Genomic DNA, 144,179 nt, shown 5'->3' on the forward strand with positions numbered 1-144,179 from the left:
TCAGCTTTTCTCTTCACTTCTTTATAGGTGTCACATCCCTCATCTTTCACGATTTGATCCATGTACCTCAGCCGTGGTCTTCCTCTTGGTCTTTTTCCCTCGACATATCCCTCTATGATTGTGTTCAGGAGTCCTGCATGTCTTAATAGATGGCCTGTAAATTGCACTCTTCTTTTAACAATGAAGCTCCAGAAGCTTCTCTTCTCACCTGCGCTTTCCAGAACCACTTCGTTTGTGACCTTGTCGATACATTTTATTTTTATCATGCGTCTATAGCACCACATTTCAAAAGAATTTAGCTTCTGGCCTTCCTCTGTCCCAAGAGTCCATGTTTCACACCCATAGCATACCACACTCCACACATATGATTTCAAAAATCTTTTCCTGATTTCAAGGCTGATGCTCTTAGATGTTAATATGTTTTTCTTCTCGTTAAAAGCAGCCTTTGCTTGAGCTATTCTACTTCTCACTTCTGCCTTGCTCCTTCCATCCCTGGTAATATTACTGAGGTGTATATCGCCGAAATATGCATAAGTAGCTGAACTCAAACGTTTCAGCAGATCCTCAATGTGGTTATTCCAGTTCAACCACTCATTAATGCATACACCTAGAAATTTTGAATATTATACCTTAGCTACCGATTTCTGATCGAAATCTATATTTATTAATGGTGCCATTCCATTCACTGTGTGGAACTGTATATACCGTCTTTTGTCAAAGTTTAATGAGAGCCCATTTGCAGAGAACCACTTAATGATTTTGTGAAAAACATCGTTTACAATTTCATCAGTTAATTCTTGTCTGTTGAGTGTGATAGCTATACTTGTATTGTCGGCGAAAGTACCGGCTTTGCATCTTCGTGAATATAGAATGGCAAGTCATTAATATATATTAAGAACAGCAGAGGACCAAAGACCGAACCTTGCGGCACCCCATTCTTGATTGTTCCCCAGTTTGAGAAATCACCAGTTTTTTGCATGTTATGTGAACTGCTTATTTCAACTTTCTGCACTTTTCCAGTTAGGTACGATTTAAACCATTTGAGCGCTGTCCCATCCATAACACAGTACTTGAGCTTATCTAGAAGTATTCCATGAGTTACACAATCAAAAGTCTTTGAGAGATCACAAAAAATCCCAACGAGTGACTACCGGTTATTCAGTGCATTTAATATTTCTTTAGTGGAGGTATATATAGCATTTTCCGTTGAAAAACCTTTCTGGAAACCAAAATGACATTTTGTTAAAATTTTATTTTTACAAAGGTGTGAAGCTACTGTACATTACATTACTCTTTCAAGAATTTTGGATAAGGCAGTCAGAAGAGAGATTGGGCGGTAGTTGTTGACATCAGACGTATCCCCTTTTCTATGCAGTGGTTTAACAATGGCATACTGCAGTCTATCTGGGAAAATACCCTGCTTCAGAGAGCTATTACATATGTGGCTAAGAATCCCACTTGTCTCTTGGGAACAAGCTTTTATTATCCTACTGGAAATGCCATCAATTCCATGGGAGATTTTATTCTTGAGAGAGTTTATTATCTTCCTAATTTCAGAAGGAGAGGTGGGTGGAATTTCAATTGTACCAAATTGTGTGGGTAAGGCTTCTTTCATTAACTGACTTCATTCGTCTAATGAACATTTAGATCCTATTTTCTCTACAACATTTAAAAAATGATTATTGAAAATATTTTCGACTTCCGGCTTGTTGTTTGTCAAGTTTCCATTCGCTTTGATGGTAATGGCGTCATCCTGTACTCTTGGTTGCCCTGTCTCCCTTGTAATAATATTCCAAATTGTTTTAATTCTGTTATCAACCCCTTCAAGGAATTAAATACAATCTCAAGGAAGTTATTCGTATACAGACTATATTTTTCGTAATTCAAAAGTGTAAGAAACTCCAAATTATCCAAGTCAGCATCACTCACTTAACTGTTGTGAACAAAACACGTGTCAAGTAGTACAATTTTTATGTCTCTTTACAGCTATATACCCATGAGTAAGAGGAGGACCAAGAATCTCGAAAATGTCTGACATAATTTTTAGATACTGTATTTGAATGTGGAAGATTTGGTGTAGGCTGTCGCTGTTTGGTCATGTTGCTTTCTCTCTCAAAATTTAGTCCTACAAATGGATATATCCACAGACTTTCCTGTACACTATTACAATCTGATATTTTTTGAGGAGTCCGTTACGTTTTCCATATTGTTTAAACAACCAAACTTTACGCTTCCGCAGAAGCTAATTGAAATCCGTTAACAATGTCCCCGTTCACTGAAACTATAGTGCATAAATAATAATATGTACTACGAAACAGTAAAATACGTAGCATGAACACTTTTAGCGGGGTAGCTTACGAAAGAATAAGACCTTTAGAAGAGCTAGAGAACCGTAGGGGCTACACAATTATCAACTGCCTTCAACAGCTGCCCAGCCCTCCCACTCTCTCTAGAGGAAGCAAGAGAGGGGAAGGACTGTTAATCACTGTTGCCGGGAAGTTACAAGAGTGTAGTATGTAGCCGACGAGCCCCTGCGACCTTCCAAACTGGCGCCTGTCACAATGACAGCCTTTAAATGTCTTAAATGCACCTGGGTTAACAGCGCGTTTCCTAGTATGATGTATGCCCACAGCAAATTGTAGAAAAAATATATACCAAGAATGTATAAACGTAAAAAAGTGTGTCTTACCTGAAACTGTAATAAGCGATTACGGCAGTTATTAGCACGCCTCGCCCCTAGAAGCACAGCTGTCAAATCACCAGACAAGACGCCACACGAGCGAGCATGTGAATCAAGAAACATTGCTGTGGTTGGGTAAGGTGCAAATGCTTCACTCAGAGACTATAAATAAAATGAATTACTCGTTGGATCGCCACAAATCCTTTCTGATAAGGAATTGCAAGAAAGTGTGTGGTGACAGTTTATTGCAAGAAAAACACAGAAACAATTATCAAAAATGAATAATAGTTTGTGTACTTTATTAATTTCTGACCAAGTGACACTGGGAGTCAGCGTACACATTAAGGGTCACCCCATCTCGAGATGTAGCCAAGAAGTCGCCCGAGAAGTTCAGCCTGTGCCGAGTGAGCCGTTGACAGCCCGAAAGCCCGTCAGGGCAGCTCACAAGGGAGACTCCCCATTGCAACCCCCTCAGATTTGGTAGTAAGAGGGCCCAGTGGGCAGACCGTCAAAACCTGAACACAGATCAAGCATGAAAACAGGAAGAAGGTGTACCGAGCTGTCAAGAAAAAAAAAAAAAAAAAAGCGAAATAGAAGCAGTGAACGGTCCAGCATAACAAGCGCAACCTTGAGGAAGAAGAGGAGAGACACCATGATGGTCAAGTGGTCCCCGTGTTGAACTGCTAAGCGGAAGAGGCATCTTAAAAGCTCGCTCGTGCCTTCTTTTTTATTTTATTTACTTTTTTCGCTGTTCGCTGTATTCAAATTTGTGTCTGTGTCGCGGTGTAACGTCCGTTTGCAACAGCGAGGTGTAAGGAAGATACCTGTAATGAAAGTTGCTTCTGCACAACTATTCTATTAGCAGCAGAAAGCAAGTGGCTTTCGAATGCCAACCGGAAACCTTTGATGACAAGGCAACCAGCCAGCCGCATCCTCTACTGGAAAACACGTGTCGTGTGTCACACACGGCATTAGTGAAAGTACGTGTGCCATGTGATACACCTAATTTGTACGCCAATTAGAAAGAAGTTATCTTGCTGTGTCTTATTGTGGGCAGTGTGCTAGTGCGCTTAAAATTTGAAGTCTGAAATCCAATCTGGATGTTCTAATTTTCGTTTGTGCGCTCTTTCTTCCTTCATAAATTCTACAGTAGCAATTTTTATATGGAAAAATCGTTCCAAACATGCCCCTTGACCTAACCATCGTACTTTATAGTAACATATGAAGTCTCCAAACTCTTCGTTCAGTTCCACTGAAAACGGTTGCAACTGTCAGTGAAATTTTAATTTTTTTACGACTAATTTCGTCACGTGCTATAGGCCTGCAAATTTAGCAAGTAGTGCTTTTTTATGTACTGTACAATGAAACCTGTCTGTCGATCGTTGTGATTTTTTGCTCTTTCATTGTCATTTAAATCTTTAAATTCTTTCTGCATGCTACTGTAATGTCGTTATGCGAATTGAGAATTCTCATCCTTCCCTTCTGTCATTACCATTCATTTTAGAGGATTGCGACGAGAGATCACTAGACTGCCTCTTTTTGTGCAAACAGCCATTGGACCTGTGAATGTCTTTCAAACCACGAACAGATAGCGAAGGTTAAACAGCGCTGACAGCATGATTCTGCTGAGCTCCGCACCGAAATGCTAAATGAAATGTCGAGCTGTTCCAGGTACTTCCGGAAAGGAACAAGCCGTGGCCCACCCTTGGCTCGCACACGCTGCTCTATTTTACATCTTAACTGGAGATAAACAAATATTACTACAAAGTATTGCTGAAGAAATACTTACAGAGTGATTTATCTTGTTGAGAATGTTTTCTTATTACGCGCGTACGGAAATCTTGAAAATGGTTCAGGTATGCGTATATGTCAGACAGGAACTAGATGGCTGTTTCACGATAACTGGGAGAGTTAAAGTTAGACGTTATGCACTAAATGATTTGCCAGAACGTGGTTGTTGAAAAAATGTGTGCTTTAGGGGGTTATCTTTATGGACAAAGGAGAAACAAGACTAGTCGCAATACTAAGCAACTCTTTGTCATGTGGAATTATTGTGTGAATGTTTATTCACCTCAGACTCAGCTGAGAAACTTTCATCAAAATGTGTCAGCGGAGTACCAGTGTACGAGCCTGATGAGACTTTTAACTCACGGTGTGTGGAGGGGTAGTTCAGGACGAAGGTGGTTCTGTGTACGTTGAACTACTTTTTCGTGCCATGAATTTAACGTAAACCACGACGTTTACTTCAATATTCTCGGTCAGAAAGTGTTGCTCTTTCCGCTACGTGATGGAAATAGTGAAGACACTCCAATCTTCCACTGTGACGCCACTCATGTACAGAGGACTTCACGCATACATTTCTGGTTTGATGGACTCTCAAGTTCAGCTGAATTACTTCATCTTGTAGTCCAATTCGAAGTAACTGACATTAGACAGCTAGCGTGCTGAGGAGCTCCCGCTCACCAGTGAGAGCTCGGTATTGATGGCTTCCACTGTGTTGCAGCTTCCGTTGCGTAGCGGTTTTTGCCTGCCAGTCCATAGTGAGCTGCTGCAGGGAGACATGTAACGTCTGGTTTTGCTTGCTTTTCAATGCGTGATCAAAGTAGTCGAAAGAGAAACACAGAGGAGACGCTTTAGAGGTCTCTGGGATATGTGTATATAATTTTGAGGGGCGCCAAGTGTAGATACCTCTTCATTGTCAGGGTGGTGATGTGGACCTGTAGACGTCTTTCAGCGCTAATCAAACGTGATTAGCGTGTTAACATTTGTTGGTTCAGATTTACAGTTCAGTGTCTTCTCGTCGACCTCGGCTAACACCTTGTGTCAATGGTACAATGGAATTCCGCTGACTCCTGTGATCAGCGCGGCTGGCCATCAAGGCTGCAACCCCCCCCAGTTAGGCCCAAGTCTTGCAGACTGCCGTCTGGCTGTCTATAGGCAAAGTTGTGGTGCGGCCTGTGGGCTGCATCCAGCCCATGACTGGCTTCAGTTCAACCCACTAAAGACATTCTGGGTGAACCTAAATTGGATATTTCCTCAAAAACACGAGTTTTGAGGCTTAATTTGTTGGCATGGCATGCTGGGAAAGAGGTGGCATGTGTATTGGTATGTTACCTCATAAACATTAGCGCTAAAGACACTGCATTTTTTAGTTTATGCGGTAGTAGCATTGTTCTTGTGTTATATTTATGTGGCCTGTGAGCTTAGGTAAGTATGTGAATTAGGCCCTTGTGTCACTAAACATCGCCCATGCTTGGTTTAGAGCGTCCTTGATTCCCCTCTGGAAGATAATGATGACCCACAGTGCCCCATTAGGATGTCCATAGTCATGTAGTCAGATAATCTTAGTCTTACGTCACAGGTGGGTACCCAGAAGGGCCTGCAGCGATGATCGGGAACAGAGGCACTGGATTGCCCTCTCACCAAGCAGTGACTAGGAAATTAGTGTCATAAGAGCCGCTAGAATTACTGATTTGGAGGATCCTCATTCTCGCCATTAACGATGTGGCAGACCTTGACCAACCTAAATTCCTCTAGTGGCAGATCGTTGTTACTTGGACGTTGCCACCTTGGGAATAGCAACCAGCATGAGGAGTGCTGAAACATCTGACATATGGGTGTCACCACAAAGTACTAATAACTGAGCCGGCCGAGGTGGTCTCGCGGTTCTAGGCGCGCAGTCCGGAACCGTGCGACTGCTACGGTCGCAGGTTCGAATCCTGCCTCGGGCATGGATGTGTGTAATGTCCTTAGGTTAGTTAGGTTAAGTAGTTCTAAGTTCTAGGGGACTGATGACCACAGCAGTTGAGTCCCATAGTGCTCAGAGCCATTTGAACCATTTGAACTAATAACTGAATTGAGTGCTATCAGCACGAATGTCATCGGACCTAATGGCCAACTGAATTCAGAACTGGAGAACTGGGATGTTTATGAGGACTGGCTTGTGGTAATGACGTGGCAGCCTGTTCCTTAAGACCAAATGTGGCCCGGTTCTTTACCATCGTCAGCAGTTCTCGTTCGACTGTGTTAACTTAACAAATTGTTGCATGCTCTTAACTGCACAGTCTGGTCTGGCTCTGAGCATTATGCGACTCAACTTCTGAGGTCATCAGTCGCCTAGAACTTAGAACTAATTAAACCTAACTAACCTAAGGATATCACACACATCCATGCCCGAGGCAGGATTCAAACCTGCGACCGTAGTGGTCGCTCGGTTCCAGACTGTAGCGCCTAGAACCGCACGGCCACTCCAGCCGGCTTTCTGGTCTCTAAAATACGTTATTGTGTCTTGTTGCTTCATGTCACAAGACTAACAAATACGTGTGCATCCCTCTCTCTCAGCTGACTTTTTGCTCATTGTGTAACTTGTGGCGATTGATGCTGAAGTAGCTGTGTGTGCTCATATATGCGACTGACTTACAGTGTTCATTGCTTCTGCTTCACAGCTACAGGGTATGTTACCACCACTGCCTGGTGTTGCATGTGGCTGTCTTAGTGTGAACTTAAAGAAATTAGTTTCTTGCCCTTTTCTGTTCTGTGTCTTAACATTATGTTTCACGAGATTTTTTCGTTGGTAGAAACTTGAAAGCAATTTTCTGACACCTAGGATGGTGCAACTGTAAGGCGGCTGCCTGTGGGCAGTACTTGTGATGAAGTGCTTCTGGCCTTAAACGTGACATGTTAACTAATTTACATCAGACTATAATACCAGTGAAAATTCCTGATAATATTTTGAACAACGGGAGAAATGTAACTCCAAGGGGTCTAGTCATCAATGATTTGCTTCAGCTGGATTGTGCATACCTGAAGTAAAGTGTAGACTGTTCTCTTCGCCGAGTTCACCTCATCAGCAAGGCTAGCGGTGGTGTTCCATGGCATTAGCGTGGTGTCTGCTCTAGCTATTAGTTTTTTATCCAGAACATTTTTGTACATGGTTCCTCAGAAATGCAAGTAGTTTCGCTTTTTATTTTTTATTTATGTTCTTCTGACAGATATTGTACTTAAATAGTATCAAATTTATACATGCAGTTAAGAGAAGACGACTATTTGGGATCAGTATCGTGTTCGTCTAGTAGACGCGCATAATTAGGAGCCACTCATTCTAAAATTAAACCTCCTGTTTCCATTGAGAGAATTCAAAATTTTTTTCTTCAGCAGTTTGTAAACGTTTTCGTGAACAGATATATACAAAGTTCTATATGATGGAATTACAGTGAATGTGTAGTTTTCGCGGCTGAGGTCGAAAATTATTTCTATGACGACATATTGTTTCAAAGACGTAACTTTGTAGAGAATGTGTAATTTATATCTGCACGTTCACTGTATAACCCCTAAAAGGATTTGCAAATGCCTGAGATTTTCTCAACTTACCTTTTACCAACAACATTTATAAGGAGCAGTCAGCTGAAAAACATACCCGTGCGGTCTGAGGCGTCTTGTCACGGTTCGCGCGGCTCCCCCCGTCAGAGGTTCGAGTCCTCCTTCGGGCATGGGTGTGTGTGTTGTCCTTTGCATAACTTCTAAGCCCCATAAATATGGAAACCACATGGCGTGAGATCGCGACTGTATGGAGATGTGTAAGGGTTTTGCAGCGAAGCTTACAAAGCGCACCCTAAAAACCTTGGCAGTAAGTGGAGGGACATCATCCTGCAACAGAATGATGCAGTCCGTGAGCATTCCTGGGCGTTTGGCCTTGATGGTGCGTTTCAGTTTTTGCAAAGTATTTTTAACGTATCGCTATGCGTTAATTGTGGCGCCGAGTTCCAGGAAGTCAATGAGCAGAGGGCTTTTTCAGTCAAAGTAAAAGCTCGTCATGACTTCCCCGGAGCTGGCGTGCCTATTTTTTCGACTGCGTTGCAGAAATTTTGTTGGGAAGCCCTTACACATCCCCTATTCAGTCCCAATCTCTCCAAATGCAACTTTGATATTTTTGGAGCCCTGAAGAGGACCGTTAATGGCTTCGCACTAAGCAGTGCACGCCTGTGTACAATCATGGCTCTGTAGGCTACCGCAAACAATTTTTCGTAAAGGCATTGACCGATTTGTCGCACAGTGGGATAACTGTATTAACAGTTATGGCGATTACTTTTGAAATAATATACAGTTTACATACTTTCTTTTAGGTGTCTCCTTTTCATTTGGCTACCTCTTACATTCTACTCTGTTTTTCATTTCTCCTCTGTCTTCCCACTTCTCCTTACCTTGACTGTTACACTTCCAAGTGCATTTATTCGGTTTGAAGAATTTCTTATATTATCAGTAAAATACTGAAACGTTTCTTTTTAGAAAAACACACACTAATCTACTGTCCTAATTTATTAGTTGAAAAGTGGCAAAGAAGGTTTCTCACAGGATTTATAATTTTAATAGAATAATAAGTTGCTTTTAAAAAATTTACTGATCATACAAAAAGTTTAATCATTACAACAACGTCATATCCGTACAATGTTTGTGTAAAGAAACTGAGAGATCTTTTTGGGCTCTCTAAATCTCAAATTTAGAGAGCATCGCGTAGCAGGATAACAATTATTAGTAGGGGCGGACGACTCCAAGACCTTAAGCGCTTGAACTAAAATCTTTCATGAGACTTGTGTAACTTAAGGTGGGAATTCAGTAGGATTTCCAAAGGGAATTAAAATATAAATATACTCTGAATACTGTGTACGAGCGCACATGTGTACGCACACACACACACACACACACACACACACACACACACACACACACACACACACACACACACCGAAATATTAAAATGGCGTTCACAGTCAATTCTAAAACCGACCATAAAATTTTTTCATGGAATGAATCAAAAGCATGCCGGTTGCACAGGTACGTGTAGCTGGCCGATCGCTGTACTAAAAATGGGTGAGCCTCTACTCTGTATCACATTAAAATCCTCAATATGAAATCTTAGGTTAGAGTCTTCAAATATAAAACATTTTAATAGCTTTATCAAACTCACGTCGTCGTTAACGAAAATAGACGACAGATCTGTATTTACATTTGCTTGTGCCATCTTGTCAAGGTTTAAAATGCACGCAATTAAACTGTGACGTACATTGATATTCGCAGCCACAAGCGTCACATACTGGAGGGTCCTCTCGTCAGTGTACGAGGGCGTGTGTTAGTAGACAGCACCAAATTTGAAGACAGGTGAAGGTTACTTCCTGCTGTCTCGATGATCAATATGAGGTACATCATGGCCGGACAGTTGGGTTCACCAAATGCAGTCCACACCCCCTCCTTTGCCATCCACTCCTCCTTCCATTATTGTAGGACTCTCTGACGTAAGAACGAGACGGCAGACTGCAGGGGAATGGCATATTGTTTTCCCTGCAGGTCTCCTTGATGCTTGATCTGCTTCCTCATTTTCTTAGAATTCCACGTCCCATGTTAAAATGATACATGTCCCCCCTGCTGTTGAAGCATTTCGTTTTGCATTTTTTTGCGTCAGTTTCTTTGCTGGGTTGTAAGGGGCTAAGACAATAGGAGCAGATGAGAATCTTCGTCCTTTAATGGTGCCCCATCTGCTCCATTGTTTTCAGGGTCGCCTCTGATTCTGTGCTAGATGCATTTCGTTCAGTGGGAAGGCGAATTGAAAACGTAATCAGGGAACACATTTGAACAGTCGAGAGACTGACTCATCAGTGGATGCTATATACAATCGTGACACATATTTTAAATGTTATAAAATAATGACTTAAAAGTTAGATCTGGTGCTTAAGAAGTAGCACAAGCATCAGTGTTACGTTTCGCTCCTTGGGTCATTTGCCACAAATGGTTACGTGCGACAGATGTAAAATTTCACGAAAGAGATACCTCTAGTCCACCTTCAAAAACACAGCAGCACCAATAGTACGTTTTATTCCTATGAAGCCGGAGCCTTTTTGTAGAAAGGGCCTAATGGGTACAAGACCTACGATTCCGTTATATAGAGAGATTGTGAATCTACTTGCGACGTTATGAATCGTATTTCAAAACCACTGCGTCTTATCAGAACAGATAACATTAAAAGTACTTAAGAGTTGACATTTGTAAATCATTATCCATAAATGGTTACGATCTATTAAAAGATAGAAATTACCGAAAGAGAGACCATTTGCCTATTTTCAAAAACACCACGGAGTTTCGAAGCTGGATTTGTAGTGAAGATTTTGCAGCAGCTCCGAGAACACGAAAAGGCCGTAGTGATTGCGCTTGTACGGAGACAGATATTTATTTATTTCGTGAACTGATCATGTGCGAGAACGAGTGCAATTGACACTTACATTACAAGCATGGTTTTGTTGAATTAGAGATTAAGTATCGCTGGCAAGTGTTATAAGGAACAAATGCAGGGGCATATAGATTTAAGAATATAAAGTTCAGATGGAGCTCAGTGAATATTAGGGCGGTTTAACAGGGAGACAATGAAAGGGAATCAAGAGAAAGAAAAAGAGCACACTAAGGAACGTCTTACTTTTGCTGCACTCGTGGAAACACTAGTTGCAAAACGTGTAACCGAACGCCTACGACGTGACAGCTGTGGAGCATGCCCAATGTCTAGACGGCGTAAGAAGACACCTGGCAGTACACAGCACTGTTGCCAGTTTTCAGCTTCAAAGCGCTAACGACTGCAGTAGTCATTTGAAGAGCTATGAGAACGCTGGGGCGTTGCCATAGAAATGTACACATAATCGCGTTACGTTATTGGTTGAGGCGGGCCCGTGGAAACGCTACGTCCAGCCCACTGCCACTGTCTGGGGTTAACTTAGGCCGACTGAACCACAGCGCAACCTCCAGGGCGAATGTACACTTTTCAGCCTCTGCGTATCGCGCCAGTGGTGAGAACTCAGCACTGGCGGCTGTCTGCCATACGTCTGGACACGAGAAACCGTGATTAGTGGGCCATTGGATTAGAATTTGGGAGGAGAGGTATTCTGTTGAATAAAAATTTATCTAGCTGTATATGATCGATATGGCTCTTTTTTCACCCCAGCTGGAGGTGATACGCCTCATAGTGAGGTTTTTACCACTGATGTAACGCCACTACATACATATGTGGTATATAAATGACATAAAATTACATGGCGCGTGTTGTGAGATTTACCGACAGTTAATCAGTGCTGCGAAACGTCATTATTACGAGTGCAAACTGCTGTAGTGGCTGAAACGTGGGCGTGTTTGACACAGCGATGCAGCAGTACAGACTGGGGAATTTTATTTTAGCTAAATCTGGCGGCAAAACCGCCATTACTCAGACTTGAGTCTCTCGTCGAATGTAGACATCAGCGAGAGTTGCGAGTGGGAGAGACAGGCGGCCCGAGCGCCTGCCGCAGCCTGCGGAACGCCTGTTCCACGTACTGCGGGTCGCCCGGCTGGTGCCACTCCAGGTAGGTGCGGGTGTCCATTATGAAGCGCAGCTGCCGCGGCAACGCCGAGCGTTCTAGCGGCTCCAGCTCCAGCAGGATGACGTAGTCACGCTGCGATGGATCCAGCGTGCGGTGGTTCGCCAAGGCCATCTCCCATAGGCACCACTGCGGCATGCAGAAAAGTATAATTTTATGTATCAAAACAGACTCTATAAAAACTGGCATAAATGAAAGTTACAGTGAGAATTATATATGTGTGTGTTTGTGTGTGTAATTTCATCATGACACTCAAGATTCTCTATCGATCCCGGGACTCAGTGCAGGTCCGCCGACAATATTACGGATCTGGTTAATAAAAGAAATGCTATTATATTGAGTTGATGCAGAAGTTCGTAGCATTTTTCCATAAGTTTAATAAACACAACAGGTACAAGTATCTGAGGCTTTAGTCAACAATAGTATATCCTCCTTCACTCTTTACAGCAGCAACTGTAGAAATTTCGTGGTTTTGAGGCGAAGAACTCGTCGAGCAATGTTCGGAGCGCATTTTCTTCAAAAAAAGGAAGTTCCTTGAAGGGTGTTCGATAGCGGAAAAGGTGAAAATATGAGGACGCAATATCAGGTGAATAAGGTGCGTGCGGTATGACTTCTCAACCCAACTCCTGTGTAGTGTTTTTTGTCAGTCTGGCACAATGCGGTTGGACTTTTTCGTGGGGTACTATCACTTCACGCACTCTTACTGATTATTGTTCTTGGACTACGTCTGGAAGACGTCTCAGTTGTTGTCAATAAACTTCAGGAGTGATGATTAGACATCCGGGAAGCAATTAGTAGTGCACAACACCGTCGCTGTTGCACCAGATGTGTAACATCGTCTTTTGTGGATGCGTGCAGCTCTTTGTACGAGGAGTTGCTGCTTTGCTTTTGCTCAGTCATTCCTTTCTTTTCCTTATGTTAGCATCAAGACACCATTTATCGTCCCTAGCAACGATACAAGATAGGTCTGGTCGGTGCTGTTCACAATCCAATCGATGAGGAGCAAGCAGAGATACAAACGGTGATTTTCGTGATTTTGGCTTAGAGCAGGGGGTACCTCTACACCCCATTCTGGAAACTTATCGATTGTATGAAAATGTTGAACGATTGTGCAGTGGTCACATTCATCACATTTACCAATTTTCGATTATACTGACGAGGATTATTTTGGATTAGTGCATTTAAACGATATTCATCAAACCCCGAAGGATTTCCTGAACGTGGAGAGTTACTAATGTCAAAACGATCCTCCTTAAAAGGACAGATCCATTTTCGTGCTATGCTCTGTCCAATGTTATTATACCCATACACGGCACAAGTTTCATTGGCTGCCTGCACTGTTGTTACCCCTCTACTGAACTCAAGCAGAAGAATATGTCGGAAATGTTCCGATTTTCCCACTTGGCCTCCCATTTTCTAGGGTCTACAGCGCCTCTCACTATCTCTAAATGACAAAATGTCCATATGTAAACTCAAATAGCAACAGTGAATCATAAATGAAAAATGACAATCGATAAATAAACCCATATCAACCGGAACACCAACATACAAAACAAAAACGCTACGAATACATGCACCAACCTAATAAAAGAAACTCTATGCTAGTTTAAAGCGAAACTCTGACAATAAAGCCGTCTGTTTGAATGTTCATATCTTTGCACACCTATGAAATTGAAATATGCTGCTAGGTGACATTCAAAGCCGCGTTGATGCACCCCACGCAAAGTAATACGCTTGGATTCTCCTTAAAGTGCTACCCACCAGGTAATCGAAACATTGCTCTTCAGGCCGGTCCTACTCTTGGCCCGAAGCTCTCCAATGTATGAGAAGGGTTTCTGGGACTACTACTGCAAATTTCGACAGGTTCCAGACATTCTCAATCGAGTTCATGTCAGCAGATAGTGCAGGCTATTTCATTCGATTGATTTCTACCTGCTGAAGGATGGCCTTTAATGTCGCGTTTTTCCTCTGTTATGTTACTTGAATATTATAAAAAACATAAAACACGATTTTTATTATAATCTTCCCAGGTAAAAACCACAGATACTGACAAAGACTGCATCACCACAGACAAATCTCTGTTTTCTGCTCTAGTTACCAGTCTTTTAAAACTTTCAGCAAATGTATTTTGGCAACTTTCCAACATTCCCTAGGTGGGCACGGTGTTCTTGACAGTATTGTGGACAAGATGTTGCAGGATCCTGCTCCAATAAATTGGTTGCTTGATAAGTCTTGTAAAAAAGTAAGGAAAGATATTTGTTTCGTAAACAACTGACCTTACTTCTTGCGTAGTTTCCTTTGTGGGATATATTATACACATGGTCCAGCTAGTCTCCATCTTTTTCAAAAAAATGGCTCTGAGCACTATGGGACTTAACTTCTGAGGTCATCAGTCCCCTAGAACTTAGAAATACTTAAACCTAACTAAGCTAAGGACATCACACACACCCATGCCTGAGGCAGGATTCGAACCAGCTTTTTCATCCCACTGGAAAAATAAGTTACATCAAGCTCTGCAAAATACTTGTTGAATACAACTATTACTTCCTCATTTGATGTCATTTCTACCCAGCAAGTTAAGGAACATTAAGAAGTCACTAGGGGTTGCGTCTGGTGAGCAGGGCGGACGAGGAATCAATTGAAAGCCCATTTCATGCACTTAAGCCATATTTATGATGTGTGGGATGGTATACTATCCTGATTAAAGAGCGATTTTTTTTGCGTACCAGCCCTGGTCCTTTTTTAGCCGACGAAAGTTTCAAACGATCCAATAATGAAGAGTAACAGGATCCAGTTATGGTTCTGCCTCTTTTAGCAATGTAAGAGGATTATTCCTTAGGAATCCCATTCCAAAAAAAGGTGGCAATCATCCTACCAGCTGACAAAATGGTGTTTGTCTTCTCCAGTGCACTTCCACCAGCCTTTTTTCATTATTTTGACTCTTAGTGCTTAATGATGAATCGAGGTTTCATAAATAGTCACAAATCGGTGAAACAATTCTTGCGGATTACGATTAAACACCGCCAGACGTTGTGTTGAAATATTGTTCCGGGCGCGCTTGTGGTTGACTGTGTGCAATCGCGGCACATCCATGTTGGACACAGCTTCTTCTCAGGTAATTCTCCATGCAGGGTATTATGCACTTGCTCATTTAAGATGCCTACAGACTCATCAATATAATGAATTTTTATTCGGCGGTCTTGTATTACCACGTCATGGATTTTGTGAATGGTTTCTTTTGTGGTGACCTCAACTGAACGGGGGCAGCGCACTTCTACTTCGCTGTTTACATTCATTGATCCAAATGCAAACGGTCTTCAACGATGCTCCACAATCCGCATCCAATTCGGTTTGGTTTGTGCGCCAGTCGAACCCATCGAATTAAAATGATTAATAACAGCACGAAATTCCTTTTTTCTCCATTTTCAATCGCAGTCGACATACCGACCAAGTCAGACGGCTGTCAACTATGAACCGTACGTTGCACATTGTTGAAATTATGTTTTCCTTGGAATAATCAAGCTTACCAACCACGAATGCACAACAAAAATGTTTCATTCCTTCATGGAAATGCACCAAACTTATCAAACGCCACTCGTTCTTCACATCCGTGAAATTACTGTTGACAGTGATTTTAGACCTACAAAGGATCCTTCCGCAAAACAAAGCTGACCCACGTCCGTGCAGACCTGCATGCTTGAGGTGCGCATTGGTACCTGACCGCCTCCATACTCTTCTAAGATGAACATCAGGAGTCAGACGTACCCTGTACTCATCGGTAACGAGACCTTACGCCATCAGTAAAGATGCCATTCCATGTGTTCCCTTGGCTCTAACCTCCGCACGCCGTGGTACTGAGGAATCTATACAGATGTTCATAATGGACGTCAAGTAGCCAGACTGATCATGTGGAGACAGGCGAGTACTATCTAGGTCAATACAGTAATATAAGTAGCCTGCAGAAAGGCAGTGCACAGTTGTGTTGCGTCCTCCTCGGTTACCTGCGAGCCCTAATTTATAAGTAGCGAGTCGGTCCCGCTGGTCTAGCGGGAGAGCGCTTGCGCGGAAACCGAAAGGTCACGCCATCGAGTCCCTGTTGAACTGCTGAATTTTCAGTCTGGGTTTTAACTAGCCTTCGCCTCTCAACGATGTGAGGAGTTGCCAGGAATGAATCATAAGACGGATTCCACGTTAAACTGTAGTTTCCTTTACCCCAAGTGGATAATTAGGATAGGTTATGGACACGAAATTCGTCGAAGTGGCGTCCAATTGGAAGACTTACGAGGCACTGAGCCACACGAATTATTATTTTATGTAGGTAGCTGTTATCCGCTGGAGTTGTAGAGCGTGTGCGTTCACTGAGAACCATAGGCCTCATGATAACAGCTGAATGTTCGGGTGACGACGATGAGGTATGTACCAATTCGGTAACAAACTTCCAGTGCTGAGAACGCTTCTTGCCGCGAAGGGACTGCCCGCAAGGTCTAAGACTGCGTGAGGTGATTATGCCCGCACCGTCTAAGTCTGAAATGAGTTCTTTTCGCAGTTTGGAGACACAGCGGAGTCCACTGGGCTGCAACGAGAATGCAGGTTTACTTTTACCTGAATTACACACATAGCGACTCTCTGCTGTCAAAAGATTATTGAGAAAGATAATTCCGATAAACAGACGCAAACTATGCAAGTGAGGCCGGTTCAATATTTTGACTAGTTTGTGCGAGGAAATAACTTTCATCATTGGTGTCGAGATTCCACATTCGTCTGTATTAGTATGCCTTGTTCTGTAAGCGGCGAGAGCAAAAGTATAGAAGCAATTATCTCATATGTGACAGTGTAGATTTTTCCAGTGCAGAAATGTGTGGTACGTTTGTCGAGTTTGCAGCCGGATTCTAAAATTACATCAAACTTCTGTAAAACTTCCCTACAGGTTTCACCATCTTCTCCCCATAGAGGTACTTGATGTGGGTGCGTAGGATTTCTCGACTAAGGTACAAGCATGGTTTGACAAGACTGGTAAATTTTCGTGAAATAATGGCACATTTTTGTTGCACCTTCATAGTTGGTAAGCCCGACTATTCCAAAGATCATATAAGGAATTTCAACAGCCCTCTGAATTGGTCAGCATCTCGATGCGATTCAAAATTGAGAAAACTGAGTTTATTGCTGTTATTAAACATTTACATTTGAAGGGTTGGACTGCCGGACAAATTAAAACAGAATTTGAAGTAGTTCACACTGACTGGAAACCATCATTGAATACGATTTTCTTTTGGATTAATGAGTTTAAACGTCATCGCTGCAGCCGTCCAATTCACAACATAAAGGCAACCACCGAAAAAATTCATAATATGATAATGAAAGAAAGCCGAATAAAAATTCGCGACTTTGCTGAGACTGTAGGCATGTAGCTAAGTGAGTGCATGATATCCTGCGTAGACAATTGTCTATAAACAAACTGTTTGCAAGGTTGGTGCCGAGTTTGTTCCGGCACAAAATTTCAACACCATGTCTGGTAATGTTTAATCACGTTCTTAACACACTCTCTGCTGCAAGACCTCTACCGACGAACACAGCACTAGATTTCGTCAGGTCCACACGGCTGCCCGCAGCAGTCCCGTACTGGTTGATCCATGCCAGTGCCGCTCGCACTTCATCCTCAGCTAGAACCAAGACCGCATGCCATTAACAGGGCCCGCCACACAGCCACTGACCAGCACTCGCGACGTGGCACCTCGGAGGAGTCAAAAGACGATGAGTGTAAACCTGTAGGGTAAGGCCATCCGTCGGAGTATGCTTTCTGGAAAGTCATGACTCACTCCATCAAAGGCGTGCTCGAAGTTCACTGTCACTATGGCACAACGACTGCGGCAGGTCGTGGCCAGGGGTATGATGTCACGGTAATCGCCGAGTGCCGTCTGAATGTTGCTGTCACCACCAAAGCACTTTTGATCCAGAGAAATGATTTGAGGGATGACGCGCCGAAGGCGAGAGCCAAGAATCCGGATAAAAATCTTGGAGACACAATTTAACATTGTCAACGGCCGATGATGTCCAACTCCCCGACCTCCCGATGGCTTGGAGATGGGGATAAGCAAGCCTTCTCCGAATTCGGGTGGGAGGGGAAGGTCAGAGTTCATCAATTCGTCATACATCGCAGTCCAGCGTGAGCCCGTGGCGTCTTGGAATGTGCGGTAAAACTCCAGCGGAAACCCGCAGGACCTGGGGCTTTGTTCCTCGCACCCTTATGAAGATCATCAGCTACGTCATCAACCGTAATTGTCGCTGTGAGAATCTCCGCAGCAGTCCCGTCAAGAGTACCTGCCAACGAACGAAGGACATCAGTCGTTACCGCCCTGTTCTGGTCCTCTGCTGCATAGAACTCTTTGTAGTGATCCACACAGGTATTTGTGCTTTTATTTTGGGACGTCAACCGGCGACCATCTGGAATGTCGAGGGCGTTGACCAGCTTTCTCCGACACCGCTGCTGCTAGATAATATGATGCGTAGACGAGGATTCTCCAAGTACACAGTTGTGACATTTTGCGCATACTATTTTGCCTTCAAAGCTGTGAGGCATAATAGAAATTATCTTCGCCTTAATCCGTTGAATTTCACCCTTTCGTTGAACAGAGGGGGCATGACTTGAGAGTTCGCGGAGAACTGTGAAATAGTATTCCATGCTATGTCGTTGCCACAGCATTTTGTGGCGACCGTAATTCATCATCGAACGGCGTAAAGCAGGCTTGGTGCAGTCGAGGTACCGGCAGGATGTTGAAGGATACGCTGGGAGGCGTCTCATACAGTTGTTCCACGTCGTCTCTACGACCTGACTGCATTCCGGATCCTTGACATGGCCGACATTCAGCTTACTCAGGCCTCGACCGCGCCACACCTTCTGCCTCTAGAGCGTAACAGTGCAGATATAGGCGATATGGTCGGAGAAGGCGGTAGGCCATAACTCACCGTCAAACTTGGCAGTTACGATTCCTTGGGAAACGTAGACACGCTCAAGACGACTTGCTGAATGGCTGGTGACGTACGTATATCGAGGTCGATCATCATGCACACGTCCAAAGTATCGGTGAGGTTCAGTTCATGTACGAGTAACTTGAGTTCCTGGCATGTGGTGAAATGGGGATATTGCTCCTTCTGTGATAACACACAACTGAAGTCGCCGCCAAGAATAATATGGTCGTATCGGCCTACACACAAAGGAACTACCTTTTCCGAATAGAATCGCGGCCGTTCCCGTCGTTTGGACGTGCGCGAAGGAGCGTAAACATTGATGATTCTGACACTGTGGAAGGTCACAGCAAGACCCTTAGCCGATGGTAGGTAAATCACGGCGTCTACTTCAATGCCTTCCTTTAAAAGAATAGCTGTCTCACTACCACCGTCAGCACATGGCGTGAGGTAAGAAACATAGCCATAGATATTAGGAAACGTCGCTAGGCGAACTTTTTGCAGAAGTGATATCAGGTGTTCCCCAGGGAAGCGTCCTGGGACCTCTACTGTTCCTGATCTATATAAATGACCTGGGTGACAATCTGAGCAGTTCTCTTAGATTGTTCGCAGATGATGCTGTAATTTACCGTCTAGTAAGGTCATCCGAAGACCAGTATCAGCTGCAAAGCGATTTAGAAAAAATTGCTGTATGGTGTGTCAGGTGGCAGTTGACGCTAAATAACGAAAAGTGTGAGATGATCCACATGAGTTCCAAAAGAAATCCGTTGGAATTCGATTACTCGATAAATAGTACAGTTCTCAAGGCTGTCAATTCAACTAAGTACCTGGGTGTTAAAATTACGAACAACTTCAGTTGGAAGGACCACATAGATAATATTGTCGGGAAGGCGAGCCAAAGGTTGCGTTTCATTGGCAGGACACTTAGAAGATGCAACAAGTCCACTAAAGAGACAGCTTACACTACACTCGTTCGTCCTCTGTTAGAATATTGTTGCGCGGTGTGGGATCCTTACCAGGTGGGATTGACGGAGGATATCGAAAGGGTGCGAAAAAAGGCAGCTCGTTTTGTATTATCGCGTTATAGGGGAGAGAGTGTGGCAGATACGATACACGAGTTGGGGTGGAAGTCATTACAGCATAGACGTTTTTCGTCGCGGCGAGACCTTTTTACGAAATTTCAGTCATCAACTTTCTCTTCCGAATGCGAAAATATTTTGTTGAGCCCAACCTACATAGGTAGGAATGATCATCAAAATAAAATAAGAGAAATCAGAGCTCGAACAGAAAGGTTTAGGTGTTACTTTTTCCCGCTCGCTGTTCGGGAGTGGAATAGTAGAGAGATAGTATGATTGTGGTTCGATGAACCCTCTGCCAAGCACTTAAATGTGAATTGCAGAGTAGTCATGTAGATGTAGATGTAGATGTAGAAGGGCAACATCGAGGTCCGACGCTCTCAACATTTAACGGGAGAATTGTGATTTGTCATGGGTGCCAATGATGTTGACATTATTGACATTGATGGAGCCAGTCCTGTAAGCTTGTCGCGGAATTGGGACTACTGGGAAGCTCATGACGGCACGAAGATCAGCAGCGAACAGTAGGCTGCACATTCCCAAAAAATGGCTCTGACCACTATGGGACTCAACTGCTGTGGTCATCAGTCCCCTAGAACTTAGAACTACTTAAACCTAACTAACCGAAGGACATCACACACATCCATGCCCGAGGCAGGATTCGAACCTGCGACCGTAGCAGTCGCACGGTTCCGGACTGCACGCCTAGAACCGCGAGACCACCTCGGCCGGCTGCACGTTCCCATTCAGTAACCCCGTCGATTAGCAGTCGTGGGTTGGAGCAACAGCATTCGCTGCTGTCACAAAGGTGGATGTTTCGTCGTCCACACCGTCAGACCACGCAAAGGTGCGTGAATGGTGTGCGTCCAGTGGAGTCAGAAGGCGGCGTCACCACGGCTGTGGAAGAGTGGTGCTGGCTCAGCTGCTGTTCAACGTCCATAGGTACAGCGCCTGATGCATGCGAAGATGGTTGTACCTCCAACAGGGGGCCGAATGGTGCTTCTACCACGGAATCGTCCATTGGGGGAACATATTGATAGTTGTGATCTTCATCGTCTTGAGAATGCGTCCTGCATGTGTCAGACGGGGCGATACGCCATTTCCGACGTCTCTTCAGCGACCTTCACTGTCTGCAGACGCCTGGGGATCCGGATGGTCAGGCACAAAATTATCGATAGGCACAACCATGGAGTCAAGGGCCTTCCCCTGCACTAGAGACTGCTCACCACTGCCCATGACGGGAGGAGGCAAGGGCGTCGGTCCGTCCGCAACAGCTTGAAGCATTACCGGAGATGAAGTTATATCAGTAGCCAGGAGCCAGTGGTGATCGCAGTCGGGGGTCATTATGGGGAACTTCTAAAACGTCAGCGGCAGCGTCGTCGGTGCGGCCGTGGCCTGTAGGTCCCCAGGCGGCAACTGAGGGATTCTGCGTTGCAGGCAGCTGAAGCAGAAGTGTCCTTCTTTGTGATATCCCGAACATGCCATCATAAATTATGATTGCACGGCAGCCACCAAAATATCAGTAGGACGGCACATGTTTGATTAGCTCTATGCGGCTCTGTCGTACTCCATTGAGAACTGAGTATGTAGTGAACTGAACCCACTTTTCAGTTGTATGACTAATCACCTTTCCATATGGGGGGAATGAAGATACCACTACCTCTGAAGGCACGTCGAAAGGGAGTTCAAATACACGTATCGTCCGCAGTCCAAGTCCAGCATGTTCCACAGTTACGTCACCGATGTGTCCATCAGAGTGACGGAAAGTAAGACCAATTCGAGATGCACTTAGAATTTTGTCACATATGTCTTCGTTAGCCAATTTCACGTATGCCACACTGCTCACTACAGACAGGTGCATGCCAACAAGATCGTTGCAATCAATCTTGACTTCATCTCTGATAAACTGCTCGATTTCAAATGCTTTTGGTCGGGCATATTCAGGTGAAAATCTAGTCTTCAGTGTCGATTTTCTGTGGGCATAAGTCATTCTCTTTCGAAGAAAATATAGCGCGCTAAGACGGCAGAAATACGTAAGCAACTCCGCGACCGAGTTGCACGGCGAGGTCGTAAACAAGACGTCCGTGCCGCTAGCGTGCCGAAGTCGACTGAGCTACGTAACCACGAATCACGATCCGTCCTCAGAGCCTCAGTTCTCTCAGTCCTCGTCTCCTACCTTCCAAATTTCACAGAAGCTCTTCTGCGAAACTTGCAGAATTAGCACTCCTGGAAGAAAGGATATTGCGGAGACATGGCTGAGCCACAGCCAGGAAGTTTCATATCAGCGCACACTCCGCTGCAGCGTGAAAAATCCCATTCTGGACAAAAAATGTTATTTAAAGTCCCCATGGTTATGGCTGTAAAGTTTCAATCATTCTTGATGTGCGCGTCGCACTTGAAAGAAAAACAAGTGTGGATGTCAACTCACCCTGCTGCTGAGGAAGCTCTTGGACAGCACGATGATGACGTGGCGGCTGCAGTCCATGAGGTGAGATAAGTTGTGGTTGGCGGCGCCACTGTCGAGTCCTCGCTCATGCAGGCAGACACGGTAGTCCGGCTGGCCTTCGAGCAGGGGCACCAGAGTACCCCCCACCCACGACTGATCGCTCCCGCTGCAACCAGGTAGCGTGCAGGCGTCAGGTTGGGTTGGGTTGTTTGGGGGAGAGACCAAACAGCTAGGTCATCGGTCTCATTGGATTAGGGAAGGACTGGGAAGGAAGTCGGCCGTGCCCTTTCAAAGGAACCATCGCGGCATTTGCCTGGAGAGATTTAGGGAAATCACGGAAAACCTAAATCAGGATGGCCGGACGCGGGATTGAACCGTCGTCCTCCCGAATGCGAGTCCACTGTGCTAACCACTGCGCCACCTCGCTCGGTAGGCGTCAGGTACTTGCAAACAGAACGTCATCAGCATGTTATGCTCTTAGAGTGCTTCATCAGTGTGTAACAGCCATTTTCTTTCAGTTATGCACTGTACATATTGTAACGTTCCTTTCGTCCGCACTTCGAAGCTACCTTGGCCTCATGCGAAACCACAATCGTGATGCGGCCTAAGCCACGCACTCTAGGCAATGTGCGGCGCGCGAGACAATTCGCACGTCGCACTGATCCACGGATTTAATCGGAGAGCTTTGTTGGCGGACCTGAAATAATTCTCTGCTCTGCTTCTAAGTAATGGCGGTAGCTTCGCTTTGACACAGGAGACAGGGATAAATTTCTCACTACCCCAGTGTTAATAATCAAGAGACCTGTAGCAGTCCAACTACACTGGTGTCCAAAATTAAAGCAACTAACGGAAATTTTGCAAAGGTTGCGTTTATTTTGCCGCAAAATAGTATAAACAGGTGATAGCAAGGTAGAGACAACATAAAGAAACAAAATGTAACCAACTGCAACATGCATAACAGCAGACGCAAATGTTCTTCGTTTTTTCCAACCGGATTATGTCTTCACTATGGAGTGTGACTACCTCTGGTAGTAATACAGGCCTGACAACGACGGAGCATGCTGTGAATAATGTTATCAATGTCATGTTGGGGCAATAAAGCCCATTCCCCGTGGAGAGGCGCTGGTCGACGTTCACGTGATGCAACCAGTCTCCACAGTGCGTCCCAGACATGCTCCATGGCATTCAAACAGGGATAGTGAGCCTATAGTATCTTCCGTCTCCAAGAACACATCACCCACTCGGCTCTATGAGGTCGAGTATTATCGTCCATCAATACGAAGTCTGGGGGTACAGCACCTCGCAACAATCGTACATAGGTCCCAAAATCTAATCACGCCGGCCGCGGTGGCCGAGCGGTTCTAGGCGCATCAGTCCGGAACCGCGCGACTGCTACGGTCGCAGATTCCAATCCTGCCTCGGGCATGGATGTGTGTGATGTCCTTAGGTTAGTTAGATTTAAGTAGTTCTAAGTTCTAGGGGACTGATGACCTGAGATGTTAAGTCCCATAGAGCTCAGAGCCATTTGAACCATTTTTTGATCTAATCACGATACCTGACAGCAATTAAACCTCACCAATTCATCCATAAAATTTCATCAAGAGGTGTTCGAGTAGTCAACAAAACATTGCCCACACCATTAGCAATCCACCTCGACATCGACCTCTTTCCAAAATGTTTGGGTCTCGAAATCGTGGTTCAAATGGCTCTGAGTACTATGGGACTTAACAGCTGTGGTCATCAGTCCCCTAGAACTTAGAACTACTTAAACCTAACTAACCTAAGGACATCACACACATCCATGCCCGAGGCAGGATTCGAACCTGCGACCGTAGCAGTCGCACGGTTCCGGACTGCGCGCCTAGAACCGCGAGACCACCGCGGCCGGCTCGAAATCGTGTTCCACATTCCATTCCGATGCAGATCCGCCGAGAATCACTCTCGAGACCAAATCAGGACTCATCTGTGAGAAGAACATTGGCCTATTGTTCGACTGACCAGGTGGTATGTTGACGACTCCACTCTAGACTCTCCCTTCTGCGAAGACGCGTCAGAGGTGCATATAGAGCAATGAAGGATACTCTGCCGAAACCTTCTCTACACCGTTTGCCTCGATACGACACGTGCAGTGGATGCTGCAAGGTCAGATGCCTGTTGCTGTATTCAGGCGGCAGCATCGTGCCCTTACAGCCAAATAACGGACCCCTCTTTCTGATGTAACACATGGTCGGCCCTGCCATGATCTTCAGGATATAGTTTCGGTCTCTAGAAACTGTAGCCACATCTGAGAAACAACAGAACGATTCACAGAAAGCCAACAGGCCACATGCGTTTGCGACTGTCCTACTTCCGTTCTTCCTATGGCCCTCCACAGCAGTGAGTCTGATAGGCGTCTTCTCTGTGCCATACTACACCGTATATGACTGTGTACACAGAGGTTGTGATGTGGGACTACCTGGCGAACACTAGTCCGTTTGATAGGTGCCCTGACGTCATCGTTCGTGTGGTTTTCCTTTGACCGAAGTGCCATCTTAGGTGCAGAATACGATCGTACGGATATCTGTTGACAGTTTGTATGATTATATCGTGAATTAGACACAGGACGGGAAAATTGCGGTTTATTGTTTTAATTTTGGACATCAGCGTACTTTCAAAAAGATTCAGAGCTCAGAACATTGGAATATGCAACTGATAACGGTTCATAGACCGCCTCCTACGGGTCTTTAACAATTTCGACTATAATCTCCGACCAGTAAAACAAAAACAAGGTCAAAATTTAAGGATGGAAAATGTCTCACAAAAACAAAACATTCAAATTTCCACGGAAACAAACGGAATCTGTTTGCTTCAATTAAGCCTAACCAACTCTATTTCGTTCAGTGAACGCTACTTCCAGCTACATAAAGGCTCCACGATCTGACACATTGTTTCTCTTTCTATAGTGCACTTGGGCGGTCACCAAATCGCAAAGATCGCGGTGTATAACAGCAAAGTAGACCTATCTAAGAAGGCTTGACACGTCCATACATTCGATCGCATTTTCAAATGACTTTTAAGTGTACCGCACTGGAAAAGTAACCCCGTTGATGATAATGTCTCACTAACACCCGAATTGAGAATTTTACTAGCAAAACACCACCTCCGCCCAAGACGGCTCACGACACTCCACGAGCGCTGTCGACCGTCTCCCGATTTCGCAACATCGCAAACTGCTCCACGAGATTATTTAACATTTAGACATTACAACCAATCAGAGTCAGGAGCAGGGCCCCCACTAATACTACTTCTCAAAGATGCTGATCCCTGGCAGGTCTTTTAGAAGATTCTCTCAACACCTGTCGCAAAACACTGCCCATTTTGGAAAAATTACAAACCTTGATATTAGCCATCTACTCCCCGGTCACAGTCCATTTATAAGGATTACAAGGGTTATGGAAAGACCAGCCGTCGCCTCCAGGCCGAAGAGCACCTTCGTCCCCCGGATACCGGTTCTGGTGCACACAATAGTCACATAACGAGCCCACAGCACGCTGCGAGGCGATGGTGTGTTCCAGTACCTATATTCAGGTTTACCTATGGGTTTCTCTTCTGAGTATAAATACATAAAATACACTGAAGCGCCGAAGAAACTGATAGAGGCATCCTTATTCAAAGGCAGAGATATGTAAACATGCAGAATACGGCGCTGCCGTCGGCAACGGCTATATAAGACAACAAGTGTCTGGCGGAGCTGGTCATCTACATCTACATCATACACCGCAAGCCACCTAATGGTGTGTACCGTAGGGTACTTTCAGTACCACCATCTGATCCCTCCAAACCTGTTCCACTCCGAATAGCGCGTGGAAAGAATGATTGTCGGTAAGCCTCTCTATTGGCTCTAATTTCTCGAATTTACTCCTCGTGGTCAATACGCGAGGTGTATGTAGGAGAAGTAATATGTTGTCTGACTCCTCCTGAAAAGAGCTGCCCCGAATTTCAATAGTAAATCTCTTCGTGATGCACAACGTCTCTCTTGTAACGTCTGCCAGTGGAGTTTGTTTAGCATCTCCGTAACGCTCTCTCGCCAGCTAAACGATCCCGTGACGAAGCGCGCCGCTCTTCGTTGGATCTTTTCTATCTCATCTATCAGTCCTACCTGATACGGATCACAGATAGATGAACAATACTCCAGAATAGGGCGAACAAGCGCCTTATAAGTCACTTCTTTCGTGGATGAGTTATATTTCCTTAAGATTCTTCCGATGAATCTGAGTCTTGTGTCTGCTTTTCCCATCATCTGTTTTATATGGTCATTCCACTTAAGGTCGCTCTCGATAGTTACGCCTAGATATTTTACGGTGCCCGTGTGGTCGTTGAGAGAATAAATAGATGATTTTGACCCACTTACTGACTTTACATACAGATTTTAGATCGGATACTGCTCCTACAGTGGCAAGTTATCAAGATTTAAGTGAGTTTGAATGTGGTGTTATAGTCGGTGCAAGAGCTATGAGACACAGCGTCTCCGAGGTAGCGATGAAGTGGAGATTTTCCCGTACTACCAGTTCACGAATTTACCGCGAATATCAGGAATCCGGTAAAACATCAAATCTCCGGCATCGCTGCTGCCGGAGAAAGATCCTGCAAAAAACCAAAGACGACTGAAGAAAATCGCTTAACGTGACATAAGTGCAACGCTTCCGCCAATTGCTGCATATTTCATTGCTGGGCTGTCAACAAGAGTCAGTGTGCGAACCATTCAACGAAACATCATCGATATGGGTTTACGCAGCCGAAGATCCACTCGTGTACCCTCGATGACTGCACGACAAGCTTAACGCCTCGCCTGGACGCGCCACTACCGACTTTGGACTGTTAATGACTGGAAACATGTTGCCTGGTCGGATGAGTCTCGTTTCAAATTGTATCGAGCGGATGGAGACAACCTCATGAATCCATGGATCCTGAATGTCAGCAGGGGACTGTTCAAGCAGGTGGAGGCTCTGTAATGGAGTGGGGCGGGTGCAGATGGTGTGATGCGGGTCCCATGATACGTATAGATACGGCGCTGACAGGTGATACGTACGTAAGCATCCTGTCTGATCACCTGCGTCCATTCATCTCCATTGTGCATTCCTACGGACTTATGCAATTCCAGCAGGACAATGCGACACCCCACATGTCCAGAATTGCTACAGAGTGGCTCTAAAAACACTCTTCTGAGTTGAAACATTTCTGCTGCCCACCAAGCTCCCCAGACTGAACATTATTGAGCATATCTGGGATGCCTTGCTCCGTGCTGATCAGAAGAGATCTGCACCCCCACGTACTATTACGGATTTATGAATGTCACTTCCCCCCCAGCACTACCCCAGACATTAGGAGAGTCCATGGCACGAAGTGTTGCGGCACTCCTGCGTCCTCGCGGGAGCCCTACACGATATTAGGCAGCTGTAGCATTTTCTTTGGTCCTTCAGTGTATGATCACAGTTTCCAAACTACAGAAAAGGGGCATAAGGAAAATGAGTAAAAACAGTAATCGGGGTCAGTGTAAGGCTCTACAGAATTTATAATTACACCGTGTGAGTACATTTACCACCCTGTTATGCATACCCAATCTAACCTTGACAATTACTGCACATACATCTCTGTCCATGACCGTTGAAAACATCTAGACTGACTTTAAATTTACCACGAATAAATAAATATAAATTCAAAATAACTTTTCCCTCCAATGGCAAAAAATGTACACTAAATTACCCAAGGACGTTAAAGAGATTACTAAAGGGAACTTATTTAAAAACACAAGTAAAAAAGTATTAGTTGATGAATGCGTTCTATAGAATACATTATATGTGGGTTGCCTCTCCTAAGAGCCGTCAGGCGCAATTAATCTGCTGTTTCAGTAGATATTTGCAACTTCGTTTCCGCATTGTGCGGCTGAAGTCAGCTCAAACAATAGTTCGCGTCACGTCTTTCATGCGACGCACAGGGTCGTCGGAAACTCTCGGTTTGTTTCTCGTTACAAACAAAATTATTTTTAAAGTGGAATGTATCGTGCCCATTCGATAGAGCGCTCCCAGATTAGTCCAGTGCCATATTCGTTTTATCGATATGTGTTAACAGGGACAGTAAAGCACGAAGAATAAACAGAATCTAGCAGCGATTCAATAGCGCTGTATTCTTGGCGTTAGCAGTCATACGTCAGGGCGATAGTGTCGCTGCTTGATTACTGGTTTCGAGATTTACTGCTCTTATTAATCCATATCGATAAAACGAATACTCTACTCTACTCTGGGACCGCTCCATCGAATGGGCAAGTAACATATCGCTTTAAAAATAATTTTGTTTGTAACGGCAAACAAAACGCCGATTTCCGTCGACTGCTGGGCGTCGCGTGGAAGACATGATGAGCGTTATTTGTTTGGGCTGACTCCAGCTACGCAATGCGAAAACGAAGTTCCAAATACCTACTGAAACACCAGAGACACTGTGCCTGACGATTCTTCAGGAGTTGGCTCCCCGTATATTCAACACAGAATAGGGGTTTGGTAACAAACATAACTAAAGTAACTAATAACAATAATACATCTGTCATTTCATACAACACTATCGCACTATAATGCTTTTTCATTTTTTTTCTAGAAACCAAATAACCAAAGCTCCAACTCGTTATAATCTTTCTGAGCTCAACGCTTCACTCATTATCATTGTTTCAGGCAAGTGAATGGCCAGTTGTGGTACATAAATTGGAAACCCAACACCATTACTGTGGTCCTCATGTCAGATGATAATATGTGTAGCATTGCGTTACGAAATAATGTGTCGTTATAGTCTGTTGTGTGTTCAGTGATGGGTATTGAGAACTGAATGGACAGCGTAGCACTATCTCTTTATCTTATTAAATAGACTCTACCATTGACCCATCCGCTACGCACCTGCTGCACGGCTTTACTTCGTTCACCTGATGTAGACACACACAATCGCGATGATTGGTCAGCAGCCGTAGCACATGTACACTGCTGTTGTCACGCTCTTCGAAGTACACTGGTGTCCAAAATTAAAGCAACAAACGGAAATTTGTCAAAGCTGCACTTATTTTGCCACAAAACAGTATAAATATGTGATAGTAAAGTAGAAACAATGTAAAGAACACATAACGTTAACAACTGCAACATGAATAACGGTAGACCAAAAACGATCTTCGTTTTTTTCTAACTTAACGGATTTGCACACACATTCCGACAACTGGTTAATGTGCTCAGTATGGGGTGTGGCCACCTACGGCAGCAGTACAGATCTGACAATGACGAGAAATGCTGTGAATGATGTTATCAATTTCATGATGAGGCAGTAACGCCCATTCTTCCTGCAGAGCTGCTCGCAAGTCTTGGAGAGTGGTTAGTGACTGCAACCCGTGTCCCTCGTAGATCCCAGACGTGCTCTGTGGGATTCAAATCGGAAGAGCGTGTAGATAACGCCATCCGTGCAGTATCTTCCGGCTCCAAGAGAACATCAACCACCTGTGCTCAATGCGGCCAAGTATCACCGTCCATCAATACGAAGTCTGGGCTCACAGTACCTAGAAACGACCGCACATGAGGTCCCAAGATCTCGTCACGATACCTGAGGTGTTCGAGTGGTCCATATAATCCCTGCTGGGATCCTCCTCGATACTGGTTTCTATGAATAATGTTTGGATCCTGAAATCGTGTTCCACGTTCCCTCCAGATGCGAATCCGTCGATAATCACTGCCCGGACGAGTTCGAGACTCATCTGCGAAAAGAACATTTGTCCGCTGTTCGACCATCCAGGTAGCATGTTGACGACTCCAATCTAGACGTTTCCTTCTGTGAACATCCGTCAGAGATACACATACAGCAGGTCTTAGACAATAAAGACTACTCTGATGAAGCCTGCTATGCACCCTTTGTCTCTATACAACGTTTGCAGTGAATACTCCGAGATCAGTTGCCAGTTGCTGTGCAGTACTAAGGAGGTACCGCTCAGCGTTTACAGCCAAATAACGGTCCTCTCTTTCTGTGCCGCACGTCATCGACCCTAACCTGGCCTTCGGGATACAATCTCTATCTCTTTAAACTATAGCCATACTCCAGAAACAACAGAACAAATGTGCCTGAAATCTTATGGGATTTAACTGCTAAGGTCATCAGTCCCTAAGCTTACACACTGCTTAACCTAAATTATCCTAAGGACAAACACATACACCCACGCCCAAGGGAGGACTCGAACCTCCACCGGGACGAGCCGCACAGTCCATGACTGTAGCGCCTTAGCCGGCCAGGGTGGCCTAGCTGTTCTAGGCACTACAGTCTGGAACCGCGCCACCGCTACGGTCGCAAGTTCGAATCCTGCCTCGAGCATGGATGTGTGTGATGTCCTTAGGTTAGTTAGGTTTAAGTAGTTCTAAGTTCTAGGCACTGAAGCCAGTGCGGCACATTAGCTGGTAGGGTCCTGCTTCCAACATTCGTGAGCCCTCCACCACAGCGAGTCTGGTAGGTGTCTTCTCTGTACCATGCTGCACCCTCTGTGACTGTGTACTCAGAGATTATGGCCATAGGACTAACCGGCAAGCACTACCGTGTTCGATAGGAACCCTGACTTCATCGTTGGCGTTTTTGTCTGTTTCCCGAATGCCTTCTTCCGTGCAGACCATGATCATACAGACATCTGTTGAGAGTCTGTTTGATTACATAGTTAATGAGACACTGGACGGTGTAATAGCACTTTGTTGCCTTAATTTTAGACACCAGTGTAGATCGCACTTACGTATTAGATATCTTGCTACTAAGTAACAGTAAATCAACCTTTATAGTAACTACCATCAAAGTTTCTCTTCAAAATGCTTTAGAAATGTAGCTTTTATATAAAAAATCATTTACAGTAACATTCGCTGTACTGTTGTATTCTGGTTGTCGCGCTGTCAGTTGGGCGTGTGAAAAAGGCTGACGCTGCTTCCTGCTTCGTGGCGAAAATTGCCCATAGAACACTCTTAAAAAGTGACTGTTTTCACAAGTTTACAGAAAAAAACAGCTTTGAAGTTTTCCAAGGATTCGTATTTACTGTAGTTAAGACGCAGCTCCTTTTTCGGTATCGTTATGATAAATCCGTGGATCAATGGCTCGGATCTTTTTTTCGTTCAGTTTGTAATACCTACAGGTTTTTAATGTAAAGTTCATCAAATTTACACTACTTAACAGGTACCTAATTATCATTCTGCTATGAAAAATGCACATCTTCTTGTTTCTAATTATATATTGCACACAAAGTCCAGTTTTCATTGCAAATATAAATTCTTAATTATCGATATTTTATGAAAGATTGTTAATAAAGGTTGTTTAAAGGAAGAAAACAACGAATTAAGTTTCCAGAACAAAAATGAAAAATCAAAGCAGGCCGGTGTGGCCGAGTGGTTCTAGGGCTTCAGTCTGGAACCGCGCGACTGCTACGGTCGCTGATTCGAATCCTGCCTTGTTGATGGATGTGTGTGATGTCCTAAGGTTAGTTAGGTTTTAGTAGTTCTAAGTTCTAGGGGACTACTGACCTCAGCAGTTAAGTCCCATAGTGCTCAGAGCCATTTGAACCATTTGAAAAATCAAACCGTGAGCACGCAGAAGTGCCGCAACACGACGTGCCATGCACTCGAATATTGTCTGAAGTAGTAGTGGAGGGAGCTGACACCATGAATCCTCCACGGATGTCCATAAATGCGTAGAAGTACGAGGGGGTGAAGATCCCTTCTGAATAGCACGTTGCAAGGCATCCCACATATGCTCAATAACGTTCATCTCTGTGGAGTTTGGTAGCCGGTGGAAGTGTTTAAACTCAGATGAGAGTTCCTGGAGATACACTGTAGCAATTCTGGACGTGTGGAGTGTTGCATTGTCCTGCCAACTCCGTCGGAATGCACAATGGACATGAGTGGATGCAGGTGAACAGACAGGATTCTTACGTACGTCTCATCTGTCAGAGTCGTATCTAAACGTATCAGGCCCCCATAACAATCCATGTGCACACGCCCCACACCATTACAGAGCCTCCACCAGCTTGAACAGTCCCCTGCTGACATGCAGGGTCCATGGATTCACGAGGTAGGCTCCATACCCGTATACGTCCATCTACTCGATACAGTTTGAAATGAAACTCGTCCGACCAAGCAACGTATTTCCAGTCATCAACAGTCCAATGTCGGTGTTGACTGGTACAGGAGAGGCGTAAAGCTTTGTGTCGTGCAATCATCAAGCCTTAGGCTCCTAAAGCCCATATCGATAATGTTTCGTCGAATGGCACTTGGTGATGACCCAGAATTGAAATCTGGAGTAATCTGCGATTGGGTTTCACTTCTGTCACGTTGAACGAGTCTCTTCAGTCGTCGTTGGTCCCGTTCTTGCAGGATCTTTTTCCGGCCGTAGTGATGGGGGAGACTTGCTGTTATACCAGATCCCTGATATTCTCGGTACATTCGGAAATGGTCGTACGGGAAAATCCCCACTTCATCGATCCCTCGGAGATGCTGTGTCCCATCGCTCATGCGCCGTCTACAACAACACGTTCAAACTCAGTTAAATCTCGATAACCACCCGTTGTAGTAGCAGTAACAACTGCGCCCGACACTTGTTGTCTTATATAGGCGTTGCCCACCGCAGAGCCGTATTGTGTCGGTTTACATATCTCTGTATTTGAATACGCATCCCTACGCCAGTTTCTTTTGAGCTTCAGTGTATTATTCTATTTAAAAATTAAATTACTTTCCAAGCTGTATTGTTTCTCTGCTCGTCTCTTTTTTCGTCTTACCTGCAACTGCTTACAGCAGTGCAGGTTATTTGCACCTCCTAGATGGCCAGTGCTGCCCAAGTTAAGTGCGCTGATAAAACTGTTGTCCACTGTCATCACTCCGTCGATGTGCGCGTAACATATAGCTTAAAAATGTTCAAATGTGTGTGAAATCCTATGGGACGCTAAGGTCATCAGTGCCTAAGCTTACACACTACATAAGCTAAATTATCTTAAGGACAAACACACACAGCCATGCCCGAGGGAGGACTCGAACCTCCGCCGGAAACAGCCGCACAGTATACGACTGCAGCGCCTAAGACCGCTCGGCTAATCCCGCGCGGCATATGGCTTAAAACGTATCCTATTAATCATACTCTACAGTGCTCGAGAGAGCTTGGCTTCCGCTCCACTTGAAACGAAATTCAGTGAGATACCCGCAAACTCGGAAGAATATCTTGTGTAATGCTTACATCAGGTTTATGCTTATGATGAACACAGTATAGAGAGGCAAGCTATTTTATACGCGCCCTACCTGTACAAGATGAAAGCGTCGAACAGGAAGACGTCGTCAGCAACGCCGCGCCCTTTGCGACGGCTGCTGCGGGCGCGGGCTCGCAGCCGCAGGAGGTGAGCGCTGTAGGCGAGCTCGAAGCGGTAACGGTAGCAGACGCCGACGGCGGCCGAGAGTAGCACCAGAAGCGCCGCCCCCAGCGTGAGGCCGACCGCTAGCAGCGGCTCGCGCCGCCTCGAATCGGCCGGGTAGTCGGCAGCGCACTCGTCCAGGTCGCCGACCAGCGCCACCGCCGCCACAGACATGCCCAGGAAGGCTGGGGGCGTGGTGCAGCGCAGCGACGTCGCCGCCCCCGTGGGGACGCCCACCGCTCTCACCTCCACCTGCGTCGTCCGCAGCCACTCGCGAAACTGCTGGAACGCGCACCCGTCGCAGTGCAGAGGGTTCTCGCTCAGCCACACAGTTTTCAGCACGTCGAGGCTGGCGAGCATGTTGGCGTCGATATTCGCCAGCGAGTTGTTCGCTAGGTTCAGCGAGTCCACGCACCTGCAGAATTAACGACGCTCCAGAATTTCTGCCCGCATCTCGTGGTCGTGCGGTAGCGTTCTCGCTTCCCGCGCCCGGGTTCCCGGGTTCGATTCCCGGCGGTGTCAGGGATTTTCTCTGCCTCGTGATGGCTGGGTGTTGTGTGTTCTCCTTAGGTTAGTTAGGTTTAAGTAGTTCTAAGTTCTAGGGGACTGATGTCCTCAGATGTTAAGTCCCATAGTGCTCAGAGCCATTTGAACCATTTTCCAGAATTTCTACTACATATGGACTTCTGCATAATATATGTCAATCTTCTACATTAACATCAACATCTGCACTGAGGTGGCGAGAGTCATGGGATACCTCCAAATATCATGTCGAACCACCTTCTGCGTGGCGTAGTGCAGCAAGTCATGGAGTGAACAAGTCGTTGGATGTCCGCTGCAAAAAAATTGAGTCATGTAGCCTCTATAGGTGACCACAATTTCGCAAGTGTTGCCGGTTATGTCCCGATCTGGGAGGCCAAATCACTCGCTCGAATTGTCCAAAATGTTCTTTAGACCAGTCGCGAACAATTGTGCCCCAGTGGCCATTGTTGTTTGTCAACATGAAGTTCAAAAATGCTTCAAATGGCTCTGAGCACTATGGGACTTAACATCTGTGGTCATCAGTCCCCTACAACTAAGAACTACTTAAACCTAACTAACCTAAGGACATCACACACATTCATGTCCGAGACAGGATTCGAACCTGCGACCGTAGCGGTCACGCGGTTCCAGACCATACGGTGTCTTGCAGAGTATGTATGCAGACGTAGCTGTCTTCCCTGTTCCGTTCCTGAATACTCCGTAGGGAAAACGACCGTCAATAAACTTCCATTTGGACTCAATTTTTTCTGATTTTCTGGTCGTGGTCATTTCGAGAGACACACGTTAGAGGCAGCAATATGATATGCGACTCTTTGAATGTACGTTTTTGAAATTTCAACTATAAGCCTTTCCGTCACACACAACGTCTCTGTTGCTACTGCCACTGGAGTCTATTGAGCAACTCAGTAATGCTGTCGCCCATACTATGCGACAGCATGACGAATCGTCTCTCCGTGAATGTTCTCTCTCTCTTCCCCTCGCTCTCTTCGCTCTCTCTTTCCCTCTCTCACTTCTCTCTCTCTGTCTTTCCCTCTGTCCCCTGCTACTCCTACTTAGTAGGGGTCGCAGACCCATGCGAGTGTGGACAAATCAGATTTCCTTAAGATTCTTCCAGTGACTCACAGGCTAGCCTTTGCTTTTCCTCCAGTTAGTATCAAGTTGTCATTTCACTTCAGGTCGCTCTTTGCGATTACTCTTAGGTATGTTACGGTTGTTAACTGTTTTCAGTAATCTATCGTTAGTAAATTAATTGAACAGTAGTCGATCTCTCGCACATTTACGAGCAATATGTTACACTTCTTTACGTTAGAATTATCTACCAGTTCTTGCAACATCCGAGACTCCTGCGTAGGTCTTTCTGCACTTCGCTGCAGCCTGCTGACGTAACCACGCTGTAGACAGTACCATAGTCTGCAAAAAGCCACAAGGACATATCAAACTCTTCGTTGGGGTACTCCAGAAATTCGTTTTACACATGTCGATTTCGTCCCGTTAAGAATAACGCCGGCCGCTGTGGCCTATCGGTTCTAGGCACTACAGTCCAGAACCGCGCTGCCGCTACGGTCGCAGGTTCGAATCCTGCCTCGGGCATGGATGTGTGTGGTGTCCTTAGGTTAGTTAGGTTTAATTAGTTCTAAGTCTAGCGGACTGATGACCTCAGATGTTAAGTCCCATAGTGCTTAGAGCCAAGAATAACGCCAGGCGTCTTCCTTGATTTGACTAAGGCGTTTGATTGTGTTGATCACAAAATATTACTGCGGAAGTTGGACCATTATGGAGCTGGTTCACCTCTTACTTTAAGAACAGACAGCAGAAGGTTATTCGCCGCAATATTGAGAATGGCTACGACGTTGTGTCCCAGTGGGCGCCCCAGGAGTCGATGCTGGAGCCGCTACTGTTTCTTATTTATATTATATGATATGCCTTCTAATATTACAGGGATTCTAAAATACTTGTTTGCTGGTGACACCAGATTAGTAGTCAAGGATGCCATGTGCAGTATTGACACAGTATCAAATAATGCAGTTTATGGCATGGCTTATAGAAAATAATTTTATGCTAAATTACAGTAAGACTTATTTTTTATGTAGTAGTGAAGGATGCCATGTGCAGTATTGACACACTATCAAACAATGCAGTTAAAAGCACGGCTTATAGAAAATAATTTTTTGCTAAATCAAAGTAAGACTTATTTTTTACAGTTTCCGGTATACGATTCAACAAAAACTGACATTTTGTCTACACAGAATGGGCATATGATTATTGAGACTGAACAGTTCACATTCCTAGGTGTTCAAATAGATAGTAAGTTGTCGTGGAAAGCTCCTGTTCAGGGTCTTGTTGAAAAACAAAATGCTGCTTTATTTACTATTAGAACAATATCTGAAATAAGTGATAGTTCAACACGAAAAGTAGTCTACTTAGGCTATTTTCATACGTTTATGATGTATGGTCTTACTTTTTTGGGTAACTCTTTGGATTCAAAAAGCGTATTTTTGCCTCATAAATGGCGGTTCGAGCAATATGTGGTGTACATTCGCGAACCTCTTGTTAGTAGTCGGGAAATTCTGACGCTGGCCTCTCAGAACGTATTTTCTTTACTGTCATTTGTTGTTAACAACATCAGCTTCTTCCCAAAAGTTATCAACTTTCTCTCAGTTAGTACTAGGCAAAAATTCAGTCTGCTTTTGGGACGCACATCCTTGACTCTTGTGCAGAAAGGTGCGCAGTATTCTGCTGCATCATTTTCAATGAGCTGCCACAAGAATTCAAGCATACCAGCAGTCCACGCACTTTCAGCTCTAAAGTGAAGAGTTTCCTTATGGCTCACTCCTATGCTGTCGAAGAACTCCTGGAAAAATTGAAGAAATATACTAATTCCTGTATTGATTATGTTTGTTTGAACTTATGGCTTGTCATCTGCATAGGATTCATAGAAGTTTCATGTTCTCATTATTACTCTGTTATAATTTCATGTACTGATTCGATCCATGACAATAGAGACTTGCTTCTCAATTTGGTCCTACGGAACATGACATGATGATGAAGAGGTCCCATTTTCCGCGGATCGTACGGGACGATGCGGGAGACCCGCACCGCCATACTAGGCAAGGTCCTAGCGGAGGTGGTTTGCCACTGCCTTCCTCCGACCGTAATGGGGATTAATGAAGATGATGAAGACGACACAACACCCAGTCCTCTCGAGGCAGGTAAAATCCGTGACTTCGCCGGGAATCGAATGAGGGAACCCGTGCGCGGGAAGCGAGAACGCTACCGCAAGACCACGAGCTTCGGACGAACATAATATATAAAATGAAAAATAGTATTGAGTTCTACCTCTTACTCAGTGTAGTCATGAATCTGGCCCTATACTCGGTACGTTCATAATTTTTTTCACTTGTTTTATTAACTGCCCTTATGAGACCGTATCGAATGCCATCCAAAAGCCAATGAACATGGCATCCATCAACGTGGACGCCTTATCTACGAAGTGTGGATTTCATTGACGGAAAGACCGAACTGTATTTCTAAAGATCTGTGCAGAGTCTCACTGGTATCTTATGCAGTCCAAATGCCTTTTCGCTGTTGAGCATTTTGGTTGATTTTCTAATCCTCGATCACTTATCCCAATATCTGCCATTTCAGCATTCATGCGAAGGTTAAAAGGAGGGATCGTGTTAACAATTTTTGAAGGGTGTAATAGTTTCACAGTACTGAATTCAGTATTTCGGCCTTTTCTCTCTCATTTTCCATTTCCCTACCAATCTGGTCAGCTTAATAGCTTACGGTGCTCTCCGAGAGAGCGTAACACGTAAGCGTGAGCCACATTTTCGTGGGCTATGACCTTTGTGAACGAAGCATCGAGGAAAGTCCTATGACGTCACAGACAAGCGTGAAGGAGTACGCCTCATATCAAACCTGTTAGTTTTTATTAGTCCTCAGTTTGCTACAGCGGTTTCTGGAATTTTGTGCAAGTGAGCCATTGTTGTCTGATGCAGGCATCGAACATTTCAGAGACAGAAACCTAAGAATGGCAACCTCACAGAGAAAGTCCACTGCACTCGCAATTGCTGGCTTCGTATCTCAAGAGTTGTTGTCAAAATTTAAAAAGCTTGAGTCGTTGTTTCCAGGACTTAACAGCGGCCAGTCACGGATGATATTTACATATTAAAAGTCTTCTGATTCCACCAGATGAATGCTTTCACTGTCCCGTTTGCTTGGCAAAGTCCCACACAATCCAGTTTTGAAAAAAAGATACAGCTGTATATAGGAGCTGTTCAAACGTCTTTTGGATAGCTTCGCAGGTGTCTGGTATGAATTTACTAACTCAATTTTTGGAACACGAAGTAAGTGCTCCAGACTCTTCAAAGAGTCTCCTGAGGCAGTTAATGTTTTATTTTTGTTCTTACTGCCCGTCGCATGTTACTATTAGATTTAGAAATCAGTGGCTAAACGCGTTCCAGAAGCTAATCAGATTGGTATTGAGACACTCGTAGTAAGTTCGTGCAATCTTATAGGTCCCAGTTTCATATCGGCCAAATTATATAGTCCTGATATCCTATTTGCAATAGATGTCCTAACTCACAATTGTGTGTCCTCCAATTATTCGTTTTATTACACCAACTTGTTTCTTTATCTTTATTGTTATTTTATCTCCCTGCGCCCCTTGTGGGCAAGGGGTGGCCTGTCAACGGTACAGTCAACGTACTCTTCAGCGTTATGACCACAAGAACTAAATGAGAAGAAAAATAAGAAACAGAAAGGTGAAATATTTACAATGAATTTTTTACTTTCCGAAGGTGAACATAAAATGGAGGTTTTTATATACACGAGAGATATGACTTCTTGCACTTTAGTTAAAAAACAGTAATAATGAAAGGTAAAAAGAAAGACGGCAAGAGCGCATTAAAACTCGACGCTAAAACACAGATATTTTAAAAAAGTGCTTTCCTGGCAATGAAACTGGAAGGACGTGTCCTGTGATGGGGAGTCTATTGTCGAACAGTAAAAGGTTGGTCAGTGAGGAGGATAGGAATCTGGTGGGATAAGGATGGAGGACTGGTGCGTAGTACCGATGGGGCTGGAGCGGCTGTTGGGACAGAAGAGAAGGTGGAGTAGAGAGGGGATCGGTGAGGTTAAAAGTTGATGGGGTAAGGGGACCGAGTGGGGAAAGAAAGGCAGATGGGGAAAAATAGGAGATAAAGAAGTATGGGGAGGGGAGAGTGGTATGGTCTTAGAGCTGCTAGGATGGGTAAATGTCAGGATAGAGCTCATGATGTGGGAGGGGTAGATGGTTGATATTTCTTCGGGAGAGTATGTAGACAGTGTGTAGAGGCGCAGGGTTGGTGGGATGTGCTGATAAAGGCGCAGCAGTATACGAGATTTGGAAAATAGAGGAGAAAAATGGTTCAAATGGCTCTGAGCACTATGGGACTTATCTGAGGTCATCAGTCCCCTAGAACTTAGAACTACTTAAACCTAACTAACCTAAGGACATCACACACATCCATGCCCAAGGCAGATTTCGAACCTGCGACCGTAGCGGTCGCGCGGTTCTAGACTGAAGCGCCTACAACCGCTCGGCCACACTGGGCGGCTAGAGGGGAAACTGAAAGGTTGTTGGAGTCCAGTTAGCGGACGATCTAGATTGTTCAGAGGTGTTCAGTGTGAGTGAGGAGGGTTGGGAATTTGATGAGTTGGTAAAGGATCTTCGTGGGGGAGGATAAACGGAAGCGGAAAGCAAGGCAGAGTTCACGGCATTCCAGGATTTGGGAGGATTTATAGAACTTGGGTGGGGCAGAAATCCATGCAGTATTCACATAGCAAAGGATGGGTCGGATCAAGGTTTTGTATGTTGGAGGACAGTGGAGGGGTGCACTCTCCGAGTTCGGCTAATTAGTAGTTTTAGAATATTGTGGGCTTTCTATTGGATGCTTAGTGCGCGAGGTTTCCACGTTAATTTATGGTCAATTGTTAATCCAACATGTTTTAGTGTGTTAGGCGGAAAGGACAGTCGTAAATGGTAAGGTACACCATCTGACTCATTCTTTGTACTAACACAGCAGCAAAATGTGAAATCACCACATAACGTGCTCGTTCACTGTCGGCTTTCTGAAATGTATGGAGCCATAAGTCCTTGTGAACCACCCACAGACTACAACTGGTGGAGTCACGCCCGAAGGTGCACGAGAAGCGATACCAAAGCGTGGCATACTGCCATATGTATGCCACATGGGTACATGTCAGCTTAAACGCTGAGTAACATCTATGCCTCACTCTCAACCCTCTCAAAGCAGGCGTAACCATAGCGCCTGCGGATCCCGTGGTTTTGAAATAAATCTTGCAGTACGAACGTTACTCCTATGCATTGGCGTAAGGTATCTACTATTTGCTTCCTGAACAAAATGAAGGCCTGCACATTAACACCTCGCATTCTGTTCATTATAATGCAACAACATACCATTTTAATGAGCACCGTCTCCTGATGGTAAGACATGCATTGTGCACAACGGTCTTACCTTTCCTCCCGTTGTGACGAGTATAGAGTTGGCAATTCCCTGTCCTATCGTTATTATTACATTTTTTTAACTTGCCTGTTACACTGGAAAAGAAACACGTAAAGTGGAAAAGCTAGAATGCCGCGGTGGCTAAGCGGTTCTAGGCGCTTCAGTCCGGATCAGCGCGACTGCTACGGTCGCAAGTTCGAATCCTGCCTCGGGCATGGATGTGTGTGATGTCCTTAGGTTAGTTAGGTTTAAGTAGTTCTAAGTTCTAGGGGACTGATGACCTTTTGGAAAAGCTATTTTCATCTTTCTAGTATTAATATAATTTACCGCACCATATATGTAACGCTAAACCCTACTGAGAGCAAAACATACGTTCATATAAAAATTTTATACATTTTTGTACTAAAAGACATAGAGTAATCACGAAGAAATTACAAATAAAAAACAAAAACAACAAATTACTTTGTATGACAAGCAGCAAAACACTCAATATACAGTTCCATATTTCTTGCACCGTGTACGTGCTGATGCTTTACAGTTTACTCCAGTTACTTAATTTTGATCCGTTCAACCAGTTCCAGGCATGTACTTGTAGTCTGCAAGGATGGAGTGTCGAGGAACTTCATTGTGTTTGCTTGACTGGTGAAAATATTTTTAACGTTAGTTACTGGGTTCACACCAGTTGCATTTTATGTGTTGCAGAAACAGCAGAGTTGTCATCCCATTTAGACAGAAACAGATAATTTTTGTATGGCAGAATAAATGGTTCCTCTTTCATATTTCTCTGTTTTCTTCTTCTCTGGTTGGTTTGTGCGGGTTGATGGTACCAATCTACAAAGGCCATCGGTCACTTTCCTTCTTCTCTGGAATGGAGCAATTTTGTGGATACAATTTTCTCTCACAGTCCCGCTGCCACCAAAACATCGTTTCGTGAGAAAAATTACAACTGCAGTAGACATACTACAACAGCAATTGTTGTTGTTGTTGTTGTAGTCTTCAGTCCTGAGACTGGTTTGACGCAGCTCTCCATGCTAATCTATCCTGTGCAAGCTTCTTCATCGCCCAGTACTTACTGCAACCTACATCCTTCTGAATATGCTTAGTGTATTCATCTCTTGGTCTCCCTCTACAATTTTTGCTTCCACGGTGCCCTCCAATACTAAATTAGTGATCCCTCGATGCCTCAGAATATGTCCTACCCTTCTTCTAGTCAACTTGTGCCACAAGCTCCTCTTCTCCCCAATTCTGTTTACTACCTCCTCATTAGTTATGTGATCAACCCATCTAATCTTCAACATTCTTCTGTAGCACCACATTTCGAAAGCTTCTATTCTCTTCTTGTCCAAGCTATTTATCGTCCACGTTTCACTTCCATACATGGCTACACTCCATACAAATACTTTGAGAAACGACTTCCTGACACTTAAATCAATACTCGATGTTAACAAATTTCTCTTCTTCAGAAACGCTTTTCTTGCCATTGCCAGTCTACATTTATATCCTCTCTACTTCGACAATCATCAGTTATTTTGCTCCCCAAATAGCAAAACTCCTTTACTACTTCGAGTGTCTCATTTCCTAATCTAATTCCCTCAGCGTCACCCGACTTAATTAGGCTACATTCCATTATCCTTGTTTTGCTTTTGTCGACGTTCATCTTATACCCTCCTTTAAAGACACTGTCCATTCCGTTCAACTGCTCTTCTAAGTCCTTTGCTGTATCTGACAGAATTAGAATGTCATCGGCGAACCTCAACGTTTTTATTTCTTCTCCATGGACTTTAATACCTACTCCGAATTTTTCTTTTGTTTCTTTTACTGCTTGCTCAATATACAGATTGAATAACATCGGGGACAGGCTACAACCCTGTCTCACTCCCTGCCCAACTGCTGCTTCCCTTTCATGCCCCTCGACTCTTGTAACTGCCATCTGGTTTCTGTACAAATTGTAAATAGCCTTTCGCTCCCTGTATTTTACCCCTGCCACCTTTAGAATTTGAAAGAGAGTATTCCAGTCAACATTGTCAAAAGCTTTCTCTAAGTCTACAGATGCTAGAAATGAGGGTTTGCCTATCCTTAATCTTTCTTCTAAGATAAGTCGTAGGGTCAATATTGCCTCACATGATCCACAATTACTACGGAATCCAAACTGATCTTCCCCGAGTTCGGCTACTATCGGTTTTTCCATTTGTCTGTAAAGAATTCGCGTTAGTACTTTGCAGCTGTGACTTATTAAACTGATAGTTCGGTAATTTTCACACCTGTCAACGCCTGCTTTCTTTGGGATTGGGATTATTATATTCTTCTTGAAGTCTGAGGGTATTTCGCCTGTCTCATACATCGTGCTCACCAGATGGTAGAGTTTTGTCAGTACTGGCTCTCCCAAGGTTGTCAGTAGTTCTAATGGAATGTTGTCTACTCCCGGGGCCTTGTTTCGACTCAAGTCTTTCAGTGCTCTGTCAAACTCTTCACGCAATATCATATCTCCCATTTCATCTTCATCTACATCCTCTTCCATTTCCATAATATTGTCCTCAAGTACATCGCCCTTGTATAGGCCGTCTATATACTCCTTCAAAGTTCTCCTTTCTCCAAAGGTCTCTTTAATTTTCCTGTAGGCAGTATCTATCTTACCCCTAGCGAGATAAGCCTCTACAGCCTTACATTTATCCTCTAGCCATCTCTGCTTAGCCATTTTGCACTTCCTGTCAATCTTATTTTTGAGACGTTTGTATTCCTTTTTGCCTGCTTCATTTTCTGCATTTTTGTATTTTCTGCTTTCATCAATTAAATTCAGTATCTCTTCTGTTACCCAAGGATTTCTACTAGCCCTCGTCTTTTTACCTAATTGATCATCTGCTGCCTTCACTATTTCATCCCTCAAAGCTACCCATTCTTCTTCTACTGTATTTCTTTCCCCCATTTCTGTCAATTGTTCCCTTATGCTCTCCCTGAAACTCTGAACAACCTCCGGTTCTTTTAGTTTATCCAGGTCCCATCTCCTTAAATGCAATAAACATAAATAAATAGCATAAAAGTGCTCTCTCAATACCGCTTAGCGTTATTTCTATGTATAGCTGAAAAACTAGCTTGTGTCCCTGTTACACAAATAATATTGTATAAATTTAAATAAATTACACTGTTTTTGAATTTAATAAAAAAATATTTTAATAGCCATACTTAATAAATCCATTGTGTGATGAGTTTCAGAGTGTAGAAATAATGTTTAAAGTTCAATTGCCAATTTTCCTGTGTAGTGGACTGTTTCGCAAACTGAAACACGGGAATGAAAGATGTTCAACGACCCTTAAGCAAGCATAACAAGATTAGAGAATTCCATCGTTGTCCAAAAATTGAGTACACCTGCAGTCCTGTCATGCCTACCATTACTGTAACGCTGGACGCTAATGGATTAAGTGTGACAGTTAACAACATTATGGTAAGTGACCCCGTCCATATCTCCGTCATATTCGTGTTCGTCTTCCAGTATTGCAGGTAGCGCATGCCATCTTTGACTGACGTAAGATGGGGGAAAAGGCAGATGAAATGGTTTTAGATTTTCGACAGAAAATTCAGTGTGTGTCGCTTTCGACCGTCCAAGTTTTGGTCTTAATTTGCCTGAGCTGAGAATGAGGGAAACAAATATAAAATCTAAAGAATCGGCGGGATATCGCCTTCACTTTTGTTGCAATAGTGGCAGGTTTGAAGTCAAGGTATCTTAAACAGGGCTTGAATAGCAAATAGAAATTATTTGCTCTTGATTTTCCCAATCCTTTGAGTGACCTCTGCTCGACTATTGTCGTATGATATATGGGTCAGATAAAGAATAATATTTAAAAAATTTAAATACCGTCCACCAGAAACTATTCTCCAAACAACTTGCTGTGCACAGCCGTCCGAGACTACTTTTATAAAGGTTGTCATGGGGAGAAATGGTCAGTGTTCAGGCATGTAATATGAACGATCATTCGAAGCAAAAAAGTGTAGTAAACACGGGGTCTAAAATGCATACCTTAAGAGTTATAAGCATTCGTTCAGTACAAGAGATCTGTTACATACTAGTGAAGATGAAAAAGTGTCCACAGCTCTTAAGGTACACATTTCAGAGCCCATGTTTACTTGATTTTTTTCACTTTTTTGTTTCGAATTATCGTTCTTGTCACATCCTTGAATACTGACCATTCCTCCTGAGACATCATGTATAATATGACACTTGCAGAGGATCAACGGAATTCATGCAAGTCGTTGCTCGTCACCATAGAGGACAGTGGAGGAAATAAAAAAGTGACTGAGTGTGGTTGTTTAGAGCATGATAACTCAAGGGCCCAGATCGCAGTCGACGTTTCCAGACGTTATTTCTGACTGCAGCGAGTAATCTTGTTTGAGGTTGACGGCAGTGCTATACGGGAGATAGCTAAACAGCCAAGTGCGCGACAGACAAAAGAAAATAACGATGGTGTGCTAGTTAGCATTTGTTGTTCTGGTTTCTGCAGAATATAGTTTGCAAGTTTGTATTACCATTTAACAATGTGTAACTAAAAAGAAATTATATTCACTTATTACTGTTCAAAAAAATATATTTTACATATTTAGCATATTTGAAAACCTTTAAGAATGTATTTGGAATGGTGGTCAGGCTCGCAATTACTCTTTTGACTACACAGGTCATACACATGAGGTAGTTGTGGAGGAAACAGGCAGAGCAAGTACCAGGGTCTTTTGGTCGCTGTTCTTGACCGGGCAAAGTGATAAGAGCTTGTTCAGTCCATGAAAAACATGTCTGTTGAAATGTTAGTGTCGGGTGAAGCTGGACTGGATATCGTCTTTTCAGTACATCACTTCGCAACTTGATAATGTATATTCTTTGTGAATTAATATAGACTTGTGATACTTTGTTATTGGTGAAACGGCATTGACTCAGACTTAGGAGAACTGTTAAACGAGAGGAATCTTTTCAGGTTAACATTCTGGTGCGCTATACAATGCCTTTGGAACAAGTTAATCGTTGCCTGCGTTTACTCTGCTTGCTCTCACTACAATACTATATCAAATGATATTCGTATCACAGCATAAAATATTAGCCCTGCAAGGTCACTAGTCAATATGTGGTGCTTCTTGAGAACAATAAAATTGCAATTGAACATTTTTCTATGTAAATTAAACGTAGAGAGCGGAGAAAAGAGAGGAAAAGGAAGAAAATATTTATATCAGCAGCATAGAGATTTGAAGTGAATCAGTGACGATGAGTGAAAATTTGTGCCAGACTGGGGCTCGACCCAGGAGCTCCTGCTTACTAGGCAACAGCATTAACCAGTGCGCCATCCAGTCACAGTGTTTATCGCAAATGTGTGGACTATCTCAACACGCTCTCTGGGCGACTCACAATCCCATCTAGCACCACCTGTGCACAATCCCTGTCCAAGTGCTCCATGCTCGTTAATTTTAGACCCTACTGGAGGTCGAATGTCATTGGGCGTCTGCTCTGGAGGTTGTGAGTTCATTACCCATCAAGGCAACATTATACCGTTGTCAGAGTATGTCGTTGTCCTAATGGACTATTCTTATAACATCTTATTTAATATTTTACATTTATTTTTTGCAATTACATAGGATAGGCATTCAAGATTCAAAAGATTACATATTGGCACAATACAACAGTACAGAATCAGACCCCAAGACTAATAGTCGTGCCATAAATGTAGTGTATGGTTGTGTGTTCACCCGTCCAATACTCGGAAAGTAACAAATTATGCTATCTGGCTATTAGTTCGACTTCATAATGTTTTTACCAATAAATTACTCTGGTACACTGAAATTGGTTCGGCTCGGGACGCACACTATGTGATCGAAAGTATCCCGACGCCTGGGTGGAAGTGACATAAGTTCGTGGCGCCCTTCATCGGTAATGCTGGAATTCAGTATGCTGTTGGCCCACACTCAGCCTTGATGATAACTTCCACTCTCGCAGACATACGTTCAACTCGCAGACATACGTTCAATCATGTGCTGGAAGGTTTCTTGGAGAATGGCAGCCAATTGTTCATGGAGTGCTGCGCTGATGAGAGGTATCGATGTCGGTCGGTGAGGCCTGGCACGAAGTCGGCTCTCCAAAACATCCCAAAGGTGTTCTTTAGTATTCAGGTCAAGTCCATTACAAGAATGTTATTGTTGTGTAACCACTCCGCCACAGGCCGTGCATTATGAACAGGTGCTTGAATCGTGTTGAAAGATGCAATCGGCATCCCTGAATTGCTCTTCAATAGTGGGAAGCAAAAAGTTGCTTAAAACATCAAGGTAGGCCTGTGCTGTTCTAGTGCCACGCAAAACAGCAAGGGGTGCAAGCCCCCTCGATGAAAAGCACGACAACCGTAACACCACTGCCTCCGAGTTTTACTGTTGGCACTACACACGCTGGTAGATAAACGTTCACCGGGCATTGAGCATACTTACACCCTGCCATCGGATCGCCACATTGTGTACCGTGATTCGTCGCTTCACACAACGTTTTTCCACTGTTCAATCGTCCAATGTTTACACTCCTTACACCAAGCAAGACGTCGTTTGGCATTTACCGGCGTGATGTGTGACTTACGAGCAGCCGCTCGACCAAGAAATACAAGTTTTCTCACTTCCCGCCTAACTGTCTTTGTACTTGAAATTGATCCTGATGCAGTTTGGAATTCCTGTGTGATGGTCTGGATAGATGTCTGCCTATTACACATTACGACCATCTTCAACTGTCGCCGGTTTCTGTCAGTCAACAGACGAAGTCGGCCTGTACGCTTTTGAGCTGTACGTGTCCCTTCACGTTTCCACTTCACTATCTCATCGGAAACAGAGAACCTAGGGATGTTTAGGAGTGTGGAAATCTCTCGTACAGACGTGTGACACAAGTGAAACCCAATCATCTGACCACTTTCATAGTCTGTGAGTTCCGCAGAACACCCCTTTCTGCTCTCTCACGATATCTAATGACTACTGAGGTCGCTGATATGGAGTACCTGGCAGTAGGTGTCAGGAAAATGCACCTAATATGCAAAACGTATGTTTTTGGGGGTGTCCGGATACTTTTTATCACACCGGTCGTCTGCTTCCAAATCCCATTAACACCAGTTTTCGCCGCATTTTCTTAACGTATGCATCCGTCGTATGTTTCATATTGATTTCTACTGTTATTTCACGTAGTGACTACTCTACGCAAACGTCACTGTTCTCGATCGCTAAGTGAAGGCCGTTGGCCACTGCGTTGTCGTTTGTGAGAGGTACTACTTGAAATCTGGTATTCTTGACACGCAGAATACTGAATTCCCTAACGATTTCAGAAATGGAGTGTCCCATGCCTCTAGCTCCAACTACCATTCGGCGTTGAAAGTCTGTTAATTGGCGCGGCCATAATCACGCCGGAAATCTTTTCATATGAATCAACTGAGTACAAATGACACCTGCACAAATGCACAGCCTTTTTACACCTTGGTAAGCGGCACTGCCTCCGTCTATATATGTGCATATCACTATCCTATCATTTTTGTCAGCTCACTGTTGATGTAGAGTGATGTGCATATGGAAACGTGTAGATTATCATTTTTACTTCCCTCACTAGACGAAGATGGTGGTGATGGTAATAAGACTGTTTAACGAATGTGGTTTAAATGTTTGCAACAAAAGCTATACTTTACTGAAAATAAAATCTTCATTTTCTTTTGCTTTGGTTCCACATCGGCATATGGTCGGTACGATTATTAACTAATTTAGTATGGTTAATTTAAGGGATGAGTAGATGCTCTCCCTGTTGCCACACCGCTACCCTCCACATGGAATATGTGACCCCAACCATCTGTGTGTAGTTTTACTGATGTACATGTGAGCAAAAGTTTTCTAAATGTTTGTGAATCGTGTAACTGAGGCAGGACATAGATACCAGCCCGGTATTCACCTAGTGGGACGTGCGAAACCGCCTGGAAACCACATCCCGACTGGTCGGCACACCGGCCCTCGACTCTCACCCCAGAAGCAGTACATTAATTGAAAGTACCCACAGTGGAGCTAGTATTGTGCAAACGATCGATATAACTGGACCATAAAAGTTCTGTCTGCTACACAATCCGTGTGAAGTAGTAAGTGCTCTGAAATACTTTGCCTTGTGTGCCAAGTGGGTTTTTCATCAGCCTCACTACCTTACAAATCCTTTAAAATTTTAAATGGGAAATTAAAAATAGAACACGAACGGTTAAAAAGAATATATATAGATTTCTTTGCCGGCAACCTAAGACCGGTTTTCACTGCCCATTCCTTCATGGTCCTGATTGTCAATTGCAGATGGCGCGTCCTATCTGCAACCTAGTCGAGCCAAAAATAGAAAAGTCTTCCACAAATAGGGAGCACTATACAGGGGCCGTTACCGTGGACATAATGGCTTTACAAGCAATTGCAAACATTGCCACAGGTAAAACTACCTTGAGGGAGACTATATTCTTGCTGAAGATGACTAGACAAGATTTTGTGGCTCTGTAAAACAACGTGGTATAACGAAGAACTGTAGGAATACTGCTAAACGTCTCAGGATGTCCCATTCATGGAGCTGTCCAAGGATGTTATGCCTACACGTAGTATCATACCCATTCTCAAGGTCGAAGGAAGTACCTATTTAGATGACAGCTGCATACGAAAGGCTTTTATAGATCACCCTTCAGGAGGGTCAGACTATAGATGGTCGATCGATATCTCTGAACCTATACTAAAAGCGACTAAGGAACTGTCTGGATTCTAAAATCCAAAGAGTACAGAGGCTGACCATGCACTCCAATGTTTTTCTAACACAGCTACTGAGGGTAAATCTACGGTAGCTGCTCAGCCAGGTATAGTCCTTCCTAGGTTTCAAGAGAGGGATTAAAATTGTTTCCGCCCAGTATTCGGGAAACTGTCCAGATGCCCACATCAAAATAAAACTGGGCGGGAAGGATTTTATTGCTGTTGTTTGAGGTGCCGTAACCGGCTTTAGTGGATCATATCGTGACCACAGGATGGGTCACGAGCAGCAGTCAATGCCAGACCTAGCTGCCACATAGAGAAGGGATCACGACACACTTCGTTATTAGTGGAACTGAAGTCCCAACATCTCTCTCAGTCACAGTTCTTTGGCACTGGGAAACTGGACCCTATCTGGAGATTACAAAACGTCCGTGGTGTCAGTTACATGGGATACCACGCCTGATTTCAATCCATCAGGCACTACTCTACGTGACAGAGTCACCCTTGAGCAACACCACCACAAAACAACACGCAACTGAGACCTGACTTTAACTACACTGAAATCGCAACACGAAAAATAATCAATGTAGATTAAAGAAATTTCGGGAACACATTTATCTAGGTAACATATTGAAGTTACTAACATTGCACGATCACATGTAAATGTAAGCGCGAGGTAAGCCACTGCAAACGTGAAATGTGGTACATTACCAGCCCGTGTAAGAGCCACAGTGTTGAATGGAAGCATACAAACGTTCATTCATTGTCTAGTACAGCTGCCGGATGTCAGTTTGTAAGATGGAGTTCCATGCCTACTGCGCGTCGTCGTCAATATAGGGACAGTTAATGCTGGTTGTGGATGAAGTTAGAGGTGTCGTCCGAAGATGCCCTACATGTGCTAGTCTGGAGAGAGACCTGATGATAGACCAGGCTAAGGTATTATGCCGACGCTCTGTAGAGCATGTTGGGCTACAACATCTGTGTGCGGGAGGGCATTATCCTGATGGAAAACACCACGCTTTTGATGAAGCAACAGGTCAAATCATCAAACTGACAAACAGGGCGCGTGGGATAACTACGAGAGTGCTCCTGTTGTCATACGAAATAGCACCCTATACAATAACTCCAGGTGTAGGTCCAGTATGTGTAGCGCGCAGACAGACTGGTTGCTGGCCCTCAATTGGCCTTCTTCTGACCAACACTCAGCCATCACTAGCACCGAGTCACAACCAGCTCTCATCAGAAAACATAACAGACCTGCACCCAGTTCTTCAATGAGCTCTCGCTTGATTCCATTGAATTCGCAAATGGTGGTGGTTTGCAGGCATTAGAATGAAAGCTACAGGGCATCTGGCTCGGAGCTGTTCTTGAAGTAACCGATTTGTAACAGATCGTTGTGCCACTGTGGTGCCAACTGCTGGTCGAATTGGTCCTGCTAATGCAGAACGATGCGCCAAAGCCATACGCTGGACATGATATTCTTCCCTCTCGGTAGTGTCACCTGGCCATTCGGAGCTCAGTCTTCATTCTCATGATCACTGCTGCCAGCAATCAAGTATAGTGGCTACAATCGTGCCAAGCCTTTCTGCAGTATTACAGACGGAAAATCCAATTTCTTTTAGCCTTCTTACACGACCTCGTTCACACTCAATGAGGTGTTTATAATGGCGTCCTCGTCGCCATAAAGGCACTCTTGACTAACATCAACTAACCATGTCCAATCTCAAAGGTACCTAACCCTAACTACAGCGTGTATTTAAAGCCACCCTGATTTGCATACTCATAGTAGTGCTACTTGCGTCACTCTTATGCCACTGGTGCAAGATTTGGATAATCATTTCTCACATGTAGAAACACGCTTACCAAATTTCGTTCATATCGCATAACTCCTGGTTGTCGCGAGTTTTTCTTTTTTTGCCGTCATTGTAGCTAGACGCAGAGCTAAACAGTCTTTTCCCCTCCAAAACCCTGATTATTCTTTCAGCAATATAAGAAGTAGAGAAGAACAAGAACAACAATATTTTTATTAACACCGAAATCATGAGTTACGACTGGAAAACCCTCTGCTATAGATTCTACTGTTGTATGTAGCTACTAAGTATAACTCCAAACTCCCTCGTTTCGAGCAGCACTATTCGGTTCTTAAGCAGAAAGACTGTTCTGTATCCCACTCCTCTAGAAAGTACGTCTCTTTAGTCGTCAGTAGATTTTCAGGAAAACAACAGCAGCCAACGAAAATGGGCATCCAGCCTGAAATCAGGTGTAAGTACTTATACGAATGAAATGACACAATTTCAGAGACTTTACTGGCCTCACACAGATATCATGTTACGTAGATTGATGAGGGGAGTGAAAACGTGTACCAAGGTTGAGGATCGCGGGAGACCCAGGTTCGGCACTCGTGGAGTAAGTTTTCGCACGTCGCTTCAGTCTATATACACACATCAAAAAAAGTTTTGCATCTCCCCGGTTCCCAGAATTCCTGAATATAGACGTTGGCTCTTCCCCCCATGAACCATGGACCTTGCCGATGGTGGGGAGGCTTGCGTGCCTCAGCGATACAGATAGCCGTACCGTAGGTGCAACCACAACGCAGGGGTATCTGTTGAGAGGCCAGACAAACGCGTGGTTCCTGAAGAGGGGCAGCAGCCTTTTCAGTAGTTGCAGGGGCAACAGTCTGGATGATTGACTGATCTGGCCTTGTAACACTAACCAAAACGGCCTTGCTGTGCTGGTACTGCGAACGGCTGAAAGCAAGGGCATGCAGCTTTACTGTATGATTAAATGATGATGGCGTCCTCTTGGGTAAAATATTCCGGAGGTAAAATAGTCCCCCATTCGGATCTCCGGGCGGGGACTACACAAGAGGATGTCGTTATCAGGAGAAAGAAAACTGGCGTTCTACGGATCGGAGCGTGGAATGTCAGATCCCTTAATCGGGAAGATAGATTAGAAAATTTAAAAAGGGAAATGGATAGGTTAAAGTTAGATATAGTGGGAATTAGTGAAGTTCGGTGGCAGGAGGAACAAGACTTCTGGTCAGGTGACTACAGGGCTATAAACACAAAATCAAATAGGGGTAATGCAGGAGTAGCTTTAATCATGAATAGGAAAATAGGAATGCGGGTAAGCTACTACAAACAGCATAGTGAACGCATTATTGTGGCCAAGATAGATACGAAGCCCACACCTACTACAGTAGTACAAGTTTATATGCCAACTAGCTCTGCAGATGACGAAGAAATTGAAGAAATGTATGATCAAATAAAAGAAATTATTCAGATAGTGAAAGGAGATGAAAATTTAATAGTCATGGGTGACTGGAATTCGGTAGTAGGGAAAGGGAGAGAAGGAAACGTAGTAGATGAATATGGACTGGGGCAAAGAAATGAAAGAGGAAGCCGCCTGGTAGAATTTTGCACAGAGCACAACTTAATCATAGGTAACACTTGGTTCAAGAATCATAAAAGAAGGCTGTATACATGGAAAAACTCTGGAGATACTAAAAGGTATCAGATAGATTATATAATGGTAAGACAGAGATTTAGGAACCAGGTTAACTGTAAGACATTTCCAGGGGCAGATGTGGACTCTGACCACATCTATTGGTTATGAACTGTAGATTAAAACTGAAGAAACTGCAAAAAGGTGGGAATTTAAGGAGATGGGACCTGGATAAACTGAAAGAACCAGAGGTTGTACAGAGTTTCAGGGAGAGCATAAGGCAGCAATTGACAGGAATGGGGGAAAGAAATACAGTAGAAGAAGAATGGGTAGCTTTGAGGGATGAAGTAGTGAAGGCAGCAGAAGATCAAGTAGGTAAAAAGACGAGGTCTAGTAGAAATCCTTGGGTGACAGAAGAAATATTGAATTTAATTGATGAAAGGAGAAAATATAAAAATGCAGTAAATGAAGCAGGCAAAAAGGAATACAAAAGTCTCAAAAATGAGATCGACAGGAAGTGCAAAATGGCTAAGCAGGGATGGCTAGAGGACAAATGTAAGGATGTAGAGGCTTATCTCACTAGGGGTAAGATAGATACTGCCTACAGGAAAATTAAAGAGACCTTTGGAGATAAGAGAACCACTTGTATGAACATCAAGAGCTCAGATGGAAACCCAGTTCTAAGCAAAGAAGATAAAGCAGAAAGGTGGAAGGAGTATATAGAGGGTCAATACAAGGGCGATGTACTTGAGGACAATATTATGGAAATAGAAGAGGATGTAGATGAAGATGAAATGGGAGATACGATACTGCGTGTAGAGTTTGACAGAGCACTGAAAGACCTAAGTCGAAACAAGGCCCCCGGAGTAGACTACATTCCATTAGAACTACTGAGGGCCCCGGGAGAGCCAGTCCTTACAAAACTCTACCATCTGGTGAGCAAGACGTATGAGACAGGTGAAATACCCTCAGACTTCAAGAAGAATATAATAATTCCAATCCCAAAGAAAGCAGGTGTTGACAGATGTGAAAATTACCGAACTATCAGTTTAATAAGTCACAGCTGCAAAATACTAACACGACTTCTTTACAGACGAATGGAAAAAGTAGTAGAAGCCGACCTCGGGGAAGATCAGTTTGGCTTCCGTAGAAATGTTGGAACACGTGAGGAAATACTGACCCTACGACTTATCTTAGAAGAAAGATTAAGGATAGGCAAACCTACATTTCTAGCATTTGTAGACTTAGAAAAAGCTTTTGACAATGTTGACTGGAATACTCTCCTTCAAATTCTGAAGGTGGCAGGGGTAAAATACAGGGAGCGAAAGCCTATTTACAATTTGTACAGAAACCAGATGGCAGTTATAAGAGTCGAGGGAGATGAAAGGGAAGCAGTGGTTGGGAAGGGAGTGAGACAAGGTTGTAGCCTCTCCCCGATGTTATTCAATCTGTATATTGAGCAAGCAGTAAAGGAAACAAAAGAAAAATTTGGAGTAGGTATTAAAATCCATGAAGAAGAAATAAAAACTTTGAGGTTCGCCGATGATATCGTAATTCTGTCAGAGACAGCAAAGGACTTGGAAGAGCAGTTGAACGGAATGGATAGTGTCTTGAAAGGAGGATATAAAATGAACATCAACAAAAGCAAAACGAGGATAATGGAATGTAGTCGAATTAATTCGGGTGATGCTGAAGGAATTAGATTAGGAAATGAGACACTTAAAGTAGTAAAGGAGTTTTGCTATTTGGGGAGCAAAATAACTGATGATGGTCGAAGTAGAGAGGATATAAAATGAAGACTGGCAATGGCAAGGAAAGCGTTTCTGAAAAAGAGAAATTTGTTAACATCGAGTATAGATTTAAGTGTCAGGAAGTCATTTCTGAAAGTATTTGTATGGAGTGTAGCCATGTATCGAAGTGAAACATGGACGATAAATAGTTTGGACAAGAAGAGAATAGAAGCTTTCGGAATGTGGTGCTACAGAAGAATGCTGAAGATTAAATGGGTAGATCACATAACTAATGAGGAAGTATTGAATAGGAATGGGGAGAAGAGAAGTTTGTGGCACAACTTGACCAGAAGAAGGGATCGGTTGGTAGGACATGTTCTGAGGCATCAAGGGATCACCAATTTAGTATTGGAAGGCACCGTGGAGGGTAAAAATCGTAGAGGGAGACCAAGAGATGAATACAGTAAGCAGATTCAGAAGGACGTAGGTTGCAGTAGGTACTGGGAGATGAAGAAGCTTGCACAGGATAGAGTGGCATGGAGAGCTGCATCAAACCAGTCTCAGGACTGAAAACCACAACAACAACAGACGTTGGCTGTGGAAATTGTATCACAGATACAGTCCCTTTGACTGTTCAGAGATGTCAGTAAACCCGCCCAAATATATAAATAACCACGCAAGCAGTGCCTAAGATATAAATAACAGTGCATCAGCAGCGCCTATTAGACGGAGGGGTCCGACAGCCGATCAGTTCCAGTCATTCCACTAGGAAGGAGGTATACGGCTCGTGTTGTCTGTAGCTCATCCACTCCTAGACGGTCAACACCGCGGTTCGCTCGCTTCCGCATTGTTTATTTGTACCAGGAACGGCTCTCAACAAGGGAAGTGTCCAGGCGTCTCGGAGTGAACCAAAGCGATGTTGTTCGGGCATGGAGGAGATACAGAGAGACAGGAACTATCGATGACATGCCTCGCTCAGGCCGCCCAAGGGCTACTACTGCAGTGGATGACCGCTACGTACAGATTATGGCTCGGAGGAACCCTGACAACAACGTCACCAAGTTGAATAATGCTTTTCGTGCAGCCACAAGGACGTCGTGATACGACTCAAACTGTGCACAATGGGCTTCATGATACGCAACTTCACTCCCGACGTCGATGGCGAGGTCCGTCTTTGCAACCACGACACCATGCAGCGCGGTACGAATGGGCCCAACAACATGCCGAATGGACCGCTCAGGATTGGCATCACATTCTCTTCACCGATAAGTGTCGCATATGCCTTCAAACAGGTAGCCAGGTCTGGCTGAATGCCGTAGACGCACTGTCCAGCGAGTGCAGCCAAGTGGAGGTTCCCTGCTGTTTTTGGGTGGCATTATGTGGGGCTGATGTACGCCGTTGGTGGTCATGGAAGGCGCCGTAACGGCTGTACGATACGTGAATGCCATCCTCCGACCGATAGTGCAACCATATCGGCAGCATATTGGCGAGGCATTCGTCCTCATGGACGACAATTCGCGCCCCCATCGTGCACATCTTGTGAATGACTTCCTTCAGGATAACGACATCGCTCGACTAGAGTGGCCAGCCTGTTCTCGAGATATGAACTCCTTCGAACATGCGTGGGACAGACTGAAAAGGGCTGCTTATGGACGATGTGACCCACGAACCACTCTGAGGGATCTACGCCGAATCGCCGATGAGGAGTGGGACAATATGTACCAACAGTGCCTTGATGAACTTGTGGATAGTATGCCACGACGAATACAGTTATGCATCAATTGTAAGAGGATGTGCTACTGGGTATTAGAGGTACTGGTGTGTACCGCAGTCTGGACCATCACGTCTAAAAGTCTCGTAGTATGGTGGTACAACATGCAATGTGTGGTTTTCATGAGCAATAAAAATGGGAGAAATGATGTTTATGTTGATCGCTATTCCAGTTTTCTGTACAGGTTCCGGAACTCTCGGAACCGAGGTGATGCAAAACTTTGTTTGATGTGTTTACATAAGACCATTATGTAAGAGAACAGTAAAGTCTCTGAAACTGTGTCATTTCATTTCAGTAATGTGTATTTCTCATTACCTCAGGATGTTAGGACCTCCATCCCAGTGAGATATTTGGTTGTAGTGTAGGTCCAACGTCAAATGGCTGCTGCTACTTCCAAACTGGCTGCAGTGTGGTATAGTGCTGAGGCGATTGTGAGCAAAACTCAGCGCCGCCTGGGTCTGGAGCTGCAGCTCCGGGTATTCGGTCAGCTGGTTGTCTGAGGCGTCGAGGACTTGCAGTTGGTGGAGTCCACGCAGTGCTGCTCCCAGTGAGGTCAGCTGGTTCTGCGAGATATCAAGGAACACGAGATTCGGGACCCCCTGGAAGGCGTCCTGCTCTTGATGCAGGCAGCACAGGAACGTGTTGCGGAGCGTCAGTTCCTTCAGCTGCGGAAGATGCGGCAGCTGGCCCGCGAGCCGCTGCACGCCCGACCTGGACAGGTTCAGCACTTTCAGCTTCTTCATTCCCGCAATGGCCGCCGGTACCGTCAACAGCGTGTTGTCTGCTAGGTCCAGTTCTTCCAGCGCCGGCATCTGGATGTGCGCATCTGCCACAGTTTACGTTACAGACTCATCATTGGAAGCTCTCCTAAGACTTATGTGTAATGTTACTACACTCAGTAGCTCTTAAAATTTCAATAAGGAATTTTCGGTTTATTAAACTCTTTTGGTTTTTTGTACCCTATACCTCCTTCTCGGTTCATTACGTCGCCTCTGCTCTCAAAACCGAAGGAAATGTTAATGCCTTGTCGACGAGTTGATTAGATAACGAGAACAAGCTTTGAATGGGTTTGGATGGGGAAGGAAACTGACGCTGTACTTTTCAAAGGAGCCAATCCAGAAGTTGGTTGGTTGGTTAATTGATTTGGGAGAGGGACCGGGTTCAGTACGGACTGGGCATCAGTGTAGGTTGTTTACGAGTAGTGCACACTTTGTATTTGCACTCGGAAGCCGAGGTGGACGTTCAATGAAAGACCTAACAGAGTGCCAAAGCGGGCAGATTGTGGGGGCCCGATTACCTGGATCATCAGTAACCAAAACAGCCAACTTACTGAATGTTTCAAGAGCAACTGTTTAAGTCATGGCAACCTACACAAAACAAGGAAAGACATAATCGTGTAAACGTAATAGTGGGAGCAAATCAAAACCGAATGAGAAAGACCGCTGTAGCCGGCCGGAGTGGCCGTGCGATTCTAGGCGCTACAGTCTGGAACCGCGAGACCGCTACGGTGACAGGTTCGAATCCTGCCTCGGGCATGAATGTGTGTGATGTCCTTAGGTTAGTTAGGTTTAAGTAGTTCTACGTTCTAGGGGACTGATGACCTCTGAAGTTGGGTCCCATAGTGCTCAGAGCCATTTGAACCATTTTTGAAGATCGCTGTACACTAACACGAATTGCGTAAAAACAGCACAAAAGTGGCTGCAGAGATCAATATCCATTTTCACGACTGCGTATTTGTCGACACTGTCGGCCGAGAACTCCATAAAGTGAATATTCATGGACGAGCTGCTATACCGAAACCATTAGTGACGACAACCAACGCAAAGAAGCGTAAAACATGGTGTCAGGAGTATAAATCCTGGACAGCTGAGCAGTGGAAATACGTCATATGGTACGACGAGTCAACGTTTTCGTTATTTCAAATCTCGGGCCGGGTTTACGTCTGGAGGACGCCAAAAGAAGCCTACAATCCTGATTGCTTAATTGCAACGGTTAAGCATGGAGGTGGAGCCGGCCGCCGTGGCCGAGCGGTTCTAGGCGCTTCAGTCTGGAACCGCGCGACCGCTAAGGTCGCAGGTTCGAATCCTGTCTCGGTCATGGATGTGTGTGATGTCCTTAGGTTAGGTTCCAGGGGACTGATGACCTCAGATGTTAAGTGCCGTAGTGCTCACAGCCATTTGAACCATGGAGATGGAAGTGTGATGGTGTAGGCAGCCATATCAAGGTATTCTGCTGGTCCCATCATTAGTCTCAAAGGCCGTGCTACAACCAACGATTATGTGAACATTGTAGGTGATCAGGTGCACCCTATGATTCAGATGTTGTTCCCCAACAAAGATGTCATATTTCAGGAAGATAATGCACCCATTCACACCGCCAAGACAGTAGAATCTTGATATGAGGAGCATGTAACTAAAGTGCAGTGTCTTCCCTGGCCAGCACAGTCCACGGATTTAAACATAAACGACCTCTTTTGCGCGGTATTAGAGCGCAGACTCTGGAGCATATTTCCGCCCCCCTCTTCACTACAGGTGTTAGAAGAGGTTCTGATCGAAGAGTGGCGTAACATTCAACTGGAGACTACACAATCATTATATATCAGTACTCCAAGAAGAATCGGAGCTGTATTACGGGTAAATTGGGGTCTAATCGCTTATTAATTAACCATTCCCAATTAAGTACAGGCGTTCACATTATTTTGCCTATCACCTGTACGTCTTTGGCAGGAAAATAGTTCTGAAGTCAGCTTCAGATGACGTTGCTCCAAATTTTCTCAATAGTGTTCTTCGAAAAAAGCGTCATCTTCTCTGCAGGGATCTCCTTTTGATTTCTAGAATTATCTGCGCAATATTCGCGCGTTGATCTATCCTATCGGTAGCAAAAGTAGCAGTCCGCTTCTAAATTGTCTCGATGTCTTCATTTAATCTGACCTGGCGGGTACACCAAACAATCGAGTGCTACTCAAGAATGGGTAGCACCAGCGTTCCACAAACGGTCTCCTTCATAAATAAGACACACTTTCCTAGAGTTCTCATAATAAACGGATGTGGACCATTCGCATTTCCTACTACCGTCCTTACATACTCGTTCCACTTTCTAAAGCTTCAGAGCGTTACACATAGATATTTAATCAACGTCACTCTCTGCAGCTGCACACTGGTAATACAGCAGACGTTCGTGGAAGGTTGCATTAAGAGGATCTTCCACTGGGTAAGCGACGTGAGCGTTGCCCCATCCTATTTGAAAAAAGTGGTCTCCACTCAGCAGGAATCACATGCTGTACAAGGAGGTCTCGATAACGCGCAGACGTCACGGCTCACCTGAAAGGCCCTCTGGATGTATTCTCTTCGAAGAAGTACGGACCGAGGATACAGGTGCTTGTGAGTCCACACCACACAGTCACGCATGGCGAGTGAAATTGTTCTTGGTGCGCAACACGTGGTTCAATTGCATCCCAAATTCGGCAGTCCTGTGTATTTACTGCACCCTGTAGTGTAAAATATGCCTCGTCACGCCGCATAACAATCCCCGACCACATGTCATCAACTTCGATCGGTGCCAGAAATCGATGAGCAAATTCATAACGTTCCTGCAGATCGTGAGGTTTCAGTTGCTGCACCATCTGGATCTTGTACAGATACTAAAGTAAAACAGATCGCAGATCTTATGGTACTGTTAACCGTGGGACGGAAAATTCTCCTGACATTGCGCGAGTACTAGCAATACCGGGGCACGCGCTACGTGGTCAGTTTCAGCAACAGCGATCTCGTCAATAACGTCCCCCAGAATAGGGCTCCTTGCTCCTTCCTTTCCCAGGAACGTTAAGGGCTTGTCTTCCACATTCATCCGCAATAACTTAAATTTCTCTACTTCGTTACCGCGCTTGGTACCTTCCCTCAAATCCGATTCATATTAGGCCAGTACATAAGTAACGTGGCAACTGCTGTAGTAATTCTACTAAGCGAGAAGATGGCAAGTGTTGAGAGTGTGTTGGCGCACGGTCTTGTATGTGGTTAGAGTGGAATGTTACGAGTGTGCATTGTGAAATGTTTCAAAAGTGCAATAAGTAGCACGAAATAGCCCTCTCCGTTGCTCACTACATAGCGATAACGTCCATTTATTTTTAATTTTTATTTATTTATTTTACGCGTGCTCTAGCCTGACTACCATTGTTATTGTAGTTGTGGTCTCCAGTCCGAAAATAATTTTGATGCAACGCTCCACATTAGTCCAGCCACTGCAAGCCTCTCCGTCTCTGAATAACTACCGCAATCTACGAGGGTAATGCCAAAAGTAAAGTCTCCTATTTTTTTATAAGTACACAGGCCTATTTATTTCTACAGCGGTTTACATCAGTTCACAGCTTGAACACTTAGCTATTTTTCGACAGAACTACCATTTCTATCGATGCATTTTTGTAGACGCTGTGGCAGTTTTTGTATGCCCATGTCATACCACCTCGCCGCCATGCTGTTCAGAAAGTTATGAATCTCTTCTTTCGCCCCGTCGTCGGAACTGAATCGCTTTCTGGCCAAATGTTCTTTTAACCAAGGGAACAGGTGTTAGTCGCTGGGCGCCAAGTCAGGAGTGTAGGGTGGATGGGTTCTTATGTTCCACTGGTACTGTCGCAGGAGAGCAACGATTTGCCGAGCGATGTGTGGGCGAGCGTTGTCATGGAGAATGTGTACGCACTTGCTCAACATTCCTCCTCTCCGGTCCTGAATTGCCCGTTTGAGCTTTTTCAGGGTCTCGCATTACCTGTCAGCGTTAATTGTGGTCCCAGTGGGCATAAAGTCGACCAACAATACCCTTTTCCGATCCCAAAAAACGCTTGTCATGACTCTACCGGCAGACTGTGTTTGTTTGAATTTCCGCGGCTTTGGCGAAGAAGGATGCTGTCACTGGCGTGATTGTTGCTTGGTCTCAAGTGTAAAGTGGTATGCCCAGGTTTCGTCACCCGTGACAATTGAGTCCAGAAAGTTGTCCTGTTCGGCTGCTAGGCAGTGAAAAAATTCGCGGGACGCATCAACTCGCCGCATGTGGTCCTCAGTCAGCATGCGTGGCATCCATCTTGCGCACACCTTCCGGTAGTTCAATGTTTCCGTTAAAATTCTGTGAGCGATGCTTCGGGAAACATCGGGAACCAACGTGCAGAGATCGTCCAGGGTGATCCACCGATCTTCACGCATGCGTTGCTCGACCTTCAACACCGTCTCCTCAGAAATTGATGGTTTGCCGCGCAGGGTGGCCTAGCGGTTCTAGGCGGTACAGTCTGGAACCACGCGACCGCTACGGTCGCAGGTTCGAATCCTGCCTTGGGCATGGATGTGTGTGGTGTCCTTAGGTTAGTTAGGTTCAAGTAGTTCTAAGTTCTACGGGACTGATGACCTCAGAAGTTAAGTCCCATAGTGCTAAGAGCCATTTTTTGAAATTGAAGGTCTCCCTCTCCTTTGCAAACTCTATACACCACTTACGAACATTTTTGACATCCATGCACGACTCACCAAACACTTTCGTCAATTGGCGATGCATTTTAATCGGCGCAGTGCCCTTTGCGTTCAAAAACGGAATAACTGCGCTCAATTCGCACTTGGCTGTAACATCCAACGAGAGCTCCATTCTCAATGGCTGCTAAGCCTCAGCGCGGCGTGCGCATGTTTAGACACAGCGTGTGAAGCACTCTTCATAACTGTGTAACCAACTGCCACACAGAGTTCTGTACTTATAAAAAATAGGAGACTTTACTTTTGAGATTACCCTCATATATCGACACTACAGGGAAAAAATTTGTACATGTGGAAAAACTGCGTAGATTTAGATTTGATGATAGCTTATGCCACCTGGAGGATAGTAAATGTACTGATAATAGTCTCAATGTCGTCTGCCAACACCATCTGTGTCTACCCTTTAATAGAGGACGCTCACAGCGAAAGGCACAGTGTAGTGCAAACGTGTGAAGTAAGCAGGCAACCATGCCACAGAGACGCATTTGTGCTTCCTACAGCCAACTGAGCGAATTTGCGAGGCGTCAAATTGTGACCTTCCTTTCAGAAACTGCCACACAATTTGGAAGTTGTGCGTCATTTGTGCAACAATGTTGGTATCAGTGCTCACGTGAACAATCTCACAGACGTGGTCGACATTCTGGACGTCCACGCAGCACAGTCGCCCGCCAGCATCGTCGTAATGTAAGGGCAGCAGTGGCAGATCGAACAGCTACCACAGCACATATACACTCCTAGAAATTGAAATAAGAACACCGTGAATTCATTGTCCCAGGAACGTGAAACTTTATTGACACATTCCTGGGGTCAGATACATCACATGATCACACTGACAGAACCACAGGCACATAGACACAGGCAACAGAGCATGCACAATGTCGGCACTAGTACAGTGTATATCCACCTTTCGCAGCAATGCAGGCTGCTATTCTCCCATGGAGACGATCGTAGAGATGCTGGATGTAGTCCTGTGGAACGGCTTGCCATGCCATTTCCACCTGGCGCCTCAGTTGGACCAGCGTTCGTGCTGGACGTGCAGACCGCGTGAGACGACGCTTCATCCAGTCCCAAACATGCTCAATGGGGGACAGATCCGGAGATCTTGCTGGCCAGGGTAGTTGACTTACACCTTCTAGAGCACGTTGGGTGGCACGGGATACATGCGGACGTGCATTGTCCTGTTGAAACTGCAAGTTCCCTTGCCGGTCTAGGAATGGTAGAACGATGGGTTCGATGACGGTTTGGATGTACCGTGCACTATTCAGTGTCCCCTCGACGATCACCAGAGGTGTACGGCCAGTGTAGGAGATCGCTCCCCACACCATGATGCCGGGTGTTGGCCCTGTGTGCCTCGGTCGTATGCAGTCCTGATTGTGGCGCTCACCTGCATGGCGCCAAACACGCATACGACCATCATTGGCGCCAAGGCAGAAGCGACTCTCATCGCTGAAGACGACACGTCTCCATTCGTCCCTCCATTCACGCCTGTCGCGACACCACTGGAGGCGGGCTGCACGATGTTGGGGCGTGAGCGGAAGACGGCCTAACGGTGTGCGGGACCGTAGCCCAGCTTCATGGAGACGGTTGCGAATGGTCCTCGCCGATACCCCAGGAGCAACAGTGTCCCTAATTTGCTGGGAAGTGGCGGTGCGGTCCCCTACGGCACTGCGTAGGATCCTACGGTCTTGGCGTGCATCCGTGCGTCGCTGCTGTCCGGTTCCAGGTCGACGGGCACGTGCACCTTCCGCCGACCACTGGCGACAACATCGATGTACTGTGGAGACGTCACGCCCCACATGTTGAGCAATTCGGCAGTACGTCCACCCGGTCTCCCGCATGTCCACTATACGCCCTCGCTCAAAGTCCGTGAACTGCACATACGGTTCACGTCTACGGCATGCTACCAGTGTTAAAGACTGCGATGGAGCTCCGTATGCCACGGCAAACTGGCTGACACTGACGGCGGCGGTGCACAAATGTTGCGCAGCTAGCGCCATTCGACGGCCAACACCTCGGTTCCTGGTGTGTCCGCTGTGCCGTGCGTGTGATCATTGCTTGTACAGCCCTCTCGCAGTGTCCGGAGCAAGTATGGTGCGTCTGACACACCGGTGTCAATGTGTTCTTTTTCCCATTTCCAGGAGTGTTTGAGGACTTGTGACCCGGATGTGTCAACGTGGCTTCTGTGCCCTGAAGTGTGAACACGAACTGCTGCGAACAGGTTATTAGCAGTAGGACTTTGGGCACGCACACCTCCAGCCCCTGTTCCACTCATGCTGCAGATTGACGGTGCTGTCAGAGGATGGGGCGCCGTTGTCGTCAGCGATAAAAGCTGATTTTGCTTGCACTTAAGTGTTGACTGTTTGCACTTACGACGAAAACCTGGTGAGTCCTGCCTCGTAGAATGCATTCGTCCTAGACACACCGGCACCACCTCATGCATTATGGTCTGGGATGCAATTAGCTACAACTCTCGTTCACCTTTGGTGTTTCTGGAGGGGATGCTATCTGTGCTGGGTACGTGCATAATGTTGTTGCCGTTCTTGCTACAGGTTGGTGATCTGTTATTTCAAGAGGATAATGTTCGCCCACATACTGTCCACGAAGCTCAACGTGCTCTGCGAAATGTGCAGCAACTTCTCGGAGGCTACACCACGTACCAATATGGGTGTAACAGCATGGTTCGATACGTGTTACCTCTGAACCGCTTGTGCTATTGATCTGTAAATGTAATCATTTCATGTACTTCGTAGGCAGTGTTAACAATAAATCTTGAGTGAATTGGAAACCTCTAATAGAGAGTACTATTTTTTTCCAGCAGTGTATTTCAATCAGCTTTCTATAGTCAAGTCTTGCTCCTCCTCTATAACTTTTGACCCTGACACTTCCCTCTGTTACCAACTGGAAGATGCTTTGGAGCCATTGAATGTGTCTTTGTAAACTGATCCCTTCTTTAAGTAACGGTGTGGTAATTCGATTGCTTAACTCCTCACTACGTATCAGATCTGCCCATCTAGTCTTCACCGTTGTCCTGTAGCAGCACATTTCAAAAGTCTCTACTCTCTTATTATTTGAACTACCGTCGACATTGTCTTTTTACGTCCGTACACGGCTGTAACCCAAACAAACCATCTTCGCTTAAGGCTTCCAAACATTTAAATTGTTTCATTTCAGAAATATTTTCCTTGTTATAGCCAGTCTACATTTTATATCCTCTCTACTTCAGTCATTATCAGTTATTTCACTGCCCAGATAACAAAACTCATCTACCACTTTTAGTATCTCGTTTCCTAATTTAATTTCCTCAACATCGCCTGATTTATTTCAACTAAATTCCGTTTACGTTATTTAACTATTGTTCGTGATCATCTTACAACATCTTTTCCAAATTCTCCATGCAGTTCTGTTCCTAATCCAAGTCCTTTGTCGCCTCTGACAGAATTACAAACTCACTGGCAAACTTGTTTCTGGCGACTTATTCAACGTTCAAAACGAATAACATCCAGTGTAGGCCATAATTATGCCTCTCTCCCTTCTCCCCCGTATTTTATACCTGCTACCTTCACAATTTCAACGAGTGTATTCCACTCATCATCATCAAAAGCTTTCGCTAAATCCAGAAATAAACGTAGGTTTGGTTTCCTTCTAGCTATCTTCTGTGACAGGTCGTAAGGTTAGTGCGCCAAGCATGTTCCTTCATTTCTCCGGAATCCAAACTGGTTTTCCTCGAGGTCGGCTGTTCCCAGTTGTTCCATTCTTCTGTAAATTATTCCTGTCAGTATTTTGAAATGATGGCTTACTAAACCGATGGTTCGATAACACCCATACCACTTAGCACCTGCCTTCTTTCGAACTGGCATTATTAAATTCGTCTTTCTGCTGCGGTCGCAGGTTCGAATCCTGCCTCGGGCATGGATGTGTGTGATGTCCTTAGGTTAGTTAGGTTTAAGTAGTTCTAAGTTCTAGGGGACTGATAACCACAGCAGTTGAGTCCCATAGTGCTCAGAGCCATTTGAACCAAATTCGTCTTTAAACCTAAAAATACTTCGCCTGTCCGAAATACACCACCCGAAGACAAAAAAGCACTACGTAGGTGTTATCCGAATAGGACGGAAATCGGTAGATGTGATGTTCATGTACAGACAAACAAACGATTACATTTTTACAATGAATCAGTTATTTATTCAAGAGAAAGAGTTTCATAAATAGAGCTAGTCAATAACTCGTTGGTCCACCTTTGGCCCTTGTGCAAGCAGTTACTCGGCTTGTCGTTGATTAATAGACTTGTTGAATTTACTCCTGAGGGATATCGTCTCAAGTTCTGCTCAATTGGCGCGTTAGTCGTCAAAATCCCGAGCTGGCTGGAGGGTCTTGCACATAATGATCCAAACGTTCTCAATCGGACAGAGATCCAACAACCTTGCTGGCCAAGGTAGGCTTTGGAAAGTACGAAGATAAGTAGTAGAAAATCTCGCCATGTGTGGGCGGGCATTATCTTTTTGAAATGAAAGCCCAGGATGGTTTACCATGAAAGGCAACAAAACGGGGCGTAGAATATCGCCGACGTACTGCTGTGCTGTAGGGGTGCCGCAGATTACAACCAAAGGCGGCCTACTATGAAAAGAAATGACATCCCAGATCAATACTCCTGATTCTCCGGCCGTATGAGGGGCGACAAGCGAGCTGGTGTCCCACCGCTGTCTGGGGTGCGTCCAGACACGTCTTCGCTGGTCACTGGGGTTCAGTTCGAAGCGGGACTCATCACTGTAGACAATTCTACTCCAGTCAGTAACCCTTGTCGACTTCTCACCTGATTATTAGCCAAGGTGAACGGTGCCTCATGAGCTGGAGGGCTGAGCAGGAAGCATAGATTTTAACTTCCCATTACAAAGTTTCTGTTCTTGTGGACTATTTACCTTGCAGCAGTAACGTTTCAGGAACGATATTCGTGATCTTAAAACGTCGTTGACATTCATGGGTCTCAGTTTTAATGAGAAATTCACTTGGATGTCACGCTAGAAAGAGGCTAACGTGAGGTTCCTCGGCAGCTTGAACGCAGTGTATGTTACGGCTTTATAAAACCTCTGCTCGATCCAATTTGCACTGTGGTTATGTTGTTTACAGATCCGCTATATTAAACTGGCGTCAGGGGCTCAAGGAGCGGACGCCGTTCTACGCCACTGTGATGCGATAATGAATCGGCCTTTTGCCTCCGAAGACACCAGCCCGTTGTCCGCCATTTTTAAAAATTGTAGGCAACGACTAAGTCACCATTGTAGAGTACATTTATTTGACAATGTACTGAGCTCGTATTAGTAACTTATAGATGATGAAGAAAGTCGCTTACGATCCCAGAAAAGCAGCACCTTAGAAGTTTAGGTGTGGCAAATTTAAATGTTTATTGCAAGCCTGGTGTACATAATTTTCAACCCACATTGTTATTGAGGATGAGAATGGTTTTAAAGACGAGTGAAATTACGCTTGTGCTCCTCAGTATGTTTTAAACGAATATTCTACTTTATTTTAGAAGACAACGGCGGCCCAACTTCAGTTTTCACTCATGGATCTAAATAGGGGGACGTCGAAGGATAATCATTCATATTTGCTTGCAGTCCGTTTGGGAATCACTTCTTAGCGATATTAACCTTTTGATGCAAGTATGTCAGATATTCTGAGGTCATTGGAACGAGAAGAGGTTAATAGAAGGAATAAGTATTTCATCTTGTCCGACTCCCCGAGTACCTTGGAGACTGACACACAGTTGCATCCATCAGAGGAAATATACTGTGTGATCAAGACAGCCTCCTCTATTTAATGTGACCAGGAACAGAAATTTCATTGTGCTGAGTACCGAGGCACGTAGATAAAAAGGAACTCGAAAAATGGCAAAATATGACATCCTGCACATACGATGATCTCGATCATGAGGAGAGTGCTTAGTGGGAAAACAGAGTGGTGGCGGTGCAACAGAACAAATTAGGCCCATAGAATCAACTATCTCTTTCTGAAGAACATCCCACCAGTCATTCAGAAGCAGAGAATCTACCACAACCAGAGTAAATGTAGGGGTATTCGTCGACTTATTTGGAGAGAAGACCCAAAAACTGACAATGGTTGTAGCCTATAATTTACAGTGCGTCGCATTAAAGCGAACTTCATTTTATTACAGACAAGACGATATCGCAACATCTATATTATTAAACGGCTAACCCGGTTGATGGTACCTACTCTCAGTTGTACGTTCCCTATCTAAAAGCTTCCAGGGATAACAAAAGTTTGATTTTCAGTACTTCATATAAGTATTAATTTAATTAAAAAATTAAAAATGCTCTCATAATCTACTCATTGAGAGGCAGAACCTCATGTTAAAGATTGAACACGTTAAGACATGAATTGTAGTCAGAAATTGTGTACACTGAGATGACAGAAGTCATGGGAGACCGATATCACATACGCAGATGGCGGTAGTATCGCGTACACAAGGTACAAAAGGGCAGTCGATTGATGGAGCTGTCATATGTATTTATGTGATTCGTGTGAAAAGATGAATTAACAGACTTTGATCTCGGAATGGTAGTGTGAGCTAAACGCTTGGGACATTCCATTTCCGAAATCCTTTGGGACTTGAGAACTCCGATATCAAGAATGTTCCGAGAATACCTCTCATCATGGACAACGCCGTGGCCGAAAGCCTTTACTTAAAGACCAAGAGCAGCTGCGTTCGTGTAGAGTTGTTGGTGCTGAAAGACAAGCAGCATTACGTGAAATAACCGCAGAAGTCAGTGTGGGACGCACGAGGAAAGTATCCATCAGGTCAGTACAGCGAAATTTGGCATTATTGGGCCATGGCAGCAGATGACCGACGCGAGTGCCTTTGCTGTCAGCACGACATTGCCTCCAGCGCCTCTCCTGTGGTCGTGACCACATCAGTTGGACCCTAGACGACTGGATAACCATGGCCTGGTCAGATGAGTCCCGATTTCAGTTTGGAAGAGGTGATGGGTTCGAGTGTGGCGCAGACCCCACAAAGCCATGGAGCCAAGTTGTCAACAAGGCACTGCGCAAGCTGGTGGTAGTTCTATAAAAGGGTGGTCTGTGTTTACATGGAATGGACTGGGCCCTCTCGTCCAATTACACTGACCGCTGGCTGGAAGTGGTTATCTTTGCCTCCTTCGAAACCATTTGCAGATATTCATGAACTTCATTTTCCCAAACAACCATTTGTTTGCGATTGGTTTGAAGAACATTCTCGACAATTCGAGCGAATTATTTTCCCACCCAGATGGCCCAGCATGAATCCCATCGAACGTGTATGGAAGAGAGATCAGTTCACTCACAAAAGCCTGCACCGTCAAGACTTTCGCAGTTACGGACACCTGTTGAGGCAACATTGCTCATTGTTGCTGCAGGGGACTTCCAACGACTTGTTGAGTCCGTTCCACGTCGAGATGCTGCACTACGCAGGGCAAAAGGAGACCTGACACTATATTCGGTGGTATGCCATCACTTTTGTAACTTCGGTGTATATTTCTTGATGCAGTGTAAGCCACCGTATGCAAAAGACCCAGACTATATTATCCAGCATTTGAGAATGAGGGCTTAGCCACTCGCAAGGAAACTTACACATACAGGTAATTTCAAATATTTGTGAAACTTTTCTCTCTGGCATCCCGACAGAATGACGAAAAGAATAACGCTTACCGCATCCGGCAGTCTCGCTGTTCAAGCAGTCGAACTTCACCATCAAGCAGGACGTTTTAATTTATTACTTCTTTGCGGCTAACTCTATTCGTACCATATTTTCCAGACAGTATCTACATATACCTCTGAAAGTACCTTCAAATTTATGTCATTGTACGACACATATTTTAGAAGATATGACGTCATATACGAGGGTCATTCAACAATTAAAGAGACAAATTGGTCTGGGGAAAAAAACTGTTGGTAGGGCAAGTTTGGTACTTTTATGGCTCGAAGTTGGCGTCACTGGTATGATCCCTGATCAGCTGATGTATCAGCATTATTTTGTTTATAACCTCAAAAATACGTTTGAAGATGGCGAGTCCGCTTTAAACGTCCACATTAGTTGAACAATGTTCTGTTATTCGTTTTTTACTTGCTGAAGGTCAGAAACCAGTGAATATATATTGTAGACTGTCTAAATTTGATCGTGCAATTTTTTACATGTGGGTAGAGCAGTTCAAAAATGGTTGCGACTCTGTGACTGGCGAACACCGTTCTGGCCGACCAGTTACACTTTCAACTCCCTCACTTGAAAGTCAAACTGATGATATTATTCGTGCCGACCGCCATGTGACTGTGGAAATGATAGTTGATAAGGTTCAAGTTAGTGCTGGTACAGTTCATAACATTATCTGTAACAATCTGAAGTACCGCAAAACATGTGCAAGATGGGTCCCAAAGGAGTTGATGCGGCTACACGAGGAAACAAGTTTGAGAATGTGCAAAGAGCTAAATGAACGTTATGAAAGTGAAAGTGACACTTCCTCAACAAAACTTTAACTTGTGATGAAGCTTGGGTTCACTATTACGAGCCAGAATCAAAAACACAAAGCATGGAGTGGAAGCATCCCAACTCACCTGTCAAGATAAAGTTCAAAACCCAAGTATGAGCGGGAAATGTCATGCTGACGATGTTTTGGGATGCTGAAGGTCCATTTTTTTGTGATTATCTCGAAGAGCAGCGTACAATGAACAGCCAATGCTAGTCGGATTTGCTTTCTAGTAAGGTGAAGCCAGCCATGAGAGAGAGACGTCGTGGATCTCAGAGGAGAGGTGTGATTCTCCAGCAAGACAACGCACGTCGTCATACTGCTCAACCAACCCGTGAAACCATCGACAAAATTGGCTGGGAAGTACTGCCTCACCCCCTCACAGTCCTGATTTAGCACCTAGTTATTTTCATTTGTTTGGTGCACTGAAGCAGGCATTACGTGGGAAGAGGTTCCTGGACAACGAAGACGTGAAAAAGTTTGTGGGAAATTGGTTCCAATATCAAGATAAAGAGTTCTTTGCAGCCGGAATGTAAAAGCTTCTAGTCCGTTGGAACAAGTTCATAAATGTTCAAGGGGATTATGTTGAAAAGAAGAAAAAGTATTGATTTTTAAAAATAAACGCTTTTACCTCCAGACCAATTTGTCTCTTTAATTACTGAATGACCGTCGTTTATTGCGATGCACGAAAAACTGCTTCTGCTTAAAGCTGAGAGCAAATTTCTAAGAGTATGCTCATCCAGTGTTAGCGACTTCCAACAAACTTTAAACATATTTGTAAACATTTTTTGAACATTTTTTCTCTTACCTGCTTAACGTCAAATATTTGACTCGTTAACTCATTTGTAAAGCAACTAGAAGATTATTGCAGTTTTACACATGAGAGCTCGAGTCTTTAAACAATCGGGGGTTTACCGGTTTCCTCCATTTTAAGTGGCAGCGTGGTGTTTATTGAGCAAAATGTATTTTGTTTCGGGTCATGAGTTATTTCTAAAATGATGGTGGGAGAAACTTAGTTACCATAGGATGGAGACGGCCAAACATTTCCTCTTAGAGATAGCCACAACACCTTTTTTTTTTTTTTAATTGTGGCGTTTGTTATTTCCTCCTTCTTCTTCTCCTCCTCCTCCTCCTTCTTCGGAAATGATTTTTCTCTTTAGTTTTTGGTTACTTACAGTTTTGTGTGCGTTGCTTATGTGTGCGTGAAGACTTTAACAGCAATTTTCTCTATCCGTTTTATGGAATGCTGGTAAAGACCAAGTCGTTGTCGCTCCCGCAAACATTACAACCAACCAAATCGCCGCTAGAAACAGAGTTAAAGGCCCTCTTGCCTTCTCGCGCTGACTGAGCTTCTGTACCGTGCAGTCCCGTCACTGGTTTATTGTTCAGCTTTGTTTCGTAAGTTTTCTTTCCGTGTTTGTAGATGCCGTCGAGCGTAGAGACACACATACATAGTCTGTAGGATCCGAACTTAAGCAGTTAACAGTTTGTAACGGATATATCATTAGGGTTGGGAAGTTTTTGCGTGGGAGTAATATCTTACGTCTGATAAATGGGACGTTGGGAAAAGTCTCTTGTTTCACGGATTGAAATACATTTTTACACTGGAAGTGAACGAGAAAAGATCATCTTTGTGTATGTCTTTCATTACATACTTTTATATTTGTTCGAAAAAATGTCGTCCTTACGGCCCATACATTTAAGATTCAGCACCTTTTTGAAGGTACAGGAATTAACCGAAATACAAAAGTATTAAAAATTTTCACACTATCTTGAGTAACCAATGCGTACGAGGTGTAACTGAGACGTTTGATTAATAGTTCGATGACGATTTGAGTTAAAAAATGGTTCTAATGGCTCTAAGCACTATGAGACTTAACATCTGAAGTCATCAGTCCCCTAGACTTAGAACTACTTAAACCTAACTAACCCAAGGAATCCCACACATTTATGCCCGAAGCAGGATTCGAACATGTGATGGTAGCAGCAACGCGGTTCCGGACTGAAGCGCCTAGAACCGCTCGGCCACAGCGGCCGGCAGTGTTAAAATTGCATGATCTTACGTGAAGAAGGAGATACGTGTCACGAAGCAGTACGTATTCTATTTGCAGACTCGTCTGATAATCCAATGAAAAACGCATAAATTTCGGGTTTCGTTACAGACTGCTAATCGAAAAGGAGGCCATAAAGCTACAGAAACTGAGCCATAAATTACATTTAGAACAGTTATTTTTTCCACTCTGATTTAGAGTAGCAATAAATTTCTTGGAAATTCAGAACAGCCTGGACAGTTATTCAGAGGGCTTCCGGGATATGTTCAAGACAATATTAACTGAATAATCACTATTGAGGGAGTAGTTTGAAATAAGTCTTATTTATTAATTTATTCACTGCTTTATTTCAGTTGGGAAGATTAGGGCATCCAGGGCTCCCTTATGTCTAATCATACATCGCTAGTGAGGTATAATATACAGTGGTTGGGGCAAGATATGGAAACACCGCGAGAAAAGCGTGCTTGGGCATAAATGCAGATGCAGGCTGAGCCTGCAGGATACGCTGTTGTATCTGACCCCGAACGGCAACCGTGCAATGCACTCAATACAGTCAGTCGCGGTCAGAATAGTTCAAATGGCTCTGAGCACTATGGAACTTAACATCTGAGGTCATCAGTCCCCTAGAACTTAGAACTGCTTAAACCTAACTAACCTAAGGACATCACACAACACCCAGCCATCACGAGGCAGAGAAAATCCCTGACCCCGCCGGGAATCGAACCCAGGAACCCGGGCGTGGGAAGCGAGAACGCTACCGCACGACCGGTCAGAATAGTGTTGTGTGCAATTGTGAGTGCTTTATGGCGGAACTAAGTGAATTCGAACGTGGACAGCTTGTTGGCGTTCGTAGGGTGGATGCTTCCTTAATCAAGGCAGCCAAAGCGTTAGGTGTTTCGAGAGGCATCGTATCTAAGATTAATACCGCATACAAGGAAAGCGGAACAACAGTATCCGTTAAGTCATAACGCCGACGAATGAGTCTGTTGAGTGATGAACTATGAAGCAATGGAAGAAAGTCATTTGGTCGTATGAGTTTGTTTCACTCTGTTTCCAATTTCTGACCGAGTTTACGTCCCAAGAGTGAAACATGGTGGGGCTTCGGTGATGATTTGGAAAGCAATGTCGTGGTATTCCATGCGCCCCGTAGTTATTCTGCAAGGTCGTTACTGCCAAGAATTATGGGAGCATTTTAGTTGACCAGGTCGTTACCACAGGACAATGTTTGTTACCCAATGGTAATGAGACGTTCCAAGACCACAGTGTCACTGTTCACACGATCCACATCATCCAAGTCTAGTTTTGTGAGCATGAGGATGCAGTGTTGCATCACCCGTAGTCACTGCTGTCACCAGATCTCAATATTATAGAGCCTTTGTGGTCTACTATGGAGAGAAGTGTGCGCATTGCTGTTAACCTCCAGCATCGTTACCAGAACTTGCCCCTATTTTGCAGGCAGAATGGTATAAAATCCGCTCGAAAAGCACACTGGTGCTGTATTTACGCATTCCGAGACGAATGAAAGCTGTTTTGAATGCCAATGGATTTCCTGCAATGTATTAGTTGTGGTATGTGTTGCGTTTTCGGTTTTCCATATTTTTATACACCCTGTATAATGATAATTGTAATGAAAATACTGCAGATAGTAACTTTGTTAATAATAATACAGTGACAATATATACAGGATGTTACAAAGAGGTGTTAATAATGAAGATATTTCTTAAAATCCTTATATGAATTATTATACAGGGTGTTACAAAAAGGTACGGCCAAACGTTCAGGAAACATTCCTCACACACAAATAAAGAAAAGATGTTATCTGTACATGTGTCCGGAAACGCTTAATTTCCAGGTTATAGCTCACTTTAGTTTCGTCAGTATGTACTGTACTTCCTCGATTCACCACCAGTTGGCCCAATTGAAGGAAGGTAATGTTGACTTCGGTGCTTGTGTTGACATGAGACTCATTGCTCTACAGTACTAGCCTCAAGCACATCGGTACGTAGTATCAACAGGTTAGTGTTCATCACGAACGTGGTTTTGCAGTCAGTGCAATGTTTACAGATGCGGAGTTGGCAGATGCCCATTTGATGTATGGATTAGCACGGGGCAATAGCCGTGGCGCGGTACGTTTGTATCGAGACTAATTTCCAGAACGAAGGTGTCCCGACAGGAAGACGTTCGAAGCAATTGATCGGCGTCTTAGGGAGCACGGAACATTCCAGCCTATGACTGGGGAAGGCCTAGAACGACGAGGACACCTGCAATGGACGAGGCAATTCTTCGTGCAGTTGACGATAACCCTAATGTCAGCGTCAGAGAAATTGCTGCTGTACAAGGTAACGTTGACCACGTCACTGAATGGAGAGTGCTACGGGAGAATCAGTTGTTTCCGTACCATGTACAGCGTGTGCAGGCACTATCAGCAGCTGATTGGCCTCCACGGGTACACTTCAGCGAATGGTTCATCCAACAATGTGCCAATCCTCATTTCAGTGCAAATGTTCTCTTTACGGATGAGGCTTCATTTCAACGTGATCAAATAGTAAATTTTCACAATCAACATGTGTGGGCTGACGAGAATCCGCACGCAATTGTGCAATCACGTCATCAACACAGATTTTCTGTGAACGTTTGGGCAGGCATTGTTGGTGATGTCTTGATTGGGCCCCATGTTCTTCCACTTACGCTCAATGGAGCACGTTATCATGATTTCATACGGGATACTCTACCTGTGCTGCTAGAACATGTGCCTTTACAAGTACGACACAACATGTGGGTCATGCCCGATGGAGCTCCTGCACATTTCAGTCGAAGTGATCGTACGCTTCTCAACAACAGATTCGGTGACCGATGGATTGGTAGAGGCGGACCAATTCCATGGCCTCCACGCTCTCCTGGCCTCAACCCTCTTGACCTTCATTTATGGGGGCATTTGAAAGCTCTTGTCTACGCAACACCGGTACCAAATATAGAGACTCTTCGTGCTCGTATTGTGGACGGCTGTGATTCAATACGGCATTCTCCAGGACTGCATCAGCGCATCAGGGATTCCATGCGACGGAGGGTGGATGCATGTATCCTCGGTAACGGAGGACATTTTGAACATTTCCTGTAACAAAGTGTTTGATGTCACGTTGGTGCGTTCTGTTGCTGTGTGTTTCCATTCCATAATTAATGTGATTTGAAGAGAAGTAATAAAATGAGCTCTAACATGGAAAGTAAGCGTTTCCAGACACATGTCCACATAACATATTTTCTTTCTTTGTGTGTGAGGAATGTTTCCTGAAAATTTGGCCGTACCTTTTTGTAACACCCTGTATAATAATTCATATAAGGATTTTAAATCTACTCAAGAGGATGTCGTTATCAGGAGAAAGAAAACTGGCGTTCTACGGATCGGAGCGTGGAATGTCAGATCCCTGAATCGGGCAGGTAGGTTAGAAAATTTAAAAAGGGAAATGGATAAGTTAAAGTTAGATATAGTGGGAATTAGTGCAGTTCGGTGGCAGGAGGAACAAGACTTCTGGTCACGTGACTACAGGGTTATAAACACAAAATCAAATAGAGGTCATGCAGAAGTAGGTTTAATAATGAATAAAACAATAGGAATGCGGGTAAGCTACTACAAACAGCATAGTGAACGCATTGTTGTGGCCAAGATAGATACGAAGCCCACACCTACTACAGTAGTACAAGTTTATATGCCAACTAGCTCTGCAGTTGACGAAGAAATTGAAGAAGTGTATGATGAAATAAAAGAAATTATTCAGATAGTGAAGGGTGACGAAAATTTAATAGTCATGGGTGACTGGAATTTGGTAGTAGGAAAAGGGAGAGAAGGAAACGTAGTAGGTGAATATGGACTGGGGCAAAGAAATGAAAGAGGAAGCCGCCTGGTAGAATTTTGCACAGAGCACAACTTAATCATAGCTAACACTTGGTTCAAGAATCATAAAAAAAGGTTGTACACATGGAAGAAGCCTGGAGATACTGACAGGTTTCAGATAGATTATATAATGGTATGACAGAGATTTAGGAACCAGGTTTTAAATTGTAAGACATTTCCATTGGCAGATGTGGACTCTGACCACAATCTATTGGTTATGATTAAACTGTAGATTAAAACTGAAGAAACTGCAAAAAGGTGGGAATTTAAATAGATGGGACCTAGATAAACTAAAAGAACCAGAGGTTGTACAGAGTTTCAGGGAGAGCGTAAGGGAGCAATTGACAGGAATGGGGGAAAGAAATACAATAGAAGAAGAATGGGTAGCTTTGAGGGATGAAGTAGTGAAGGCAGCAGAAGATCAAGTAGGTAAAAAGACGAGGGCTAGTAGAAATCCTTGGGTAACAGAAGAAATATTGAATTTAATTGATGAAAGGAAAAAATATAAAAATGCAGTAAATGAAGCAGGCAAAAAGGAATACAGACGTCTCAAAAATGAGATCGACAGGAAGTGCAAAATGGCTAAGCAGGGATGACTACAGGACAAATGTAAGGATGTAGACGCTTACCTCACTAGGGGTAAAATAGATACTGTTTACAGGAAAATTAGAGAGACCTTTGGAGATAAGAGAGCCACATGTATGAACATCAAGAGCTCAGATGGAAACCCAGTTCTAAGCAAAGAAGGAAAAGTAGAAAGGTGGAAGAAGTATATAGAAGGTCTATACAAGGGCGATGTACTTGAGGACAATATTATGGAAATGGAAGACGATGTAGATGAAGATGAACTGGGAGATACGATACTGCGTGAAGAGTTTGACAGAGCACTGAAAGACCTGAGTCGGAACAAGGCCCCGGGAGTAGACAACATTCCATTAGAACTACTGACGGCCTTGGGAGAGCCAGTCCTGACAAAACTCTTCCATCTGGTGAGCAAGATGTACGAGACAGGTGAAATACCCTCAGACTTCAAGAAGAATATAATAATTCCAATCCCAAAGAAAGCAGTTGTTGACAGATGTGAAAATTATCGATCTATCAGTTTAATAAGTCACAGCTGCAAAATACTAACGCGAATTGTTTACAGACGAATGCAAAAACTAGTAGAAGCCGACCTCGGGGAAGATCAGTTTGGATTCCGTAGAAATGTTGGAACACGTGAGGCAATACTGACCCTACGACGTATCTTAGGAGCTAGATTAAGGAAAGGCAAATCTACGTTTCTAGCATTTGTAGACTTAGAGAAAGGTTTTGACTATGTTGACTGGAATACTCTCTTTCAAATTCTAAAGGAGGCAGGGGTAAAATACAGGGAGCGAAAGGCTATTTACAATTTGTACAGAAAGCAGATGGCAGTTGTAAGACTCGAGGGGTATGAAAGGGAAGCGGTGGTTGGGAAGGGAGTGAGAGAGGGTTGTAGCCTATCCCCGATGTTATTCAATCTGTATATTGAGCAAGCAGTGAAGGAAACAAAAGAAAAATTCGGAGTAAGTGTTAAAATCCATGGAGAAGAAATAATAACTTTGAGGTTCGCCAATGACACTGTAATTCTGTCAGAGACAGCAAAGGACTTGGAAGAGCAGTTGAACGGATTGGATAGTGTCTTGAAAGGAGGATATAAGATGAACATCAACAAAAGCAAAACGAGGATAATGGAATGTAGTCGAATTAAGTCGGGTGCTGCTGAGGGAATTAGATTAGGAAATGAGACACTTAAAGTAGTAAAGGAGTTTTGCTATTTTGGGAGCAAAATAACTGATAATGGTCGAAGTAGAGAGGATATAAAATGTAGACTGGCAATGGCAAGGAAGGCGTTTCTGAAGAAGAGAAATTTGTTAACATCGAGTATAGATTTAAGTGTCAGGAAGTCATTTCTGAAAGTATTTGTATGGAGTGTAGCCATGTACGGAAGTGAAACATGGACGATAAATAGTTTGGACAAGAAGAGAATAGAAGCTTTCGAAATTTGGTGCTACAGAAGAATGCTGAAGATTAGATGGGTAGATCACATAACTAATGAGGAAGTATTGAATAGGATTAGGGAGAAGAGAAGTCTGTGGCACAACTTGACCAGAAGAATGGATCACCAATTTAACATTGGAGGGCAGCGTGGAGGGTAAAAATCGTAGAGGGAGACCAAGAGATGAATACACTAAGCAGATTCAGAAGGATGTAGGTTGCAGTAGGTACTGGCAGATGAAGAAGCTTGCACAGGATAGAGTAGCATGGAGAGCTGCATCAAACCAGTCTCAGGACTGAAGACCACAACAACAACAACAAGGATTTTAAGAAATATCTGCATTATTAAGACTCCCTTCTGTTCATGTAGAACGTGGGTAATGACATTTAACAGAAATGGCAGCAGTACAAAAATGAAGTGAAATTGTGGAGAAAAGGTTGACTGTTGAGATGAAGATGGAGAAGAAATATGGTAATTGTAGCAGCTCAGATAGACGGAAGAAAATGAAAAAAGATGTGAACGAGGAAAACATGAATACTTTACAGTGTGGCCGAAATCCTGGTTCATTGTCGAACAAAAGGAAAACTGCTGGAATATGCCAAGTGGTCATAGATACAGCATCAGTGTCGTTTTGAATGCAGAGCGGTTTTGGATAAGACGCTGTTGGGTGGTTTGTTCCAGGGTGCTGTGGCTGAAACTGAGAAAGGAGTGGAAATGATTTTGTGTTACGCACAGCTATAGCCGAGGTAATGTACGTATCCAATGCGATACTGGAGTCATGGAATCATGAATGGCATATGATACGCGAAGAGAGCTACTTAGGACACCAATGACTAAGAAAGCAATGAAAACACCGAAACAGTTGAAAATCGTGTGGCCTATCTGATAGCATCCAACTGGGCACAGGAAAGGCTAACATCCACACACAACTGAATATTACGCACATCTTCCAGAAACATTCATAGCAACCTGGTATTGTGTGGGGGTTTAATTACTCTACTGGCCAATAAAATTGCTACACCACTAAGATGACGTGCTACAGACGCTAAATTTAACCGATAGGAAGAAGATGCTGTGATATGCAAATGATTAGCTTTTCAAAGCATTCACACACGGTTGGAGCCGGTGGCAACTCCTACAACGTGCTGACATGAGGAAGGTTTCCAACCGATTTCTCATACAAAAACACCAGTTGACCGGCGTTGCCTGATGAAACGTTGTTGTGATGCCTCGTGTAAGGAGGAGAAATGCGTACCATCACGTTTCCGACTATGATAAAGGTCGGATTGTAGCCTATCGCGATTGCGGTTTATCGTATCGCGACATTGCTGAGATCCAATGACCGTTAGCAGAATATGGAATCGGTGGGTTCAGGAGGGTAATACGGAACGCCGTGCTGGATCCCAACGGCCTCGTAGCACTAGCACTCGAGATGACAAGCATCTTATCTGCATGGCTGTAACGGATCGTGTAGCCACGTCTCGATCCCTGAGTCAACAGATGTGGACGTTTGCAAGACAACAACTATCTGCACGAACAGTTCGACGACGTTTGCAGCAGCACGGACTATCAGCTCGGAGACCATGGCTGCGGTTACCCTTGACGCTGCATCACAGACAGGAGCGCCTGCGATGGTGGACTCGACGACGAACCTGGGTGCACGAATGGCAAAACGTCATTTTTTGGCGACATCGCGATGAACGCTCGTTGGAAGCGTGTATTCGTCATCGCCATACTGGCATATCACCCGACGTGATGGTATGGGGTGCCATTGGTTACACTTCTAGGTCACCTCTCGTTCGCATTGACTGCACTTTGAACAGTGGACGTTACATTTCAGATGTGTTACGACCCCTGGATCTACCCTTCATTCGATCCCAGCGAAACCCTACATTTCAGCAGGATAATGCACGCGCGCATGTTGCAGGTCCTTTACGGGCCTCTCTGGATACAGAAAATGTTCGACTGCTGTCCTGACCAGCACATTCTCCAGATCTGTCACCAAATGAAAACGTCTGGTCAATGGTGGCCGAGCAACTGGCTCGTCACAATACGCCAGTCACTACTCTTGATGAACTGTGGTATCGTGTTGAAGTTGCACTCTCAGCTGTACCTGTACACACCATCCAAGCTCTGTTTGACTCAATGTCCAGGGGTATCAAGTCCATTATTATGGCGAGAGTTGGTTGTTCTGGGTACTGATTTCTCAGGATCTATGCACCCAAATTGCGTGAAAATGTAATCATATGTCAGTTCTAGGATAATGTATTTGTCCAGTCCCATTTATCATGTGCATTTCTTCTTGGTGTAGCAATTTGAATGGCCAGTAGTGTATTTGCACCATGTTGAGATAAATCATACTAGTAAAGACTTCCCAGCACTGAAGACTGGACTAATTTTTGTTCACTTTCAAGTGGAAATATTTTTCTAAACCTTTGGAATGCATGCAGGCAGAGGAGAGGCGTGTGGCAACAATTTTTTTTTTTCAGTTTAGATGCTCACCCAACATTATGCTGAAATCTTTCACTGCTTCCTGGTAAGGTAATTGGAAACCATCAAGTGTGATAATCTCGAAAATGTACTCCTCTTCGCTGCCAGCCTTTCAGTGCTTTGTGGGATTGAGAGGTGTGCATTGACTTGTTGGTATGCGTTGCCTTATGAGTTTATACATGTCAGTAAGAGGTAGAACAGAAAGACAGAGAGATATTTTAATGTAGAACTTTCAAGGAAAATTATTGTCTAACGCATAGACGGAGTATATACATACCATCCGGAAAAACCAATAAAGAACAGTGGACAAGTCGCAGTATCCTTAGCTTTGGCATTGGTCCAAACGTGAGGCTTGTGGGGCTGACCTTGTTGTTATAAAGGCTCAATTCCTCGACACTGGTACCGCCCAAATTGTGGATGTTGCCCAGCGATATGAGACAAGGCCGCGGCTTGACCACCTTTTCATTGAAAGTGACTGCGGCCAGGAAGCCACTCTCAGCACTGAACTCTGCGTTTGTGAAATTCCAGAACTCATCGAATGAGCTGTCGTATTCCAGTTGTTTCATGGCCCCAATAATAGACAACAGGTTTACGTCGACCATGAGGTTCCTGCAAAAAAGAAATTGAAAATTAAAATTTTATATCCCAAAATGACTTTCATTAACTATTGAATGCTTTTGCCGCAAGCAGTTACATAAAAGCAAATGATATTTAAAAATGAGTTAACATAAGGATTTTAGTTTAACATGCATCATTTTCTAAAAATTTTTGTTTGAAGACATGACATCGATTTCGAACTAAAACAAAATTCGAGCGACTGTTTGAATTATCTTGTGAAACTTGTGTTGCCTCCTTTTAGTGATGTGTGCCCTGAGATTAGCAGGTAAAACCCAACGACGTGATTCATGTTCGTATTAAGAACTCTGTAGTGAGTAACTGCTGAAAGAAGTTTCGCACAATCTGCATATTTTCGAACATATGCGAACTTAGATTCGAGGTGCCTGTCCCGACACGCTACTGATGTCAAATACAGGATTCCTACGACGAATTAATTAATGGATTAGAACTTTTATTTCTTATATAGTCGATGAGACCTTGTGTAGCCACGCCGCAGGTGCGTAACTGTAGTCTGACCAGGAACAAAGAGAACATACATTAAATCTTCGTGCAATTAATTATCCCCTTATTAAGTCCACTTCTTCAGTGTCAGATCCTGAACGTAGGATGCTGAATTCCATTCGCGTGTAGAAATTTTGCAATACTTTGAATACAATAAATCGATGTTCAAACCGTTCATTAATATATGGTTGCAGTTTCTTCTTTCATGAATATGTATGACGATAATTAATTTCGATATGACTTTCTATGGTGCAAAAGCGTTTAAGTAACTGTCTCCATTTGATATCACTCTCCAAAGTTCGTCAATATACGTCAACTGTAAATGTTCAACCCATATACGAAGCGCCATCAGAGATGACACACTAATCAAGAATCTTGAAAACGCGAACTAGAATATCACTGCCATATTCGTTATAGATGACGTAAAAGATAACAGCAGACATACAAGATTCAGAAATCGATTATACAAGTTCTTTACCAGAGTATAATTGCTGTTAATAAGTTAATTCAGATTAACTGGTCTAATTCACCTGAACTGAGTTCATAAACTTTCGTATTCCTTAGTCTCAATTATTCACTAAACAACTTTAGGTCTTATTGATAAGATGATATTTTTAATATTTCAGAGTTTAGCGATAATACCACAAAAAATTGTCTTGTCCTATTCTGCCCTGTTGATGGGTCAGAGCGGGTAATATGCAAGCATTTCTTTCAAAATATGTAACAAATATATAACACACAGGTTTAAGTGATATTCAAGTAAGGCATGTTGCGTTATACAACAAGGTGATCTTTAATATATTTAAGAACTGTTTTCCTGTGATTCTCTGTTTTACGAAAATTGTTAAACATTAAGTTTCGCGTCCAGGCTCGAGTTCTCCTATAATACATTAAGCTTATTGCTCCATTTGTTTAAATGATAGTAGCACTTGCCACGGGTAAAAACGTAACTGTCTGTTTAATGGAGTGGTATTGTCTATGTTGTGATAGAGTTGTTGTTGTTGTGGTCTTCAGTCCTGAGACTGGTTTGATGCAGCTCTCCATGCTACTCTATCCTGTGCAAGCTTCTTCATCTGCCAGTACCTACTGCAACCTACATTCTTCTGAATCTGCTTGGTGTATTCATCTCTTGGTCTCCCTCTACGATTTTTACCCTCTACGCTGCCCTCCAATACTAAACGGGTGATCCCTTGATGCCTCAGAACTTGTTCTACCAACCGATACCTTCTTCTAGTCAAGTTGTGCCACAAACTTCTCTTCTCCCCAATCCTATTCAACACCTCCTCATTAGTTATGTGATCTACCCATCTAATCTTCAGCATTCTTCTGTAGCACCAAATTTCGAAAGCTTCTATTCTCTTCTTGTCCAAACTATTTATCGTCCATGTTTCACTTCGATACATGGCTACACTCCATACAAATACTTTCAGAAACGACTTCCTGACACTTAAATCAATACTCGATGTTAACAAATTGATCTTCTTCAGAAACGCTTTCCTTGCCATTGCCAGTCTACATTTTATATCCTCTCTACTTCGACCATCATCAGTTATTTTGCGCCCCAAATATCAAAATTCCTTTGCTACCTTAAGTGACTCATTTCCTAATCTAATACCCTCAGATTTACTTGACTTAATTCGATTACATTCCACTTTCCTCGTTTTGCTTTTGTTGATGTTCATCTTATATCCTCCTTTCAAGACACTATCCATTCCGTTCAACTGCTCTTCCAAGTCCTTTGCTGTCTCTGACAGAATTACAGTGTCATTGGCGAACCTCAAAGTTATTATTTCTTCTCCATGGATTTTAACACCTACTCCGAATTTTTCTTTTGTTTCCTTCACTGCTTGCTCAATATACAGATTGAATAACATCGGGGATAGGCTACAACCCTGTCTCACTCCCTTCCCAACCACCGCTTCCCTTTCATACCCCTCGAGTCTTACAACTGCCATCTGCTTTCTGTACAAATTGTAAATAGCCTTTCGCTCCCTGTATTTTACCCCTGCCTCCTTTAGAATTTGAAAGAGAGTATTCCACTCAACATTGTCAAAAGCTTCCTCTAAGTCTTCAAATGCTAGAAATGTAGGTTTACCTTTCCTTAATCTAGCTTCTAAGATAAGTCGTACGGTCAGTATTGCCTCACGTGTTCCAATATTTCTACGGAATCCAAACAGAGCTTCCCCAAGGTCGGCTTCTATCAATTTTTCCATTCGTCTCTAAAGAATTCGCGTTAGTATTTTGCAGCTGTGACTCATTAAACTGATAGTTCGGTAATTTTCACATCTGTCAACACCTGCTTTCTTCGGGATTGGAATTATTATATTCCTCTTGAAGTCTGAGGGTATTTCGCCTATCACCGACATAATGAATTAAGATCAAGGTTTTGCTCCATTCCTGCATGCTGACATTGTTGTTTAAGAATGCTACTACGTGCCCAGGCATGTGTATTGCCATTTCTGTATGCTGTTCCTGTAGTGTCGAAATGCCACTGAACAACCAAACGGAGGTTTAGCGTCATTTCTGCACGCTTGTCCTGTGCTGTGGAAACGTCGAAAAGGTGCTAACTCTGAGAGCTGTGTTTAAAAAGATTATGGTTTTTATATTGTATGAATGATTTATACATTTCAGCAGCCGATATCGAGTCTGCATGAACTGCTTATAATTTAGCACGCAGTTCCAAATATGATTAAAGTGTTGGAGGATAGAGCCAAACGTTACTCGTGATGGTGGTCGTGCGGGTCGCTACCGCCCCAACTGCGCTGTGATATATGTCTAAGATGTACTTGTAATACAAAGGCTATCCAGAAATTTCTGAAATAAATAATTAACAATATAGAAAAGCCAAATTTCTAAAGGTACACTCTTAAGCTATTTTTCTACATATCGCCATTCGACTTGAGGTACTTATCATACCATGGCTCAAGTTTTTCAGTACCTTCTCTGTATAAATCTGTCGCCTTTAATTGCAATCACTGGTTTATAACGGCACGCAGTTCGGCGTCAGTATCAAAACATAGTGTAGCGATGCATGTCTTCATTACTGGGAAGAGGTGGTAGTCGCTCGGCGCCATATCCGAGCTGTATGGTGAATGATTAAACTCCTCCCATCCAAAACCCTGTTAGAGCTCTCTGATATGATTGATTTGCATTGTCGTGAAGAAAACAAAACTTTGTGCTAAGTTCTCACCGACGCTCGTTTTGTATCGTCCGCCTTAATTTTGTCAGTGTTTACCAATACTTCTCTGTTATGCCACGTTCAAGGAACGCAACGGGAATCACCCCCTTAGAGCCCTGAAACACAGTAGCCGTGATATTTCTTGCTGACATTGCTTGCAAACACTTCCTTGGTTTCTTGGGAGAATTTCTCTGCCCCAGTTCCATAGGCTGTGTTTTTGTTTCACAATTTTCATACATCGCTCAAGTCTCGTCCCCACTTACGAGTTTGGCATTATATAGGCTGTCTAAATTTAGGGTCAACTTTGATTGAATTAGGAGAAAATATGGCTCAGTGGATATTAAAAACCAAATTATGGTGGTGTACAACGTAGTACGAAGAAAGCTTAGTGTGAAAGAAAGGCTTCTTCTTTCAGACATGTACATATATTAACATGTTATGAAAAACAAACGTCGTGTTTGCGAAAATTGACCTGGGAAATTAGGGTGAACGGTTTTGGCCAGTTAGAATGAATTCTACAAGCCCGCAGTAAACTTCCTGGACAAAATAATAAAGGTTGGCATAACTGGGGTCATATTTGGCTGGAACACACAAAGGTTACAGAAACTAGATTTTCAAAACCTTACTTTGGATGGCGCCGCATTGTAATACACATCCTCGGGTTCTTAGGTGCAAAGGATTTCTACTTTCAGAGATGGCTCTGTGTACTACAGGAGGCATGTGCTAGAGATGACCAGTTGGTGGTTCAACTTGAGAAGAGGCAGTACTAGACCAAAGAGAATGAATTAGCTGAGAACTAAGCCTGAAATACGCCAAAAAGGAAAAAGGGATAAATAAAATAAAAACTATTGCGTTGCGTTGTGGCAGAGGGTACAGCAACCAGTTTCGAATTATTTCAGAATATAAACAGTCTTGGTTGCGAAATTATTTGATATCAATGACGCGTTTCAACCTTTCGGGGCATCATCAGACTGTATAAAAGTAGGTGGATATGTAACCCCTCTTTGATAAAACCGTATAATGTGGAAAATTTTGCGTGGCTTTATGAAAGGTGGATTACACATCTAGCTATTTTTCCACAATCTAATGATGCCCTGAAACAGTGAAACGCGTCGTTGATATTAAACAATTCGCAATGAAGACTATTTTTTTCTGGGACAAATCAAATGCAATGTATATTTAATTGACCCTCGTCTTGTGATACTCGACTGAAAAAATACTTATAATCAATTTCCGAACCCTCCTCATGATACTACAGTGAAGTGCACACTATAAACTGCTACCTATCGTAGCACTGCGGGAAGATGGGCAGGCAAGCAAGACTTCTTTGGCCTCTTTGGTTTATGCATAGCTCGGCTTGGAAGGGGGCTCAGCAGCCTGGCTGCCCTGCTGATAACGTGCGGCAGCTTGCCTGCCTGGTTAACAGGCAAGCTTGGGCAAGTTAAGAGCGGAGTGTGTACACCTCTGATGCAGTGAGGGGCCTCTCCGCATACAATGAATTGTAAATCTGTGTGTAGTATTATGCAGTTAATCTACTTTGTAATGATCTCCTAAGCAAGGTTAATGAATTATAAGAACTTTCAGGATCGCAGTTTTTTAATATATTAATGAATTATGGATACAAAAAAAGAAAGGAAAACTAGAAATGGAGCTACTATAAAGGAACAAAAAAGTGATGTCGTGGTCACGTGACCAGCTTATAAGTTTTTAGTAGGTAATGCAGTCCGCAGTTCGTGGTCGTGCGGTAGCGTTATCGCTTTCCGCGCCCGGGTTCCTGGGTTCGATTCCCAGCGGGGTCAGGGATTTTCTCTGCCTCGTGATGACTGGGTGTTGTGTGATGTCCAGAGCTTAGTTAGGTTTAAGTAGTTCTAAGTTCTACGGGACTGATGACCATAGATGTTAAGTCCCATAGTGCTCAGGGCCATTTGAACCATTTTTAGGTAATGCAGAAAGTCTGCTTGACACATCGACCTCCTTTTAGATATCTATATCTTTGCCAGCAAGTCAGTGAGGTGTCTGGAAATGTAAAGCTATTCTTTGCATTTCTCTTACTAAATTTTGTCCTTATTCTTAACACTAGCAAACAAAAATAATGGCGGCCACAGTGACCGCAAATAGACATACCTTGGAGTACTGGTCGATAAATGTCAGAATCGTGACCTATTTACCACATTAAGCGGTACGCGAAAGGAATCCATGCATCTATATGTGGCAAGAATCTTATAGCTGGAAACACAATGGCTCATGTATTTCACGCTGAGCAAAGACCAACAAACTGTATTGACAACGGTAGTCTGTTTCACACTGTGTCTCTTTCATGCACTATTAATTAACAAATAACTTACAGAACAGCTGCTGTGTGGTGTTTGAACAATGTTCTGAAGTTTGTCTACTGAGTTAACAAACCGCTAAAGGTTAATGCGTTATTTATACGAAAAAAAGAAAACTGGAAATGGAAGACATCGAAGTCAGGAAACGGGAAAAGGAGTATATGGCTTAGACAACTGTCAGAAACAGATAGTATACAAACCACAATTGGGAAAAAGAATAAACTATTGCAAAATGCACAAGGAAGCTTTATATATTGCTTTAAACACAGAGAGTTATTTGCATTTACAGTAAAATAGTAATGGTAAGTAGCGATACATTGGAGTACTGAGAATGCACCGATTGGGATGTACACACCTCGCTACAAAACGGCCGTGTTTCTTTTTGCAGAGCCTGAAAGGCACACACGTATAATGTCAGGAACTCGATCACGTCACTGTGTTCGCTTCTGAGTTCTCGTAACATAAACTGTATCGCGGTTGGAACCTGCGTCGTGGGAACACAGCCAGTCATCAGATTCCGCGCTAAATACAAGGGATGGAACCTAAATAGTGGCAACCATTTATTCAAAATCGATACAAAAGAGTTACAAGTTTACACCTGTTACTGTCCGTCAGAGTAATCACCAGCATTGTGTAGAACGCGTTGCCAGCGATGTGGAAGCCGTAGTATACCGTCAGCAGAGCCTGTTCTGTTGATGGTGCGAATGGAGCGGTCTGCTGCCTGTCGAACCTCTGGAACAGTTCTGAAGCGAATTCCACGAAGTGGTTCCTTCATCTTCGGAATCAAATCAGTCACAAGGACGTAAGTCCGGGGAGTATGGTGGATGGTACAGTACTTCCCAGACCCATCGACCGAACAGAGCAGCCACAGCTTGCGCTGTATGTCCCCGCATATTGTCATGCAAAATGATGGGTGGGTTGCACAGAAAGTGTCACCGCTTCTTTCGTAAAGCTGGTCGCAGGTGATTCTCCAAAAACGAACAGCAATACTGTGCACTGACGGTCTGCAGTGGACGAACGTAATGCGTTAGGATAATTGCATCACAGTCGTACACGAAAATCACCGTTAACTTTCATCATTCTGGGGCTCTAACACACTTTAGACTTTCGCGGCGACCCGTAATGACACCATTCATTGGATTGGCTTTCCATTTTTGACTCGTACCATGCGGCTCATGTCTCATCCAGTGTTACGATATGGCGTAAGAAAGCCCCTCCCTTGCGCTCATAGCGCTCCTAGTGATGAAACGTCCCCTTAGAAAAATTGTACAAGAATGTGCTTAAACTGACACACAATATTTTTGGCGCAACGCAATCTGACTTTCAATAATCCCTACAAGAGAATGGCCCTGACTAAATTAACCTGTACGTTTCACAAATCACTTACCTCACAAAAATCTTTGTTACTCAAACTACTGCAACACAGAGAGTGCCAATACTGCTAGCTAAATAAAAGATTCAAACTACGGAAGGAACTAACTACTGATAGGTATAGTTAGCAAATGAAATATTTTAATAGAGAACAAACAATGTATTTACCTTAGTAGTCATAATATATATAGCAGTTCATGACATCCATTCTTACAAATTTCAAAACTCCACCATCTCTCTCCCCACATCCACCACTGCTGGCGGCTCACCTACAACTGCGCAACGCTATGCGCTGTTAACATCCAGCTGCCCAACACTACAATGGCGAGTATTACAACAATGCCAACCAGCCACTGACTGCACACAGCACAGCCAGTGATTTTCATACAGAGCGCTATGTGGCAGCGGCGTTACCAATAAAAAAACCTAAACAGCCTACATACATAGCCCCCATGCTCCCCAAAAAAAATTTTACAAATTGTTTTGGGCAGTGGCCAATATAGATTTGAAAAAAAAATTCATAATTACAATAACAAAGAAATGAAATGCACACACTTATAGATACAAAGTTGGTCAAAAGCTAAAATATTCTCACAGTCCATGAAGACAGTCCTGATCGTTCATCACAGTAAAATAGCAGTGTTTTTGCTCAATGTCTGAGCAGTAAAAGAAAATGCACACGGAAGTAGTGGATTTCCATGCAGTCTTGAAGAAGTAGCGTTGTCCTTCCAACGGAAAGACATGCTGACAGGTAATGGGCCACAACAGAGCAAACCCACAGCAGAGTCAGTCGAAGTTTTGAAGAATATTGCAAGGTTGGTCATCACAGAGCAGACCCACTGTAGTCCTAGTAGAGATTATGGTATTGGTGGGCCACCAGAGGTGGAGACCCACTGCAGTTCTTGTAGAAATAATGGTATTGGTGGGCCATCGAAGGTGCAGACCTACTTCAGTCCTTGTAGAGATGGCCAGCAGCCATCTGTTGCGACTGTGCAGGTGCACAATCAACATCGAAGAGTCTTGTGGACAATGTAGCAAGTCCATGAACCACCCCTTTTGCACTCACAAAAATTTTTTTTGGAAATGTCCTTAGAATGAGCAATGCTGTTAACCAGTCCCTTGCTGAATTATTAACATATGTGCAAACACTATCAGTCCCTACTTTTCACATATTGTCCATATGCTATGACCAACAGAAACGTGTGCAGTGAAATGTAACTTACAAGTTACTTAATTTGATGAACTGGTGTCCATTACAATTTTACAATACAAGAATACAATAACAAAGGTACAAAATATATCATTAAAGAACATAATAGTACAGATAACTTTTGTAGTAAAACAGGCTTTACAAAAGAATAGAAATAAACATGCACATTAGTGTTACAAAAATTATGACATAAGTACATACATTAAGATCAGAATAACTTTTGAAGCATAAACTTCACACATGAGCATTAAAACAGAACAGAATTAATAATGTCTAACATCTTTACAAAGTAAATAACATTGTATTAATGCAAATTATATTTGAGGATAACAGTATTCCTCATCATAGTACATGTAGCTGAGTATTATAAAAATTCTGCAACATAAGTCTTATCAGATAAACATATAAAGACCGGAAGAACATAAATACACAAGGGTACACAAACACATAGTGGGATAACACAAGGAAAGGACAGGGTTTGTTTTCAGTGTAACATTTGGTACTGCAGTGCAACCCAAAACTTCATTCCATAGATCTTTCGTCTTATTTCAACATTTGTTTCCACCAAAAAAATTCTATCCAAGCATGCTTTTTGTATTTATATGTTCACATATTTCTTACCTCATTATTTGTTTTCCATTATCTTACCTCATCATTTATTTCCAAGAAAATCCTAACTAAACCTGTTGTCCCTAAACCCTACTTTTTTTGTTCCTATCCTCTTTCAAAATACTTTTTTGGCCAAACCATTTTCTTATAGCTTCTCAATGCATTCCTTCAAATTCATCGCAACTCATTCTCTTATATAGTCTACCCCCTCTTACGCTAACTTAAATCTACTGAGCTCAGATGCTTAACTAAGAGACGAGGCAATGCAGCAGCACAAAACAATTAATACAAACAGCAATGACAAACAAAAAGCAAGTAAGCAAAGCAAGCGGCAATAAATGTAATAACTTATACCTAAGCATGTAAAACCCACAAGCAGGAAAAATAGTACACTAAAGACAACAACGAAGATAAGGGAAATGTATATTCACATCTTAATGTCTATATAATTAAAGTGGTGCACCACAAAAACTTATTCTATGAAATAAATTACCAAGAACTTGAAAAGAAAATAATGTATGCAGTTCCTGTGAAGGGAAATGTCTTTTTGTGCTTCCTCATTTTTTGGAAGTATATCACATTATTATTATATACTGGATCTGTAGACATAAAATATTTATATTAGTACATCTATAAAATTTTATTTTAACCAATGCTGCAGTGCAGTTAGAAACTAGATATTAAACAAAATAGGCAAAGCAAGGCGTGAAACGTCATTCACTAGCCATAAGGCATTTCATAATGCAGTAAACAATCTTCCAACTAGCAAGACAATAGACATGAAACGTTTCTCATCATTTCATTTCAGTAAATATCATAAATTAAGAACTCTACAGTGTAATCATGTTTTCAAGTTTGAGGGTGTCGTATTTACGATGCTTTCTACAAAGGAATGTCAATAGCGAGGATAATGGCCTCTTTTTTTTTCTCTCCACCTATGCCTCTGACAGGCACACACTAATGGCTTTTTTCAAGACGTTTGTCGCGCAGCTGAGTGCACACCACGCAGTACGTGCAGGTCGTCACTTAACTTTCTTACCGAAATATTTACGACAGCAGTTTCCGCTACAGTGACAGTCTCATATAAAAAATTTCACAGGTCAAGAATTTGCGTTACAAATCTGTAGAAACAAAATCCTATTGATATAACAGTGTCCAAAAAATTTTCGTCGGCATTGTAATACATTCACGCATATACACACATTTCATAACTCTTAAAGTACGATTCTTGGTTTCCAACAACCTTCTCCACAAACCAGAGACCCTAACTACTACTCATTATTCCTTACCTTATTACACATATGCATATTCGTCGACACTTCTTCAATATTTCATCATAACAGATACATAGCATAATCAAATAACTCATATAGCATCAGCTTAAACATACCTCAGCAGCATAATACACATCGTCGTCGTAATTATAACATCATAACACCGCAGTCAAATCTCAAAAACGTCATAGCTTTCTGCAATAATTTCAAAACCTAAAAAAAATTCTCTGCACATGACAAAAGTGTCATCTACCTCAAACTTACTTTAAAAATCATGATCTCATACCAAATATGTCATTCAAAGCTCTCATAGTATCACAATGGTTCCGAAAAAATATGAACATTTCACAAAGTAAAGACAAAATACAATATCAAAAGTGTGAAGTTATCCAACTGTGTAATTGCGTAAACATCTTTCACTGATGTAGTAAAATAAATGTTTGTCTCTCCCAGTTAAATGATCAGATATCTGTATAATTAATGTGTTAGAGAAATATGATACCGATGTGTAAAGTTGTATAAGCAAATACCATATTAGCTAGGGCTCCTTGTGCTTGCCATACACATGGTACACAAAGTAAGCGTGTACCCCCCTGAGGATTAATGTAATTATATCCTCAGATGTTGCAGATTACAGCAATGGAATGAAATGTATCACGGAAAACGTTTGTATCATTGTACTTCAAATATCTTTAAAAATAAATGTTTTAAGCACAAAATTAGTCACTCAAATACGTTTACTGTAGCGCTAAACTGTGCGTTGTGTTGTAAGATAATCTCTGTGGAAGTGTCGTAGTTATCGTTCTCCGAAAGCTACGTTCTGCAGAAGCCAATGTACTGACCTCATGATACACAAAAGTGAAATGCTATGCGTATAGATATCATAGTTATTACCTACCTTATCGTGATCGAGAAAGTACTATAATGTAACGTATTGTTGTGCTACGGAAAAGGCTGTCTCATTGTAGCTATACCACAAATGTTACTATTAAAACATGTTTTACTTTCCAGAAGAATTCAGAAAACCTGTGCAGATATAAAACAGATACACCGCAAAAGCAACATTGTAAATTGTCACTCATTAGTAGCGTCGTGATATAATCGTGTAGCTGTCACATAAACTAACCACTGTGTCATCTGGTATCTCACAGAAAGTACTGTAAATCCAGAATGTATTTTCAAGTTAGTCAAAATGTTGCATTAAAATCTCATTAGCAGTACCTGTATATGTTCTAAGTATGTGAGCCTTATAGTCGTTACGTAATCTTGCAACTATCAAGCAAGAATGTACACACACAATAACACTGTGTCGTCTGTTCACTATAACAATGCACTCGTAAATACTGTCTAAATATGTTCCCTAGGTTCTAGACTGGATTGTGAACTACAAAACATTGTCGCATGTTAGTTTCTCAGTGTGACGAATTGTACTAGTAGCGTGAAGTGAAAAATTTTATGGCTAAGACTAAGTTAAAAAGCAGATTGTATCTCAATAAACGGTTTTACATGTGAAATATGGTGCAATCCTTTACTCTTCATAGTACTCAGAGTTTTAACTTGAACGCAGTTATCATGTGATATACGTCGGTAAAGAATACTGGAATTTTTCTCAAGGTTAGCGTCTATGTTATTTTTCTCTGAGCCAGCCGGCGCACGCGGCTGCCTGCGGTGCGAGTCATTGTCTGTCTCTTTGTTGGCGCGCGCCGTTATTGGGATTAGGAGTCTAATTTCTACAAATTGACGAGAAGGCCCTGCCCTGTTTGAAGCTCGCCAGTTCTGATGGAATTCAGGTCTGTCGTTTTGTCGGTAGTTTACATAGTTTCTTGTTTGTCGGTCATGTGGTGGAGAATTTCTCCCTGAAGCGTAACTGCGCGCTGGACCGTTGCGTCTGAAGTTATTCTGTCTCCCTTGATAATAATTGTTTTTGTTCCTATATTGTCTGTTTCTATGGTTATCTCTGTCATATTCATTACTACGGAAATGCGATCTTTCTCTGTAACTATTATTACAGTGCCAGTGGTTGTCATATGGGTGGTGTCTGTTTTGGTCACGATTTGCGTTGTAAGAATAGACTTGTCGTGTCCAGTTATTGTTTCTGTCGTCACGGAATTGTGACGGATGTGACCTGTAGTGATTGTTTTCCTGTTTTCGTATCCGGCTACGGTCTGTGTCAATTTCTAATTCTTGTAAGAATCCCTGAAAAGCTTCAATGTCGTCTTTGCAACGGCCTGCCAAAATAATATTCCTTAAATGTTCCGGCAATTTCATTAAGCAAATGCGGATGAGTTCTGAAGGGCTGTATGGGTTTGACAGGTACTGATTCTTGTGCAACATGTCTTCAAAATATTTCACAAGACTGGAAAATTGAGATTGTTCGAAATGTTTCATCATTATGATGCTATGTTATACTCGGTCTTGTGTAGCTTGAGTCCAATATGCTGAGAGGAAGGCATGATAAAATTCTCCTTCACTGTGACAATCGTGAATGACCGATCGCATTCTTACAGCTGGTTCATTCTCCAAGTAGCCACACATAAATTCTAATCTGTGCTCTAATGACCAGTTGGGAGGAAAACAAAGAGAGAATTGATGGGGCCACGCTTGTGAATGAATGTCGTTGCCAGAATTTTTAAATGTTTTGAATTTACGTGCAGTAATGAACAGCTTATAATCAAAATCATCATGTCGGCGACTCGCATGTCGGTCATTGTTACATCGTTTCGGTGGTTGCATTTCAAAATGTGGTGTACCTTGCCAATTTCTTTTATAATTTTCGAAGTGCCTTGTGTTATTATTTTGTGGCTGTTCCGTATTTCTATGTCCCTCTTACCGTATTGGAGCGCGAGTGTCCTCTGAAATACGTAATTCTTGTATTACCTGTGTCAGCTGATCTTGTACTTCCCGGATTTCTCTTTGGTGTTGCGTATTAATTTGATTCCCAATTTGATTCTGATTTTGTTTGAATTTACTAATTTGTTTGAACTCTTCTGTGTCATTAAAGACTACCGGTTTTGTGTCATTCAGATTATCATCTACTTTTGTAGATAAATTGTTTAGCTGATCCGAAAGTTCAACTACTTTCTCTGATAATGAACTGATTTCCTCCATGTGTCTTTCTGAACCAATATTTCAGAGTATCTACTGTATCCTTTAAGTTTTCCTGAGTTTTTGCAATTTGCGTAACCGAATCGGTAGATGCAACTGAGTCAATTTTAGCTTGCAAGGTCCCATGATTTTCATGAACAACAGTTTGCAGTTCTTTTATGGCTGATTCGTGATTCTGTAATGCATTTTCATGCCGCGAAAAAATAGGTTGAAAATGCTCACAAATTTGTGTTTTTACGTCATTACAGACTTTTTGACATTTTGATTCGATTTTATGTAACTCAGTAGTTAAATCTTCACGTGTTTGTTCAAGCGTATGTTCCACTGAGTCTAACTTTTGAAGCTTTTGTTCCATTTGTCTAACTTTTGAAGCTTTTGCTGTGTTTGTCTCTGATTTTGTTCCATTGTGTCTAAATTTTGAAGATTTTGTCCCATTTGTTTCTGATTTTGTTCAAGCGTTGTGTCTAACTTTTGTAGCGTTTGTCCCAGTTTTTGCATTAACTGCACTGGTGTCTGAAACATATTCCTCAGTGCTATTCGGCAGTGCATTTGAACCGGCAATATTCGCATTTTGAAAAGCAGAAAATGTGTCTTGATTTATTTGAGAAAACGGTAAGGACGCTAAATCTGAATCTACAGTATTTGCAAGATTGTGTCCTGTCATTTCGGAATCCTGAGGCGAGCTGTTGCCGACCGATCGATCGATAATGCTTCCCTGTTCACTAATTGTTTCACTGTCTACACCATTATTTGCAGCCCGCTCCATTTCCCTATGCACAATTACTAAATTACTACTTTGAACATTAGTTAATTCATTACATGGTGGCGCTAACACACTGCTTTCGTCTTCACTGTCATTTCTCAGTTTACTTTGGATCCTAGTATTACGTTTTTCACACGCCATTATTGTCACAATATTTCACACAATAACACAGAAAAGCACAATTTGAAGATCAAAAATAAGAGACCACATTAACGTAGCACTGAAAATAATATCTAGTTAATTGCAAGCGCAGCTGCGAAATACTTGGTGCAAATCTACATGCATGCCACAACTGTTTTAATGTACAACAATGAAAAACTATAACTACAGAGGAAATTCTCTCTACAATTACGAGCTAGCAATAAACAAAGGCTACACTAACTACACAAACTACAAGAAAAAATCATTAGATACCAATGAGGTATCCTCGGCTAAGGGTCGACATATGAAACGTCCCCTTAGAAAAATTGTACAAGACTGTGCTTCAACTGACACACAATATTTTTGGCGCAACGCAATCTGACTTTCAATAATCCCTACAAGAGAATGGCCCTGACTAAATTAACCTATACGTTACACAAATCACTTACCTCACAAAAATCTTCGTTACTCAAACTACTGCAATACAGAGAGCGCCAATACTGCTAGCTAAATAAAAGATTCAAACTACTGACGGCACTAACTACTGATAGGTATAGTTAACAAATGAAAGATTTTAATAGAGAACAAACAATGTATTTACCTTAGTAGTCACAATATATATAGCAGTTCATAACATCCATTCTTACAAATTTCAAAACTCCGCTATCTCTCTCCCCACATCCACCACTGCTGGCGGCTCACCTCCAACTGCGCAACGCTACGCGCTGTTAACATCCAGCTGCCCAACACTACAATGGCGAGTATTACAACAATGCCAACCAGCCACTGACTGCACACAGCACAGCCAGTGATTTTTCATACAGAGCGCTGTGGCGTTACCAATAAAAAAACCTAAACAGCCTACTTACAGTGAGTCTGTGCAGCGTCGTAACGCATCCATTTCTGCATTTTCGTCAAGTCATGCGGAACCCATCGTGACGCAATTTTTCGCATGCCCAGGCGTTCCTTCAGGATGCGAAGCACAGTCGTATGCGCTAATCCGGTTTCGTGGGCGAGCTCAAGAATCGTATCGCGTCGATCACTGTCCACTAACGCGGCAACAGCGTGCACTTCTTCACAGACGCGAGGACGACCTGCCCGATGCATGTCTGCCACAGTTTGCCGACCATCGTTGAAGACTTTTACCCAACATGCCACTGTTCTGTACGGCACTGCCAATTCCCCGCTCGCTTGTTGAAGACCTTGAAGACACTGTCGTGCTTTACGACTTCTGTCACATTCAATCTTGATCCACCCAGTTGTTCCTGTTTCGAAAACATAGTAACACTGTTACATTAGACGCTCGCTCACAAGTGACTGTGTTTCCCTTCGTTTGTGGGTACGCTGATGACGTGGGACAGGCGAGTCCATTTGCTCGGAGGTAAGGTAGGTATGTCAACAACGTGTGCTGTCTGTCCAGTTGACCACAGATTTTAAGTCGGATAATGTTATTTCAATACTCTTCGGTAATGAGTGTAAGCATATTTAAATTCTTCTTGCCTAAGAAATGTACCTCTTGGTGTAACTTATGTCGCCAACGTTGTAACAAGATCGTCCAGGTTCTCCAGTAATAACCACAGACCCAGCATTCGTCGGCTGGTCTCGTCTTCCTCTCTAATACTGGAGGTGGCATTGATTGGTGTATGTGTAGTTATTCCATCATAATCACATGCCTACATCAAGAGGTAGGAGAAAGTGAAATGCATGAGGCCTAGTGCCAGAATATGACGTGCATAATATTGCTGACAACGGTTGTCCAATGGAGCTCACTTTCTCCATTCTGATCGAAAATACATGTGGCCGAATACAAAACTGTGACTGGTTAAATGGTTCAAATGGCTCTGAGCACCATGGAACTTAACAGATGAGGTCATCAATGCCCTAGAACGTGGAACTACTTAAACCTAACTAACCTAAGGACATCACACACATCCATGCCCAAGGGAGGTTTCGAACCTGTAACCGTAGCGGTCGTGCGGTTCCAGACTGAAGCACCTAGAACCGCTCGGTCACAGCGGCCGGCTGAGGGGGAGAGTTTTTTCAGAAGACCGCACTGCACACGTGGTGGCAAATTGTTGTGCTGCTGTTTTAACAGCAAAAACCAAATTGCCATAACCACAGTGCACGGAATGGTAAAGATAAGCAGCATAGGAAGGAATGTCGCGATAGGCGGCAGTTCGGAGGCAGAAGACGAAAGTTCCCCCGCTCCCGCCTTGTACATCAAGTGCTGGGAGGCCGAATGACTGGAACTCTACGATGAGATGGGGCAGCGATGCGAGGAGGAGGTTGCCGTCGAGTCAGTAGACTCCGATACCATCGTCAAGCGCCAGGCAGCGAGTTAGAACGACCACAGGGTCCTGAAGGACCTTGTGGCCGCCCATATAGTGGTCGCCCCACAGAAGAAGACGAGGGAACCCTAAATTCGTCGCAGGAAGATAACCAAGGCGCTCCTAAGGGGCCTACCCTGGGTCTTGACGCAGCACACAGTCAGAGAAGGGCTGCACCATCAAGGCTTCACCCATGCAGCCGTCAAGCTGCATAATAGGACCAATAAGAAGAAACCGCCACTTTTCATAATCACCACACCAGTGGCAGACAACGGTGGCGATATTTTTGGCATACGGAAGTTGTTGGGCTTTTCCACGGAGCCAGAAACTCTCTCCATCCACCTGGACACGAAGCCCCAGTGCTTCAAGTACCAGGATGAAGGCTACTTGGCGAAGCACTGCAGCAGCGCGGCGATGTGCGTCAATTGCGGCGGTTAGCATGACAGCCGCACATGCGGCAGCACTAGGCACGAGCAGCCGACCTGCGCCCGCTGCGGCGGAGAGCACGTCGCCAACTGGCGCGGATGCCAGACCTTCATATGCCACAATCCCGCCAAAGCGCCGAAAACTGGGGCTCAGGGTAAGAAGAAACGCAGCAGGGGAAGAAGACAACACTCCGATGCCGATGCAAACATCAGCGACAGGAGGGCAGAGGCCTCCACAGAGGAGTTGGGTAACGCCGCGGAGTCAACTGCGACATCTGGTGGAGAGACGACGGCAGCTCCCACTCACGTGCGACCGCCGGCCCCAACTGCCGGTGGCAGAGGGAGAGGGGACGGGCGACGGCCCGGCGCACTGACGGGGCAGACGGCGACGTCTGGTTCCGACGTCAACACAGCCCTCAGGGAGATAGAAATAAGATTCCGCCTGGTGCTCCATGCGGAGACGGTGGCCGCCTGCCTCACTCTTCGAGAGGCCTATCGCCGACGTCCACGTACAGAGACGCGAGCAGTACAGGCCTGTGAGCAGCGAAATGACGATGGGCCTGCCGGGAAGAAGCCCGCCCAGGCCAAGATCAGGCCACCCAAACGGCACTGCAGAAGATAACGACGAGCCGGGGCCACGCAAGTTGCAGTGGCCGCCAGTGCAGTTCCCACGGACCGTAAGGACGCGGAGGTCAAAACCAGGGAGATCGCTAACCACAGGGGAAACCTGGTGAAAAGCGAGATCCTGGACCAGGCACTCCCGAACATGGCCGAACGAGACGAATACCTGATGAATTTTTTACAAAGTCGGGAACTCATTCGAAAAAAGGCAGAAGCCCATGAAGAACAATTCAGAAGAGAGAGAGAGAAGAGAAACAAAGAAGGCAAGCAGAGGACCGTAACACAAGGCACGAAGTCGCTCTTGCCCGCCGTGACCGCCAACGCCAACAGTGGTAAGACTGAAAATAAAAGTGAAGCCCAAACACAAGCAGTTGTGGCCGGGTTTTGCAGGTTTTCCTTTGCCGCTGAGGTGAATACCGGAACTGTCCCCAACAATTTCCTGCAAATAAATCCCCAATTGGTAGAATACCCTCCGCATCCCCTCCCCCCCCCCCCTTCCAAGAAAATAATCAGAGTCCTAACAGAATAATCTTAAACTTAAACCCCATGACTGAATAGAGAAAAATGTACGCTCTCAAGGAGCCCGCCCGCCCTCTCGGGTGGAAAAAAAAAAAACAAAAAAAAACCTCGAGCAGCAGTCTCAGGTCGCACCTGACGAAGGTTACGAGCTACGTTACCGAAATATCGCGCAACAACGACGCTGATATCTGGCAGAACACTCAACAACCCAAGATGTAATTAGATCGCCCAAAAAACCTGAAGAGTTAAATCTCTTTTTTACCAAGTCACAGTTTCTAATTGACAATGCAGATTAATATCTATGTTGTTTTGCTATTATAATAGTAAAATAAGACAAGGAATATGGATTAGGTGTCCACTTCAACATTAATTGATTTCCAGAACCATAAACGTTATTCTGTCGTTCAGGGCATTTCACAATTATTACTACAGCCTTCTAGGTGTTGTAGATGGAACTCAGTAGATGAAGTTTTCATCAGGAACTCATTGCCTAGAACGTACCGTTTGGATATTAAGTAAGTTTTGAAAATCGAATCCTTTCAGATTTTCCATTTCATGGTAGGCTTCTGTACATAATGGGACTGCACAATGTATCTATCAAGCACATATACCGGATTGTCTCAATCCATCACATATCATTTTCGACCAACTACGATAACTGCTGTGAGAATCTGATACGTTTACAACCAGGAGGCTTGACTGCGGTTCTCCACAGACGCCGATCAGGTTTTTCCAGCAGTGTGTATAAAAGCATGGGTCGCAGATACACGAACAATAGCGTCGTCGCTGCGCTGGTTAGCTGTTCGGTCTGAGGCGTATTGTCACGGTAGGCGCGGCTTCCCCTGTCGGAGGTTCGTCCTCCCTCGGGCATGGGCGTGTGTGTGCTGTTTAAGTTTAAGTTTGGTTAAGTAGTGTGTAAGCTTAGCGACTGATGATCTTAGCAGTTTGGTCCCATAGAACTTACCACAATTTTTTTTCCAACAGCGTTGTCATGTCGAGCAGCTCCTGTAGAGCACGCGTCAGAGCTCGTGGTATTTGCTGTGTGTGTACCTTGCGGCTGAAGATTTGAGTGTGATCCGATCTCCAAACTTATTTCATATCCAAATGCTACAGTTCTGGACACGTGTTCCTTATCCAGACTTTATCTATAAAGTGCCCTCTACAACCCCTAGAAACCTATAATAGGAATTCTGAAACACCATGTGTTTGTTTACACATACCTGATTTTTCAAGGAAGGGTTTAGTTTTCTAAACAGTTACAAACGAACTACAATGTTTGTAATATCTGTATGCTATCATCACGTTTGAGCGCGTCACTTGACAGTGTGCCGAAAGGCAGCGTGCCGCATTGTTGTAGCTACTACAACCGTATCAAGTGCACAAAATAAGGGGGACCGTTTTCTGTCCTATTTTAGAGCAGCGAGACTCGCTTTGCAGTAACAACTGTTTATGACAAACAGCTAACAAGGGGTGGCTACGACGCTGGAGTCACGGATTTACGTCAAACTACGTACACCTTTAGCAGGCCATGAAAACAATATAATGTCCAAGTAGTATGGTGCACTATTCTGGCAAATTCGAGAAAAGCGCAAGAGAAGTCCTGCACGTCTGTTACGCAACTCATGTGTCTCTGCGAGGCTTCCAGCCGTAAGAAGTAGTTATGGTCAATTGATTGCTGGCACGGTAGTTCAGCGTGTTCGGTCAGAGGGTTAGCTGCCCTTTGTATTTAAAAAAGCCAAGTGATTGGATCAACGATGAACACGAACGGGTGTGATGAGACGGCCACACCGAACAAATGCAAACAACATTAACGAACAAAATGAGATTTAAAAAAAAAATGTTAGCTTTGGCTCTTAGCAAGAGGGCCGTGGACAAAGCGATGATTCGAATCCCGCTAACATTTATTTTTTTATCTATATTTTTTCATCACTTATCTCATTATTTAATTAAAAGGACATTTGAGAGGTAATATAATTAAAAAACACTTGCATTTTCATGAAGCTGTTGTGAATTTCATATGAATATTTACTATTTGTAATTAAATTTTCAAAGACGAGGGACAGGCTTGGAAAGCCCAAGTCGAATATCGATAAATAAGAATGTGAACGACGTTATTCACAATCAGTAATATAGTAAGTCACAATGTGCCAGACCACAACAGTAATGTACGATTGCTCGTCGGATGTGTTCTCGACATCACACGTTGCACGATGGTATATGTCACGCAGACATGGAAAATATAAATTAACACTTCATGTAGATACACGTGTTGTTTTTCGTTATGCTACGTCTCTGATGTCATATAAATTAACTAATGTGACCAACGATGAAAAATATAGATTAAAAAATAAATGTTAGCAGGAGTCTCCTACCTTCCAAACTTTACAGAAGCTCTCCTGCGAAACTTGCAGAGCTAGCGCTCCTGAAAGAAAGGATATTGCGGAGACATGGCTTGGCCACAGCCTGGGGAATGTTTCCAGAATATTTTCACTCTGCAGCGGAGTGTGCGCAGGTATGAAACTTCATGGCAGATTACAACTGTGTGCCGGACCGAGACTCGAACTCGGGACCTTTGCCTTTCGCGGGCAAGTGCTCTACCAACTGAGCTACCCAAGCACGACTCACGCCCCGTCCTTACAGCTTTTTCATACCAGCGCACACTCCGCTGCAGGGTGAAAATCTCATTCTGGAAACATCCCCCAGGCTGTGGCCTAGCCATGTCTCCGCAATATCCTTTCTTTCAGGAGTGCTAGTTCTGCAAGTTTCTCAGGAAGGCTTCTGTAAAGTTTGGAAGGTAGGAGACGAGGTACTAGCTGAAGTAAAGCTGTGAGGACGGGGCGTGAGTGGTGCTTGGGTAGCTCAGCTGGTAGAGCACTTGCCCGCGAAAGGCAAAGGTCCTGAGTTCGAGTCTCTGTTCGGCACACAGTTTTAATCTGCCAGGAAGTTTCAGACCAGCGCGCACTCCGCTGCAGAGTGAAAATCTCATTGTCTTAGAAGTGAATAGACAGCTGTTGTAAATTGCATTTGCTTTGTACTGTGAAGTTTACCTACCTGCACTGAGTCATTGAGGGCCTTTTATTTGTGTTATATTACAAGCATTGATGCAGACTTCATTATTCAACAAGTCACGATGATAGGTAAAGCTTTTAACTCATTGTGTGACTTTGTTAAAATTGTTCTAGTGTTGTAGAACCTTCGTTATGCTATTCTGACTGTGCGGCACAGCTGTGTAATAGTGGCAGGGAGAAATTGTCTTAGCGGTGTGCTGCACCAGAAGCCGTTTCATGAACTGACAAACTCGGCCTTCTGTAACAACAGTGGCAACTCAGCCTCCACAGCAGTAGCGACGAAGCCTTTGCAAAACTGGCGAAGAGGGTTTACAAAAGGTATGACTTATAAGCCAGCGCTGCAGTCGGACTGTGCGGCTGGTCCCGGCGGAGGTTCGAGCCCCCCTCGGGCATGGATGTGTGTGTTTGTCCTTAGGATAGTTTAGGTTAAGTAGTGTGGTAGCTTAGGGACTGATGACATTAGCAGTTAAGTCCCATAAGATTTCACATACATTTGAACATTTGAACTTATAAGCCAGACTTAGCGAGTTCGTAAACGAATGTATTAACAGGTTATGTTAGTATAATTCGAAAAATACAGGCGTTCAAACGTGTCAGTTTGTCACTAGAGTACTCAAAAGTGGTTACAAAAGAAATGATCAACCAAAGTGAAATACGTCCTTCCGCATCTTTCGTGAAGCAGCAAAAGCTTGGGAAGTCTGACAGCTTTCTCAAGCACGCTTTTCAATGTTATGTTTGCTTCCGTGTCTTCTTCTTTCGACATACCTTTGATGGCAACGCATGTGATAACTGATTCCTGATAATGAACGATTTTGCCAGCAACTAAGCTCCGCGAAGACACTGGCGCCACACCATGTACAGAAGAGACAGCAATGAGAACAGTCCACGTTCTCAGGTGGGCAGGTGTTAGTCAACCATCGCGGCCGCCCCCTCAAGGCCAGAATGTGTTTCTGCGCACGCGCAACTGTTCCAGACGTACCAAAATTAATGCAGGGAACTCTGTCGAAAGATTTCGGATCCAGAAATGGAAGGGTTAAGAAACTACAGGCTGATTGCCTGCAAAATGGTTCAAATGGCTCTGAGCACTATGGGACTCAACATCTGAGGTCATCAATCCCCTAGAACTTAAAACTACTTAAACCTAACTAACTTAAGGACAACACACACATCCATGCCCGAGACAGGATTCGAACCTGCGACAGTAGCAGCAGCGCGGTTCGGTAATGAAGCGCCTAGAACCGCTCGGCCACACCGGCCGGCGATTGCCTGTAAGTTATGCCTTTAGCGTAGGTATAAGAGGCACTCAGGTCAAAACGAGAGCGTCCACATGTTGCTAAGTTTGTTTAGACTGCCCTGGGAAACACACATACTGCATATAGTCCCGATCTCTCCCCATGCGATTTCCATACTTTGGAGCCCTGGAAATGAGGCTGCTGACTTGCTACAGACGAAGACGTGCACGCCTGGGTACAATAGTGGTTGCAGAGGCAATCCCAAACACTTTTTCACGAGATCATCGACGTCCATTACTTTTTTCCTTGTGTCTCCTTTTCATTTGACTGCTTCTTACAGGGTGTTTCAAAAATGACTGGCATATTTGAAACGGCAAAACAAACTAAACGAGCAGCGATAGAAATACACCGTTTGTTGCAATATGCTTGGGACAACAGTACACTTTCAGGCAGACAAACTTTCGAAATTACAGTAGTTACAATTGTCAACAACAGATGGCGCTGCGGTCTGGGAAACTCTATAGTACGATATTTTCCACATATCCACCATGCGTAGCAATAATATGGCGTAGTCTCTGAATGAAATTACCCGAAACCTTTGACAACGTGTCTGGCGGAATGGCTTCACATGCAGATGAGATGTACTGCTTCAGCTGTTCAATTGTTTCTGGATTCTGGCGGTACACGTGGTCTTTTAACTGTCCCCACAGAACGAAGTCACAGGGGTTCATGTCTGGCGAATAGGAACGCCAATCCACGCCGCCTCCTGTATGTTTCGGATAGCCCAAAGCAATCACACGATCATCGAAATATTCATTCAGGAAATTAAAGACGTCGGCCGTGCGATGTGGCCAGGCACCATCTTGCATAAACCACGAGGTGTTCGCAGTGTCGTCTAAGGCAGTTTGTACCGCCACAAATTCACGAAGAATGTCCAGATAGCGTGATGCAGTAATCGTTTCGGATCTGAAAAATGGGCCAATGATTCCTTTGGAAGAAATGGCGGCCCAGACCAGTACTTTTTGAGGATGCAGGGACGATGGGACTGCAACATGGGGCTTTTCGGTTCCCCATATGCGCCAGTTCTGTTTATTGACGAAGCCGTCCAGGTAAAAATAAGCTTCGTCAGTAAACCAAATGCTGCCCACATGCATATCGCCGTCATCAATCGTGTGCACTATATCGTTAGCGAATGTCTCTCGTGCAGCAATGGTAGCGGCGCTGAGGGGTTGCCGCGTTTGAATTTTGTATGGATAGAGGTGTAAACTCTGGCGCATGAGACGATACGTGGACGTTGGCGTCATGTGGACCGCAACTGCAACACGGCGAACGGAAACCCGAGGCCGCTGTTGGATCACCTGCTGCACTAGCTGCGCGTTGCCCTCTGTGGTTGCCGTATGCGGTCGCCCTACCTTTCCAGCACGTTCATCCGTCACGTTCCCAGTCCGTTGAAATTTTTCAAACAGATCCTTTATTGTATCGCTTTTCGGTCCTTTGGTTACATGAAACCTCCGTTGAAAACTTCGTCTTGTTGCAACAACACTGTGTTCTAGGCAGTGGAATTCCAACACCAGAAAAATCCTCTGTTCTAAGGAATAAACCATGTTGTCCACAGCACACTTGCACGTTGTGAACAGCACACGCTTACAGCAGAAAGACGACGTACAGAATGGCGCACCCACAGACTGCGTTGTCTTCTATATCTTTCACATCACTTGCAGCGCCATCTGTTGTTGAAAATTGTAACTACTGTAATTTCGAAAGTTTGTCCGCCTGAAAATGTACTGTTGTCCCAAGCATATTGCAACAAACGTTGTATTTCTATCGCTGCTCCTTTAGTTTTTATTGCCGTTCCAAATATACCGGTCATTTTTGAAACACCCTGTATATTATATAGTTACACAGTGATACACGATTAATAAGCTCCTTCTTGCATGAATAGGCATTGCATAAGAATTGCACTGTGTTTGCCACAAGTGTTGTTCTGAGTCCTGTCAGTTTAGATGTGTTATCTCGTCTGGTCGCATGCGAAACGTAGTAACGGACTTTTACTGTGTTACTTTCGTTTTATAACTTATACCGAAAAACGTCTGTAGAATTTTTATTTGTCTGTCGTTCATCTTGTTTACGAATTACGCGTAAATTTCATTTGATGTGCAGCTGTTACAGCCGCAAGTGCCTGTACAAAATGGATCGTGGTTATTTAAAGCTCTGAGTTATGCGAAAATTCTGATTCGATCACTTAAATGACTCTGCGGAAGGATATGTGGTGCAATGTTTACATCCATGTCAGTTTTACATCGAACAGAGTGTACCTCAACAACTTTTCAAAACGAATTACTTAGAACTAAACGCTAGCGTTTTCAAAACAGTTTGTACTTTAGAGTAAAGATACCGGAACGAGAAATAGGTGAAAGCAGTACCAAAAGTCAGCACCGATGTATCCTTCTCGATTTTGCGTCTCACCTTCTCCCTGGCTTGATGCATGAAGATTTGGCGACTAGTGTCTGTCCAAGTGTTAATTACGCTCTGATTCACGAAACGAACAAGTGTCTATGCGATCTTTCAGAAGAAGAAAATGATTTAAGACAAAACTAACAAATAATCTAATAGGTTCACCATCTCGACACATCGAATAAAATGCATCGATGCTTCGAATATATCGTTATGAAATTACCCTCGTAAAAACCTGGTTTACGCAGAGACGAGATTCCGGAACTCGTTTCTTGAAACAAGCGTTGTGAAAGTAGTTTCTAAAACTGCTGTCTACACGTTGCCCTCAGTGTACGCTTCTGTTCCGACATGTTGTGTGTTCCGACGCGCCATTGTCATATTATAAATGAAACCTGGGCAGTTAAATTCGTAGTGACGGATTCCGTGTTTGTATACTTGAAACCGGTACGAAAGAAAAGGAACAAACATCTTGGAATACGTGACTCGATCAGCTCTGGTGTTCAGCGAATTTGTTGAAAGAAACTGTTGTGCAAGACTCCAGAAGCTACTTAATTTAACTAAGAATGACGTCAGAACATTTCAAGGATCTCGTTAGCAGAGTTTTAAATGCGGTAAGGATAAAAATACTGAACGGGAAAAGGATTATCATCGGAATCGAGACTGTGAATCACATTGCGTTTCTTTTCCTAAGTGGAGATTCTCATTCGTTACCACAGTACCCATATCGCGATCCAAAGTCCACAATCGGTAAATCTGCACCAAATATTTGTTATGACACCTATTTCGGAACTTGCTTTTCTCCGCCTTTCAGACATTAAAGTTTTTCGCTTCGTACAATTAATTTTTGTGCTTTGTATTACAAACATTAGCTCCACCTGTAGGCAACGTCCGTAATTGTACAATCCGTTTTTACTGAAGCTGTCTATTTCGTCAGTATCTTCGGATGGTTTTGTACAGACCTGTGAACAGCTACACAGTTTTTAATTACAAATCTTAGATGGCTTATTGTTTCTTCCAGTATCTCTTTTGCTCAGTGACGCCAATAACTGGAATATTTCTATGATTATATTACGAAGAATTTTCTCAGCTACAATACAACGTCGCACTATATTCTTGTAATGATTATGAATACCGTCCCGCGAGCACCTATGCATAGTGTAACTGCCTATAAGCGAACAATTATCTCTGCTTCCTAGTTTATGTCGCCGGCCGCGGTGGTCACGCGGTTCCAGGCGCGCAGTCCGGAACCGTGCGACTGCTACGGTCGCAGGTTCGAATCCTGTCTCGGGCATGGATGTGTGTGATGTCCTTAGGTTAGTTAGGTTTAAGTAGTTCTAAGTTCTAGGGGACTGATGACCACAGCAGTTGAGTCCCATAGTGCTCAGAGCCATTTGAACCTAGTTTATGTCGCATTTATTGACACGCCACCTAACTCAAAAACACATGCAACTGATGGTTTCATGTCGCGAGAGTTGGAAGGTCGCGAAACTGAATAGTGTCGTCAACGGTTTCCGCCACGGCGCGCCGCGCATGGGCAGTGGCCGACAGCACAGTTTCGAAACATAACAAGGAAGCCCTTGAGTGTGACGTCGCAATAGGCTGATGATGTTTACGGTATTCGACGCTCCACATATTGTCTACCACGCAGCCACAATATTGGCTGCTAATGGCAAAAGGGGGCGGGGCTGGCGGTGTCCAAGTGTGAGCATAGCATGAGGCTCCGCAGCGTAACTGAACTTCTTAGTCGACGAGTAACTCAAAGCAGTGCTACAGCGCTAGTGGTGTTGATACAAGCAGAGTGGTGCAAACGATAAAAAAAGCAGACATTGCATTACATCTACAACCGTTGCCGAAATTGACATTTTGTCAGAAAGAAACTGAAGAATTATGCAGAGTGAGAAAGAAGTGGCAGATGAAATGTTAGCGTTTCTGCAAGATGAGTCAGTGGAATGTGTGCTGTCCTATACGACGGGCTGTGCAGGCATCCTACATAAGTAGTTACAATGATGATAATACTTTCTTAACAAGTGGGAGTGCTGTACAAACAGATTGCGAGCTACGTAGTTCAACGTCCTTGTCGGAGAGGGAGACACAAAGACCTTCTCCAGTAAAACGTAGTAAATGACAGTCGCTGTTAAAGGAGCGGGTACGAAACATAATTGCATACATTGAAGATCATCTGCTGCATAGTTAAAAAGCAATATATGAACAGGTATCGAATATGTGCGCAGCAATATGACGGCGTTGTGCATAAGAAAAATTACGGATCTGCAAGAGACGACGAGGCGCACTTGTTCCAAAAACTGGTATTTGCGTGATCCAAAGATGTTCTATACAATTTACTAGATGCGCATGACAGTTTTCTACTACGTCATGCACACCAGTTTGCGCTCGATAAAGATTACAGCAATTTCAAGGAAGCAGTGGATGGTTGCACAACTGTAAACAGGACTACAGAATTGGAAAACATAAGATAAAATTTCAAACAAAGCGTCAGCTTGACGATGTACAGCAAACTGTGGAATCGGCCCAAAAATTTGTATATGAGATAAACAAACTTATCCCATAATTCGGTAAGAATCTGTTTTCAACTCTGACCAATCGATATTTGAAGAGGAAATGTATTTGAAAGGAACCCTGTAAATTAGAGATACCAAACGAGTTGTATCATGATTGATTAACAACAGTACCTTTACGCATTCGTGTACAATTATGCCGACTGTTAATCTGGATGGTTAACAGGCTGGAAAGTTATTTATTGTGCTGCAAGAAGTTGGAGGTGCTCTGCCCCGTACGATTCTTTCTCGTGTGCGTGATCTTGTAAGAGCAGTAGGGAATACTTACGTCACAGCAAGGAAGAGTGGGAAAATCGGCGTAAGAGAACTATAAAAATGGTATGAGCACTGCTTTTTGTCAATAGCTGATCTAAATAACTTGTTTTTTTTCCCCTGGATTCCTGGTGTACGCATAAAAATCATATTTCCTTAGAGCAAACTATCCCTCCTGAAAAATGTGTGACATTGCAATTCGTACTACCTGGAAACACATGACAAATTCAGCCTCTGGATGTTTGTTTTCCCATGTCTATACAGCATGTTGTCGCACTATCTGCAGCTACGCCTTAAAGGATAGCCAGTCACGATAAGCTCCACGACAGAATGTTTCTCATTCGGTTGCTTGCCATCACATTCCATCATTTCTCATCACCTCGTCACACTAATATGGTGCTATATGTATCCGTTAAGAGTGGATACCTAGCTGAACCTCATACGCGGTTTATAACTCCCCAGGAGTTCGCCTTAGATTTTGATGGTGCGAACCTTTGCGACCACTGTGGCTCGCCATTTTTCATTCGGTGTTCATAGTGCAAGTTAAAGCTTTGTTTTGAACACTTCTTGAATGTCGACGGTGCCCATTTTGGGAAGTGTAATACATACAGTCCATTGGAAGTTGATCTCTGCACTTGTCGGACACTTATTTTCTGTCGCCTTCCTGATCCACATGGTGAGTTATTAGCAACTAATATTTTAACTGTCGTACTGATTAACACATCACTTTCAGATGAATCTGACTAAATACTGAACTTACGACCTCGCACTCAGGGTGTCCCTTGTTAGTTTCTCCGTGTAAAATACCCTTGAGGAGTAGCTCACAATACAGAATGAAGGCATGCGTTACATCAGAGACGGCAGCACTCACCAGTTCTCTGAAGCGTCATCAGAGGAAACTTCAGCCCAGCCAACGGTGAAGTTGCGGAAGGTGAGACGCTCGTAACAGATTGGGTAGCTGCCCCTTTCGATTGTCAACAGAGAGGCGCAGGAGACGGCACCGGCGTCGCGGAGGCCTATGTGCAGCGTCGGAACGTCGTCTGATTCCTCCCAATCTCGACCGCGGCACACGGCCACGCTATCGCCTTGTAACTTGCATCGAATCTCCACCGTGCGGGAGCCTAACGGCACGCAGTTCTGATGCTGCGACACGCCGTAGTCGGCCTGTAGAGCAGCCGCCGCGGCACGCCGCAGCAGAAGCAGCAGCAGAAGCGGCGCCCGACTCGCGGCGCGCATCTCCGCACACTGCGGCCGCTCAAGGCCGAGTGAGCTGTCGTTGCGTCGCCACAGCCACCAGGAAAATCTGCCTGTATCGCGCCGCGCCTATCCGTTACATCCGCCTTATCTCCGCTTCGCTGACCAGCCTCTCGCAGACTGTGAGTAGCTACGCCGCCTCGAACTACGAGTATTGCGGGAACGAGCACAGGTTTCAAATGTGCCGTGCACTTGTGTACTGCCAAAGTGCTAAGTAGAGGTATCCTGCGAATAAGCTGGTCATTCAAAATTGCAACACCATGAAAACTGGACGCAAGGGACATTCCATTTCGGAAATCGGTACGGAATTCAATATTTCGTGATTCAGAGTGTGCCGAGAGTATCCAATTTCATGCATTACCACGGACAAAGCCATTGCCGAAGGCCTTCAATTAACGACCGATACCAGCGGTGTTTGCGTGGAATTGTCAAAGTTAATAGACAAGCAACACTGCGTGAAATAACTGCATAACACAATGTGGGACGTGCGACGAACGTATCCGTTAGGACAGTGCGGCAAAATTTGGCATTAATGGGCTATGGCAGCAGACGAGCGGTTCGAGTGCCTTTGCTAACAGCACGACATCGCCCGCAACGCCTCTCCTGGGCTCGTGGCCATATCGGTTGGAATCTAGCACTCCGTCTTCAGGCCACGAGTGGCCTACCGGGACCATCCGACCACCGTGTCATCCCCAGAGGAGGATGCGGATAGGAGGGGCGTGGGGTCAGCACACCGCTCTCCTGTTCGTTATGATGGTATTCTTGACCGAAGCCGCTACTATTCGGTCGAATAGCTCCTCAATTGCCATCACGAGGCTGAGTGCACCCCGAAAAAATGGCAACAGCGCATGGCGGCTGGATGGTCACCCATCCAAGTGCCGGCCACGCCCAACAGCGCTCACGGGAACCGGTGTATCCACTGCGGCAAGGCCGTTGCCGTGGTTGGAATCTAGACGACTGGAAAACCGTGGCCTACTCAGATGAGTTTCGATTTCGTTTGGTAAGAGCTGATGGTAGCTTTCGAGTCTGGTGCAGACCCCAGGATGCCGTGCACCCAAGTTGTCAACAAGGCTTGTTCAAACTGATTGTGACACCATAATGGTGGGTGCTGTGTTTACATGGAATATACTGGGTCCACTGGTCCAAAAGAATCGATCGCTGACAGGAAATGTCTATTTCGGCTACATGGAGACCATTTGCAGGCATTCATGGACTTCCTGTTCCCAAACTACGATTTCACGTCACAAATGTATGCGACTGGTTTGAAGAACATTCTGGATGATTCCGTGAATATTTTGGCGAGTCATATCACCCGAAGTGAATCCCATCGAACATCTATGGTACGTAATCGAGAGGTCAGCTAGTGCATAACATCCAACTACGTCAACATTTTCGCAGTTATTGACTACCATAGGGGCAGTGTCGCTCAGTATTTCCGCAGGGGACTTCCAGCGACTTGTTGAGCCCATGTCGAGTTGCTGCATTACACTGGACAAAAGGAGGCCCGGCACGATTGTAGGAGGTAGCCCGTGACTTTTGTCACTTCAGGGTATACTATATATCGTCAAGTATATACTGTGTGCTTGGATACGCTAATGACTAGCATATCAGCGTGAATGCGAAAAGTAGGTAGGAGTAGAGCCATCCACGTTCTCTATATAAGGAAAGATTATGAAGCAAGATAATCATTCAAAAAAACGCATTCCAATGAAAAAAACGCATTTGAATGTTTGTTATTTGCGAGGAGATCGCTTCGCGCACTGTGTCAAAATAAGAAATGTCTACTAGCACACGCTGGTATTCGATAGTGGCAGGATTGAAACCTATCGAGATTATGGTTTATTGTTTCCCTATATTACTCCTCACATTGATTGTGATTTCCCGACTGTCACTTGAGTCGACAGCTTCTAGATGGCCATATTCAACGACGTACAAGAGCTCAACGACCCCACGGGATCATACAGATACATCACGAACACTAAGTCAGGAAATGGACTGGTATCCACCGAGACACACGTCAACATGGACAGTGCAACAAGATCTGGGGACATAGCCAACGCTATGCAGGAGCTCAACAGTGCGAGGTGGCGTAGTGGTTAGCACACTGGACTCGCATTCGGGAGGACGACGGTTCAATCCCGCGTCCGGCCATCCTCATTTAGGTTTTCCGTGATTTCCCTAAATCGCTCCAGGCAAATGCCGGGATGGTTCCTACCAAAGGGCACGGCCGACTTCCTTCCGCATCCACCTCTAATCCGATGAGACCGATGACCTCGCTGTCTGGTCTCCTCCCCCAAAAACCAACCAGCTCAACAGCCCCACACATCTAGTGCCTAGGACAGACATATGATTCGCTCAGACATGCAGGATCATACAGATATGTCGCGAACACGTAGTCAGAAAACGGACTGGTATCCAGTGAGACAAGTATCAACATGGAAAGTGCGACAATGTCTGGAGCACCGTGAACTGTTAGCACGACCACCATTGTTGCGGTTTGCCTTGATGCTGCAGCAAAGAGAGGTATTTGACAGTCGTCCATCTACCGACAGCACCAGCTGTAGGATCGGCAATGCATCATTTTTCTAGACGAGTACAACATCACAATGGAAGTTATCAGTGCTTAGAGGCTCCGGTTAGAAGGAAGGTTGCCACATGGTAATCGACAACTTCATACAGACACAGCTCCTGGCGTGATGGTATGCGTTGCCACTGGCTGCATAACACGATCACCTTTTGTTCGCACGGTCGATAATGTGGAAAGCAAGCGTCACGTTTCTGATGTGTTAAGGCCGGTGGCTGCATCCAGTCTGCCAGGTTACTTGACCTTATTTTTCAGCAAGATAATGCAAAACCGCACTTTGTCCTTACAATACTGACAGGATACCTTGATATAAAAGGTATTTAAGGAAAAGTTCGAAATACTGAGGCAAAAACGTAAAAGCGACAGGGAAACATGGGTAATATACAACACCTACACGACCCAAGAAGGAACTGGAAGACTGGAAGATCAAGAACGAAAAGCTCGGATTAAAAATGATGTAAGATAGAGATGAAATCTTTCTGCCCTACTGTTCAGTCTATACATCGAAGAAGCAATGACAGGAATAAAAATAAGGGTCAAGAGTAGAATTAAAACTCAAGGTGAAAGGATATCAGTGATACGACTCGGTGATGAACATTATTATCCTCAGTGAATGCGAGGAAGAATTACAGAATCCGTTAACTTGAAAGCAAAATGACCCATGGCGGACGAACCAAAGAGGACATAAAAAGCAGGCTGACACAGGCGTAGAGGGCAGTACTGGCAAGAGGAGCCTACTGGTTTCAAATATAGGCATTAATTTTAGGAAGACATTTCTCGTAATGTACGTTTGGACCACAGAAATGTACGGTAGTGAATCACTGGCAGCGGGAGAACGGGGGCAGAAGAGACTCGAAGCGTTTAGGATGGGGTGCTACAGAAGAATGTTGAAAATCTAGTGGACTGATACGGAATGAGGAGGTTTCACACAGAATCGGCGAGGAAAGGAATATACGGAAAACAGTGAGAAGAAGAAGGAACTGGATATGTATTACGACCTCCAAGGACGCCGACTTTCCAAAATTTCCGTGGTTACATGACAGTAGCGGAATGTAGTATATGTTTTTTGGGGGTGTCTCAACATTTTTAAAAAGTGATTACCTGTCATTTATAATCTTTTATGAACCCTGGTTGTATCGTAAAGATCTGTGCCACCATAAAGTAAAATATACCGGTACGTTTAGACCGCCCTAGCTCAGTCGGTTACACAGCTGCTTTAAAACCAACAGAAATGAGATCAAACTCATATTCAAATGTACTTGGACGAAGCCACAGACCCAGTGGAGTAACGTACTCGATACGGGGCCAACTGAAAAAGTAAAAATCCTGACGTTTTAAAATAAAAGATATGACCTATCATTAACTAGCGTAACTTTCATTACAGCAGGTAGAAATAGAATTTTAATAGTGTGTGTTGTAAAATCCCATGTAATATAAACAGAGAGATCATTCGCTTACTATATTCAAAGTATTAAATAAAAATTATTAATACCGATAAATGTTATTAAAAATTAAGTACATTATAGTGATTCACAGTCAGTATCAATAAGCATAGGCATGTAGTTCTGTCTGTTCTTTAATTGATTTGTACTTATAATACTTCACTGCACTCACCTTGACATCTAGTGAAACTAGACCATGCGGTGTATTTTTGTGTGATGGAAGTTATTGATTATTTCACTGGCACCAGTAGATCACTTTGGACGTTGCGGAGACTGGGTTCACTAACTCTGTCTTTGGTCACAAAATTTCACAGATAGTTCTTTATAAGAAGGATCTTCAAACATAAGCTTTCAGCCGAAGAAATAGCAACAGGAATAATCAAAAACAGGTAAAATTTTGTGCATTAATCTGGAACGCTACAGCTACGGTTGAAGTCATTGTTACTAATAATTTGTTAATCTACTGAGGCTACTCATATTCATCAATTGAAGACATAAAGTCTAAAAATGAGTCCGTGATCATATTTTGGCTCTTTATTTTACGGGACGGTCTTGATCACACAAACTTTTGCACTTGACTATTATCAGTTTCGTATACTGCCATCTTCAGATCATAAAATATTCTTATGTAGTATCAAACTAAGCATGTAAGTAGTAGTAAGGGCTCTTACTATGTACCCACATGTTTAGCATGAAATCAGAATTATATTAATACATCAGCTGCTAACGGGCGTTGCTATATATCAACGGGGATAGGTGAAAATGTGTGCCCCGACCGGGACTCGAACCCGGGATCTCCTGCTTACATGCCAGACGCTCTATCTATCTTTTTTTTTTTTTTTGCATTTTGTTCGTTGTTGATCGTTGTGTTTGGTCGATGCGGACGTCAAATGACATCCAGTCAAGTTCGTATGTTGATCCTTCCACTCAGTTTTTTATTACAGAGGCCTACCAGCTCTGTGGCCGAACACGCTGAGCTACCGTGCCAGCAGAATTTTACAGTTGTGGTGAGTTTTGAACTCACGACCCTCTATGCAACCGCCTAGTATAATAACCACTACACCTCGGTGACTATCCATCTGAGCCACCAAGGGCACGGAGGGTAGCGCGACTGCAGGGACTACTACCTCGCGCACGCCCCTGCGAAACCCTCATTCTCATCTTGTACGTCCACACACTACATTCGTAGTGTCCCACCCCAACTCACTCATTACTCGTGGAAGATATTCTTACCAAGTCCCGTAAGAGTTTGGGGAATATGTGTGCATCCGCACAGAAGAAGGAGGTCATGACCGGAGTTGCCAGACCTATGTACTATATAGATATAGTGTCTGTTCTTTCGGACATGTCCGAAAGAACAGACACCATTGATGGCCTGCAGCCGCCTAGAGCGAAATTAGAATTATATTAATACCTTCAACTGCTAACGGCCATTAATACATATCAACGGGGACAGGTGAAAATGTGTGCCCCGACCGGGACTTGAATGCGAGATCTCCTGCTTACATGGCAGACGCGCTATCCATTTTTTTTCCCCCTTACTGATCGTTGTGTTTGGTCGTTGTGGACGTCGCAAGACATCCTGTTCATGTTCGGTGCTTGATCCTTCCACTCAGTTTTTTATTACAGAGGCCTACCAGCTCTCTGGCCGAACACGCTGAGCTACCGTGCCAGCAGAATTTTACAGTTGAGGTGAGTTTTGAACTCACGACCCTCTATGCAACCGCCTAGTATAATAACCACTACACCTCGGTGACTATCCATCTGAGCCACCAAGGGCACGGAGGGTAGCGCGACTGCAGGGACTACTACCTCGCGCACGCCCCTGCGAAACCCTCATTCTCATCTTGTACGTCCACACACTACATTCGTAGTGTCCCACCCCAACTCACTCATTACTCGTGGACGATATTCTTACCAAGTCCCGTAAGAGTTTGGGGAATATGTGTGCATCCGCACAGAAGAAGGAGGTCATGACCGGAGTTGCCAGACCTATGTACTATATAGATATAGTGTCTGTTATTTCGGACATGTCCGAAAGAACAGACACCATTGATGGCCTGCAGCCGCCTAGAGCGAAATTAGAATTATATTAATACCTTCAACTGCTAACGGCCATTAATACATATCAACGGGGACAGGTGAAAATGTGTGCCCCGACCGGGACTTGAATGCGAGATCTCCTGCTTACATGGCAGACGCGCTATCCATTTTTTTCCCCCTTACTGATCGTTGTGTTTGGTCGTTGTGGACGTCGCAAGACATCCTGTTCATGTTCGGTGCTTGATCCTTCCACTCAGTTTTTTATTACAGAGGCCTACCAGCTCTCTGGCCGAACACGCTGAGCTACCGTGCCAGCAGAATTTTACAGTTGAGGTGAGTTTTGAACTCACGACCCTCTATGCAACCGCCTAGTATAATAACCACTACACCTCGGTGACTATCCATCTGAGCCACCAAGGGCACGGAGGGTAGCGCGACTGCAGGGACTACTACCTCGCGCACGCCCCTGCGAAACCCTCATTCTCATCTTGTACGTCCACACACTACATTCGTAGTGTCCCACCCCAACTCACTCATTACTCGTGGACGATATTCTTACCAAGTCCCGTAAGAGTTTGGGGAATATGTGTGCATCCGCACAGAAGAAGGAGGTCATGACCGGAGTTGCCAGACCTATGTACTATATAGATATAGTGTCTGTTCTTTCGGACATGTCCGAAAGAACAGACACCATTGATGGCCTGCAGCCGCCTAGAGCGAAATTAGAATTATATTAATACCTTCAACTGCTAACGGCCATTAATACATATCAACGGGGACAGGTGAAAATGTGTGCCCCGACCGGGACTTGAATGCGAGATCTCCTGCTTACATGGCAGACGCGCTATCCATTTTTTTTCCCCCTTACTGATCGTTGTGTTTGGTCGTTGTGGACGTCGCAAGACATCCTGTTCATGTTCGGTGCTTGATCCTTCCACTCAGTTTTTTATTACAGAGGCCTACCAGCTCTCTGGCCGAACACGCTGAGCTACCGTGCCAGCAGAATTTTACAGTTGAGGTGAGTTTTGAACTCACGACCCTCTATGCAACCGCCTAGTATAATAACCACTACACCTCGGTGACTATCCATCTGAGCCACCAAGGGCACGGAGGGTAGCGCGACTGCAGGGACTACTACCTCGCGCACGCCCCTGCGAAACCCTCATTCTCATCTTGTACGTCCACACACTACATTCGTAGTGTCCCACCCCAACTCACTCATTACTCGTGGACGATATTCTTACCAAGTCCCGTAAGAGTTTGGGGAATATGTGTGCATCCGCACAGAAGAAGGAGGTCATGACCGGAGTTGCCAGACCTATGTACTATATAGATATAGTGTCTGTTATTTCGGACATGTCCGAAAGAACAGACACCATTGATGGCCTGCAGCCGCCTAGAGCGAAATTAGAATTATATTAATACCTTCAACTGCTAACGGCCATTAATACATATCAACGGGGACAGGTGAAAATGTGTGCCCCGACCGGGACTTGAATGCGAGATCTCCTGCTTACATGGCAGACGCGCTATCCATTTTTTTTCCCCCTTACTGATCGTTGTGTTTGGTCGTTGTGGACGTCGCAAGACATCCTGTTCATGTTCGGTGCTTGATCCTTCCACTCAGTTTTTTATTACAGAGGCCTACCAGCTCTCTGGCCGAACACGCTGAGCTACCGTGCCAGCAGAATTTTACAGTTGAGGTGAGTTTTGAACTCACGACCCTCTATGCAACCGCCTAGTATAATAACCACTACACCTCGGTGACTATCCATCTGAGCCACCAAGGGCACGGAGGGTAGCGCGACTGCAGGGACTACTACCTCGCGCACGCCCCTGCGAAACCCTCATTCTCATCTTGTACGTCCACACACTACATTCGTAGTGTCCCACCCCAACTCACTCATTACTCGTGGACGATATTCTTACCAAGTCCCGTAAGAGTTTGGGGAATATGTGTGCATCCGCACAGAAGAAGGAGGTCATGACCGGAGTTGCCAGACCTATGTACTATATAGATATAGTGTCTGTTATTTCGGACATGTCCGAAAGAACAGACACCATTGATGGCCTGCAGCCGCCTAGAGCGAAATTAGAATTATATTAATACCTTCAACTGCTAACGGCCATTAATACATATCAACGGGGACAGGTGAAAATGTGTGCCCCGACCGGGACTTGAATGCGAGATCTCCTGCTTACATGGCAGACGCGCTATCCATTTTTTTCCCCCTTACTGATCGTTGTGTTTGGTCGTTGTGGACGTCGCAAGACATCCTGTTCATGTTCGGTGCTTGATCCTTCCACTCAGTTTTTTATTACAGAGGCCTACCAGCTCTCTGGCCGAACACGCTGAGCTACCGTGCCAGCAGAATTTTACAGTTGAGGTGAGTTTTGAACTCACGACCCTCTATGCAACCGCCTAGTATAATAACCACTACACCTCGGTGACTATCCATCTGAGCCACCAAGGGCACGGAGGGTAGCGCGACTGCAGGGACTACTACCTCGCGCACGCCCCTGCGAAACCCTCATTCTCATCTTGTACGTCCACACACTACATTCGTAGTGTCCCACCCCAACTCACTCATTACTCGTGGACGATATTCTTACCAAGTCCCGTAAGAGTTTGGGGAATATGTGTGCATCCGCACAGAAGAAGGAGGTCATGACCGGAGTTGCCAGACCTATGTACTATATAGATATAGTGTCTGTTATTTCGGACATGTCCGAAAGAACAGACACCATTGATGGCCTGCAGCCGCCTAGAGCGAAATTAGAATTATATTAATACCTTCAACTGCTAACGGCCATTAATACATATCAACGGGGACAGGTGAAAATGTGTGCCCCGACCGGGACTTGAATGCGAGATCTCCTGCTTACATGGCAGACGCGCTATCCATTTTTTTCCCCCTTACTGATCGTTGTGTTTGGTCGTTGTGGACGTCGCAAGACATCCTGTTCATGTTCGGTGCTTGATCCTTCCACTCAGTTTTTTATTACAGAGGCCTACCAGCTCTCTGGCCGAACACGCTGAGCTACCGTGCCAGCAGAATTTTACAGTTGAGGTGAGTTTTGAACTCACGACCCTCTATGCAACCGCCTAGTATAATAACCACTACACCTCGGTGACTATCCATCTGAGCCACCAAGGGCACGGAGGGTAGCGCGACTGCAGGGACTACTACCTCGCGCACGCCCCTGCGAAACCCTCATTCTCATCTTGTACGTCCACACACTACATTCGTAGTGTCCCACCCCAACTCACTCATTACTCGTGGACGATATTCTTACCAAGTCCCGTAAGAGTTTGGGGAATATGTGTGCATCCGCACAGAAGAAGGAGGTCATGACCGGAGTTGCCAGACCTATGTACTATATAGATATAGTGTCTGTTATTTCGCACATGTCCGAAAGAACAGACACCATTGATGGCCTGCAGCCGCCTAGAGCGAAATTAGAATTATATTAATACCTTCAGCTGCTAACGGCCATTAATACATATCAACGGGGACAGGTGAAAATGTGTGCCCCGACCGGGACTTGAATGCGAGATCTCCTGCTTACATGGCAGACGCGCTATCCATTTTTTTCCCCCTTACTGATCGTTGTGTTTGGTCGTTGTGGACGTCGCAAGACATCCTGTTCATGTTCGGTGCTTGATCCTTCCACTCAGTTTTTTATTACAGAGGCCTACCAGCTCTCTGGCCGAACACGCTGAGCTACCGTGCCAGCAGAATTTTACAGTTGAGGTGAGTTTTGAACTCACGACCCTCTATGCAACCGCCTAGTATAATAACCACTACACCTCGGTGACTATCCATCTGAGCCACCAAGGGCACGGAGGGTAGCGCGACTGCAGGGACTACTACCTCGCGCACGCCCCTGCGAAACCCTCATTCTCATCTTGTACGTCCACACACTACATTCGTAGTGTCCCACCCCAACTCACTCATTACTCGTGGACGATATTCTTACCAAGTCCCGTAAGAGTTTGGGGAATATGTGTGCATCCGCACAGAAGAAGGAGGTCATGACCGGAGTTGCCAGACCTATGTACTATATAGATATAGTGTCTGTTATTTCGGACATGTCCGAAAGAACAGACACCATTGATGGCCTGCAGCCGCCTAGAGCGAAATTAGAATTATATTAATACCTTCAGCTGCTAACGGCCATTAATACATATCAACGGGGACAGGTGAAAATGTGTGCCCCGACCGGGACTTGAATGCGAGATCTCCTGCTTACATGGCAGACGCGCTATCCATTTTTTTCCCCCTTACTGATCGTTGTGTTTGGTCGTTGTGGACGTCGCAAGACATCCTGTTCATGTTCGGTGCTTGATCCTTCCACTCAGTTTTTTATTACAGAGGCCTACCAGCTCTCTGGCCGAACACGCTGAGCTACCGTGCCAGCAGAATTTTACAGTTGAGGTGAGTTTTGAACTCACGACCCTCTATGCAACCGCCTAGTATAATAACCACTACACCTCGGTGACTATCCATCTGAGCCACCAAGGGCACGGAGGGTAGCGCGACTGCAGGGACTACTACCTCGCGCACGCCCCTGCGAAACCCTCATTCTCATCTTGTACGTCCACACACTACATTCGTAGTGTCCCACCCCAACTCACTCATTACTCGTGGACGATATTCTTACCAAGTCCCGTAAGAGTTTGGGGAATATGTGTGCATCCGCACAGAAGAAGGAGGTCATGACCGGAGTTGCCAGACCTATGTACTATATAGATATAGTGTCTGTTCTTTCGGACATGTCCGAAAGAACAGACACCATTGATGGCCTGCAGCCGCCTAGAGCGAAATTAGAATTATATTAATACCTTCAGCTGCTAACGGCCACTAATACATATCAACGGGGACAGGTGAAAATGTGTGCCCCGACCGGGACTTGAATGCGAGATCTCCTGCTTACATGGCAGACGCGCTATCCATTTTTTTCCCCCCTTACTGATCGTTGTGTTTGGTCGTTGTGGACGTCGCAAGACATCCTGTTCATGTTCGGTGCTTGATCCTTCCACTCAGTTTTTTATTACAGAGGCCTACCAGCTCTCTGGCCGAACACGCTGAACTACTGTGCCGGCTGATCTGAGCCACCGAGGGCACAGAGGGTAGCTCGCCTGCAGGGACTATTTCGCGCACGACTCCTGCGAGACCCACATTCTCACCTTGTATGTCCACACAATACATTCGTAGCGTCCCAAGGAGACTCAAGAAACATGACACTTTCTTCCACGTATACTTCGCGAGATGAGCATGATGGTAAAAATCAGAGGTATGAAGTCGTCTGGGGAGTTACCGACGTGCGTTCTTGACATACACCATCTGCGAACGGAACAGGAGAGAGAGGCAGCGTTAGCGGTATACCCCCAGCCACACTAAAGGCGGACCTCATCCGAATACACATGTAGGGTCTATTCTGTATTTAGCGCTCTTCCTTGGCCACTTTTGTGTACATAGTTCCGTGTAGTCAGTGCGTACAAAATTTTCCCCCTAGAGCGAGCCCCGCTAAACACAACAGCGCAGGCGCAGCGCTCGTCCGTCTCCGCACTACGAGATGGCGCTGTCTTAGAGACGGACCAAATTCTGCTTCCACCGATCCACGTATTAATATGTAACGCAGCCAATGAGATTGGAGCTAACGTAGAACCTTTTCTCCTCGCGGATCACACTCGCGCAGTGATACATGAACGTGCGAGGTATTATAACGAGTGTACAGACCTCCAATTAACGTACCAAGTACAAAGGAACTTCAGATTGTCAATTGTAAACAGCATCCAGAATCAAGTTACGTAATGCCATTGTTATTTATTATTTTAATAAATGTGTGTGAAAATTAATCAAGCTCTGTTTAAAGTTGGTCACCGTCAATCTGCTACTCTAAGCGTGCAAGTGGCATTTCTATCGTCTGACCTAACGGCAGAAGATAAACACGCCACGATAAGACCACGAGACATATTGCTGACACTCGCCTACTTCGTTAGAGCGACAAGTCAAATAATCTGATGGTGTGTGTACCGAAGGTCTTACAGTACGCACACCACAGCCACTTTAGAACATTTTAGTTTCGCCGAAGACGATCCCGTTTCATACCATTATTGCAGTGCCGCAATGGGATTCAGGGTCTATATTTGCGATTGTCGCGTATCCTGGTACATGGTTTATTTTGGTCGTAACCACTTCTTGCAATAGTACAACATCCGTTGTCCTATGGCGTAAGAAGTCCGCGAAGTCTTGAATTTTTAGTGTTGTGCTCATTTTCTTTATTTTCACCGTGACAACTTTACAGGTTATATTTGCCTGCCTGCTCATTTAATTTCCCAGTCGGTACTGTAGTATGTTTCCATGTGGACATCTTTCTGGCTGTTTTGTCTTCTGTCCTCTGACAAGTTGGAGCTGTGTCTTCCCTTGTTTTTCTTCATGGTTTTGTCTATCATTTTCGTCGTCTGTGTTTTGTCGCCTTTTCGGTTTTTTACTGCTTCCCCTGTTAGAGGACTTTCCGGTGACGTCGTTGTTCTGGTTCCGTTTTGACACGTTTCTCAGGTGGTGCTCTCCTCCTTTATCCAGTGCTAACGCGTCCGCGGCACGATCGGGACAGAGCTCCCTCTCGGGCATGGCTGTGTGTGTTGCCCTTAGGTTAGTTAGGTTTAAGTAGTTCTAAGTTCTAGGGGACTGATGACCTCAGAAGTTAAGTCCCATAGTGCTCAGAGCCATTTGAACAGAGCTCCCGTCCGCGGGATTCGTCGCGTCGATTTGCATGCTTTCCGCGGCCGGTTGCTGCTCCAGTTCCTCCTACACCTGTTGCGGCGTGCGCGCGGTCATCGGCTGACCTCGCTGCTCCGCCTCACCCGAGCTGCCGTGGCTAATCTGCCTTTTTTTCTGCGTTTTCTGCCGGCTGGCTCCTAACAGGGACCGGTTCACCCTCGGCCGAGGGAGAGGGAGAGGTAGAAGGCCTCGTGGCCGCCGCCGTTGCTCGCGCTTTCCTGCGGCTGTGTCCGCTGTGGCGCTTCCGCGTCCCTAATCGAGAGAAATTCGATGACGAGATGCTGGGCTCTTCTCTGGGCAGCTGTACTAGTTTTTTTTTCGGGACATTGGTTTCTCATGTGTCGAGTAGCGTGACAGATGGGTCAGGTCTGCCGCAGTCCAGTAGACAAGACGAGACCCCTGTGCCCGCAAACGTTAATGAAAGACGGGATATGTTTTCTAAGGTCGAATTCGGACTGCCACCTGTAATCCGTAAGCACTCTCCCGTTTTCGTCCGATGAGTCTGAAAACATTCCCGTAAAACCTACAGCTCTTTACGATTTCATCGTCCGGTACTTCGAATGGTAAATTGTACATTCTGTAATTCCGCATACTGTATCCAGAAGGGAACCCGTGCCCGCTGCATGGCGGGCAAACACGTTACCACTCAGCTAAGCAGGTGGATATCATTACTTGAAAAGGGAGCGAGACAGAACTACGGGTTTTCCGCTATGTTACTGAAATGTACACTGAGCACGCAGTAAAGGAAAGGAAGAAGAGATTTAGAAAAGGAATTACAGATGAAAAACTTTATCGTTTCCAGGTAACATTTGTAATCCTGACAGAAGCAACAAAGGACTTTAGTTAAACGGAAAGGACGTTGTCTTGAAAAGAGGCTTAGCTAAAGCAAGGGTAATGGGGTGTATTCGAAGAGAGAATTGCATTACAAAATGAGACACTGAAAGTAGTAAACGCATTTTGCTATTTGGACAGTAAAATAACTAACCATTGCCGAAGCAGGTAGAATATAGAATGCATACTGCCACTGGCAAGAAAAAAGTTTTTCTAGCAAAAATTTATTTATTAACATCGAATATGAATCTTTTCTGAAGAGATTTGTCTCAAATCTGAAGAAGTGAAACATGGACGATGAAAAGCTCAAACAGTAAGAGAATAGAAGCTTTTCAGATGAGGTGCCACAGAAGAGCGCTGAAGATGAGACCGGAAGATCGGTAACTAATTACCAAGTAGTGAGTAAAATCGGACGGAAAATAAAGTTTACAGCAGAACTTGAATGATACAATTCTAGAAATTTCTTAGGTCTCACAATTCTTTACAGCAGGTTCAAATGGTTCAAATGGCTCTGGGCACTATGGGACTTAACATCTGAAGTCATCAGTCCCCTAGAACTTAGAACTACTTAATTCTATCTAACCTAAGGCCTGCCCGAGCTAGGATTCGAACCTGCGACCGTAGCGGTATCGCGGTTCCAGGCTGAAGCACCTATAACCGCTCGGCCACACCGGCCGGATGTACAACAGGAAAACAACTTTTACATCTACGGTACGCCAACCTACACTGATAACCGCATTACACAAATCGTCACACCACCCAAACACATACAGGTATGCTGCTTTTAGATCCTCGTAGAGCAGGCAGTACTACTAAAAACCGAAAGCACTAAAAACACAAGGAATTGTCACCATCAACACAAATGCATTGAAAAATGGGTACACAGCAAAATCGGTTGATACAACGCCCTACAAAATACAACAAAATACAAGCCAATATCAGATTCCATCCTCCGGCTCTGGAACAAGCTACCCTGCACCCTGCGCACAGTTAAATGCTATGTTGCTTTTAAGAAGAAATCGAATCAGTTCCTCTTGTCACCCTCATGATGGTTCCCCAAAAATTAATTGCCAGTTTTGCCAAAGAATAAACCAAACCCTTGCATCTTCTTCTACTAACGCTTCTTACTCTTTTTATTTCGCAGACAGCCACGTCAGTTCCTTTTGCTATATCTTCAGAGTATTGTGTTTTAGCACATTCGTGTTTCTCTCTCTCTCTCTCTCTCTCTCTCTCTCTCTCTCTCTTCCACCGCCTTATCTCATTTTCATTGTAACTACCCTCATACTTTTTAACTACCTCCCCGCAACTTACCTGTATTGTTGTACTCAAGAACTAACATAATCAGTGCTTATTTATTTCTGTTTCCGCACTGTAGAAATTACTTTATGTTTTGTAATAATATTTGCTATATATAACGTACGTTTATCGTAATGAGTATAATGCAAAAAAGTTAGGATGCCAGTTAAGAAATAACAGAATGGCTGACGGACGTAATGTCGACAAGTTAAAACTATACAATTTATAAAAATGAGTTTACGTGTGTGTGTTCTTGTTCCATATCTCCTGCCGCATCATGCATGACGTTTAAATATATTACTTCTTTGCTACTGATTCTAATCGCAACACATTTTGCCGACAGTATCCACAGACGCCGGTGTCTGCACCTACAAAATTATATCATTCTATGCCGCATAGATACGGCTATCTCTGGGTATCTGAGACTAAACGGAAGTTCTGCAATCGTTGGCCATCTGTTGCCCACCTGCGTGACGCCTTTGTTAGAAACATAGGATCACAGGGAGTAGAATTTTTGAACATATGCTACTTTCGAACATTACGAATTACCGCTAAGAAAACGATACATTGACACAAAGTCAACACGAATGAAGAAAATATTGTTCTTGTGAAACACAATTAGTTCTTTATTCACAAGAAGTGCTTTCGAAAGGGGATTCATATTGATTCCGTATCTCAAAATTTCCATGAGGCCTTTAACACCGTTCCCCACAAGTGATTTCTAGTCAAATTGCGTGCCTATGGAGTATCGTCTTAGTTGTGCGACTGGATTCGTCACTTCCCGTCAGAAAGGCCACAGTTCGAGGTAGCTGACGAGAAGTCATCGAGTGAAACAGAAGTGACATCTGTCGTTTCAAAAGGAAGCGTTATAGTTCCTCTGCTACTGCCACTCCGAACAAACAATTTAGGAGACATTCTGGGCAGCCCTCTTAGATCGTCTGCAGAGGAAGTTGTCCCTTATCTTCTAGTAAAGTTATCATAATATCGAAACTATTTGCAAAATTACTTAGACAAGATATCTGTATGGTGCAAAATATGGCAATTAACTATAAATAATGAAAAATACGATGTCATCCACAGGGTTACTAAAATGAATACATTAAATTTCGATACACGATAAATCACACAAATTTAAAGGCTATAGATTCAACTAAATACCTAGGGATTGCAATTACGAACACCTTAAACTGTAACTATCATACAGATAACGTACTGGGGAAGGTGAACCAAATACTGCCTTTTAATTGGCAGAACACTTACAAATGCAACAGATCTATTAGAGAGACTAACTGCACTACGCTTGTCCGTCCTCTTGTGTAGCAAGGATTCCCAAACTTTTCCTCTGACGAACACTTCGAGAATCGTGGTACTCTGGTGGAAGGCTTTGTTTATTTCAAAAGTTAATAACATTTTAAAAAATTAGAAAACTTTGTTTTTTTCGGTGATTGTTTCAATTTTAAATCATAGCTAATAACAAGTTGTTGTTGTTGTTGCCTTCAGTCCGAAGACTGGTTTGGTGCAGCTCTCCATGCTACTCTGTCACTTGCAAGCCTCTTCATCTCCGAATAATTACTAGAAACAGTAACACAGAAATCATAACAAAATTAAAAAAGTTAGTATCGTCAAAATGTCGAGAAGAAAAGGACATTTTATTAGGAGTTTTTCTTGAATTACTTACTTATTTCCCTCGAAACTGAGTTTGGGAAAGCTTCTTATGGAGCACGACAATGGGGCTCTCATTGACAATAAATCTTTGGCGCAATTTTTAGGCAAGTATCCCGAGACTATACGTATTAATGCTGATGGTTCCAAAACCAGTCCACCTGTCGGAAGCGCGAAACAGGGAAGCGAGTATTACGGAAAGTGTTTTTCGTTGCGGCGAGACATTTTCATGAAATTTCAATCTCCATCTTTCCTCTCCGGAAGTGAAAATATTTTGATGGCGACAACCTACATAGGGAGAAATGACCGTTGTAATAAAATAAGAGAAATCAAGCACTTGAAAGTGAATTGCATAGTGTTCATGTAGACAGACTTTTCCACGCGATGTATAGTCAATGGACAGCACGAAAGAGTTATATAAACCTCGATTATGCACTGGTTACACGATACTGGTCTTTTTGTAACTACATATGTTTTATCAATACCTGCATATTTTATGCAGATGTGTGCTTGTTGTGCCGGCCGGTGTGGCCGAGCGTTTCTAGGCGCTTCAGCCTGGAACTGCGCGACTGCTACGGTCGCAAGTTCGAATCCTGCCTCGGGCATGGGTGTGTGTGATGTCCTTAGGTTAGTTAGGTTTAAGTTGTTCCAAGTTCTAGGGGACTGATGACCTCAGATGTTGTGTCACATAGTGCTCAGAGCCATTTAATCCATTTTTTGTGCTTGTTGTATGGTGTAAGCTAATCGTCAATAAATTCGATAAAAGAAAGAAGTCACCCACGTCCGAAGTGTCAAATTATGCCTACTGTAGGGAAGATTTTCTCATAAGTTACTGGAGCTAGGAAGATGAAAATTTTATACTGAGTGAACAGATATGTAATAGTAGTACTGAAAAAAAACAGTTTATAGTCAGACTTATTATATAAAGGATTCTACAATTATCTACATCTACATGGATACTGGATACTCTGCAAATCATACTTAAGTGCCTGTCAAAGGGTTCATCGAATCATCTTTACAATAATTCTCTGTTATTCCACTCTCGACCAACGCGTGAAAAAAAAACCTATATCTTTCCGTGCGAGCTCTGATTTCCTTTATTTTGTTACGATGGTCTTTCCTCCCTATGTAGAGCGACGAGAAAGCTGGTGATTGAAATTTCGTGAGTACATCCAGCCGCAACGAAAACCACCTTTGTTCTAATGATGTCCACCCCAAATCCTGCATCATGTCCGTGACACTCTCTCCCATGTTTCTTGATAATGCAAAACGTTCTGCTCTACTTTGAACTTTCTCGATGTACTCCGTTAATCCTATCTCGTAGTGATTCCCGACCGCGCAGCAGTACACTAAAACAGGCCGAACATGCGTAGTGTAGGCAGTCTCCCTAGTAGATCTGTTACATTTTGTATGTATCCTGCAATAAAACGCAATTTTTAGTTTGCCTTCCGCAGAACATTTTCAATTTGTTCTTTCCAGTTCAAGTTGTTCGTATTTGTAATGCCCAGATATTTAGTTGAATTTATGGCCTTTAGATTTGGTTTATCGTGTAACCGAAGTTTAACGCATTCCTTTTAACACTTATGTGGATGACCTCATACTTTTCGTTATTTAAGGCCAATTGCGAATTTTCGCAACCTACAGATGTCTTTTCTAAATCGTTTTGCAATATGTTTTGATTTTCTGATGACTTCACTAGACGATAAACAACAGTATCATCTGCAAACAATCTAAGACAACTGGTCAGATTGTCTCCTAAATCGTTTATACGGATAAGGAACAACAAAGGGCCTATAATACTACCCTGGGAACGCCAGAAATCACGTCTGTTTTACTCGATGACTTTGTGTCAGTTACTACGAACTGTGACCTCTCTGACAGGAAATCACGAATCCAGTCGCATAACTGAGACAATATTCGATAAGTACGCAATTCCACGACAAGCTGCTTGTTTGGTACAGTGATAAAAACCTTCTGGAAATACAGAAATACGTAATCAATTTAAAAGTCCTTGTCAATAGACTGTTCCTCAGGAAGGCGTCAAGTGAGTTTTTGTGTGTTTCTTTGAATAGGTATATTTTTCGTTTATTTTTGGAGGAGCTGGGGGTACAGGATTCAGTCTCGCTACGACAACTCTATGTTCACTAATCCCTGAATTGGTTTTGATGCTCGTTATTAACTCAGGGTTATTTGTTGCTAAGAGGTCAAGTTTGTTTTCAAAACCATTTACTATTCTCGTGGGCTCATGAACTAACTGCTTGAAATAACTTTCAGGGAATGCGCTTAGCGCAATTTCGGAGGTTTTTGGCGTACCTCCAGATTTAAGCGTGTATTTTTGCTAACTTAAACTTTCTCTTACAACGAATTCTTCAGTCGTGTTTGACTACACTGTGGCATTTAAAAATTTTGTAAATCAAATAACTCAAAAAATTGTTATGGTATATACATGACAACCATATGATTAAGATATAAAAATGTCAGGCCTCTTGGATCAAAGGAGTAGGGAAAATGTTCCTGAAAAAGGAAAAAAGTAAACGTACGGAAAATGGAGAAAGAAAATTAAAACATTCCTGTTCTATAGTTTGCAACTTCTTCACAGAATGCAAATCCATCTTCCAGTTTTAATTTCGCCCATCTCTGCTTTTGCCTTGTGCTGTTCGCTAGGATGTTGATTCCATTGCCTGCATGCCATAGTCTCTGTTTATCCAAAGCATAGACAGCAAATAGTGTCTGTGAACCAAAACACAATCTCCTAACGTCTGAGGAACGTGGCATTTTGTAATATTCCGAAATATACCAGTGCATCACACACTTCTTAATTAGATGTATGTATATTTATGTATTTCAACAAATACTTTCTTTCGCAGACGATCCAGTATCACACTATTGAAGCATTCATTGGTTCTGTATTTTTTTTCTTGAAGATATTTCTTCAGTAAACTTCTGTCATGAACATGTCTGAAGATGTGCTCAATTTCTTCTACACTAGCATTGCTGCCTCTCGATCACAGGGTCCTGAAAGTAGTGGGACGAAGTACTTGTCATCCCACTCTGCATTGTTGCCAAATTTATTCAAGATGGCGGATCCAATATGGTGGTTATAGATATGGCAACATCGCAATGACATCATGGAGGGAAAGTCAAATTTTGGGGGGAAATAGGTCAATTGGGCTACCCACACTAACCTAACCCCCTCCCTTCCCCAACCCCAGAAAATGCTGGGAGTTCAAATTTCAGCAGGACGATGCAACACACCATGGCTACCTCCACTAACCTAAGAAAATGGCGGGAAAATAGATCACTTGGACAACCTCCACCAACCTAAGTCATCGAACCGCCACCTCTACCTAGGAACTGGCGGGGAAACGACTCATCCTGTGCTGCGCAGCTGGATAGGATCGACGTCTTCATTTTCCATGCAGTGTTTATTTCAACAGTTTGAGACAGTAGCTCCATCCAGCGTGTTCACCATGAAGTCTGGAGTCCAGCTGATGTAGTACACAGTACCACCAGAGGCCACTGTTGTCCCTTCTGTGACGTAATCCAAGATGGCAGTCTGTAGGGGAAAGATGGCGCGAAAAGGACTCAGCCTCTGCTGGGCTCCTGGAGAGAGGAAGGAATGTACTTTATGCATTTTGGAACAATTTATTTAGTTATGAATTTCACGTAGTTCATTTATTACACTGATACAAAACACTCGCTCTGATGTGCTTGAGGTCACAATACACAGCCTACAGACCTGTCAACTACTCGTAAATTATCTAAATAATGCAGTACACTGATGAACAAATCTGGAAACTAAGACAAATCAACGAAATAATGCAGTACACTGATGGGCATACACAGAAACAACTCGTATATTATCAAAATAAGGCATGTAAAACGCTCTGCAGGCACTGTCACTAATTCTAAACTGTCCAAATAATGCAGATCATAGCCTACAGGCCTGCAAACTATTCGCAAATCACCAAAATAATGCATATATAACGCTCTGCCATCATATTCTCGACGTTTAAACAGCTGAAAATCAAGTAGTGCCCAAACACACAGTGCAAGTAAAAAGCGCTTTCATACTATCGTCAACCGCAAAGTATCAGAGGCTCCGACGCACGCACGTGCCGATGCCACTGTGAGTCTCCACTGGACAGAGGAGCACAGGGGCGCGGGCCATTGCTCTCAGGCCACTAACGCCTACAGCCAGAAGGTGAAAGTACTGCGTAACAGGTGGGAATCAATCGGAAGACACTGCGAGTTACTGTTGTTGAAGACCTGCATCTCTTCCCATACAAAATTCAAAGCCATCATCCATTAAGCCCCAGGGCCATCGAAGAGCGGTTGTGTTTCGCCGGCACTATCGTCCACATAATTGACGTAGAGGACTTTGATGTCAATATGGTTTGGTTTAGCGACGAAGCCCACTTTCATTCAGATGGGTTCGTCGATAGGCACAATTGGCGCATTTTGGGGACTGAGAATCCGCATTTCGCGATCGAGAAGTCTCTTCACCCTCAACGCATTCGACTCCTCTTTATAGGACTATATTAAAGGCAAGGTACACAGCAATAACATCAAAACCATTGCTGGGCTGAAAACAGCCATTCAGGAGGTCATCGAGAGCATTGATATTGCACTTCAGCGGCGCATGCAGAAGTTCGTTGTTCGTGTGTACCACATCATTGCCAATAATGGTCAGCATATCAAACATCTCACAACCTAACTCCAAATATCTGTAGTGACGTATGCATGTTGAATAAAGATTGTGAACGCCGTAATTTGTAAATAATTTACGCTTTTTTCGTATAGCTCAATAATTGTCACCCTGTAAGTAACGAAGTTATTCAGTACAACATTAGAATATGGTGTACAGAAAAGCCTTCATGTGCAACTGAACATTGGGGTAACTCACCGAAAGTTAATGTGTTATGTGCGATGTTGTTGTGGTCTTCAGTCCTGAGACTGGTTTGATGCAGCTCTGCATGCTACTCTATCCTGTGCAAGCTTCTTCATCTCCCAGTACCTACTGCAAGCTACAACCTTCTGAATCTGCTTAGTGTACTCATCTCTTGGTCTCCCTCCACGATTTTTACCCTCCACGCTGCCCTCCAATGCTAAATTTGTGTTCCCTTGAAGCCTCAGAACATGTCCTACCAACCGGTCCCTTCTTCTTGTCAAGTTGTGCCACAAACTCCTCTTCTCCCCAATTCTATTCAATACCTCATCATTAGTTATGTGATCTACCCATCTAATCTTCAGAATTCTTCTGTAGCACCACATTTCGAAAGCTTCTATTCTCTTCTTGTCTAAACTATTTATCGTCCACGTTTCACTTCCATACACGGCTACACTCCATACAAATTCTTTCAGAAACGACTTCCTGACATTTAAATCTATACTGTTAACAAATTTCTCTTGTTCAGAAACGCTTTCTTTGCCATTGCCAGTCTACATTTTATATACTCTCAACTTAGACCATCATCAGTTATTTTGCTCCCCAAATAGGAAAACTCCTTTACTACTTTAAGTGTCTCATTTCCTAATCTAATTCCCTCAGCATCACAGGACTTAATTCGACTACATTCCATTATCCTCGTTTTGCATTTGTTGATGTTCATCTTATATTCTCCTTTCAAGACACTGTCCATTCCGTTCAACTGCTCTTCCAAGTCCTTTGCTGTCTCTGACAGAATTACAGTGTCATCGGCGAACCTCAAAGTTATTATTTCTTCTCCACGGATTTTAACACCTACTCCGAATTTTTCTTTTGTTTCCTTCACTGCTTGCTCAATATACAGATTGAATAACATCGGGGATAGGCTACAACCCTGTCTCACTCCCTTCCCAACCACCGCTTCCCTTTCATACCCCTCGAGTCTTACAACTGCCATCTGCTTTCTGTACAAATTGTAAATGGCCTTTCGCTCCCTGTATTTTACCCCTGCCACCTTCAGAATTTGAAACAGAGTATTCCAGTCAACATGGTCAAAAACTTTCTCTAAGTCTACAAGTGCTAGAAACGTAGGTTTGCCTTTCCTTAATCTTTCTTCCAAGATAAGTCGTAAGGTCAGTATTGCCTCACGTGTTCCAGTATTTCTACGGAATCCAAACTGATCTTCCCCGAGGTCGGCTTCTATCAGTTTTTCCATTCGTCTGTAAATCTTGTGCGATGTCAGCACAAAAATTGTAAGGTCCATTTTTCTTCAGTAGTATACGTGTTTCAACAAACATTGGTTACATGCACATGCTTGAGGAATGGCTGATGCCATAGCTTGATACGGATTCCATAGGTTATATCTTGCAGCTATATGGAACACCTCCATATTGTGATATGGAGGTTAGAACATTTTTAAATCAGCATCTTCCAAACCGTTGGATCGGTCGTACTGAACATTGCGACGCTGTGTTCTATTGTCGTCCACTTAGATCTCAAAACTTCACACCCATGGATTTCTTTTAATGGGATTAAGTGAAAGACCTGTTGTATGTCCGTCCCTTGCCGGAAACAATACCAGAATCCTAAATACGTATTTCTAATAGACACGAATCCGTGGAAATAAACTACGTCTATGAGATATATGAAATAATGAACTTTCTGTTAGGTTCCCTGTAATTCTTATCGATTCATCTGTATAAATTAAATAGGTATAGCCATTCTCAATCGCTATATTCATTTTGAAATGCTTTGTATGCACAAAATTTGAATTTCTGGTCAGAGACGGTCTTCAAAAGTAATGGGAAGTAAAGAGCATGTGGTGGATGAACGAAGGACATTTTAGACAAACAAAGAACCATTTATTTAGTAAATGAATGGAAAGCAGACAACCAGATGTAACAAAAAGTGATTTTGTAAACTTTCGACCATGGTTTCGGTGGATGTAAACTCCGTATTCTTGAGGAATACATCTAACCTGAAAATAGCGTAACAGAAGTAATTACAAACTCGGAAACATATGTGTCAGAATTATATGTCATAAGTAGATTAGATATCTACAAAAGGACGGGAATATCGCGTACATCATGAAACATAATCAAAACAATAACAGCTAGTACTAACTAAAATTTCACATTGTAGAAACACCAAGTAATGGAGCTATCTGGCATTTGTTCAAATATGTGTAAGTGAATTCCTAAGGGACCAGACTCCTGAGGTCATCGGTCCCATGACTTAAATACTACTTAAACTAACTTATGCCTAGAACAACACAAAGACACACACACACACATACATACATACATAAGTACACATCGTTGCCCGAGAGAGGACTCGAACATCCGGTGGGACGGGCCGCGCAATCTGTGACACGGCGCCTCAAACCGCACGGCCCCTCCGAGCGGCCCTGACATTTGTCCAATAAAAATATGTTGTCAGCGCACATAATTGCACACATTAATAAATCTGCTGGCCCCAACGATCAGGGACGGACAAGTAAGAAATTAAAACCCAAATACAAAATCACTCAAATAAAGTAACAGGTCACGTTATGAGCTGCTTGCCGACTGATGAAATGAAATGTCATGTGGGTGGGGCCTCCCGTCGGGAAGACCGGTCACCTGCTGCAAGTATTTTGAGTTGACGCCAATTCGACGACTTGCGTGTCGTTGGGAATTTTGTTTTGCTTTAGTTCGTTGCATCTGCTCGGGGCGGACGTCGTAATACATCCATTTAAGTTCGCTGTTGATCTATTAATTCAGTTTTTTTTTTTATTATTACAGAGGACACATTGCCCTCTGACCGAACACGCTGAACTACCGTGCCGGCAACACTCAGCTATCGAAGCGGACACCGACTAATAGGAAACGGAGAGCGTGAACATCAGGAAGACAAGATAGATGGTGCATGCACCGATATCGAACTACGCCTGCGTCATAAACGGAAAGTAAGTGAACAAGCATTGAGGGGAAATGGGGGGGGGGGGGGGGGGAAGGCAGTGAGAGAATACTGAGAAATAAATAATGTGAAAGGAACCTGTTGTAAATTAAAATACGCAAATACTTATAAGACCACAAGTACATTATCGTACGAGCAGTAATAAAGTTAATGTGTTCAAAAAATGGCTCTGAGCACTATGGAACTTAACATTTGTGTTCATCAGTCCCCTAGAACTTACAACTACTTAAACCTAACTAACCTAAGAACCTGCCCGAGGCAGGATTCGAACCTGCGACCGTAGCGGTCACGCGGTTCCAGACTGAAGCGCGTAGAACCGCACGGCCACAACGGCCGTCAAGTTAATACGTCATCACGCTGTGATAAACATAGGCGATGGTGAAAGAAATTAGTAAATGGGACATCGTAATGAGAGTGGGTAAATTCAGTGTCCTCACAAAATCTAAAACGGAGAAACGGACATGGCTGCCGGTAGCTTTTGCGAATTGCTCCTTCGTCAAGATTCTAATACACATTATTTGTGCATATGTGTTTGTTTCCCCCGTTTCATATCACCCTGTGTTTTTATTACAGAGGATGGACGGTCTACTGACCGAATACGTTGACCTACCTTGCCGACAACCACTGAGCTACGCGATCGGAGAACGACTGTAATAATCTTTCCTACGGTCGCTCCCATCAGCCACCGCACCAAAAGCCAGCTTGGTTTGCGCAGACAGTACGTAATAACTGCGTTTAGGTTAGCAGCTAAGAAACGACATGAGATATACAAACACGATGATCCTTTTTCGACATGTGGCCTGTTTTAATGAAAGTAATAGTTTTAAAATAATCATTTATTTTAGATACATATACACTCAACTTAAAAAAAAAAGAAACACGAACAGTAGTACAATGAGCAATTCAGGATTTATTCCAGCGAAGTAGGACGCAGTGTGCTTGTGTGTGTGTGTGTGAGAGAGAGAGCGCACACATGCGAGCGTTTGGAAAGAATTACACAAGTACAACGAAACTTCCGCCCTGTCTTTCCAACTGTTGCTCTGTGCCACTAGCAGGGGAAGAACAGTTTTCGTCAGCATGCTGAAATAAAACTAGGAGGGGTTACCCGGAGTATCATAAGTCGATAAGGAATTATTTCATTTACTGTTCAGGAATGTCAACGTGAGAAGCTAGCAAGCAGTTAAGAACTTCCACAGTCCACTTACAACTTCCACGATCGCATCCTGATTACTGGCCACAATTTCGAAGGAAGTCATAGCGCACTCTGATGTGACGTGGCATTCAGCTAAACAGTCAATCACTCACTTTTGTTATTTTACTTTTATTTAATTCGTTCGGCATTGATTTGATAATCACATAAACTTATTACATATTATACAATTACCACTATTATATACAGCATATATTCACAAAATAGTCATATTACGACCACATTCTTTCTCAAATGCATCCCGCCCCCAATCTCTCTCTCCCTCCCTCCCTCTCTCTCTCTCTCTCTCTCTCTCTCTCTCTCTCTCTTTCACACACACACACACACACACACACACACACACACACACACACACACACACAAACACACACACACACAGATATGCGGCACGCAGTCCCATATTATAATTCTTAATCCTGCTCTTCTAGCTTATAGCTCACCACAGACTTCATTGAATCACCCACTCACAAACCTCTGTACCCTCTACAGTAAGGAAGTTCGATGCTTTGTGGTGCTATGTGGTCTCCTGTATTCCAAGATCAGTTGACAGAATCGTAATCTGTTTCTTGTTTCCGTCGTTGACTGGCGGGCATAGTGTCGTGGTCAGTGTCATCTCGCTCTTCGCCTACAATAAGACGAGTCCACTCTCAGGCTTTTCACTGTAAGACAACATTAGCTTCCATAAGTTTCCGAATATCCCGCGCCTCTTCCGATTCTCCTACTTAGATTCGCTCCTATGTTATTGTCATTCCACCGTACGTTCAACTCCCTGAATTTTGTGTAGTGCAGTGCAAGTTATTCAAGACTGTAGTCCCACTCAAACCTCTGCCGTCAGTGGAACGAAAAGAGTGCCAAAGAACGAGTTAAAAGTGAACATCATGTTCACTGTCTTTTGATCATGAGCCAGCCGGAGTGGCCGAGCGGTTCTAGGCGCTACAGTCTGGAACCGCGCGACCGCTGCGGTCGCAGGTTCGAATCCTGCCTCGGGCATGGGTGTGTGTGATGTCCTTAGGTTAGTTAGGTTTAAGTAGCGCTAAGTTGTAGGGGACTGATGACCTCAGAAGTTAAGTCCCATAGTGCTCAGAGACATTTTTTGAATGATCAGGAAGTTGTATAAACCGATCGATCGAACGGCGAGTGCATTATTTTACGTCCAGATACTCAATAGTTAAAAAAAAAAAAATTCTGGCGCTTTCAACCAGAAATCGAGAAGGCATGGGGGGGGGGGGGGGTCTGCTCCATAATAATGCTTTGAACGTGAATCAATTTTTGACTAAGAAGTACATTTCAATTATTTCCGAACGATTCTACTGTCTAGATTTGGTCCCAAGTGATATTTTACTTCTCTTTTCTTTGAAAATGATAAAAACAAAGGCGACTAAATAATTAGAGACAGAGTACAAGTTGAACTGTAAATGAATTCGGAAGGAACCATCCTGTCTTTTACGCTAAGAGATTTAGGGAAACTATGCATGCCATATTTACAGCCAGAAAGGTTATAGAAAGATATGGGAATTTGGTAAAGACATCGTAGTTGCTTTCACATATATAAAAAAGGCTTATGACACTGTCAGAAGGGAAGAGATATGCTGAGGTCTGAATAGACTTGAACTGTCAAAAGGAATGTAACTGAGAATCAGAAACATGTACAAAAATAGGCAAATTGTGTTATATTAGACGACAAAAAAAACTGAATTTCTTATAACAGACAGTTCGGTGAGGAAGTCTGCTATCACCATTGCTTTTCAATGTAGTCATGGACAACGTCATAAGGGAAGTTCGCCAAGGGTTATCAGCAGATAATACGAAAATCACAGCATACGCAGATGGTGTGATGATTTGGAAGGAAAATGGGCAGAAATTGGAAGAACAACTAAACGCCGGGCAGAGAGGAGTTGAAGAAGCAGGCAGAGAAATAAGCTTAATAAAAAGTGAAGTAATGAAAATCAGCAGGAAAAACGAAAAAACTGAAAGATGTAACTTTTAATGGAAAAATTATTAAAGAAGTAGATGCTTTCAGATATCTAGGAAGTAAATTAACCAAGAAGGAAACATCAAGGAGATAATATAAAATGGTTCGAAATTTTATTATTGTGTATCGAACATAATTAGAAATTGGAAAATACTTGCGAAAGTAAAGACGATGTTGTAACAGTCATATTATCTTCCAATTTTGAACTGTCTGTCAGATGAACAGAAGACAAACAACAGGGATGAGCTTTCTACGAGGTGTCGTCAGTAAGACGAGATGGGAGAGGATAAGGAAAGAAATAATACGAAACACCGTGCAGGTCAACCCCCTAAATGAAACTATGGAAAGTAATAGGCTTAAATTGTTTGGCCACATTAAAAGAATGGAACCAGAAAGACTTCCGAGAAGAACCCTAGCATTAACAGAATCTGGATAAAAACCATTTGGAAGACCACGAACAAGATAGAGAGACCCGGTGAAGGGTGACGTGAACCGAAGAGGACCGCAGTGGGAGGTTACGCAAAGTGATAGATTGTGGGAGGAAAGAAGAGACGGAAAGAGGCTCTGCGAACGGCCTGCATCAAAAGAAACGTTTCAGGAAGAAGAAGAAGAAGACGAAGGTTGAAAGTCTGCGTGAGGATGACTGATCGAGAAGTATTTGGTTGTAATCCTCACATCGCGAATTGGACTTCAGTGTCTTAACCACTACGCCAAATCCTATAAATATGCACTGACGGAAATGGAAAGTCTAACCCCGTAAACACCTTTACCGAAAGCTATTAAACTGATGCTGCAGTACTTCCACGGATGTGTGATATGTTGATTAAAATCCCGTCCTTACGCGAGCTTATTTTCAATACAGATAACCGAGAGGCATACAGGTGTAAAATTGTGTGAATACATAATGGCTGGAGGGTCAGTCTAACGTTACTAAAAAGTAACCGGTGTAGATCGCTATATGGCATGCAACAAAGGACGTACACGTGCAGTTTATCGCCGTGTTTCGGACTATGAAACATGCCGACACATTGACCTGAGGAGATGGGGTCTGAGTGAAGTTCTGTGGTGTTCAGTGACGACATGAATAATCAGGGTGACAGGAATCGGGACTCGAACCCGGATGCTTCGCTGCTCTAGAACAATTGCCTCATCCGTCTCGGAATTAGGACACGCTTCCCGTCAAACTCAAATTCCCACCTTCCTATTCGCCGCACCGCAACGAGCTCCACCTATTAACCTCCTGCTCGCAAATTTCTGATTCCTGTAGTAATTCGGACGTTGGTTGTGTGTCCCCATTGGCACTTTTTATCAGACAGCGTCGCGCCTGTAGTACTACAGAGATGAGTGGTGTTTGTTCTGTGGGACATGTTCGACAGAATCATGTCTATAATTAAGCGGTGAGTCTCTCTTCTGTTTGAGGTCGTCAGGCGGGCGCCAACGTGTTCCTTTGACGACGCAGTAGTGTGTCACAGGGACAGCGATTCGTGAGTCCCGTACCTCTTCAGTTCCTGGCATCAGGTTGTGGGCAGTTACTGGATATACGAGGGGCGTTCCATAAATAATGCAACACTCGGTTGAAAAAATGCGTGACTTGTTGTGGGACATCTTGGAATATTTGAAGTTCCAATAGTTGGCTGCGCCATATGTAGTCTTCAAAATGGCGCCTATAAGGGATGTAAGTTCCAAGCAGAGAGCTGACACTGAGTTTCTTTTGGCGGAAAACGATGGCGTCGCAGATATTCATAGGCGCTTGCTAGTGTCGGAACAAGGTTCATCACTTCGAACTTGAAACAAAAAGGGAGTCGATAAAGTGGCGCCACACCACCTCTCCTCTGGAAAAAAAGTTCAAGGTCACACTCTCAGCCGGTAAAGACATAGGCGACGGTCTGCTGGGGCACTGAAGCGGCTATTCTGTTTGATGTTCTCTCTCATGGTGCAACGATCAACCCGGAAGTGTACTGTGCTACTCTCAGGGAATTGAAGAAACGATTTCAGCGTGTTCGCCGCCACAAAAATACAAACGAACTTCTCCTTCTTTATGACAACAAAGGCCTGACGCAAGTAGGCGCATCCGAGAGGAGCCCACAAACCTTGGCTGTACGGTAGTGCCTCATCCGCACCACAGCCAGTATCTCGCACCTTCTGAAGCCCATCTGCTTGGCCCAATGAAGCGTGCACCTTGTGGGAAGCGGTGCGTGGATGATGGGTAGGTTACTGACGCAGCAAGACGCAGGCTCTGACGTCAACCAGTAGACTGGTACCATGCGGGCATATAGACCCTCCCGGTAACGTGGCGTAAGGCCGTCGCATACGGTCGAAGTGCAAGACGCAGTAGAGTGTCATCACCAGACAAATCCCAGTACGGTTTCCTCTCGCAGTTTTTGCTTATCTGATCAAATGCCAAAAAACTGTAGCAGGTTATCACCAACTGTACATACTATGTTGCCGTGTATCTCGCACCAAGATAGTGGCGGACCTCGGACAGTATCGATTCCATGAGGTGTCTTTTTATTATTAGTGAGCAGGGAATATATTTTATGATGCACTTTATTCATTTAACGTGTACTGACAACTCACTGAACGCAGTTCCACTAAGTTCAACAACCAACAATTGAACAAGACCAGCAAAATAAACATCAGCCGGATGCGAAAACACGAGGGCTATACGGAAAGTAAGGAACGATCGGTCGCGAAAAGGGAACTGCAGTGGAAATCCAATGAAGCTTTGCACAGACGTCTTGGGTAGTGTCTCTAGTATGCTCGCAGATAGCGTCATGTCGCTCTTCTCTGTTCTGAGCGCACAGTGAGCACGTAAAGATGCTTGGAAAATAGAGTATCCCTCCAAGTATGGATGCCTGTCAAAAGATTTCTCTTGATTTCACGCACCCCCACATAACATAACTGGTCATTAATTTCCTTCCTCACGGCAGTTCTCGGTCACACACTGCAGGCGCGATGAGGGCGCTCGTGCAACGTTTTCGATGGGAAGTGTTTGATCGCTCATTACATTGCCCGGTCTGATGCCAAATGCCTCCGGGAAGCAACCTAGGACGTGTCGAATCCATGGCACGCAGAGTCACTGTTGTATTGCGATCCAAACGTTGACAAACACGCAATTTACCAGTTGGTCATAATGTTTTAGCTCATCAGCGTATCTTGGAACGTAATTTGGCATTGATATTATCTGAAAACTCATTAACAATGAAGACGCTTAGTACGCTGGAGGAGACGGGAGAGTCATCGTACGCTAAGCAGCTACTCGACAGGACTGTCATGTATGCCGTCGTCGAAGTGAGCTATACAGCGAGGTTACTTTAATTAATCTGTACGTATAAAGAACGAATGAAAAGCCCAATTTTGTTCGACATGGGGGAAGAGTCGGGCCATGAGCGTAAATTCTTTTAGAGTTCTAACATCCTGCACGCCACTTATAAATAATATAAATTAAATAATATAAATTAAAATCGATGATTCCACTTTTCGTGGTCACTTCATGAATCACAGTTGCATGTTATTAAAACATGTAACCTTTTAATTACTTTTAGTTCTTTGATAACAGATCCAGTGCACTGCATAACGGTTACAGAATAATTTCTCTCATAAAGGCAGCTGGAGACTAAAGTGACGACAGCCAGGACATATTGCACACAACAATTGTAATTGATAAACGTAACTCTCATGTGACGTATATTTGTGTTGAGTGTCAATGTGGTATGAAGCTGCTGGTATCAATGTGCACATGCGATTTTCATTTTATTTCAAATTTGTTAATGATAGCGAGCTTTAGATTTGTTGTAAGCTGAGTTATAAAAGACTTTACCGCTGATAAAACGAGTGACGCATTGGCGTTGAAAGCAGATTGTGTCGCTAATTCTCAGTAAGGGCAGAGGTCCCTCCGCCACACACCGTCACGTGGGTTACGGAGTATGGATGTAGATGTAGATGTAGATGGTGTCGCAGTCAAGTTTTATTTACTGTGACGACAACATCACCCACGAACAGCCTCTAGGTGCCACTGAGCCCCAGTTACGCGGTTAACCAGAGTTTTATTTGGAGCGGAGAAATGTTCCCTGTGACTGGAAAACAGCACAGGACGCATCCGTCTACAAAAAAGTAAGTAGAACTGATGGACAGAACTACTGTCTCACACGGCTTATAATTATCTGTTTGTAGGAGAATTACTGGAACGCTCTGAGTTCAAATATTAAAACAATCCAGGAATTAAATAACTTTTCCTTGGGAGGCACCATCGTGCGAAACTCAAGTACCGCTCTTCATGCGTGATATCTCCTGTGACGTGGACGGTGAAAAGCTAGGTGATTTAGTGTTTCTAGTTTTAAGAAAGGTTTTTACTTAGTACTATACCGAGGCCTCCTATAAAAAGTACGTTCCCGTGGAAAATAGAAACAGGTTGGTGACTGTATCGAAAATTGCTTCACAGATAGGACTCAGGTGATAACCTGACTGTAGGGTCATCTACACACACTGAACTAATATCTGTTATGCTGAAGTGGAGTGCGAGAGAACGTTTGTTGTTCATGTTGTGTATTCATGACTTAGCGAATTGTGTAAGTTTGCAACTTCAGCCTTTCCGCAGATGATGCAGTTATCAGTGATCAAATTAGTGAAAGTACTGGAGTGTAGCTCAAAATGTAGAGAAATACGAAGTTGTAAACTTCACACAAAACATAAAAACGTGGTATCCTTTGACTATCGATTTTATGACTCACAGCCAGGGCCCGTCTTAATAATGATTCGATTTGTTATCCATTTTTTTTTCGCCCGTCAGTTTTTGAACAGTATTTTGAAGGAGGAAGTTTACATCTATCAACCAGAGGGCTCTGATGATGGTACCAAGGGGTGTTCAGTAAGTTTCCTGAAATTTGGTCTGTTTTATTCAGGATTGCAAAACAAGACATTATTTCCCACTCTTTTGGTTAGAAAGCCCTATTTTTCAACATAACCTCCGTTCAAAGGGAAGGCCTTACGACGCCTTATGGGGAGACCTGTATGCCTCTGTGAAGTCGGAGCCAACCTCTTGCTGCATCAGTACCCTCCCATTATTCACTTTCTGCTTCCCTAGGAGTCCATTGGCCCGAACAAATGGAAGTCGGAAAGTGCAGTACCCGGCTGCAGGGTGGACGAGGAAGAAAACTACAGTGAGGCTTTCTGAGCTCCTCGCGGGTGCGCAGATTAATGTGAGGCCTTATGTTCTCACGGAGAAGGAGAAATTCGTTTGCGCTTTTGTGAGGACGAACACGCTGAAGTCATGTCTTCAGTTTCCTGAGGTTAACATTATGCACTCCAGAGCTGATCGTTGCACCATGGGGGAGGACATCAAACATAACCCTTCCAGAATCCCAGAGAAGCACCGCCAGGACTTCATCGTAAAGGGGGTAGCTTTGAACTTTTTCCTCAGAGGAGAGATGGTGTGGCGCCACTTTATGGGCGTTTCA

General features: G+C 43.8%; 1 protein-coding gene across 2 annotated transcripts; it reads right to left on the reverse strand.

Annotated features, from left to right (window-relative positions):
• Nucleotides 1-9,072: 9,072 nt before the first annotated feature.
• Nucleotides 9,073-111,055, reverse strand: LOC126325205 (toll-like receptor 4). Of its 2 annotated transcripts, XM_049995153.1 has the most exons (6): nt 110,628-111,055; nt 81,460-81,791; nt 57,034-57,544; nt 33,867-34,391; nt 22,537-22,720; nt 9,073-12,198 (listed from the first exon to the last, which is right to left on the reverse strand). In XM_049995153.1, the coding sequence occupies exons 1-6, from the start codon at nt 110,990-110,992 to the stop codon at nt 11,950-11,952; spliced, it is 2,166 nt and encodes a 721-aa protein (XP_049851110.1). In that variant the 5' UTR covers nt 110,993-111,055; the 3' UTR covers nt 9,073-11,949. The 2 variants fall into 2 exon arrangements, with proteins under 2 accessions (XP_049851110.1, XP_049851111.1); XM_049995154.1 differs by lacking the exon at nt 22,537-22,720 and having other exon boundaries at nt 110,628-111,017.
• Between the last annotated feature and the right edge of the window lie 33,124 nt (nt 111,056-144,179).

The sequence above is a fragment of the Schistocerca gregaria genome, chromosome 2, assembly GCF_023897955.1.
Source record: "Schistocerca gregaria isolate iqSchGreg1 chromosome 2, iqSchGreg1.2, whole genome shotgun sequence".
In the NCBI taxonomy this organism is placed as follows: Eukaryota; Metazoa; Arthropoda; class Insecta; order Orthoptera; family Acrididae; genus Schistocerca; species Schistocerca gregaria.

Bases quoted from the DNA above. Each gene is read 5' to 3' on its own strand.
- LOC126325205 (XM_049995153.1), bottom strand. From the start codon at position 110,992: ATGCGCGCCGCGAGTCGGGCGCCGCTTCTGCTGCTGCTTCTGCTGCGG. The intron at 81,792-110,627 runs GTGAGTGCTGCC...TCTTTTTTGCAG, and splicing joins GATGACGCTTCAGAGAACTG to GAACCTCATGGTCGACGTAA. The intron at 22,721-33,866 runs GTAGGGCGCGTA...ACCTGGTTGCAG, and splicing joins GACGCTTTCATCTTGTACAG to CGGGAGCGATCAGTCGTGGG.